The sequence below is a fragment of the Macaca thibetana genome, chromosome 4 (genome assembly GCF_024542745.1).
Source record: "Macaca thibetana thibetana isolate TM-01 chromosome 4, ASM2454274v1, whole genome shotgun sequence".
NCBI lineage: Eukaryota > Metazoa > Chordata > Mammalia > Primates > Cercopithecidae > Macaca > Macaca thibetana.
Genome location: NC_065581.1, coordinates 22,605,552 through 22,749,730, shown reverse-complemented (window position 1 = coordinate 22,749,730; position 144,179 = coordinate 22,605,552). Strand labels below are relative to the sequence as shown.

The 144,179-nt window shown below is 36.8% G+C and overlaps 3 long non-coding RNA genes across 10 annotated transcripts; 1 reads left to right on the top strand and 2 right to left on the bottom strand.

Moving 5' to 3' along the window:
• Positions 1 to 39,322: 39,322 nt before the first annotated feature.
• On the top strand, positions 39,323 to 103,531 carry LOC126953009 (uncharacterized). Its single transcript, XR_007725105.1, has 2 exons — positions 39,323 to 39,526; positions 102,989 to 103,531. It is a non-coding gene; the product is annotated as an uncharacterized LOC126953009 (long non-coding RNA).
• LOC126953003 (uncharacterized) lies at positions 83,912 to 111,269 on the bottom strand. Of its 8 annotated transcripts, XR_007725089.1 has the most exons (6): positions 109,681 to 110,354; positions 101,687 to 103,811; positions 99,601 to 99,775; positions 93,647 to 93,772; positions 86,882 to 86,969; positions 83,912 to 84,386 (listed from the first exon to the last, which is right to left on the bottom strand). It is a non-coding gene; the product is annotated as an uncharacterized LOC126953003 (long non-coding RNA). The 8 variants fall into 8 exon arrangements; XR_007725092.1 differs by lacking the exons at positions 83,912 to 84,386; positions 86,882 to 86,969 and adding an exon at positions 91,042 to 93,270; XR_007725090.1 differs by lacking the exons at positions 83,912 to 84,386; positions 86,882 to 86,969; positions 93,647 to 93,772 and adding an exon at positions 110,751 to 111,269 and having other exon boundaries at positions 95,757 to 99,775; positions 109,681 to 110,070.
• A 13,220-nt stretch (positions 111,270 to 124,489) lies between these two features.
• LOC126952218 (uncharacterized) lies at positions 124,490 to 137,422 on the bottom strand. Its single transcript, XR_007724824.1, has 3 exons — positions 137,382 to 137,422; positions 134,927 to 135,022; positions 124,490 to 125,269 (listed from the first exon to the last, which is right to left on the bottom strand). It is a non-coding gene; the product is annotated as an uncharacterized LOC126952218 (long non-coding RNA).
• Between the last annotated feature and the right edge of the window lie 6,757 nt (positions 137,423 to 144,179).

Sequence of the window (144,179 nt, the reverse complement as noted above, 5' to 3'; positions counted from 1 at the left end):
GGGAGTATAAAACTTACAGGTCAAATAATATAAATAAAAATACTTGATTTATATAGAGCAGGGTTCTGCAAACCTTTTCTGCAAGTGGTAAGGGAGTAAATTATTTTAGCATTTGAAATCTGCCGTGGTAGTGTGACAGCAGCATAGATAGTATGTAAACAAATGGGCCTGGCTGTGTTCCAATAAAACTTTATTCACAGGTAGAGGGCTGGATTTGGTCGACCAGCCACAGTATGCCATACCAGGTATCTGGTATCCTTGGCGCAGAACGGATACCATAAAAAATATTTTCTCTGGGATTTCGCAGGAAGTTCAGATTTATTATCATTAAATTAGATATTTTTCAATTGTCTGAATACCAAGGGCATGTTCAAAGCTTCCTTCGATTGTTACTTTTTTTTCTACTGCAGATTCTTATCATACATGTATTTTTTTTTCATAATTGAAGGCTCTGGCAAGTTTCAAATACAAAGCAATTGCCAATTTACATTGAGCATGTATTAAGAAACATCAGAGTAAGGAGGAATAATTGTTTTCAGTTAAGAAGAGTGTGTGTGTGTGTGTGTGTGTGTGTGTGTGTGTGTGTGTGTGTGTGTGTAAAGTAATAACCTCTTAGAAAATACAAAAGACTCATCTACCAATTCTGGTGGAAAATATCTGTAGGCTAGCTGGTTCATCTAAGATTTAGAGGCCACAAATATTATAAAGTTTTAATGTCTTACAAAAGTGATTTCCAATGAAAAGCAATGTTGCTAACAAAAATCTCCAGAGGTGGTAATCAAAACTGTGATCTCTCTTTAGTGACTTATATTTGAAAGCCAGGAAAGCATTTCTTGCGTACCAGTTAGGAAAACTGTGATTTTGTCCTTACAACAGTGCATTAGGCAACACTTTTTAACAAGCAGCCAAAAATAAGTTACCTAATGGAATCGCATGCTGCAATTCTATTCCCACTAGTTATATCATTAATGGGTTCCTGTCAAAAGATGGAATAAAAATAATGAGTAGATACTTATACTTTTCTCATCCTTACATAGCTTTTTACTTTTTTATAACCAAAACTCTCATCCTTACATAGCTTTTTACTTTTTTATAACCAAAACAAGTGCCACATAAAGAAAGGAATGTAGAACTGTATGGAGAGGTCATTTGAGCCCACCTTTCCAAATGTCGCATGATCTATTGAAAATTATTAGACCGAAGGAAAGTGCCAAATAGACTTATAGTTCTCTTTCTTTCCCTGAGATGCAGTTTGGTTTCAAAGACTTAATTTTGATCTGTTCTTGGTATCTGTCTCCATGGCAATGATATTTGTTCATAAATATTCTTGCTGCAGGTTGACCTGATTTTAGTTTATGCAATTAAAAAGTTCCTCTTGACCATTTATCATTTTTCCTTGGTGTAAAACTTTTTCTTTCATTTTGTTTTCTTTAGCCTTGGGAATGTGGCAATTCCAGGGTCTGGTTGATTTGCTGACTTTTAGGGAGGTCCTTCTCATCGATGATTGTTTTCTTTGTTTTCACTTTCGCAGTGTGTGTTTTGCAGTCCTCCTATTTGTCAATTTTTTGTTAATTTGTGAATCTTTCACATTATATCAGTGTGAAAACAGAAACTTCACCTGGTTATTTGAAAAGAATTCAATATTTTAAAACACAGTTAACTAAATATGAAGTTTTTAACTAGGTAACCGAAAGGGTAAAACGAGAACTCTTAGTTAGAGATCAGGAAATTTTTTCTGCAAAGGGCCAGATAGAAATAGTTTTAGTTTCATGAGCCATCACGCTACTCAATTCTACAGTGGAAGCAAGGAAACAGCAACCTCAGACATAAGAAGTGGGCCTGAGTGTGTTCCAATAGGTCTGTATTTACAAAAACACAGGCGGCAGGGAAGATTCAGCCTACAAGCTGTAGTTTGCTGTATTAGTCAGAATTCCCTAAGAGAAAGAGAACCAATAGGATATATGGAGATCTGGGATTTATTATGGAAATTGAAACATGAGATTATAAAGGCCAAGAAGTCCCATGATATGCTATCTGCAAGCTGGAGACCCAGGAAAGGCAGAGGTGTAATTCAATCTGAGTCCAAAGGCCTGAGGACCAGGGGGAACATTGGTATAAGTCCTGCAGTCTGAAGGCTCAAGAACCAGGAGCTCAGATTTCCAAGGGCAGGAGAAATTGGATGATCCAATTCAAGGAGAGAGAATCTGCCCTTCCTGTATCGTTTTGCTCTATTTGGGGCCTAAATGGTTTGGATGACATTCACATTGGTGAGAACAGATCTTCTTTATTCAGTCCACTGATCCAAATGCTAATCTCTTCTGGAAGCACTTTCCTAGATACACCCAGAACTATTGTTCTATCAGCTATCTGGGCATCCCTTAGCCCAGTCAAGTTAACAAATAAAATTACTCACTTGCCAACCCCTGCTCTAAATTATCATTGAGGTAGCAACTGCAGGAAGCAACTTCCATCCTTAGGGCCAAGGGAACAAAATGAAAAGATTGGATTGATAAAATTTGAAAACTTGAAAGCATTGTTTCATGAGCCTGGGACCTAGACCTTGGAGGAAAGGGCACTAGTTGCTCATAGTGAGATCTTTGTGGGGTACGAACAAGTTGGTTTTATAAATGTTGGAGAAAGTACCCACTGGATTCCACCAAAAGGAGCTACCACTTCCCAGTGAAGATGTGTTGCTAGGCTAATATTCTGGCAGGCAGTCAGCAAGCAGGCTCTAAACTCATGAAAGAATCAATAAGAAGGCACCAGTTGTTTTTTTGTTGTTATTATTCTGTAGCTTTGCAGTCTTCCCTTATCATCCCCTATTGGCTAAGCAAACTGGCAAATCAGAAATGCAGTTTGCAGAGACCAAGCATCAGCATCACAAAGGGTAGACGGGCAGGTATGGAGCTGAAAGACAGTAAATTAATAATTGATGTATACATCAAAATCCAAGATTCTCTTTCAGCTAAAGTTTTAGAATTAAATAATGACTGGAAATCCTTCATGTTACTAAGACTATCTGCCAATGATCATGTAAAAGACTATTCCAGGTTGGAATTATGCTAAGGCCTCCCTCTTTGCCCCAAATCTAGCAAATGTTGATAAAATAAAGAATTTGTAGTTTAAAGTAATAAAATGAAAGGACAATTACATATATGGATGCATGTATGTTTGTAACTCTGTGTGTATGGATATACATATATATCAGGAAGGTCCTAACTCTTTATTCATGAAAAGAATTATACTTTGTTCTAAAAGATATTTTTACTATTTTTGATGTTAAAATATAATATCTCTTTTTAAACACCTGTGATAGCATATGGTACTGATAGTTTCTGTTATTTAAGTTCTTGTTTGGAAAATAAAATGTTAGCAACTGCATGTCAATTCCTTTTTTTCCCCCCTAAATTTCAGTGGTTGATGAAATGAAAAAGCTTTAGAATGGTTGTTTATGAGAATACCTAGTTTTGATTGATTGATTGATTGGATGACTTATTGATTGACAAGTGATGAAGGATGATGGAGTGAATCAGGCCGGGCTATTTTGAGAAACATCCTTTGAAGATATTTTAAAAGTTAGACAGTGTGTCGCTCAAGAAAAAAATCCTCTAGGTTGACACACTGAATTTTAGTGCTCTAGATGGTCAGAATGGCTTTATTTGTAGGTGACCCTAAGTGTGTGTATATAGTAGATAATAAATAATATATGATATATAAACTACTTTGATTTCAGTATGTAAATACCTGCTAGCCTTGCATAAGAGCACATCTTCCTCTTAGCTCTACCACCTGCCTATACTTTATATTTTTGAAATTCTTTTCCTAAATAGTTCATTTTTTCAGTGCCGTGCACACTACTTGGACTTTAGCCCCTTTATGAATAATGTTTTCTTGATGCAGCAAAACTGTACAGCATAATTAGCAGTCTAACTGTCACTACAGCAGGGAAAAAGCCAGAGATGGACTAAAACAAATTTTCAAGCCATCTACAATATTATATGCCTAGTGATGGCTTATAGGTACCTATTTATATCTCCCTCTAAATATTTCATATTTTCTCTATTACTGATAAGAGTTAATCTACAAGTCTCCTGAGGGCTTTTCATAAGTGTACTTAGGATATAATTTCTGGTATTTGGAATCAACACACATTATTTTTATTATATAAGTTAGTTGGATTCTCAAGAAATGTTACCTGTTAGGAAAAACAAATCAAGAAGATTCAGAATGAGTCATTGAGTACAATTCTGCACAAGGTACTTTATCATGGCAGCCACTGTGGGGAATGCTGTGCATGGTCCTAGTACATTGATTCTGAGTTTTTGAAATAGAATACTTCCAATTGCTTGCCCTGAGGAGACTGAAGATATTAATGGCTTAATATTTGCAAATCACTATATATTCTCACAGCAAAGAACAGTGTGTTTCATTTGTAAAAACATAACCCCAAGAAATAGAACTATATGTAAAATAAGCCATGCCAAAATTACATTTTACTTGGTACTATAAGAAACCAATTTGCATTATTAACCAGCATCCAAATTGTTGATTTTCATTAACTCTTTTATTGCTTGGCCACAGAAAGCATTAAGAAGACATTTTGATCACAATATCTTCTGTCAAGAAAAGCCAAGGGCTTCTTCCATGAGTAAGTAGTTTTAAACTCCCACAAAATTGACACATTTTTAGATGTCTGCTCAGCAAACATAAGTGCTCAAAATTAAGATTTTGAGGCCATAATTTTCCCAGCTGGGTGAAGTGGATAGCTCTAGGAGGGCTCATAGATCATACCATGTTGTCATTTATTATAATGTTTTAACATACTACAGAATTTGTGTTGTCAAGAACATTGGGTGGGGTGATTTATTAGCTAGGATTGATTATGTTGCTAATAGCCCAGATGGCTTGAATTTTGGAAGGGGGAAATTTCATGTTGCTGAGCATGAAGAGATAAATGCTAAGTTGCCAAGAGACAAGGGGGCCTTGGCTTAGAAAAGACTCATTTACCTGCCACGTGCAGACATTCAAGAGGCAGTTTTTGTTTTCCTTCAGACACATACTTTAAACTCTACTTTTTTGCCTCAGGGAACAGTGGACATTTTATGTGTGCTGAATGTTTTTCTGCAGTGGAGCAAACTTTTGTCAGCTCTCCCTCTGGGACAATGTGGGCAGTGCTTTCAGAATTTCTCTTTGGTTCCTGCTACAAGTACCAAAAACATGACCTTGCCCACATGGCTTTTGCAACTCAATGTCTAGAGCTTTGACATTTGCATTGAGTTTCAGCAATTTCCGTGGGCTAACACCTGGAGCCATCATCTGCAGATGCCCAGCTGATGCACTCTTGTACCTTGCACAGCAGCACAGGCATTCACTAAGAGGCACTGATCCACCAGGTGACATGAACAAGACAGACACCAGATTGTCTCATGCAAAAATGACACTGCCTGTCCAGATCTGATCATCATGATTATTCAAAAATTCAAATGAGAGTGCAGGAATAAAAGGAGCAAAAAATAATTCATGAATAATAAATCTTAATTTTACTTTTTCTTTCTAGGTGACATATATTTAAGCTGACATTTTTCCTCAGAACCCAACAAGTCACTCTTTCCCTCTTTGGACCTGCATCCTGCCAATCCAAAGGCCGGGTTTTAAAAGCCAGGACCTCGGACTTTACCATGCTCTAAGAGTCAGCATGCCCTGCTGGGTCCTTTACTCTTATTCTCTGCTCTCACATTACAATTACAACATCTAAATACAAAGTGACATGACAATGATAATGCTTGGGGAGAGCAGGATAGGAACCCTACTTTGAAGAAGACTTGATATGTTCTCAAGTTCAAGGTTGGCTTCATGAAATATTTTGTTTATAGCATTGAGTCACCTATAGACTAGAGATTCATCCTTCAAGTTCATTAACAAATATAATGAAGGCCTCATTGTCTAAAAAACTTAAATGCTGATTAATTAAAAATGGATACATCACTTGGAGTGTCTCCTTACCAGAACAAGAGCACTCATCCCTAAGGAGAGATACACAACTGGAGAAATTTCTATAATTGAGAGCACCTGCCTTTAAACAAATGGGATTTTACAGGTCTGTTCTTGTACACAATCAGTCTTCTATACAGTGATATGTAGTCTCTGCAAATTTGCAATGCTCCATTTAAAAGCTTTTTATTCTTCTTCTATGCACAACTGGGTTAATAAACATACACCTCTCTTTGAAGTAGAATGTAGAGTGATTTCATGAAGTCAAGGGGTATTGTGAAGGAATGTAAAGAAAAAGGTGAAAAACTTGACTAACAACCATTTGGGGATGAAAATGTGTTTTAGTAGGGAGTCCATTAACGGATCAAAGAGGACTGTGTGTGCGTACAACACGTTTATGCAGGCTCTTAAACTAGAAGGTTAAATTTGTCTTTCCATGTGCTTTATCAAATGGGGTTGACCAACATCTTATTGACACCAGCACTACAATGTCACATCAAACCAGATTTGCTCAATGCATCTCTGTAATTCATTACCTGACTTTCCTCTCTCATATGGAGCTCCATTTGTTCGCTAGCTGGTGTTTATTCCTTCCTAAGAGCAGCTTTCCATGTGAAGAAGGAACAGACTGGCTCATTCAGATGTGGACAATCATTTCCATTGGTGAAACCAGACAGAAAAGTGTTTCCTCCTCAAGGCAAAAGAAGTTTGTCTGCAGATTCACCAGGCAGCTGAGATCTGGTTCTAGAGATTTTAAGTGTTTTCACTGAGCCTAAAGTCTGGGTCTACCTGACTTGATGCTCTCAGTTATAACAGCAAACAATTAGTATCATTGAGTAACATTGCTGGCATGTTAGTGTGATAATAATTAATGAACATTGGAGCCCCTGCCGTATACCATTTACTGTGTTAGACACTGCAGATGTAGTGACAAACAGAGTAGACATAGTCCCTGCCCTCATGATTCATTCTAGATGGTAGGACAGACATCTATTTGTTCTCAGATCTCCCCATTTAGACATACTGGCAATGACTCAAGGTTTTTCTGACTTCAGCCAGACGTGTGCACTGCCCCACATTCAAGGTGGGGACGGGGGCAGCATGAAAGATGCAGAGGAAAAGATCAATAGGCCTAAAGTGATTTCTGATATTCCCTACTATTTTCATAACCTTTCCTATTTAATGACACCATTCTCCTGTTAATCCTAACTGAACTGAAATCAACAGTGTTACATTCCTTCTACTGCTCACGTGTCAGTGTCAGCAAAGGCCTCTTACATCAAGGCCTCGTAGATACAACCTTGTGTGACCCATCCTCTGATTAAAGGACACCATAGGGAGAGCACAAATGGTGTTTTTCACCACCAAACCCAGAGTGCTGAGATATACTTGTTTATCCTAGCAGTGTTTACCTTTGAACGGTGTTAGGTTGATTTAGGATACAAGTTTCCTTTCTTCCCTCCTTTGATCAGCTGGGGAAAAAATGGATTTTTGTCAAGATAATAAGCTAGGTAAATTCTATGAAACATAGAGTAAAACATGCAGTGTGTAAACATGATTATACACCCAGTATTTTGGATCCAAAAAGAAAAAAAAAAAGAATGGTTTATTTTGTTTCTGTTTCTGTGACTTTACACATGGGGTTTTTTAGGGTCTCCATTTATAAGAGTAATGAATCAAAAATTTCTCAGTGCTTTACTGCAGTGAAGCCTTCATATGGTGGGTGTTACCTAGAGACCCAGATTTTTTTGGTGAGCATTTCAGTACGTGAAATAGAAAGTGATCAGTGAGCAATGAGGACTATTATAATGAAAACATCATTTAAAATGAAGGCTTTAACATCTGTTTCATTTTCTAATTACAAATCCAACACTCCCTCCTGACACCCAATCTCGTCATTACCACTATAAATCACAATCATAAAAGTTAAAAAACCAAGTGATTTACGTGGTTTTATGTGCTTTGTGTTCAGAATCACATGCATGCTTTAATTACGTTCCTATTATGTACCAGATGAAGTCAGGTAGAGTGGAAGAAAAACAAATATAGCTCTTAAACTAACCATGCTTTAATTTCTCCCATAGATTTTCACCAAAGTCTCATGTAAACAGAAGAGGTCTTGGGAGGAGGGAAAAAAAACAACAACAAAAAACAAATAAAACCCAGCAAAGAAGAAATCAACTTCAAAAATGTCTTTCAGACATTTACCAAATAAATATTTACTAAAAACCTATTATGTGGCAAGTCTGGTACTGGCTTCCAGTGACAAAGTATTAAACTAAACAGATACTCATAGAGCTAACAGCCTAATTTTGAAAAAGATATTTTTTAAATGATTGCACACATAAATATATAATTACTGCCATGATATTTCCATGAAGAAAAACTGCAACATTCCGTGATGATGAAATTTTCAACAAAAATTGCAAGAACGTGACAAAACCCTTAGGAGATAGTAAAAAGGCCACTTGAAGCATTCTTTGACTGACTTTTACAAACACAAGCAAGGTCATATTTCCAGGGTTTTTCAATTTCTAAAAAATTGGTAATTAAAAACAGAAAACATCTAGGGTAATTTAAAAAGAATGTTAAAGATGTAATTTGTAGATTTAAATTTCTAAAATTTCCAAGAAATGAGAAAAATCTGTAATTCATATGTCAGCTTTTATACCAAGAAATAATATGTCTAATGTTGACTAGTAGGGAACAGTCTGGTATGCAGAAACAGAGCCATGGATTGTCTCGAACCTGATGATAAAATGAGGATTCAGACAAGAACTGGAGCAAATACATCTCACATCCAGTACAGGGTTACACTAATTTCTTGGAGAGAAGGAAATCATCATCAAAATAACATGATAGGGATATGTTTCTATTTTATGTCATAGTTTGACATTCCATGTACATTTAGAAATACATGTATGCTACAAATATTACATATTGTATTAAACATACTACTTAGCCTAAGTCTATAATATACTGTATTGGTATAAGATAGGCTATGTTACTGTAACAAACAATTCCAGAGTCTAACTCCTTGAAAACACACTTATGCAACGTGTTTATTTTGGTTCAGGGAGCCTTAGTTCCATGTTGTCCTTACTTAAGAACTCGCCATGATGGAGGCTCCACCGGCTGAAATTTTTCTGATGGCCATGGTAGTGGGAAGGCTGATGAAGAATCCCTCACTGTTTCTCCAATATTTCCATTTAGATGTTCACATCATTTCATTTGCTAGAGCAATTTATGTTCACTCAAATTTCATTGGTTAAAACAAGTGATATGACCATTACTGGACTAATCCTTCCCTTTGCCCAAAAATAGAGGCACCAGGTCTTCTTTTTTCTACTTCATAAAACACATATGGAATATTTAATATACATAACATCATATACAGTATGAGCATATTCTATTTTATCATCTATTTCAGTGACATGTTATTAAATATTAATACCTGCACTACATTCTCCTGATATCTATGATTAAGATACTGATGCTTATATCAGTCAAGTACCATAAACAGCCTTTGCCTTCCACCTGTTTCAGAAGTGGTATCTAAACAGGTGAACATTGCTTACTTCTATGTGAAAACATAAGGCCTTATGCCTACTAAGTAGAAATGGAAATATTGAAGACATTTTTGAAAGAGTGGAATGGTTCCCAAAAACTCCATTCATGCCAGTAACTGGGACATGACATATTGTGAGTTTGCAAGATGGAGTTACTGATTGACAGTCTGCCGTTACAGAAATCTAAAAGAGCAGAATTGGATGTGAGGTTAAGCCAAACCAATGAAGTCTAATTAACATTAACTCAATCTGTGTTCATTAAAAACGGTGGTTTCCCTAAAAATAGTATGTTGTGAAGGTATTAATCAATGGTCAGTCAGAAACAAATATTTTCTCAATGTGTTTTACAAAGAATAAAACATTTTAGCTTTCATTTGCAAGGAGTTAAAAATTCATTTCATAGAGGACTTCTTTCATGTATACAAAATATTTTTGCTCAGAAATCTATATTTTAAAGATTCCATATTGTGCCCCGTAGCTCTTGCCCCCTTCTTCTTCAAAACACACATATACAATACCAGCCCTAGGAAATGACAAAAGGCTTCATTTTAATACTAGAGCATAAATATTGAAACAATAGCTAACTAAATGAGTACTTCAAAGAGTGTCTGAAAATTCATATTTTATATAGTAACATATTTTTCTGTCATTGCAAAATATAACCCTTGAGTACATTTTTATTATTCTCTATTCCTTGTCCTCCCTCTGTTTCCAGAGCTATTTGTAAAGCAACTAGTATCTTACAGCACAGAAGAAACCACAGTGTAGGAGCGTTCAGTGTTACCTAATTAGAGTTAGGCATCTTTTCATTATATTTCTTTAACCAGCTAAAAAAGTTACCTGCCTGTTTGATTTTGACTCATCAAATCCCTTTCATAGACATTAAAATTTTGTTGTGGTAAAACACACATAACATAAAATTTACCATCTTAACCATTTTAAAGGATCCATTCAGAGACATCAAAAAATTTACAATGTTGTGAAACCATCATTCCTATTCGTTTCATTTTTTTTTTTTCTGAAAGGAAGCCCCATATCCATGAAGCAGTCACTCCCATGTCTCCTACCCCCAGTCCCTGGCAACCACTAATCTTTCTGTCTCCACCAATTTGCCTATTCTGGATATTTCACATAAATGGAATGATATAATATGTGGCCTCTTGTGTCTGGCTTCTTTCAGTTACCATCATGTTTTCAAGGTTTTTCAATGTAGACATATCAGAAACTCATTCTTTTTATGGCTGAATAATACATCAAATTTTGCTTATCCATTCATTGCTAATGGACTTTTGGGTTCTTTCCACTTTTGGTAATTATTTATGTGCTGCTATGAACATTTATGTAAAACTTGTTTGAACACCTGTATTTAACGATTTGGGGTATAACCAAGGAGCGAAACCGTTTAATCATAAGGTAATTCTGTTTAACTTTTTGAGGAACTGCCAAACTGTTTTTCACAGCAGATGCACAATTTTATATTCCACCAACAATATGTGAGGATTTCAATTTCTCCACATCCTAACCAACACTCGTTATTTTTTTCTTTTTTTTTTTTTTTTTCAGTCTAGTCATAGAGTGAAGTGGCCTCTCCTGTGGTTTTGATTTGCATTTCTCTAAAGACTATGTTGAACATCTTTTCCTGTCCTTGTTAGCCATTGGTATGTCTTCTTTGGAGAAATGTCTATTAAAGTATTTTGCTCATTTTTTCCCTTCAGCTGTTTGTCTTTTTGTTATTGAGTTGTCAGAGTTCTTTCTATAATCTGGATACTAGACATTTTTTGGATATATGATTTGAAAATATTTTCTCTCATTCTGTAGGTAGTCTTTTCACTCCCTTGATACATGAAAGTTTTAATTTGATAAAGTACAATTTATTTTTTATTTGGTTGCTTCTGCTTTTTGTGTTATATCTAAGAAACAATTGCCAAATACGAGGTTATGAATATTTCCCTCTAAGTTTTTTCCTAAGACTTAATTATAGTTTTAGCTTTTATATTTATGTCTCATATCCATTTTGAGGTAAGGGCTCAACTTAATTTTTTTGAGTATGGATTCCCAGTTGTCTCAGCATCATTTGTGGAAGACGCTGTTCTTCTGCCATCGAATGCTTTTGAAACCCTGGTCAAAAGTTAAACATGGATTGGCCAAAGATAAATGGACTGATTTCTAGATTCTCAATTGTATTCCATTGATCTATATGTCTAGCCTATATCACTATCACACTTTTTTTGATTGCTGAAGGTTTTGTTGTAAGGTTTGAAAAGGCAAAGTGGATAGGAACACTTTTACACTCTTGGTGGGATTGTTAAACTAGTTCAATCATTGTGGAAAACAGTATGGTGATTCCTCAAGGATCTAGAACTAGAAATACCATATGACCCAGCCATCCCATTACTGGGGATATACCCAAAGGATTATAAAACATGCTTCTATAAAGACACATGCACACGTATGTTTATTGCGGCACTATTCACAATAGCAAAGACTTGGAAACAACCCAAATGTCCATCAGTGACAGACTGGATTAAGAAAATGTGGCACATATACACCATGGAATACTATGCAGCCATAAAAAGGGATGAGTTTGTGTCCTTTGTAGGGACATAGATGCAGCTGGAAACCATCATTCTCAGCAAACTATCACAAGAACAGAAAACCAAACACCGCATGTTCTCACTCATAGGTGGGAATTGAACAATGAGATCACTCGGACTCAGGAAGGGGAACATCACACACCGGGGCCTATTATGGGGAGGGGGGAGAGGGGAGGGATGGCATTGGGAGTTATACCTGATGTAAATGACGAGTTGATGGGTGCTGACGAGTTGATGGGTGCAGCGCACCAACATGGTGCAGGTATACATATGTAACAAACCTGCACCTTGAGCACATGTACCCTAGAACTTAAAGTATAATAATAATAATGAAAAAAAAAGAAAAGGCAAAGTGGGAGTTCACCAACTCTGTTCAAGGCTATTCAGGTTTTGGGGGGGTTCTTAAAATTCCATAAGAAATTTAAGACCAGCTTTTCTATTTCTGCAGAAAAGGCCATTGAAATTTTGATAGTTATTGCATTAAATCTATAGATTGTTTCAAGTATTGCCCTCTTAAAAAATATTAAGTCTTTCAATCCATCGACATAAGATGTTTTTCCATCACTTTCATTTTTGTTACATCAAAGAAGTTTATTTTCAAAATATTTCAAGAACTGATAGTATTATTTCATACATATGACAATGTTAGATATTTTGGTTTTTTATATTTTATTAGCATATAAGTATATAGTAAATATGTAAAACATAATAAAATTTCTACCGAGACCATATAAATGAATTTAGATGGTTATTCCTTTTAGATAATCAAAATTTTAAAAACAATTTTTGTGTTTTAATAAGAGATATAAATGAAAATGCATCTTAAACTTCTGAAGTCACAAGTTTATGAATATATTTATCACATTTTATTTCTGTCATCAGGGGTGTTGTTTATTCACTTCCAAAGTGCCAACACATTACTATTCCCTTGTCAAACTTAAAAAAAAACACATAGAAAGAAATAAAAAATTGAGTCAATGTATCAGTTTAACTAACACTATAACCTGGAACTGGGGAAATGCCTCCAACAATTATATCTCCTAATAATTTTCCTAAATAAAATGTATTTCCCAGAAGTTCACAGAAGCAATCTAGATTAGACATTGCCCTTTTTACAAGCAGGCAGATGCAAGTAAAAGGGAGGAAGAGAAGAAGGGAGACAGGAAGAGCGGGAAGGAGAGGGAGAAAAAGACAAGGAGAGAGAGCTCTCTGGAAATCATCATGCTCAGTTCTTTTCCATAATTCAGTGATCAAATTACTTCTTCTTCCAGACATGAGGATTTGTTGAGGGACACAAGGAAATTTATATCATATTTTTCTCTCCTGAGAGTTCAGTATACCTTCTCTTTCTTCTGTGGAAATATGAGGAATGGAAAAGAAGTGCTTCCTTATATTCCCTACAGTGTTCACACATCATGTAAACCAGTCATTTTTTGACCTTGCATTGACATTTTGTTTTAATCGATGAATAAGTGTTGCACAGACATGCACTCAATCTGTTTGTAATTGATTTTTCTTATTTTATATAAAATTAGATTTGATGCATTTAAGGCAAAGATCAAGCAATCACAAATTCAAATCTATGTTCTGTATTCCAACTTCTAATTTGGGCCTAGGAATGTTCATAGTCTTATAATTCTTCACTGTTCCTCACCTCATTGTTCCCATATAAGAAACACCTCAAACTTTAGAACATGGTTTATTGGTTTTGAAACATGGGTGCAATGCCCAAATGGTCATATCCAGTAGGTAATCAGATACATCTTTCTGGAGCTCAGAAGAGAGAACAGATATACAGATCAAATTTTAAGAGGCATTGGCTAACATGTTGTTATTGAGGTCAAAGGACTGGAAAAGATGATTAAGTTTACTGCAAGAAGGAAAGGAGAAGAAAGGAAACCAAAGAGAGAACTTCGAGATAACTCCAAAATCCAGAGGAAAGTGGAGGAAAAGGACCTGAAATTAGAGACAAGGAACAGCCAGAAATGTCAGAAACAAATGAGAAAATAGAACCAGGGAAACCATGTTTCTAAAAGAAAGGAGTGTCAAATACCAGAGAGGAATCATGTCAGATTAAGGCTTAAAAGCAGATGTTAGATTGGACATCTACTGATACTCATAAAGAACAGTTTCAGTGATTAATGAGAAAATAATCCAGATTATGTTAAACTGATATCAGGTGAATGAAAGAGAAGATAGTGGGAACAATAAAAAAAGTTGGAAGCTTGGCTAAAAAAGAAAAACAAAGAGTGGAAGAAGGAGGTCTTTAAAATACATATGAGTGATACTTTATCATACTTACATGCCAGGAGAAAAGAAAAATGGAGATTGAGGAGTCGAAGATGTAGGAAAGAATGGGATTATTTGTTGGAACAAATTCTGAGGAAAAAGGCAGTTATAGATTCAATGCCCAGGTGGAAGGATCAGTTTTAGAGAAGACACAGGTCACTCTTTGGAGATTAAAAAAGATAAGACCTTTGCAGATGTAAATTTGGAAGCTCAAAGTTGAAGGGCTTCGGGTAGGCTTGAGAGCCTCTTTTATTTTACTTTTTTGGTCAAATGAGATACAAACAGTTATCTAGTGAGAGAGGGTAACCAGGGCAAGGCTATCGAGTTGTGCAAGCTTTCAGGAGCGACTGAGGACAATTAAAAAGGAAGCCTATCAAGTACAGTAGTACTTGTTCTGAGCAATGTTAAGATGCTAACGATCTTGGAAATAATTTGGGTGGTCAATCTATGTACTTGGAATCTTAGTCAAGAGCAACTTTTGAGGTCCTAGCAGACTGGTTGCCAAGCAAGCAGGATAATCAAACATTATGACACTAGATTCAATTTTTCAGTATATTTTCTTTCAAGTGAAACAGGAGGCAGATCCAGGAGAAATTAGAAAAAGCACGTTCAACCCAATGGAAATGAGATGTGGGAAGATTCCATGCTCTTGGGAACTTGACTAGAGCTTCCTGATGTGGACAGATGGGCCCAGCAAGAATTCAGAAGAATTTATTTGTTCTGAGGTCATTCCTACAGATTCTCAGTTTTATCCAGATATTTTCAGATATCCTCACATAACATTTCTTGGCTCTGTCTGCTTGACCTCACACCCTGGATCCAATTTGACCAGAGGCTTTCCATTATTTACTCTGATTCTTCAACTTGGATTTATGGTAGGATTTGCTCTGATTCCACACAGGACAACCGCAGACTCAGGGAATGAGGTCAGAATGGAAAAGCATCATGACTTAGAGTTTGGAATAAACACCTGCACATTGCACCATGAGGCAAAACCCAGGTTCTTGGGGCGTCTCCTGAAAGGCCTGCTGGATTCTTCCCAGGAGAGAGCTAAGAAAATTATGAGTATTAGTAAATGCCTGTGACTACTGGCTACTTATCAATAGCCATTTTAGTGTGCATGCATTCCAAAACATTATTCATGCTGTCATCCACATTGTGTACACGTATACTTCAAGAGATTAGGACTTACCTAACATAAATTATGGTGAAACAGTGAATTTGTAGACAACATTTCTGATGTTGCATCTCTCCTTTATTTCTCTTTATATTACAGAATTACCTACCATGAATCAAATTCTTAAATAGTCATCTATACAAATCCATCTAAACCTTCAAGCAAAGTTATAGGCAGCTTGAATTTAGCCTCTTAGGTCTTATATAAGAAGGTGACATTGACTTTCTCTCTCTCTCTTTTTTTTTTTTTTTTTTTTTTTTTTGAGACAGGGTCTTTCTTTGTCACCCAGGCTGTCGGGCAGTGGCACGATTATGGATTATTGCAGCCTTGACTCCCTGGGCCCAGTTGAACCTCCCGCCTCAGCCTGCCAAGTAGCTGGAATTCCAGGTGCATGCCACCAGGCCCAGATAATTTTTTAATTTTTTAAATTTTCTGTAGAGACGAGGTCTTGCTCTGTTGCCTAGGCTGGTCTCAAACTCCTGAGCTCAAGCTATCCTCCCACTTTGGCCTCCTAAAATGCTGAGATTACCAGAAATCCTCCTACCTTGGCCTCCCAAAGTGTTGGGATCACAGGCATGAGCCACCACACCTAGCTGAGATTGACTTTCAGGAACTTAATGTACATAATATCTTTCTAAGCCAACTTCTTCCCATTCTTACACACTTTCATAGAGCACCCCAGAGCCCTTTTATTACAGATCCTGTCCATCAGTACCTATGCATTTGATATTATATTCTGCTTTCCACCTTTTGTCTTCAGCAGCAGATTCAGTGTAACAAGTCAAGGCAAGGTGAGGGACAGTAATGAAGATCCCTGAGAACCCAGACTGCAACTCTCAAAACAACATGGAACCACTACGTTAGACTCTTCATTCTTCAGTAAGATCACACCTGTCTCCCTGTGTCAAGAAGGAGCAAAGTCAGTTCTTGGTTTAAATTTCTTTTGGTCTCTATAGTACAGTTAATCTGCATTGTATATTATTGTTGAGGAGCACAGTCAAATAAACACTAACTGACCTATACTGAAATAGTGCAACAAGAGAAATTGTACATTATGATGGTCAATTGTGTGGCTTTTGAAGTCAGGTAGATCTGAGTTTGAAAACTGACTCCACTAAATACTGATGGTAGTTAATATCTATAAACCAAATTTTTCACATATATAAATTGTTGATAAAATTATATTTCTCAGAAAGCACATATGAAAATTAAATGTCATGATGCCTAAATAGTCCCCAGTATGGTATGAGGCTCATAATAATAATTTAATAAGGGTTAATATTATTAGTTACATATTGGTAAAGTGTCTTTTAGGAAACTACCTTTTTGACCTAATTAAATGATAACTGCAATCATGGTACAAAACCATTAGAATAAGAAAATCATTCCTCATATCTAAAATAAATTCTTGCAACTACAGCATAAGAACACTTTCTCTCCTTCAAATTAGCTGGTCACCTTCCTCTGTTGAATAATACTGCACACAAGAGAATTGACGGTTAACCCTACTTACTCTACTCCATGCTGTTAACTCTGCTTACTCTACTTCATGCTTTAAAAAATAAATAAATAAATCCCATCTCATTTAACCTTTACAGACTGGGCTTGTTTTTTAACTCCTTGATCATCTTAAGGGCTCACCTTTGAACATTCCACGTTTTCTGCCTTAACTGTAAGGGTTCAAAACAGATTCAGTGCCTTGCGCCTGCCTGGCATTGTCATATTCTAAGAATGGCCAGAGTGGAAAATGAAGATAGGTAAGAGCTTGGGTTTTCCAGTCAGATATTTTGTTGCCTTGAAAATAGTAATATGTTGCTGATGGCAGCTCCTAGATGCTACCAATTTGACACTAAGATCTCTTTCATCGCCATGTAAATATCTAGTCATTTCTATTCTTACTGGTGACTTTTTTTTCCTCCTGCTTAGGTTTCTTTATCTTGGCAAAGCAACATGTGGAAAATCAAGGAAAAAAATTATTTGCTGTAACGTTGTGAAAATGTAAAACAGGGCTATTATGGCCCAAAGCACATGATTAATTCCATCTATTTTCCATTTCATACTGTCCCTTTGTGTAGCTAATCTTCTGAACATGCACTCATATAATTTGACATCTGGACAAGATACTAACAATAATCAATATCAACGTTTTCATAGTAATGTGGAGAAAATGGTGGTGTGGTTAAAAAGACTGGAAACACTACGTTATGTCCACCTCTTGGGAACCCCTGGTGTACATTGGTTTATGAAAGCCTAAGAAGTCTAGCAGTAAATAAGACTGTTCAATTCAACTAAACACATCTTCCTCAAACCTATATCACGATGGAATTGTTTTGGGGGATGTGTACTTACATGTGATAGAATTTGCATTCCTGTGGAACATATGTTGAAATGTGGCTATTACTCAACTTTATTACTACTGTACATAAGGAAACTGAGAGCCAAACTGAGGCCCTTTATTTTTATTCCTTTCAAATGTTATATTCTTTCTCATGTTTGTGGAGAGGGAAAAACAGCTATCTATAGGGCATTTATGCTACCTTTGCCTCCCTGACATTTCTTATTGCATTTTCACCCAAAATGACTGAGCATGCTTTCATCTGTCTTCAACAAAGAGAAATAGCAAAAATGTAGTCTTCTGTTTAGAGATCATTTATATACTATTCCCTAATTGTCCCCTCCATAGACTTCCTCAAGACATGTTAATGCAAATGTGTCCAGGAGAAATGTGTATTCTTTAGTAATAAACTAGAGACTTAGTCTTTCATCCATCTTTGAATAAGTAGTTGCATAGCCACATTTACTAGTTCCAAGTCCTGCTAATATATGAGGAAATGACAAAGCATTAGGTCACCATGAAGTCATAAAATATCTGAGGAGTTGATCAATATTAATTTATGAATGCACGTATAATGTGAATATCTCATTTTTCAGCTGATGATTTCTATTACCCAGAAAGAGCCTCATGGAAGAGAATTATAAAAGTTCTTTCATGTCAGCCTTGAAATTGAAGGCCATAGAAAGCATTCATTGGAAGAAAGAGGTTACTTTTTATTATTGTGTATGACCCAGAGCAAGTGTCTTCAGTGTCTTCATTTCTTCTCTAAAGAACAACTCATTTGAAAATCACTTTGAGACCCTCACATAACAGATGAGAGCAATGTACTATCAAAAACCTGAATAAGAAAAAGCCTGAGAATTGATTTTCTATGTTGCTGTGACCAATCTGCTTTTCATTAGTTCCACTGACATCAGTACTAAATATATAAAAACAAGAGTTGTGTGTGTATATTGTTTTGTATTATTTTTTGTTTTATCATAAGAGCACCACCCCCCACCCCCATCCCCCACCCTGCCACATACAAGCTGCAGCCTTACAATGAAGGCGGAAGAAAAAAAATAATTCTCATATTCTCCTATTTGCCCCAGACCTGAATTACTCCATTTCCTCAAGTCAGCAAATCCCCTGTACATCTGAAGCACTAAACTCGGTTCCTGAATATATTGCCTGCTTGTGAAATCACCCACACTGGATAGGCCCTTAAAGAGCCAGACATGCCTTGAAATTTACTGCCTCAAGCCCATCCATCTTTCCAAGGCCTGCAATTTTCTCGAGTCTTTTCCCCAGAATAAAAGCTTCAGATGTTTGTCCCTGCAGAGGGCAACCAAGAGCTATGCTGCCAGTCGAACCCATCCTTGCACCCTGAAGAAACAGTGAGCAAGGATTCCTGGCTTTGGCCTTTGTAGGACCTTGACAGCTAATCCAAGTCATGTGAATGGCTTTAAGCTGACCCATCTTTTCTTTTTTAATTTAACAGTATGTGCAACTGCTTAGGAAAGACCAATTAGACTGACCCATCATTCCTTCAAAGGCCTGATTGTTCTGATGTTTGGTCAAGCACACATACTACACGTAGATATGCCATAGAAACCAGATTCAGATACAAATCTACAGGCGTTCTGAGTTTTTCTGCCATCCAGCCAGCCTCCCCTCTTTTTAGGTAGATGTAGTCTCATTTGGCACCTCAAAGCTTGATGCAACACACCAGACTTCCTTCAGACCATTTTACAACTGGTTTGTTTCATTAATTAACCACCTTTTGTGAGGTCCGTCAGCCAGAATAATATTGGCTTCATAGCCAAGAGTTTTATAGCTGTGTCACAGCATATTTTGATTTTCCAGCTAAAATTATCTAGTATGCTCTCCGCATTACCATTTAAAGCACAGAAAATTTTCTTTGAAGCTGACAGTGTCCTGTTCCTCTTCATTAGAGTAAGCCAGAACTGCGCCATTAAACATGCAGGCAGCAGAGAGGCCTGCGGGAGGCCCCTTCTCAGTTGCCCCTTCTTAGGCTTCAATTAAAAGATAATACTGACTACTTTCATAGCCCAGAAAAGTAAATTAACTCATCATCCAAGGAAACACAAGGCTTCAAATATAATTTCTTAGACATTTGTGGAGCTTCCTCAGGTGAAATCTGTTTTCAGCTGCTTCTAGCTCCTATTTGGTAGGCACTTTATGGAGACCTACCCTCCTGGTCATTTCAAATTCCTCTTAGCACCTTTATGTTCCTAATGGCATCTCTGAATTTTAGATCTAGAGGGAATCAGAGAGCAGATGCAAACTGAGAGATTAGACCATTTTTATAATCATTCCTTAGACCAAAGTTCTCAACCACTGATACTGCCATCAGGAGCATTAACATGAAAATGCCCAGGTACCACGGATCCAATGAAGAAGAAATTCTGGGAGTGAGATCCAGCAAGCTGCATTTTAACAAGTCCTCCAGGTAAGTCTGATGCAAGCTAAAACTGAGAACCACTGCTATTTTTGAGAGATTTCCAACTTATTTTGACATACAGTAGTTTCGCTTCTTTACATTATAACTTCATTAAGTAGGCAGAGTAGATATTACCTTTTCCAAATCTCTGTAGAGGAAACTATAGTTTAGAAATGGTGTTTGTTCAAGAGTATCCTGTTGCTAAATGTTAAAGCAAGCCTAGATCATGGGGTTTCCAGTCCAACACTCATTTCCACTGCAGTCTGCAGCCTGCGGAACAGAGTTGCTACTGCATGGACATGGAAGCCAGGAAGTCTCACCTGGCTCTAGTGACAGCATCGACTGGGCCCACCAGGTAGAGCCCCTAATGGCTGATCCCCAGGAAACTAATCAAAAAAGGAAAGAGGAAAAGAGGAAGGGAGGAAGAGAAGATGGAAGGAAAAGGGAGAAAGGAAGGGAGGGAGGAAAAAAGAAAAGTTAGAAAATTGGATAAAGGAACATGGAACAATGGTAAGGAATGAAGAGAATCTACAGCACCAACAAATACAGTATGAGTATGAGAGAAAAGCAAACATTTAATGAAAGGGTAGAAAAAAGGAAAGGAGAGCCTACTTACAAGGTAGAAGAAGAACCACCTTAAATATTTTTCTTAGGATTTCTGATGGGAGAAAACCACTCAAATTTAGCACAACATCTTATAACAAACAAATATGGAAGCCAAGAAAATTGTTTTGGTTCAAAACACATTCAAGGCATGTTTTATTTCCTTATTTCTCTTTACATCTTTATTGCCAAAGTCAGTGTGTCTAAAAGTGACAAGACAGGTGCATTGGCTCACACCTGTAATCCCAGCACTTTAGGAGGCTGAGGTGGGAGGACTGCTTGAGCCCAGAAGTACAATACCAGCCTGGGCAACGTGGTGAAATCCCATCTCTACAAAAAAATACAAAAATTAGCCAAGTGTGGTGGGGCACACCTGTAGTCCCAGGTACCTGGGAGGCTGAAGTGAGAGGATCACCTGAGCTAGGAAGTTCTAGATTGCAGTATGCTATGACCACATTTCTGCACTCCAGCCTGAGTGACAGAGCTACACACTGTCTCAAAAAAAAAAAAAAAAAAAAAAAAAGTGACAACAAACCAATCATATCAGAATGAACACATACTTGTTTAAAACAAAGAATTCTGAGCAACATGTTAAATTTACCAAATCTGGATGTGGCACATGGAATCATTACCTTTATCCTGTATCTCAGGTGAGCTTCCGTACTTGTCACTAGCTAGACCAGTAAGAGTTCACAGTTTGCAACTGTTGTATTTTGTTTTTAACTAAATAGAATTTTGTAACTAAAAAGGCAAATTAAAAACCTGCCTCTTCAACATCCAAGAAAAGGCCAAAAAAAAAAAAAAAATCTCTGTTTTGGACCCAGTGTGGTGGGAAAAGGTGTGACCCAGGACATAACAGAAAAACTCATTTTATGTGGTATGTGGTCCCTATCTGAATTGAGTAGTAAATAAATAGTGTATTTCCCATAATTGATACATGTGGTATGTAATGCCTCTTTAGACACATCACTATATCGTGGTAAAAATGAATACTATTTGTGCTGTAAGTATAAATATTGTACGAATATATTGTGTTATACTAAAAATGTTGCTAAGGGGCATGATTCTATGGGGGAAAAAAGGAAGAAAAATTTATGGACCCAAAGATGTAGTCTCTGGAAAATCATCCTTTCTGCCCAATCTCCTACTTATACTAGCTGGACAGAAACTGCCCACACAGTGAACAAAAGTGAGTAGATTCTTATCTTGTTAAGAGATCTTGACCCTGTTTCAACAACCATTCTCCATCACTTAAAAACTAGGAAGTTAAGAGTTGTGAAAAATGCATATGCAAGAAAAAATAAATGAATTGGCACATGCCTCTCAAGTCAATTCCATCTGCTCCAAATAACACTCCCATTAAGCCATTGGTTCCCAACATATCCCAGGAGAACACAACTTAATTGGCGTGGGATGTGGTCTGGGTTTTGGAATTTTCAAGAGATCCCAGAGGATTTTAATGTGCAGATAAGTTTGGGAAACATTGCCTTAAACTAATCACTTAAAGCAGAATAAAAGCCAGTGTTGATTAGAGTACTGTATTAGTCTGTTCTCAAGCTGCTATGAAGAAATACATGAGACTGGGTAATTTATAAATGAAAGAGGTTTAGTTGACTCACAGTTCCACAGGGCTGGGGAGGCCTCAGGAAACTTACAATCATGGTGAAAGGCACCTCTTCCCATGGTGGCAGGAGAGAGAATGAGTGCCAGCAGGGGAAATGCCAGGTGCTTATAAAACCATTGGATCTCATTAGAACTCACTAACTATCACGAGAACAGCATGAGGGAAACCACCCCCATGATTCAATTACCTCCCACCAGGTCCCTCCCATGACACGTGGGGATTATGGGGATTATAATTCAAGATGAGATTTGGGTGAGGACACAGTCAAATCGTATCAAGTACTTAAATTCAATCAATTCCCCTGGTTGAAGCCCTCAGTGATTCCCCTTTGCCTATACCATCCATTAGGTCCTATATTCTAGTTCTCAAGCCTTTAGCAGGAAAAGGTAGCATCCCATTATCTCACCATTGTCTGTCTTTTCAGTTTAATTCCTATCTTCCTGCCCAACAAATTTACAAATGTGAAACTTTTTATAAGAATTAAAGAAAACAGCTTGTGCTATACCTTTAAAAAAAAAAATCCTAGCCTTCCCACAATGAGTCCCTGTTTCCTGGAATATTCTCCCTCACTCCTTTGTTTTTCATTGGCATGACCCTTACATAGCCATAAAATTTTCACACTGCTCTTCTTGCTACTCTTTGTCTCCTAAGTAAAACTTTCTAGTGTTCTCATAATATCCTATGCACAGATCTAATACTGCATGGATCTATCTCTCCCAGTGGAATATGAACTCTTAAATGCAACAAACTATATCTTACTCGTCTCTGTACTTCCATACTAAGCACAGACATTGGTAGCAAATTCCCAAACAATGTTTATTGAATCAATGGATAAGTAAGGACAAGAAAGTATTTCCAAATGGACTTCTAGAGCCATTCTAGTATTCAAAATCAGAACTTCTTTGTGGGTTTTGGGAGAAGGGAAATATTTATTTATTATTTATTAGGTAGTTGGCTCTCATTTTCAATGATGGATTCTCAAATATTCCAAAGACTTCACACTTTGTTTTCAACCTTAGTTCATGTTGAAGCTAAAAAGATGGGAGACATGATGGTTCTCCTTCCAGTTGTATTTCATTTCGATTAATCTTTTATGGTTTTCCTCCTTTTTGGTTTCTGCAGCCTGCGGTCACATTTGTGGGTATGCTGCCATGCGAGATGCATCTTCAGTGGAAAGTATTATATCTCACTCATTGATATAAGGAATTTCAAAGCTGAACAAGAGATACTGGTTAAAATCACATGTCCTTTCCCTTGGCCTTGTATGCACACCTTCACAGCTGAAGATTTCAAATCTACAGGGATACAAGAACTGTCCTCTAAATGAAGGTCATGCCTTTCTATCATGCCCTTTTCTTGTTTGGTTGCTTTTCCTGGGAAGCCATGTCTTTGTCACACCCAGTCATATCCTGTCCAGCCCTTACATAAATCTCAAAATACACACCCACATATATCTAAAATAACAGTTGAGAAATATCATTCTCCAGGCACTGAGCAGCAGCTCCAACCAAACACCTGATCACTGTCTTGCCCACATTCTCCCTGACCCCTCGTTTTTGGTTTTGTTCTGCTTCCCCCTGCACCCATGCACCCCTGCTGCCCCTGGCTCCTACTCTTAATGAAAATCCAGTTCAGTCTTTTCAAATAAGATTGGACTGTAGGCAACTGAGCTGAATTATTCCAACCTCCACTAGACAAACATTGTTACTCCAGAAAAGTATATGAGTGTTTTGAATTCTACAACAGAAATTTATTGCTGACTCTTTAACTTAATAAAGTTACTTTAAGGTCAAAATAAACAGACTAGGGGGAAAGCATCAGAAATTGCTACCTCCATGGAGAGCTGGCAGCCAGCCCTCTTGCCTATCCAAATATACAATTGCCATTGCCAAATACAAGATAGCACATTTGTATTAAATCCATAGGCTTTTTCTCAACTGACTCAATTGCAATAATCTACTCAAATGTGTGGCAAAGTGTGGGTTTAAAATTGCATGAACACCTCCTCCAACCACTGAACATTATACCACATAGAAAAATGGAGACAAAATATACCAAAACTGAAATATAAAATATGGGCAGGCTGGAGTTATGCCATGTCATTTGACTTTATCCACGGGGGCTCAGAAGTTAATGCATTTGCTCCTGGTGACACTTAGGGATAATGTAATCATCCTTAATGAAAACATTAAAGAATGATCTGGACCTGGTACATTTCAGAAGTTGAAGTGGTTTATTATGATGGTTTAAGAAAGATGTTTTTAGTTTTGCAGTAAAAAGAATCAATATCAAAAATGAACAGGCTTTTGTTTAGATGCAAGGTAAGCAAGCATACTGAGGCAACTCTGATATTTAAAAGTATCTGGATGAGGAAAAATATGACAAATCAAACAAGGATGTTTGGGTATCTGTTATGTACCCAGCTTTGTGTAAAATGTTGAAAGCATAAACTTCCATATGTTGACTTGACCTAGCCAGTTTACCTTCACCTTCATTCCTTGGAACCATACAGGAAAGTCTTTGGTTAATATTCAGTGTGTCTTTTAATACTTTTAAAAGATATATAAATACCTTTTTTTAGTAAAGTTTTTTCTTCTTTTTGGTTTTGGGGTTTTGTTTCATTTTGGATTTTAAGGGCAAGAGAGGAAGAGAAAATAGAGAAGTAGGACATTTCTTACTCAATAATAACATCAGTGACCTCATCAACAAACTTAAACACTCCCTCCTAAGGTACCACATAAACTTCTTTGTGAGATTAGGAAGATGATTGATATTCCTCTCAAGTTATTTTATATCCACTATCTTTTTCTTCAATGGGCTAATTATGTCAATGAGTCTAAGTATAAATATGAGAACATTTTTTGTAAAAGGAAAACCTGAGATAAGGGAGAATTGCTGAAATTAAAAAGAATTAGTGACGATACTTGATTTCTTGAGAGTTAGGACTAGACTATTTATTAATTGAAAGCTGGAAGCGGAGATGCCTTTGAAAATAAGTAAAAAAGCAAACAGGTCATTGATTACCCTCTCATAACACAATTTGAGAAGGCAAGAACCTGGTTTCTCATTTAGCCAGGAGGAAGGAAGAGATTTTTTTCCCTAAAATGGAAATAACTCTACAGTTTTTTTTTTTCAATTACAAAGGAAATAGAGATTTGTTGTGAAAATTTAAAAACCAAAAACCATAGAGAAGACTATCCCACCTGATGAAGTTAGATTGCTAATAGGTTAAGGAAATATCAAGAAGCCATAGCAATAACCATTATTCTCTCCATCAATAAGGAAACACATTAATCTCCAACTTATATGAGGATAATGGAGAATCAAGGCATATCAGGGTATAGAAAGAGGAGAGAGATTAGATAACGGAATGAACTATATTCATAAACTTACGAATTTTAGAGCCATTAAAAATACCACATATGTCAGTTAAAATAATTAATTGAGATGGCATATGTAAAGTTCTCACAACATGATAGGCACTAAATAAACATTAATTTTGTTTTCTCACCTTTGTTTATACTGCCAAGAAACTGATACGATCCCCAGGCCTCTTGGAGTAAAATTTTAAGCTGAACTTCTATGTTAGTTTGTTCTTGCACTGCTATAAAGAAATACCTTAGACTGGGTAACTCATAAAGAACAGAGGTTTAATTGACTCACAGGTGTACAGGTTGTACAGGAAGCATGGTGGCGTCTGCTTTTGGGGAGGCTTCTACTGATGGTGGCTTTTTACCGATGGTGGAAGTCAAAGTGGAGCAAGCAGTTCACACAGCAAAAGCAGGGACGAGAGAGTAAGTGGGGATTGCTATGCACTTTTAAACAACCAGATCTCACTCACTCTCCTGAGAACAGCACCAAGGGGTAGTGCTAAACCATTCATGAGAAATCCACCCCCATGATCCAACCTGGCCCCAGCTCCAACACTGGGGATTAAAATTTGACATGAGATTTGGGCAGGGACACAGATTCAAACCATATAAACTCCCAAATTTTATATTTTAAAAACAATTGGAGCAATAAACATATAAAAAAGATGCTCAACATGATTATTCATCAGAAAAATACAAATTAAGAAATACTAACAAGTAGCAGCATGGCTACAATTAAGAATATACAGCATTGGGGAGAATATGGAGCAACAAAAACTCTTGAATTACCGGTGAGAGTGTTAACTGATATGATGACTTTAGAAAACTCTTTGGCAGCACCTAATAAATCAATATACTATATAACCTGTAATTTCACTGTTGGGTATGTACCTGTCCAAAATGAGTGCTCTGTCCTCCAAAGGATATATACAATAGTGTTCATAGCAGCTTTATTTATCATAGCCCCATACAGGAATATATAAATATAAATATATATATATATAAATTTACATACATATAAAAGAATGAACTACTGGAAAACTATATATATATATATATATTCCAATATGGGGATATGATAAATAAATTAGAGATATGTAATTTAATTTATATATCTATAAAAGAATCAACTATTCATATACATAACAACTGGGATGAATTTGACAGATATATGATGAGTAAAAGACATTAGGTACAAATAAGTAAACTCCATATCTTTTATTCGTGTGAAACTCAAAACCAGGTGATACAGAATAATGGCTCCCTTTGGGGTGCACATTTGCAATGCAAGGTGAGCTGGAAGCCTCCTAAGGGGCAAGAAATGTTCTATATCTTGATCTGTGCATGGTTAAAAACATTTCTACAACATGTAAACATTCAAGATCTTCACTTAAGATCTGTGCACCTTCAAACGTATAACTGAATTAACAAAATAATTTCAGTTTTTAGATTTTTTTCAACATGCATGTACATTTGGATCAGCATTCTTGATGTTTATATCTCATCTGATCATTTTTTAAATTGTTTATGTTCAGCACCTCTACCTTTCTGAAAAGTTTCAATACATAAAGATTATTTTCAAGGGAAATCTAGTACCCCTTTCACGGAGCATACTTATAACAGGTGATTTTTCCCCACAGGTGACACAAATGAGGGTGGGTCTACTCATAGCTCTAGGAGCCAAGGTGGCCCAATTTAATTTAATTTAAGTAGTGGCAGTCAGTGAGTTGCAGGCTTCACGTGGGCCACCAATAACAGAGTCTGACAGCATCACAGCAGCAAGTACTCAATGGAGCCAGAGTTGACACTGAGAGTTTTCTCTTTTCTATTTCAGGAACATGACAGCATTTTTTCCCTCCTCCAGTTTTCACTTCTAAATGATCTTTAATGGCAGGAAATTTTTATGCATTTTACATCTTCTTATGCAACCTAGGCCTCCTTTAAAGAATACATTGCTCTCCTCTTTGCTTCCCTTTTCTAATCATTGAACCATGAACTTTACTAGTATAAACCACAATTCGTGGCCCATGTTTATTTTCACCCTGTTAAGGTGCAAACGTTTCATATAGTTCTCTGAGGGAATCAATTCAATACGAAGATATAAAAGAAGACAATCTCACTTCTGACAAAAACAACATTTAAGAAAAACGCAAAAGTAAATAAAACAGAAATAAGTAAGGAATAAAGCATAATGGAAGACAACCTGTTTTCCTGATTTGTGTGGCTCAGATTCCTTGGACTTGAGCATTAACTCAGTAGGGGCCTTCTCTGCGGGTGGAACATGCTGTTATTCTTCACAACAAATACTCAACATCCAGGAGGAAGCAATGATTGCAACCTAACTTTAAAAATAAAATTTAAAAAAAAGACTCACGCAGCAGAAACAAAGCCAATCAATACTACAAGGAATTAAGAGTTGTTAGTTTCATTTCTGAAGCACAATCCCAGGATCTTGGTAAACTCTGACCACGACCATCAAACATAGCAGCTTGCTAAGGGAATAGCACTTCTGCTCTCCTGGTTCTTTCATTCTCTTCTAGATCTCAGGTTCATGCAAGGTCAGAATGTCAAGACTCCATTTTCTCTAACACCATGAACCATAAACAGTTTAGCCTAGGATGGTTAGAAGACTTCCGAAGCTTTTCAAAAATGAAAGTGAATGGCCATTTAGGTTTCAAAGTAGGCCTGTACCCTTCTTCACTTTATTTTTTATTTTGTTTTGTTTTAATGGGTCTGGGTCTGCCAAATACATTAGTCTACTCAGTCCTTCAGGTTGAACTGTGGCCTGTGACAGCACTTCACTTTAAAACAGACCACTCTCATTTGGGAGACGTCCAGAGCAGAGCAGCCTCTAGCTTGCAGCCTAAACACTTTGACCTCCTTCTCACTCTGTGCCTACTACTGTCCATGTGCAAGTTACACAAGCCAGAGCAATCTCAGCCTCCATCAAGAGCAGAGCTCCAATTTAAGAGTAATGGCTGGAGTAGGTGTTATTTGTACTCTATGTCAAGCAGTGATTGTTCACATCTGGTTGCAAGCTGAACGGAGCTTTAGATTATTCAGAGCAGTTCAAAACGCTGGTGGTAAGAGAGGGGAAAAGGGTCTTGACTTATCCTGTGGTTTTCAGACAAAGGAGTCACCTTATTAATAAAGAAATATAATCAAATATGTTCCTTTCAATGATAAGTGATCATGTGTATCGTGTGTACATATAACCATACGCAGCAAGGCTGCAAATTAAAAAAAAAAAATCACAATTGAAGTATCAAAGTAGAATAGGCATCCTTGCTAATAAGCTTTTTTGAAAATGGTGTTGATTATGAGTCAACAAAGAGGTTGCAACACACAAATGTACACACACATGCACACATGTTAATTTTGGCTACGTTTTTACACCTAATTTCTTCACATCAGGGCAGCAATCATGTTTTAAAATCTTATTTCTACATTCCTTTTCCCTCTTTTCTTCTTCCTTGGCCATTTTGTATAATGTAAACAGAGAGTACACATTTCGGGCTCCAATTCTTATGCCAGAGGATTAAAATGAAGCCACAAATAAAAGCTGCGTGAATACTGATAAAGAAATGCTGAGACATCCTGGCCATTGCTTTTCTTGAAAGAAATCTCCTGGGGTGAAAAGCACACACAACATCAGTCGCTATTCAAATATTTTATCTCATGCACTGCTGCAGAGCTGCATAAAAATGTATTTTGAGTCTATATGGCAGGAAAATAGAAACTGGGACTATAATTAGAGTGAACCTAGAGTAAATTACTACACGTGAGGTTAGACACAAATTTGACATATTAAAATAATTTAAAAAATAGAAAATAGAATTTAAAGTTAAGAAAACAAATTATTCTGTAAGGAACTTGAAGTCGCATTTTAGATTTTCTTTTCCCCTGCAATGTTTTTTGCTACCTATTGCAACTTTCATTTGTAAAAGTGAGTTAATTCTAGAGCAATAGATAGTGAAATATACAAAAAATAAGTATGAATTGCCCTGTCATTCTTTTAATATCTTACAATGAGGTAATGTAAATTAACCAGATAAGGAGATGATTAAACATGTCTTTTTTTAGACTACACAGTTGAGCATCCCAGAAACAGTGCAGAAGATTATTTTTAAGCTATCATCTTGACAGTTGCTCTTTAATTCATTTTTAGGCGGGACCTGGTACAACATGAAAGAAAACAGAACAGAAGATGTAAATGGTGGTGTTCCCATGTGTAAGATATCTTTGGATACTTGTTTGCCCCTGTAAAGCTGCAGCCCACAGCTAAAATACTAAGATTCAGTTAGAGTAGTGTTCCCTTTACTTTCTCTTATTTTATAATTTTTCATGACAAAGCACCAAGAATAAAAATTCTGCAGGAAAACACAGATTCCTTAAATAGAGAATACTTTTATGGAGTCTGATTTTTCTAGAGCATAATTTACAACACTGTGGTAAAATTCATTCTATGCTCTGATATTGAAAAGGATGATTTCAATCAAAACAATTAATGTTCAAGATGACAAATGAAACAGTCTCTGATTCTCCAGGGCATTTTTTCCTATTTATTCCATTCTTGGGAGACTTAGCATCAATCACTATATGATGATCTTCTCTTCTTGCCGTCTGAACATTTTGCAGGAGTCAAACACCTGTTTTGCAACTTTGGTTTTAGATTTGGGGCTCCAGTTAGTCAGTCTAAATGCTGTGTTTTGGTTTTCTGTTATGTTGGAATGCCACAATGGCCCATGCCTTCTGGTATTCACATCTTCCTGCAGTACACTCTTCTTGAATATGAGGTGGGCCTGAAACTTGCTTTAATTATTAGAATGCAGTGGAAACATTGCTGCCCTATTTCAGACCCAAACCTTAAGAAGCCCTGGCAGCTTCTGCTTTTGCATTCCTGGGAGCCCCAGCTTCTGTGTAAGAAGTGTGGCATCCCTGCTAGAGATAGTGCGTTAAGGCCATGTGAAGAGAACCTGTAGAGAAACAGAAACCCTTAGACTACTGGAAAACAGCCAATGAGCTCAACTAAGAGAGAAAATGTAAGTCCCAGACATGTGACCCAGGCTGAGCCATTTTGAGCTACATACATGTCTGAAGCATGTGAGTGAAAAAGCCATTTGGACATTGTAATGTCAGCATACCTCTCGCCTATGACATCATGAGAAATGATGAAAGAGTAGTTCTTTTTAGCCCTTATATTTTAGGGCAATTTGTTACACAGCCACATGCAATCACATATTTCTATTCCCTTTACTGTCTTTGCATGTTAAAGAATGATATAGAATTTATTTTTCACAGCTAATAATACATGGGGCCCTCTCTAATCCTGATACTCTGTTTTTCTCTAGCAGTTATGGCCTCTACTCAGTCTTTCAAATTAATACTCACTAAAAGACAGGTTAGTATAAATTCCAAGAAAAGAACTCTTCCTCTGTTAGTGGCTTCAAGTCTTTTTTTTTATTTAAACCAGGATTTTATATGATTATCTGAAGGCATTGGCTATTCTTTCTCGAAGCAAAGATAGTTTTTCATATTTCTTCTCTTATTTTTGACTTCCTGGTGAAGGAGAACAATATACAGATCCTAAAAGTTCCTAAGTGAGGCTGAGAGAAAGAGAAAAGAACTAGAACTTGGCAAAATGTGCCCCAATCTAGAAAACAAATTTCCTTGGCACCCTTTGATCTTTCTAGGTTTTAGGTAAGCACTCAGATGATACTTCATTTATTCTTCTCATTTATTCATTCACCGAGCTGTCAACAAAAATGCAGAGAACTCTACAATGTGTCAAAATACTATTTAAATATCTGTTTCTTTTTTTAAAAATCCTTTCAGTAACTACTTAAATATAAAGTAATCAAGTTCAAGAACCATCTATTCCTCCAAGATCCCTTAAAGTCAACTGGATTTCTTTTAGTCCATGAAAGTCAGGACATTACTTTTTATTTTGTGTGTTTATTTCAATCCTTAATATAGAGCTATTCAGAAAAAAATGAGCATGAAACCTTGATGGGTGGATAGACCTATGTATAAGGGAATAAATGAATGAAGCAGAACTAAGTAGACCATAGGAATGCTCAATGCTGCAATATATCACATATTGAATATGTATTGATATGTATCACTAGAAGATAAAATAGAGCCATATTTGGAAGGCAAGAAGAATATTAACTTAGCCTTGACATTTTCCAAAGGTAAAGAATTTATCTTACTCCTTTGAATATCTCAAAATTTCTAAAAAAAATCCTGTCTGTATCAAATTTAATCCCCCAAAATAAAATATTAATGATTCAACCACTTGACTTTAAAGGAAAACTGGAAGTTTGGTAGGCTTTAAAATAAAGCAATATGAGCAAAACTATTTCTTGGTTGCTCAGGACTGGAGATGGTTGGACAGATAGAGTCCAGATGTACTTGTACCCTGTAGGCACTGCACAATCACCTGTGAGCACCATTTTTGCATCCTCTGAGTCTAGGAAAGTAACCAGAGGGAACTCAGAGGCTGAGAAGATTTCCTAACCCCATCCCTACCAAACAGATTCCAGCACTACTCAGTAGGGTTTATTTCAATGGTTTCCATGAGGATAAGATTTTACAATTGAACGCTAGATACAGTATATGAAAGCAGAAAAAAAAACTAATTAATGACTGTGAATGTATCCACTGGTTACCATAACAAGTGATGAATACCAAGTAGTAGGGGGGGAAAGAAGATGAATGTGGAAAGAAAATTGGGGCTGTGTTTTCCAGAAAAATTCATAAATGAGCAAAACCTAATATGAATCCCAGAGTCAAGCTGGGGAAAAGGAATGAGATGGTAGTTTTAAGAAAAGACTCTAATCTGTCTTTGTGCCAGAGACAAAACATTTTAAGTATCTCTTACGTAACGAAGTACTCTAAAATTTACTGGGTTAAATGGGTTAAAACAACAATAATTTGTTTGTTCATAATTATGCAATTTGGGTTGAAATGATCTTTGCAATGGTGTCAGTTAAGGTGATTCAACTCAGACTGGAGGGTCTACTTCCACAGTGGCTCATTCTCTTGGCTGACAAGTCCAATGCCGGTTGTCAGCAAGAAGCTCAGGGGCTGCCTCACATGGCCTCTTCCTGCAGTTAAGTTTGTCTGTCCTCTGGCCTTCCATGATTTGAGTCCCTTCCATATGGAAAATATATTTACTGTTTCCTGAGACCAATAAAACCTCATCTTATTAGAGCATTGTCTTAGGCTTGAAGTCCAGATTCCCATCACCTAAGTCATATCCAGGTACAGATGAGATTCTTAAGGCCTGGCTTCTCTTGATCTGAAGATCTGTGAGCCTGTGAGACAAGTTAATCTGTCCCTCATATCCACAACAAACAATTGTAAACCAGGGACAGGAAAATTACAACAAACGCTCCCATTCAAAAACTGGAAATATGCGAGGTACATAGTAATCATTGGTCCAAAAAATCCTGAAATTTATCCAGGTATAAATAAATAGTTCCTCAATTAGGGCTCAACTCTAATGTCTGGAAATGTCTTTTTAGTGGTTTTTGGTTCTATTCTCTGATTTATCCTTCCTTTTCCATAATAACTGACCCATATTTGCAGATGGGTTGCTTTCTTAGTACTTCCTGTCAATAGGAAGTTAACATCCAAAGGCCCCTGTTTGGTGCTGGAGAGGATGTAGAGGAATAGGAACACTTTTACACTGTTGGCAGGACTGTAAACTAGTTCAACCATTGTGGAAGACAGTGTGGCAATTCCTCAAGGATCTAGAACTACAAACACCATTTGACCTAGCCATCCCATTACTGGGTATATACCCAAAGGATTATAAATCATGCTGCTATAAAGACACATGCACACATATGTTTATTGCAGCACTATTCACAATAGCAAAGACTTGGAACCAACCCAAATGTCCATCAATGACAGACTGGATTAAGAAAATGTGGTACATATACAGCATGGAATACTATGCAGCCATAAAAAAGGATGAGTTCATGTCCTTTGTAGGGACATGGATGAAGCTGGAAACCATCATTATTAGCAAACTATCACAAGAACAGAAAACCACACACCACACGTTCTCACTCATAGGTAGGAACTGAACAATGAGAACACTTGGACACAGGAAGGGGAACATCACACACCAGGGCCTGCTGGGGGATTGGGGGAGGGGAAAGGGATAGATATACCTAATGTAAATGATCAGTTAATGGGTGCAGCACACCAACATGGGCACATGTATACATATGTAACAAACCTGCACGTTGTGCACATGTACCCTAAAACTTAAAGTATAATAAAAAAAATTTTTTTAAAAAGGCCCCTGTTTATTTTAACCTGTGTCTGTCCCTCTTAATCCAGCTTGGTAGTGCTTCTGCTAATACAATTACCTTAAAGGTTTTGTAGGTTTCCAATAAATCTTTTTAAAGTTTATCCTATTAAAATAAAATATGCAAAAGTCATAACAATACATCTATTAAAAAACCCTCTTGAATCTCAGCTGTAGAACAATGTCCTACGATTCTTAGAAGTCCTTTTTTTTCTTGCTGAGGAGCTCCATGAGTCATGCCTTTATGATCTTAGGAATCCTGTAGTCTAGTAGAGAAAATCTAGGAAGTATTGCCTGAAGTGTTTCAAAGAAATTAACAAAGGGTTTTGAAACATGACCTTACCCCAAATGCCACAACCAGATTTCATCTTTGTCCTCAGCCCATTTGTTACTGTGAGAATTACTGACAGTTGGAATAGCTGAGTATGGGAAACAGGTCAATTTTCATTTATTTATATTTTTGAGACAGGATCTCACTTTGTCACTTGGACTAAAGTGCAAGGGTATGACCATAGCTCACTGCAGACTCACTCCTTGCTCAAGGGATCCTCCCATCTTGGCCTTTAGAGTAGCTGGGACTACAGGCATTCCATTATACCCCACTAATTTGTTTTTTATTTGCTGTAGAGAGGAGAGTCTTTCTATGTTGCCCAAGCTGGTCTCAAACTCTTGGCCCTAAGTAATCCTCCTAACTTGGCCTCCCAAAGTGCTGGGATTCAATGTGTGAACCACCACCCCTGACCAAGAACCAGATTTATATTTGACTGAAGCAAATCCTGGCTTTTTTACATTGATTCTTAATTTTGTTCAAAAATTAAAATTTCCTTTGTAATTGATTTTGTTCCTCCTGTCTTTGTCATAAATAGGTAAAGTCAAAATAGGTAGCTTCAACATTTTGCCCGGAAATCACAATACCCAAGCCACAAGGTCATTAAGTATCATTTCTATCATCAGCCTTACTGAAGATGGAAGCCTCACTCATTTTTCCACCAGCCCCATTCTCTCTAGCCACCAAGAACAATTTCCCGAATATTGTTCCAGTGTATAGTAAAAGTTCCTTTGAAGCCCTTCAGGCTTCAGGGCCCTTCGGCCCTTCAGGGACTGCCACCTAGTCCCCAAACCCCCTAATTTCACATCATTCATTTACAGCCACATTGTACTTGCAAATACAAATTTTGTTTTTACTTTCTACCATTGCCTTTAAAAATCACCTCAAAAACTGAATGGCTTAAACAAAAACAGTTTATTATTTCTTATGATCATGGGTTGAGCTGGCAGTTTTTCTGCTTTACCTAGTGTTGACTGATGGCTAGCTGGTTTACAGTGGCCTCACCCGTAAGATAAATTTATGCTGTCTGGATGATGGGAGCCATTAGGCAGGAGCTGTCTGCCTGGGACCTATTCTCCCTGCTGCCTGGGTTCCTCAATTCTCTGTTATGTTGCCTCTCCATGTGCTTATCTTGAACTTTCTCAAACATGAGGGTCTCAAGGTAGTTAGAGTTTTTTCATGTGGTGGTTGCTTTCTACTAGCACAAAAGTAAAAACTGCCAGACCATCTCAAAGCTCAGGTCCACAACCAGGACAGAATCATTTCTACTTCATTCTATTGTTTAAAACAAACCACCAGCCCAGCCCATATTCGTGCAAAGGGCATTGGTACCAAGAGGATGTGATTCACAGGAAGGCAAATAAGTTAACAGCCTGGCACAATAAAAATCAATTACCTTACAATGAATTGATTGAAAAGAAACTATTGCACAGCAGTTCTTGAAGTGTGGTTCCCAAACCAGCAGCATCAGCATAACTGTGAAACTCTTTACAAATACGAATTCTCGGTCTGTACCCCAGATCTACTCAAGGAGAAATGCTGGGGACAGACCCACAAATCGATGCTTGTCAAGCTTTCTAGGTGATTCCAATGTAGACAAAAGTTTGAGAATTCAAGGGCAAAGAAATGTGTCAAATTGAATTCGTGTCATATGTGGAAACTGTTAAAGCATAGCCAACCAGTTAATTCTTATTATGAATTAATTAACTCTTACTTTTAACATAGTAGTTATAAAAAGGTTAATTTTGCTAACAATGTTCTATGACTATTGGTATAAACCATTCTTTATCACATAGGTAGTAAATAAATGTATTGGTCAAATTAATCAACAATCCAAAAACCTAAATGAAATGTCTAAGAATCAATTAACAATTGTCTTTCTTATCTATCTACATACACACCCACACACACAGACACACTCACACACACACCTCCTTTTTACTCTTTCTTTTGCTCTTTGGTTGTTCCTATTGTTGTTTTTGTGGTCACTTTGATAGTATTTTATGTTATGTTTGAATGATAATTTTTTTTGTCATGAATTGTTGTTTATTTCCAGGAAACAACAATGCAGGCACGGTAAAGAAGGAAGCTAGCATATATAGTAAATATAGCCAGGGTACAAACAATTTTTCAGAACAATTATTTTTTAAAACAACCTGGCAATGTAAATTTAAGATAAAGATCCTGCTTCAGTGGGGAATTAGCAACTTATCCAAGGACATTTGGTAGAGAAAAGGTTTCACTTATATATTGATCCCTCTCTTTTCAGTCCACTGAGACTAGGCATGTACTCAGTAATTTCAGGCTACCCTATAATCTTCCAAAGTATTCAGGTGTTTGCAAAATTAACCTCTCAAAATATTGCAACTGGAAATGGCCTATTGAACTCCATTAATTGATTAAATTCTACATGCCATTAGAGCAGCACTTGTTTGATTGCCAATAAAAATGAATCATGGGAAGTGGTTTGTTAGGGAAGAGAAGATAAAAATAGAAAGGATTCAAACATTAGCAGCAGCATAAGAAACTTGTAGTGCTGATTCCTGTGTAAAAGTTCTAAAATCAAATGATATTTGTAGCCTTAGACACTTGATTAGAATATCGATGAGAGGAGTTGTGCAAGTAATATCCTGGAGCAGGTCACAGTTTATCTTACTTTATTTCTCTTAATTCAGTAAACGTTATGGGGCACGCCACATGAAGGCAGGCATCATTATGCATTCACAGAATCCTCATATCATTCCTATGTTGCAGGCAGTATTATTTTACACATTTTACCAATGGGGGAAAAAATGTTAAATTAGCCAAGTTGGGATTTAAATTCAGTCTGGTTACAAAGTTCACGCTTCTAGTCACCAGGCGAAACAGATTCTTTATACTGATCTCAGGTTCTCACTTTGAAAATATTTGGGTATATGCCAATATGGTGATTTCTAAAGAAGTTAAAAGAATTTCTTACAGGTTAGCCATACTGATCTCAGGTTCTCACTTTGAAAATATTTGGGTATATGCCAATATGGTGATTTCTAAAGAAGTTAAAAGAATTTCTTACAGGTTAGCCATCGAAATTGTAGTCATGGCTACTACCATAGAATAGATGATAGTCTTCTCTATTCACAATTACTTAATTGCAAAAGGTCTTCAACACATTTCATTTCATTTGACTCACTCAATTATCAAAAGGAATTTATTCAAAAAGAAAAATAGAAATAAAACCTGAGGCTTAGAGAAGCAAAGTAACATAGATAGTTCATGCAATTGGTAGATGCCTCAGCTGAAACAGTAAGGCCAGTATCCTGATGTCAAGTCTTACACTTTTCCTGGAAACCCCCTAAATTCTCAAAGATCAAGTAACAATCCACAAAGAAAGGGAAGCCTGCTCAGCCTCATTTATACATCTGAATAGCAAGATTGCTGAGAAGCAGAACCTTTAAAATGCAGTATGAATTTAGATCTTGCTTTATTTAAAATAAATTTCATTGTTATACTCCCAATACAACTTCTACTCTTGTATTTGATCTCCTTCTTTGACTAAGAGAGACAGGGCTGGAGTGACAGATAGACAGCTGGGAAGTAGCCCCATCCAGTTTTATGGGTATTCACAGACAAGCCTACATTGCTTAGCAAAGTGACCTATCATAAGTACTTCCAGCAGACAATTGGTTGATAGTCATATCTTTAGTGACACAGCATAGCTTTTGTTTCTTTAGAATACATGGACCGGCACCTACAGACGGGGGTCATTTGGTGGCTTTGCTTCTTGAATATGTCTCTATTTTTAATAAATGCTTAAACCCTATGACCCCATTCTTATTCTGCCTCCCTTTAATATGCTCCTGAGAAGGTACTCTGGGTAAGGGGCTTTTGAGCAAAAATAAAATAGAAGGGAAGAAAAGAGTGCATGAAAATAAAGTGTTGAATATTTGGAGAGGGCACATAGCAAAAAAGGAAAGCAAAAATCAGGAAGAAATGTGATAGGGAAGCACAAACTGGTAGACGGTGTAGGAGGAAAGGGCAGGACTTCAGATGATTCATATGAGATGGTGTCAAGTCAAAGAAGTGGACAGACCTAAGTCCCTATTCTCTTTTGACTCAATTCTCTGCTTATTGGTACAACCAACTACAGTTGGCTTAAATCTTTGCTGAAACTAAATGGAGACATAGCACCATTTGTTGTGTGAATCTGCGTCTGTAATTTCTGTGACCTGGGCATTCAGGGCAAAAATTGTTCCCATTTTTTTCCATTTCATGCGTCATTTCAGAGCTGTGTAGTCTCTGTGTAGAAGCTGTGGGTGCCAATTTAAATGAGTAGAAAAACAAGAATTGTAAAGCCTGCATTGCCAGCATCTGCTTCTCTCATTTACAACCAGAGAATGAAAGGTAACAAGAGCAACTAAATTTAACAACAGTGGATCCTGTGTTTGCTTAGTGTCCCGTTTTAACTAAGAAGCAACTGTATGTGATCCCTTCAGAGAATCAGGTTGCTGGTTGGCAGGCCTCCAGGAGCAGAAACACCTGCACAGTGGAGACGCACGATCCTCTGTGAAGGGTGCCAGCCATGGCCATTCCACATCACATGCTTAGCATCTGACTAAGGATGTCAGTTGTTTTCGAGGGCCAGTTGGTTACAGAAAATAACTACAGCTCTGTTGAGACCCTTTCTCTCTCTGCTTTTCTCTCTGATCTGACTAACCTCTTTCATTCTTTGCCCTATGTTATATGGCTTAGACCAAAGTCTGAGACATTTAACCAATTTATAAATATTAAATGCAGAAGGCATACTCTATCAGTTCCCGGAAACATCAAAGAAGCTGGAAGGGGAATGGAAACTGGATGGCACTTTGTGGAGGTCACTTTGCTGACAGTCAAGTATTCAAGGGTAGGGTTTGTCCCATGGTTTTAAACCATTGCCTTATACAATAAGAGTCTTTTCTATCATTCTTCTAGCTCTTAGCACAAGCCTGGAAGAACGAATGAATGACAACTAACAAATGACTGACAAAGAACTTAATGCTAATTTATGTAAATGTGACTAGATCTGGACTTTTATTTTGCTTTTATAATTAACTTATTTGATAACTTTCAAAAAGTAGCTTATTCTTAATTACTCTCTGTCTTTATTTCTTCCTTTTGTCTTCATTCTTTTCTTCCTTCTTTCAGTTTTTCTTTTTGTCTTTCCTAAGAATCTGTCTTCTTATACTACATTAAATAGAAAGAAGGAAAGAAGAAGGAAATTCTTGGCCTGATAAAATTCTTTCCTTTTTCCTTCCTTCTTTTCTTTCTTCTCTTTAATGTAGTATAAGAAGGCAGATTCTTAGGTCATGAACCTGATTCTGCCTTTAAGAAGAGTTCTTACTTTTTGAAGGCATATTGGGCCACTGGATCCTAACAGACATGCATTTTTTTTAAAAAAATTGTGAATTTCCTTGCTAATGGCAATTTACTTTCTCTTCAATTTATTGAACTTCTTCAATTTAAGAAAGAAGATAGCATCATGCTGATTCTTTGCTCTGGATTTAAACTGAAATTATAGCCACCAGAGATCATGAATAAATAATTCTCAAGAAGTTTTAGAGAGTCTTCCAAATATAAACCAGCCTGAGATAAGGATCTAGACAGAACAATACCCAGGAAGATTGCTAAACCCAGCACCCATTGTGAAGCATTAACTGGGTGGCAGTAGAGCTGGCCAATCAGCTATGCATTCTCACATCCTCTATCAAACTGACCTTAAGTATGAGACAGGAACATGGTGCTAGCTATATTGTGTGCCAGACTGACTGAAACGTATTTCTTTCTGGAAAATTCTCAATAGAGAAAGAAAAATTCATCAGATCTGAAAAATAGCTCAATTTACATACCCATTATATTATCTATGTAATTTCAGGTTATTCCTCTAGTTGCAGGTGCTTTCAAAATAAAGGTTAGAGTGCATTCAACCCAAAATGTTATCATTAAACTAATTAAGAATGAAACTTTTAGGCTTAATAAATAAACCTCTCAGCCCATGTAACAGTGAAATTATCCCACATTTTATGAAGAATACAATATTTAAAATTCAAAAGGATCATTTTTATAGTTTTTGGCTTGGAAATTATGACAAATTCATGTGACCCCCAAGTTGCATTATCATCCCTCTTGGACATATCTAATTCCATCATCACTGCCACATGACATCTACATTTTCCTCCACTTCCCATCAAATCACTTATTGACTTTCATTGATCCTATTTATTACAACACCATGTTTAATATCATAACATCATAAAACATATGATGACTCAAAATGAGGGAAAAAAATGCCCAAGCATCCTCTTTTTTTTTTTTTTTTTTTTTTTTTTTTTTTGAAACACTGGGTCTATTTTCCCTGTGAAAAAAAGAGGTTAGGAAGTTGTAGTAGATCTTGTACCGAAACTCAACTCATCATGTTAGTTTCCCAAGAATAATTGGAAAAACTTACCAGCAACATTACCTTCAACTCATCATGTTAGTTTCCTAAGAATAATTGGAAAAACATACACAACATTACCTTCAACTATTTCCCACTTGGAGAGGGTATTAAAAGGTTAGTTGTATATGATAGGATGGCAAAGAAGTTTAGGTCATAAGGACTGAAACAACAGGAGAGTCATTGTTCTAAATCTCCTTGTCATCTCTCGGATCCAAAGTAAGATTTTATTTAAAAGTTTTAAATATAAGATTAGTGCTAGGAGTTATTTTTTGAACTCAGCAGCTTCTACATCACATGAGTATTTTTCAAGACACATTGGTTCAAGGGATACTTCATTAGAAACACCAGTTACCAGAACAATCATGAATATTAGCTATATATTATTATTTTGATGTTTTAACTTTAAACAGTAAGAGGCAAAACCTTTAATTTCTATGGCATTTTCTATTCTGAATAAAATTTGGTAAACTTGGCATCTGGAATACTAATCAGAATATTTGCTATCCATGAAAACAGCAAGTCAGCCATGGAAATGCCTGTCTTATTAACTGTGAAAACTGAAACACAGAAGGAAAATATAATCTGTTTTAAATATATTCTAGCATGCTGAGAAGTGGAATGTATTTGGAAGGTCATAACTGGCATACCTACTTGGTGTTTTCTAGAATACGTTTTAGAATAAACAGAGTGCCAAAACGAGGCACCAAAAGAACCAATGACCTGATACTACTGTTTGGAGGGTCTGGAAGAGAGAGATGTAAACACAGTATTTTATATGTATTTCTAGGTGCTAAAGCAATATTTATTTTCTTAAAGAGATTTTCTCCAAAACACATGCAAAAGGGTTACAAGTAAACCTCCTCACTTATATAAGTGTGTAAAATTTTCCACCCTTGAAGCCACAGCACATGTATTTCTAAAAAAGAAATATATATATATTAGGAAACCACTAACACATGTGCACACACTAGGAAAATTGGATTACTTTACTTGACGGAATGAATAGATGCATTTATTTACTTCTGAACGCTTATTTGAATATAAACTTGTAAGAACTGGTCACTTATATTTAGAATGAACAAACAAAAACCTACCAAAAAGGGAGTGGATAGGACCACCGGCCAGGTCAGGTCCTCGTGCAATTGTCTGCCTTAATTGGGGTAATTTATTTTGATTTGTCATCTTAGAGACCTGAAATTGCATAGTGTATTCCTGCCCACTGATTGGCATAGGTATCTTTCTAGTGTGAGTTGTTCTTCTTTTATTAGGATAGAAACCTTGGCGATAATGAAATTTTAGCACAAGTTTTTATAAATATAAGAATTTGAGAAGGATGATGCAATCTTTTTGGTTTATACATCTGAGTTTTCATTGACATAGAAATCATCTAGCGAAGATGACCTCAGGTTTTAACTTTTATAATACTCTATAATACTCTGCTAACGTTAAGTATGAACTGCTACATACCTGTATGATCATTTAAGAGTTCCATTTTATCCACCATAATCATTGAAATATCTTCAGAGCTTTATAATGACATAAACTTAAATTCCTCTGTGAAGGTCGGGAAACGTGTTGTATCTCTACTCGGATATTTCTTTTTTCTTTTTTTGTGATCATTACTTGTCAGTCTCTTTTTCCCTTTTTGTCCCTTCATCACAGTTATTAATAGACACTCTGCAAATCCATCCCGCCGTGCTCAATCCCTCCTGCCGTGGACAAATATTTGTTCAAGTAATTCATGGAAAAGTAGATGCAAGTGGATGCAAGCATTTCCTTCCCAAAGTTGTGGTGTTTTTTGTTTTTGTTTTTTGTTTTTTGTTTTTTTGAGACGGAGTCTCGCTCTGTCGCCCAGGCTGGAGTGCAGTGGCGCCATCTCGGCTCACCGCAAGCTCCGCCTCCCGGGTTCACGCCATTCTCCTGCCTCAGCCTCCCAACTAGCGGGGACTACAGGCGCCGCCACCACGCCCGGCTAATTTTTTTTATTTTTCGTAGAGACGGGGTTTCACCGTTTTAGCCAGGATGGTCTCGATCTCCTGACATCGTGATCCTCCCACCTCGGCCTCCCAAAGTGCTGAGATTACAGGTGTGAGCCACTGTGCCCGGCCCCAAAGTTGTGTTTTAGAGGAGCTGAGAGCTTCCCAGGTTAGGAGTAAGGCAATAATACTTTAATGATAGACACAACAAGCACAAGTTAGGAGTAAAAAATTTGCTGGAAAGGAGTTTTTAGAAAACTAAAGTCTAAAATCATAGGGTAATTAACTCGAATTAGTATAGTCAGAGTTACATTATCAGAAGTAAGTCTCAGGCTGGGCTTAGTGGCGCACACCTGAAAATCCAGCACTTTGGGAGGCCAAGGTGGGAGGATCACTTGAGCCCAGGATTCAAGGTGACAGTGAGTCCTAATCATGCCACTGCATTCCAGCCTGGGCAAGAAAGCGAGACTCTGGCTCAGGAAAAAAAAAAGAAGGAAGTTTTAGTATATTTGGAGTGCTATAAGAGGGAATGGCTAGGTGGGCACTTAGAAACCAAAGCAACATTTGACAAGATGTATGTTCAGAAAATCAGATAATAAGCTAACTCTAGAAATTTGACTTGTTGAGGTGACAGGGCTAGTGTGGTTAGACCCAACTGAATTCTAGGTTTCTTAATTCCAATCTAGAACTTCCTTTTAAGATTTACTGTTTTATGACCTTAGTTTTCTATCATGTAGTAGATACCAATACATATTTGACTAAATGGATCATTTTCACTATTCATACACTTATTCTCCACATTGTTCCAGATATGAGGATTTCTCTACACGATAAGTATCTTAAATCATGTATTAGAGGAGGCAAGCCTGTCTCAGTGATTACTTAGAGAGAAATATGTATACATTAATAGTTTTTAAACAGAACACTTACCTCACTGCAAACTGAACTGTACACAAGACAGGAAAATATAAAACATACAAAAATAGAGCTTCTATAGTTCAAAAATTAAGTGTGCACAGGACATACACTCCCTTCTATTGGTACTTCCTACAGAACTGTTTTGGCCCTTCTATTTAAGAATAAAGGCCACTGAGGCGTAGGGGCAGCTCACCTAAATCCACATGGGAATTCCAAAGCAGGCATAGGAATTCATGCTCCCTCAGCTTGACCTAGTGTTTTTTCTGGTAATTTATACTGCTTGTATGCAACCCTCTGGATTTAGTGCTCTTGGTTTTTCTTTCTGTCTGCATTCAGTTTTTTAGGTATTTTCAAGCTCTAACACTGATAAGCTACAACAGTGCACTTTCCCACTTAGTATTTTTACCAGTTTTTATTACTATCTCTAAAATCTAGATGATGCTATTACTAACAAACTTTTGGTCAAATATAGAATAAAATAAATACATTTAGCTAACTTTGATCAAAAGTCCAAATGAACATGGCTTAATTAATTACAACAAACGATGGAGCCACAGTCAATTCTGAAAAGAGAAATCGCAGAAAAGCAATTTACTTATAATACTTTATACTTGGTTTCATTGTTTTATAAGATTGAACAGTGACAAAGTTATCTTTTTATAATTAACTAAAAGTTACAATAAGTTGGTGGTTTTCTAATGCAGGATCCACTGGGGGAAAAAAAAAAGTCGGGAGGCTGAGGCAGGAGAATCACTTGAAGCCAGTAGGCGGAGGTTGCAGGGAGCCAAGATTGCGCCACTGCACTCCAACCTGGGCAACAGAGCAAGATTCTGTCAAAAAAATTAAAAAATAAAAAGAAAAAGCACTCAGACATCTAAAGTGAATTTCAAAGAGAGAAAAGAGAGAAAATCATAGAGTTGGAAAACACGGAGGTTTTAAAACTACAGTAGTAACTAAGACAACATAAAGATCTGGTCTTTTGTTGTTGTTGTTGTTTAAAAACACACAGTTTTTAATTTTTAAAACTAGCCTCCAAAACAGTTCATCTTCACATTTCCAAAATAAAGTTTTAACTAACATTCCCTCACCAGATGAATAAAAATGTAATACCCCAAATAATGTTCAAATTACTAGAGAGAGATCTCTATATATAGATCTATATATAGATATATATATATAGATCTATGTATAGATCTATAGATCTCTCTCCATAGAGATATATATAGATATATATCTATATAGAGAGATACATGATAAATATGTAAAAATTATATATGTGTATCTGTATGTTTGTGATAAACTAGATTCTTAGGATAGCAATATAATAATGGTAATATAATTTCCAAAATAACAATACCTATAAAATAAGCTATAAGATATTAAGCACGTTTGCTTAATCATTTAATTTCAAAACAATCCATGAAGGAGTATGATAGAGTATATATACTTTGTATGTATTTTACTTTTTGACTGAAGACTATTGGTGCATATGAAGGTAAATAATATGAATTATTCATTGTGAAGACCTGCCCAAAAGCCTTTTAATGTTGCTGTTGTCACTAGTGTGTGCATGTATGCATGTGTGTGTTTAGGGAAAATTACAGAAAATCCAGAGACATGGAAGACCAGATTCTCCTAAAATCCCACTCCATTAACATCACCACTGCTATGATTTTATTATATTAAATTCCATCTCTTTCTGTATGCATAGAATTATTACAAATAAATAACTGTCCTAATTTGCTTTCATCTAACAGAATCTAGAGACTCAAAGAGAATGAGGACCTTGCTTGAGTGCACACCATTCCTTGGTGGTCTCCCTGGTCCAGTTTCTATTCACATGCCACCCTTCCTCATTCATCCAGGGCCATGTGATTGCAAAGGTACCGGCCCAAGGTTGAGAGTCAGGCATAGAAACACACATGTTAACCTAGACAGCAAGAAAACATTCTGTCAGGATTAGATTTCCTCCCATCCATTAGATATGTCTTTAGTAAATACCAGAAAGAGATGGAACTCAGCTCCCACATGCTTGGAAATGGAGCGTATCTGTCTGCGCTTTTGCCCAACAGTGTGAGTGTAGCCAGGCACAACCCTGGGCCATTACTTCCAAAGACAGCAATACGAAGCCTGCCTGCCCATAACGGAGGCAACATTTTTAAAAAGGCTACTGCTGTGTAAACTGGATATGAGAGCAGGAACATTTTGATTTTTGAAGAAAATAGCTCAGTAAACATTCCATCACATTTCACAGCAAATACGTTCCGCCCACTGACAAAAAACCCCTGGCCTACTCTCCTCTGGGTTACGTTTAGCTTTTCAAACATCAGGTAAAAATAAAAGCAAACATAGCTCTCTTTTTTTCTTCCTTCTTTCTTTGAAATTGCCATATGGCAAAGGTTCCTCTTAATATCTCTTAATAAAACCCAGTAATATTTAACAGAAAAGCAGCTACTCCCACTGCAGGAAAAGGTAAAACTCAATCCACTAAATAATGTGTTCGAACCACGAGGAAAAAAAATGAAGGTTATTACTAGAAAGTCAGGCAAGTCCCTTTGTATTCATTCCAACAGCTGCTTAACCTGAATGGAGGCCAAGTAAGGAAAATTCAGGTAAATATTCCCGTTTAATACAATTACCCAGGGGTCAAAAAGACACTGTGGTTTTTGAGGGTGTGGTGTTACACCTATCCTTAAAAGGCAATTTTTAATATAAAAAGTGAAGCATTTTATTTACAGACCTTAACGTATTTCAGACACACAAAAAGTGTGACAACGTCATGCTTGTGTGACGCTGGAGAATGCGTGGGTAAGTTAAGACCTTCCCCAGGTCCCAAATTTAGTTCCCAGAGAACCCATCAAAATCAGAGGCCTGGCCCCATTTGCTACCACTTTCACCCTTGCCTTTCTAAACCTGTGAGTCCACTTGCAGAACTGAAATTCTAAGTAGCTAAATAATATGTTTCCAAGTGCAGTGACTCAACATCGATTGTACTGATCATCCATAGCTACTATATACCCTTCCCTACTCAAAAATCATCCTACTGGCCTATTTAGGAATTGGATTTTGAAGACACATGAAGTGATGTATAAATGTAACAACAGATCTCCTCCACTGCTGCCTCAATACATACAATTTTAGACAACCAAAGCAATCATTACCCGAAAAGGTCTTGTTTCTGGCAGAAAAAAAATCAATTTAATTATACAAGATGTGTCTTACGTTTTAATTGTTGTTAAGTATAATGCCTCATTGACAGTGTCTCCCTGAATCTTAGTTTATGAGCTTTTACGTTACTCAGATAACTTGCTGAGGAGAAAGAAAAAAGTTCATCATTTTCCTTAAAAGAACTGAAGAGGCATTGTGCCCAAGTCATTAGAACCCTTGACTGTGCTCATAATGATGAATGCATCATTTTTCTTGCATGAAACTTTGGTAACAAATTGCACAGCCAAGTCTTTTCCAGCACTGTTATTCTGTTTTAAAAAACGCTGACATTTTCTTAAACAGACATAATTTACAATTTTAAGGAGCACAACAGTGCCTTGGTGTTTGAGGGCCAGAAAGCAAACAACACTCCTTTCAGTTAGATGTTTTAAAGGGGAGTCTCGTGCTTAGTGAGTTCACTACAGCTTAAGGCCAGAGACACAGAGCAGAGGGAGAACAGGGCACCACTGCAGCATGTGAAGGTCATGACTAACTGGTCACATTACATTAAGAGTCAGAGCAAGATGGAGGAGCTAGAGGAATGAGAGGGGTGAACAGGACAGCCAAGCCATGCTCAGCACAATACACAGTGAGGCACCACAGTGGTGCTAGTCCCTTGCCCAGATAGAAGTGATCGCAGATTTCTTTCTATCAGACCTATGAGGGAAGCAGCAGTCTCGTGGCTGCTTCTGTACTTAGAATTCCCTCCTTTCTAGCAGGCCCTTCTGTAAATTTCACACAAAGGGAGCCCTGCCAGTGTCCGTGTGCCTGGATCAATATCTGCAGCAATGTTCGATTTCCAGTGGGGTCAGCTCAGCCCAAGTAGATAAATAGAAGTCTGTGTAGGATGCTGCAGGTCTGTTGTTTGGATGAAACCGTAGAAGTGAAGGTTATGTGTAAAGAATAAAAACACCAAAGTTTTATTTCTATAACCACCTATGTGTTTCAGTGCCCTTGGTAAAGTTTCTCTTCCTGTATTTCCTAATAAACCTTAATTAAATAGCAGTGTCTCATGGCTGGGGAAAATTATTTTTGTGAGGGACTAAGCATAAGTGTGTGTGTGTGTGTGTGCATTTGTGTGTGTCCTTTTTATACACTGAAACTATATATGTATGTATTACGTATTTATAGACATAGACACAGATATGTGTAGATATATATTTATATGTATATACATGCACATACCTCATACATCTCATTTTCCTATGATAACATTTTTGCCTTTTTCTTGATGTATGTGCGTTATCTAACCTAAGATATCTTCACCAACAGAAGTTCAGAATCCAGGCTGGGTGCGGTGGCTCACGCCTGTAATCCCAGCACTTTGGGAGGCCGAGACGGGCGGATCACGAGGTCAGGAGATCGAGACCATCCTGGCTAACACGGTGAAACCCCGTCTCTACTAAAAATACAAAAAAACTAACCGGGCGTGGTGGCGGGCGCCTGTAGTCCCAGCTACTCGGGAGACTGAGGCAGGAGAATGGCGAAAACCTGGGAGGCGGAGCTTGCAGTGAGCCGAGATCGTGCCACCGCACTCCAGCCTGGGCAACGGAGCAAGACTCCCTTTCAAAAAAAAAAAAAAGAAGTTCAGAATCCGGATGATGTTACTCCCATATGAAATGTGACCATTTGCCTGTTTTACAAACAGGATTTAACCTCCTACCTTGCTCCACGCATAACCCAAGACTCATTACACAGATTTCTTCCATGAAATCGCTCATAAATTTTGAAACCCATTAGACCCACAAACACAATTTCAAACCAGTATGATGAGTACAACCAAAATGCAAATGAGGTGAACAAAGCATAGTGTAGAATGATGAAGGGAGTGATTCCCTTTATTCGACAAGTCAGTGAAGACTCCTCCTTGGGAAGAGGCATCTCTTCTGGGTTTGAAAAGATGGGGGAAAATAGTTTACCAGGCAAGCAACGGGAGGAAAATGACTCGAGGCAAAGGAATGGGCAACTGCAAAGGCACAGAGGACTACAGCACTGTGGTGTGTGCCTTGTTCAGGTAGAAGATAATAGAGAAAGGCATCAAGGGGTGGGAAGCCAGGCTAATAAGGAGACTGAAAATAGCCCGTCGCAATGTGCCCCCTGCTATCAGTTAAGCAGCTTGGCTTTTATTCTAGAAAGCGTTACCCAAAGCGTCTCTGTGGAAACTAGTACTATAGATATTGAATAGGTAAAACTTGAAAAAGAAATTCCGTGATTAAATACATTAAGAGAATTCTGGATTGAACTAGTTTATTCAGGCCATTACTGCTCCAAATGAATGCATTTGAAGCCTCCAGGAGGGGATTTCACTACCCAAAATTTTCTAAATCATATTTTGCCATTTATTAACTTGTTGAAGTTTCTCTCTGGTTCCCTGTCCCTTAGGAAACACTGATGTAAGTGCTGGATAGGCAGTGAAATATTTTAAACAGTGGAGCAAGAGAGGCCTTATCAGTCTCCTATTGTGACATTTTTGACATCATTTTCTAATGACAGTAAAGGGACTAATTAAGAGGTTATTAGTAATTAAGAATAAGGTCCTTATCTAAGGCAGAGGGAATGGAAGCAGAAAGGAAAGAATAATTTCAGAAAATAATAGGTTGTAGAATCATCCTTTCCCAGATCGCTGGATGATATATATTTTCTTAGTTATGAATTTTGGATGAAATGAGCTGCAACTTGGAAAACCATAATGTGTTCCTGATGTATCTCAAAGATCAGTGATAAAATCTACTTATTGTTAGTTTGTGCTTTGTCAACTTTTCTCCTGGAGAAATTGGATTTTTGGCCAAGAAAGTCTATCCCATATTCTTTCTCCAAAAGCAAAGCAGGAAGTAGCTAGAAGGTAGATAAAAGTCAGCCCCAGCCATGGTGGAAAGACCAGTGAGCCTAGACTAGAGGAAATTCTGGAGCTGAGTCCACTGAGTTCACAGAATAAGTCAAGGTCACTCTACTCAAGTGGTTAGCTAAGAAATCTTCTACTGCAGATACAGAGTGATCAAAAATTACCAAATTCAGAATGGCATGTGTTGGGGCTGGGGGTAGTGGTGGAGGGTTCAATGTAAAACCAGAAGTAACCAAGTTGTATACCAAAGAAGAAAAATGGGAGATCAGACCCTCTTCCCTGGGGCAAGAGAGGAAAGGCAGAAAAGGGATTATATATTTCCTGCACAACATCCTTGAGAAAGTGTGAATCTTCTGTCAGTTCATATAAATTCCAAATATCTCCCTACATCTTTTAGGATGGTAAGATTCCTCAAATTAACAAGAACAAGGGACGATCTTTGATTGTAAACTTGGAGGAAGCTGTGGGAATAGAGGTGGAAAAAGTAAAATCTACCAGTATACTTTTAGGAATGCCCATAAAATGAACCCAAGCAAATGATGCTTCTTTCTGTAAATACTGCACACCACATCAAGCCTTTTATTTCTATTTTAACCAAAAATATGGCATAAAACATTCAGAGATCTTAAAGGGAGCTTTCATAAATATATCGCAACTTGATGTGAACCTAGTGTCAGTCAGAAGCCCTGGTCTAGGAGGTACACAGCCCACATCCAGTATTTTGCTATTTTCTTCTGGGATCTCTACACCCTCCCTGCTGCCTAGATGCAACTGTTTGATCTGAGGGCTGTGTGGACACATGAGAGGCATCTAGCTTTCTTTCTCTTCATCTGCCTCTTGCCTGTTAAGATTAGGGGGAATCTGAATTTAAATGAGAATTGTAAAAGTGGCTGAAGCTGGTCCGAGCTGGGGTTTTCCATGGGAATGTCAGTACTGAAGAAGTTGGCCGGATCAAAGCCACAGTCTGTGTTCCACAGGAGCTTTTGAAAACTATTTATAATAAAACAAGTGGAGGAAAAATCCTCCTTGTGCCAGACTGCAGGCTGCTGCTGCTTAAACACACATCAAGGCAAAGCCGTAAAGCTTACAGTTAGCCCAGATACCAGGCCAAGAACTGCAGCCTGTCTTTGAATTTTCTTTATCCATTTCTTCCCAAAGGAATGAGGTTGCCAACCAAAAAGTTGCACCTGATCCTCTCAGCTCTCTTTGAAGATGCTTGCTTGCCCAGTTAACGTTGCTATCGTCTACAGAAGTTGTACCATGGGATGAGGAGAGGTGACTTAGGAACAGGTTTAAACTAGGAGAAAATGCTTCATAACTGAGTTCAGTCTTCCGCTATGAGGAGAGCACCATAAGATGGAGGATGTAAGAGAGATATTTAACCAAAACCTTCTGCTTCTGGCTATTTTGCCCCTTTGCTTTTATTCCTCAAGAGTTTGCAAAGGTTTTCTCCACCATCATAACCTAGATCATCTTCTATTCATCTGGATATCAGAGAATCCAAGAGGGTTAGAGGAAATGTTCCTTCTCAGTGCCTTCCAGATAAGACATAGACTACAAAACCCAGGACATTCTGTTCTGCTGCAGTGCAAGTGTTGGAAACTAAAATTAGTAATTAGTATGGCAATGTCATGGGGAATGATGTTGGTGAAAGGCAGGAGTCAGGTGGGTGTCTATTTGATTTTGATTCCTGGCCTCCTCACTCAGAGGCAAGGAGAGGTGTAAAATAGCAAGAGTAGAATTATCATCTTCAGGAGGAAACACAAAGCTTCCGTTCAGCTGTCTCTTCAATTATGTTGGAAGGAATGTAAGAGCCCAGGCCACCACTGTAGGGCTCGGAACTCCAGGTATCTCACGTTGCTCACTCTTTTGCCCATCTTAAGGGAAGCCTTACTATTGCAGACCTCTCCACATCCACCGATGCTGCTCTAATTAAAGGACTGTCAATATTTTGACTGTATTCACTTTTGCTGATTTTAAATATCCACTGAGGCAGCTTTTAACAATGCTGAGCTGTCTGCCTGGGCCATCTAAATTAACTCTCCAGGTATGCGTCATCATAACATCATAATCATCTTTTTTGTTGTTTGTTTTTTAGTGCTTTCATTACAAGGGTTAATTGGAGTGGTCTCTTTCCCTAAACTCTATTATTTTTTAATGTGCAATTTCTCAGGAAACACATTGCTTTGTGGGAGAAAATGTCTGTATTCTCATTCCATTTAATTTCTCATCACCAGCTTTACATATGTTGCCATTGAAATTATCAATAGCCATAACTTTTGAATGAATGTTGTATGTCAGGTACTACTCTCAGCACAGTATATACATTATTTCATTTAATTCTTGTATATCCATCTCAGGAAGCAACCAGAAATTTTAGGGAATGTTTTCAATATCACAGAGCTTGAGTAAATGGCATAGTCAGGATTTGGAGTAGGCCAGGATGGACTAGGCTATAAATTATCAATGGAAACAGTATCATCTTTAGGTTTGGATAAAAATGAGACACAATAAAACAGACTTTAAACCTGGAAGATACTTGATGGCCACTCAAAATATGATGCAAATCTCCAGCATCAGCCACCTTGGAGCCTGTTCAAATGCAGATTCTCAGGCCCTATGCAGGCCTAGTGAATCATAATTTTATTATCTTGTTCAGTTTTCAATATGGACCCTGGGAACATTTGAGAATACAAAATTATTTCAGAGAGTCGTGAATTCAAAGAAACAGCAGATATTTTCTGAGGAATAAATATGTCTTGAGAATTCTATTTTCGTAAAAGTATAAAGATACATTTGAGTCATTTCAACACATATTTATATGACAATAGTTCTGGACCCAAATAAAGTGGTTTTTTTACTATTGCTCTATATATTTTCTTATGTAATGGATACTAGAAGTAGTCATATACAGAGACTTGGGTGGTGTTTGTTTGTTTGTTTTTAAGACGGAGTCTTGCTTCTGTTGCCCAGGCTGGAGTGCAATAGCACAATTTCGGCTCGCTGCAACCTCCACCTCCTGGGTTCAAGCGATTCTCCTTCCTCAGCCTCCCGAGTAGCTGGGATTACAGATGGTTGCCACCACACCCAGTTAATTTTTGCATTTTTAGTAGAGATGGGGTATCACCATGTTGGCCAGGCTGGTTTCGAACTCCCCAAGTGCTGGGATTACAGGCGTGAGCTACCACGCCTATCTTTTTTTCTTTTTTTTTTTTTTTTAATAAAAAGGGATATTCACAGTTTAAAATTTAGGAAAAACAGATGTATTTCAAACTCCTACCTGACGTTGGCACTTTCTTTTCAATATCCCTAACAAGGTGTCACTTAGTTTGTATTTGAGGATTGCTATTGAGAACCATATTTCTCATCAGGCAGCTGATTAATTTCGCTAGAAGATCTATTTTTTTAAAGTTATTTTAATGTTGTGTTTAACTGTACCATAATGGAGTTCAGGATACACTATGCCAAAATATGGCACCGTGACATACTAAAAAATGGCAGAAGCAGATGGACTCTCTGACTTCCTATCCTTCTTCCCTGATGTGGGTCATAAAACCTAGGAAGGATTTTCTGCTCTTGCCCTGAAGGAGTTCATAAGACCTTTGTGTGAGAGCTGTCTTCCCTATACCCCGAGCAAAGGACCATAGTCTGATATCTCATCTCTGAAGATGAATGGATGACACAGAAGAATCTGAATGCATGGGCCTCTCCAAGCTTCTCCCAATACGTTACTATTAAACCGGGACTTTACCCTATCATATTTCTCCACCACTCTCTACTCTCCATCAAACCTGCTATAAAATATACTCAGGTTTAACTGTTTCTTTGGGTCTTCACTTCCTTATGAAGGTTCCCATGACATGTAAATATTATGGTAAATAAATCTGCTTTTATCTTGTTAATCTCTCTTGATATATATATATATATCATATTACATATATCAATATATATAATATATACAAATTATTATTATAGAGATCTCAGCCATGAACCTAGGATGGGGAGAGCAAACGATATTTTTTCTCTCCTATAACCTCATTGTAGTAGTTTCAGTTTCTAGAGCTAAAGATAATCAGAAACCCAATCCCGTATTATGTCTTCAAATACTCAAAGACATAATATGTCTCTTTTGGCCTAAACATTATAATTAGCTCCTTCAACTTCTAATCATTTGACATGATTTCCAAATACTGAGAGTTTCCTTTCTTTTAGTTTTTGCCCCCTTAAAATACAGTACAAAAAAAGACCACTCAATCCTTAAAATGGGACTTTTGCCAGGAAAGCTACAGATGTTACCTTTCTTGTTTGAGGTGATACATGTCTGTACTAGGTTACAATTTGAGATATCCTCTTGAAACTTACAATTAACTAAATAGCCTAGAACTTTTAACTGTTATAATGCTGGATCCTCAATATCTTCCAACTGGTGTAGTTGATTTGATTCTTTTAAACCTAAGCATAAGATTTTACATTTGGCCCTGTATATTGCAACATGTTGATTTGGGCCTATTATTTCAAAACTGAAATATTTATTTCATTTTGTTCCTATTCCAATTTTTTAGCTTTCCCTAAACTTTTGTTCCCTGAAAAATGAAAATATAAATGAAATGAATTCCTATTAATGTGTTTTTGTTAACTCCTTCTTGTGACTATCTTCTTAACACTAAAAATTGAGTAATCCATTCTAGAATTTGTCAGGAGTCAAGCAGACGATTACCAACCTGTAACCTCCTGATGATTGCATCCTTACCATGTAGACACCAGTCTTCTGGCACTTCACCCATTCATAACTGATATAGTTTGAATATGTGTCCCCACACAAATCTCATGTTGAATTGTAATCCCCAGTATTGGAGGTGGGGCCTGGTGGTAGGTAATTGGATCATAGGGTGGATTTCTCATGAATGCTTAAGCATCATCCCCTTGATGCTGTCTTTGCCATAGTGAGTGACTTCTCATGAGATCTGGCTGTTTAAAACTGTGTGGCACCTTGTTCTCTCTCTCTCTCTCGTTCCTGCTTTTGCCACATGACAGCCTGCTCCCCCTTTGCCTTCTGCCATGATTGGAAGCTTCCTGAAGCCTCCCCAGAAACAGATGTCACTATACTTCCTGCACAGCCTGCAGAACCATGAGCCGATTAAGCCTATTTTCTTCATAAATTATCCAGTCTCAGGTGTTTCTTTGTAGCAATGCAATAATGGCCTAATATAATAACTACTCAGAGATTATGAGTAATGATGCTTGTGATAACATCTGGAAATTTTTTTGGTATCCTGGACTCCCTAATCTCAGTCTAAAGACAGGAACACAGTTAAAACAAACAGATGTTATTTAAGTATCTCTCTCTCTGGATCTCGTTGGATCCAATTTCCTCTTTACCATGTTTGTTATACCCATTTTTAATTTGAGGATCATTCTCTTGAAGAAAGAAGAAAAACCACCACAAATTTCGCTTTCTCAGTTCATTTTAAAATATTATATACAGTCTGCCTTCACCTACCTTCTCTTTGTTCTAAATACACAATACAAAGTGCTTTAATTATCCTTAACATTTTTGTGCATTACTTGGCTTTCTCCCTCATGACATTATTCATGGTGCTCTGTGCCATGTCTCCTTTCCCATTCTTGTTCATGGACTCATTCTGTACATGTCACCCCATTCCCAAAGAACCTCTTCATTCAACTGGACTAAGATTACAATTTGGGGGGTTTCTCTAAGCTTAAAATCAACAAAATAGCCCAGATCTCTTCACTTTCATTGTTGTAAAGATGGATTCTCAACATCCTCCCACAAGCACTTGAAGTCATTATATCCAGGATGAAACAATTTTCTTTTTCTCCATCACTACTTATCCTCTTGTAACTCTTATCCTGGTTAATGCTATTTTGATCTAACTAATTACCCCAGGCAGGAACCAGAAGGGATCCTTGACTCATTTTCCCATTGAGGTTCCATATCCAATCACTCAGCAAATCCTTCAATTGCTCTCAAATCCATCTCTCCCCATCCATCCTCACTGCCACTGACTTAGTTTAGGTCAGTACCATTCTTTTCTTCCTGGAGGATTGCAATCATCTCCTTGGTAAGGTGTCCAATTCCAGATAAGTTTCTCTATAAATTCCCCTCTGCATTGTCAGTGTAATATAAACTTCCTAACACACATACCGCATATGATACCTATGCTGTTCAAAAACCATACATGGTTTCTTATCAAACACAATATAAAAACAATGAACTATCAATCCTTGCTTCTGCTCAACTTTCCAACCTCTGGGCTCCTCATACTACTGTCCTGTACCCTGTAATTTTATCTTTTCCTTGAATCTCCATCCACCAGACATCTTTGCAGAAATTTTATCATTCTTCAAAATTTCAGTAAATTCTCTGGTTTTCTTTTAAATTGTTTACAAGTCAGCAAAGTTAAATTTGGCACTTCTTCCTTTACCAGTGGACCATGTGGATGCTTCTATTATTACTACTTATTAAACTATATGACAGGTATTTGTTTGCATGCCCATTTCCTGAGATAGGCTATGAAATCATTGAAGGTAGGACATGGCTTGATCATATCTGAATCCAATCCTGATACACATATGCCAGGGGGGGCAGGCAGAATAATGCACTTTCTCCTACCTCCAAAAATTTCCATATCCTAATCCCTACAACAAGTGAATATGTTGTACCACATGGCACATGGAAATTGCAGATAGAAATTGCTAATCGCCTGATTTCTAAGAATAGGGAGATTATCTCAAATTATCTAGGGGAGACAATGTAATCACTATGTTCCTTAGAAGTGAAAGAGAGAGGCTGAAGAGAAGGTCAGAGTCCCTGAAAGGAACTCAACCGGCTCTTGCTGTCTTCGAAGACAGAGGAAGGGGCCACAAGCCCAGGAATACAGGTGGATCCTAGAAGCTGGGAAGACAAGAGCATGAATTATCCTCTACAGCCTCTAGAAAGGACTGAAGCCCTGCCGACACCTTGAGTTTTGCCAGTGAGACCTGTGCTGAACTTCTGACCTCCAAAGTGATGTCTGAAACAAGAAATGTGTTGTTATTTGAAGCTACTAAGTTTGTGGTAATGTGTTACAGAAGCCGTGGGAAACTACAACATATATTTCATAAGTTGGTAAATTGGTTTCAGGTGGATTTTCCACCTAATTTGGGTAATTTTCAGGTAACTATCTACTGATAAAATATGTATTTAGTATAATGGGGCAAAAGCATTTTATAGGGGGCTAATGACCTATTAACATATTGAATATACACACATAATTTATTTAGTTAAATAAGGAAAATCAGAATTTTTTAGGCAGGTAGATTTCACGTTTATTTTATGTCCTTTTATGAATGCTGTTGCTTTTGTTTTCATTTCCTTAGGATTTTTTTTTTAGAATTAAAGAGAAAATTATATTCTGTTGAGTTTACTATAAGAAAAAAATCCTCGATACTGAAGTGCATTTCTGGGAGAAACAGCTTTTGAATTTCCCAAGTATAATGAGAATTCTTGTCTCCTGTTACCCAGATTTTCAGTGTGGATGACTTCTGAACCCCATCACTCCAGTCGGGTGCACTTATTTTCAGAGGAGTGTTAGGTGGGTACCACACTTTCAGAGTTTCTAGGGAGAAAAGTATTTGTTTTCCTTGAGGCTAAAGACTTAATTTGTTACTTAGTTTTTCACTAACTTCATGAATCTAAGACCTAGGGCAGAGAACAGAAAAAGTGATTCCATTCAGTGAAATGGGCAAATGCACCAGAATAAGAAATAGTGTTAAAATGTTGGATGTGCTCCCCAAAGCAAGCAATGCTATAATTATCATAATAGTCTACCTCTCTCATATTGCTGTGAAGTATAAAACACAGCAATGTACCTACCTTTAATTAGTAGTATTTAGTATTTTTTAATGACCCCTGAACATGGTACTCAGATTACCATATATTAGCATATAATTTCCATATTCTATACCTTAAGGTATTTGGTTTTATTGCTGTTACCTTTTGTGGCCCTATTTCAGTAATGACTCTACTGGAATACAAAGATATTTCTGACTCAATACACTTTACAATCTTGGGAGTTTCACAATGGAAAGTTCTATTTAAACATAAAATTCTTCCAAAAAATGTGCATTCTGAATATGGTCAATGGGCATAGGTTCTTATCTGGCAAATCTCTAATAGGTGCCCAAGTAAAAGTATTTAATTTCATTCTCAGCTCAATAAAGATATATTTTATAAGTAAAGCTTGAGGTATAAATTGTTTCATGTTTGCTTAAAAGAAAGTTGCACACACAATTTAAGGAATCTTACTGGTCTATCAGCAGCTAAAGGTCCCAAGAAAGAAAAATAACAGCTGCAGCTAGAGAATTTGGAGAAAGGTCAGAGGTCAGTGGCTGCATCTGCATTCACTGGGAGACAGAGAGGAAAAATAAAGGGGCTCTCTTTGTGGCAAGTCAGCACTATTTTAGAAAGTGCAGATACTGACTTAATTATCAATGTTCCCTTTTGCTCTGGGGTGCTGCGGCAGGCTATAAATCAATACCTAAGGTCACATTGTTAAAAGCATGAAAAAACTCACTCTTTCTCGCACTTGGGAGCATTGTTTTCTGCTTCTTTCTCAGCGTTACTAGCGTTCGATATCAGATGGTAACAGAGGGCTGGAGTCATTACAGAGGGAATCAGAACTATGAAAGCTGATGTGTGAAGCAGGGCCCTCTGAGCTCCAGACAACTCTCTAACTGTGTCCAATCTCCCGTCATTACTTGATTGTTTGTTGTTGATTAGTTTATTTGTAATCCTTACACCCAATTCTTAAGCCTAATTCCATAAATAAATGTTACCATGAATTCTGTGCTAATTTGAAACTAAAGCAAACCTTCTCTTTTTTTTGTAATTCAAAAATAATTTCAATGTAATGTGTTTGGGACTGCTTATGTATTTTTATTCATTTCTCTGTCCATATGCTATTAAATTTCCTACAACTGATTTTATAAAGGCAGGAAGTGTTGTAAAAACGGTTGCTACTCCTTTTATTGGCAACTGCCTTTGTAAACCTAGAGAGACTATAATATCTGAATAAGGTAATATACAAAATGAGAAAATAGTCATTGCTAGTTAAGCATTCTTAAAATAGCTTACCTTGATGATCTGAAGAGTCAGCAAGGATTTCTGATTTGTATGCATCAAAGGGAATCTATTTGAGATGCCACTGAGCTTTGGTTCACAGGGTACTTTGACAACATCTGCATGGGATAGCCACATCAGAATGTGAACCATTCCAATAATTGATGCTGGAATCTGATCCATCATGGATCAGACCAACCAGGCATCAGAGTAATTTGGTTGTTGAGACAAATGAAATAACTACATTGATTTTGCCAGTGGAGAAATGGACCACATAATAGATGGAACATCTTTAAGTATTGAAGCTTTAGGGCTTGGTCCACACATTTAGTGTATCTTTAATAGTTTACTTTTCAATGTGTATTATATGCTTTTAAATAGTTTTTGGAACTAAAAAGTGAAAATTATGCATATATAAAAATAATGTCAATAATTCCTGCAGAATATCCCTATTTCTCTATGTTTTTCTTCACTTAAAATAAAAAAATACTGATTTTTTTCGGAGCTCTTTAACTTGGTCCAACATTCTGTGTTTCTTGTACCATCTAGGCTGATACGTATGAAAGGTACTTTCTTCTAAAGATCTCCAATGTAAAGAGTTTTACAATATGTATAAATGTCACTTGATAATTATTTTACTGAATCATATAGTTACAAGCAGTAATATCCCTTAACAGTCTTCTGGTTTTGTGAAAAAAAGACAGAGGACATCATATTTTACTGCAAAGGCTCAGCAGAAGAGAGTACTCCAATTTAGTAACTAATTTGTTTGGAGGGAAAATTTCTAATAATTAAGAGGCACTACTTCCTTAGGGTGGCAAGTGTTTATTTATCTATCACTGCAAAGTGTTCCACCGATAATACAAAATCTGCTACCTTTCCCAGAGTCAACAAAAGGAGATTTAACTTAAAATGAAATAATAACATATAGTAGCAACCAATATTTTCCCAGACTTCTTCGGGAAAATGTGAAGTTGAAAGAAGAAATTCATTTGCTATTCTCTAATGAAAATGGGAAATAGAAAATGCTGTTCGTTCTGTTGCCACAATGAGTTCTCCAGAATGAACACACATATTATTATAACTGCCCCAATTATAAAACACAAGTCATAATTGAAGGTAGTGTCTACCCTAAATACTGAGGGCAATCTGCCCTGGCATCTAGCTCCCCATTCTGCCTTTAGGGAACCATTGAGCATATGCACATTCCATCAGCCAGAGTCTGCCAGCATCTAATGCCTCTCTAGGGCTTCACCATTACCCGATTTGAATGCTGAGAAGATGCTCATAATTGCTTATTATGACATTAGACAAGAGAATTCAAGTCCCATTTGATTGTAATGAGTTTGTGTAGTCTCTGCTTTCTGTGGGTCCAATCACATACAGAAGTGAATGTGAGGCAAGTTTGATGAAACAGAATTATGCTTGAAGAGGTGAGCATGAGGCTCAGACCTTGTTCACTTATTTTTTTTTTTCGTATTACGTTCAGCATTCTATTGATGAAAATAAAAGCAATACCAATTATAAAATCTTTCAGCAGGAAAACTCAAAATTCTTTCCAAACAAATTTATTTTCCCAGGTTACCACTGAAATAATCCAGACTTACTATCTCCACATTGCAGATAAGCAAATTAAGCGGTAAAGAAATAAAATTATTTATTTAAAAAGATATACATGGTGAGTGGCAGAATCAGTTAGTATTGCATGCAGCATAAAACTCAATAAAAAGGAATAAATGTGTACATCTTACACGGATATGTGAATCGAAGCTACCTACATAGGATTAAGTGAAACATCTCTGTGATTATTTGAGTATGAGAAGTGTTTAAGAAATTACCTCTATCCTATTTTTGCAAGATAGAAAGTCAAAGAAAGTCTGTTAAGATAACATGCGGCATGACTATGAGAAAAGGAGCAAAAAGAGGGAATGGATTGCTTGTGATTTCTAAGTAGAAAAGCTAGGAACCATTTGAGGTGCTTGGGATTTCATCACTCTGTGCTTTGATAAAGCATCCCAATTCCCATTTACTCACAGTAGTAACCAGATGGCTGACGGAGGGAAACAAAGATGAATTGGATTCTAATGGAAAGCACACTGAGACCCCAGGGCTTTCCATTCAACGCTAAAGCTGAAACTGGCCAAAATGTGAAAGCACAATGGGTAGGTGTTACAGTGAAACAGCTTTCAAGCACAGGTGCATTTGCTATCTTACAGTATGCAGGCACATATAATATTAATTGCTTGCCCAATCAAGTCTTTTTATCATATAAAATAAAGATTATGCTGCTGTGGCCATTCTAAAGACAGCACTAAATTGCTTTCATCTCAACCTGGCTCTGAGTTATTAAATAAATATCTGATTGCCAGAAAAGAAAAGCAATGAATTGTGATTCTCTTTTTGAAGGAACCCTAACAAGCATTTTAAAAAATAGTACACGCTATCGGTTTCTCTATCCTACAAACTTTACTAGGTGACTTCACTTGTAAATGGAGCATTTCGATGTAAAAGTAAAGTAACTGGACCAGAAATGGAATAAAGTCCTAGTATTTTTGTTTGGTTTTGCTTTTAAATCTGTCACCAGTTAACTGGGTGGCTTTAGGCAAACAGTTCAATCTCTTGATTTGGTTTGATTCAAACATCTATGAAGCACCCTGCTTTCAGGTTCAATGAAATATTTACTGATATGCTATATGCTCCCTATAGCTAAACTACTTTAGGATGCTCGGTTGAATTCGTCGTGGTTACTTATCTAGTATCTCTTTATTTCTCAAAAGAAAGTAATGATGATTAAAACTAACTGACATCAAGTCAATAGTGTATTAAACACCAACTCTTTGCCAGGCACAGAGCTAAAATGCTAGAATTTTAACATCAAAGATGAATGAATGGACCTGCCATATAAGAATTCAAAATATGATAAGGGAACAATTCATACCCTGCAACCCCCAACAAATTACATAGTACCCGCAATACCGATTTCACAGGGCTGCTTTGCAGGCAAAGGGCCTGGACTACAATCTGGTCTCTCCACTAAGTAGTCATGTAACTTTACAAGTCAACAAACAACTCTTAATCTCAGTTTTCTCACCAGTGCAATAGGAATAATAGCAGTAGCTGGCTCTTATGGTCACCACGAGGTTTAAATGTCATAATTAATATAAAATCATTATTGTTACACCAGATGGTAAGCTTTAAATATTAACTGCTAGTTATCGTTACAATCAAATAAGTAAGTGTAAAATGTTAGAATAATGTAAAGAGGAATATATAAAGTGTCCTTTAATAATAATATAAAAGGATATACATATTCTGTTGTAAATAAGATAATAAAAATTGCTACGGGTTATATTGTGTCCCTTTCAAAGTTTTGTGTTCCCTCCAAATTTATATGTTGAAGCCCTAACCCGTAGAACCTCAGAATGTGACTACGTGTGGACAGACAGACATTAAAGAGGTGAGTCAGGCTAAGTGAGGTTGTTACAGTGGGCACTAATCCTATCCGATTGATGTCCTTGCAAGAAGAGGAAATTTGGACACACGAACAGCCACCAGGGATGTGCATGCACAAAGAAAAGACCACGTGAGGACACAGAGAGATGACAGCTATCTGCAAGCCAAAAAGAGAGGCCTCAGGAGAAACCCAACGTGCCAACACGTTGATCTTGGACATTCAACCTCCAGAACTGTGAGAAATTAACTCTCCATTGTTTAAAAGCTCTCCAGTCTGTGACACTTTATGGCAGCCCTAGCAAATCAAAACAAAAATAAAAGTATATTATATAATATAAATAAATGCTCATACAATAATAATTTTAAAAGATATACACAGATCTTAAATATGTTAGCTTCTGAAAATACATACTTTTTAAACTTATTTTTTAATATAAATAAATGTACAGAATAAAGAAATATTCACGTAACTAAGGACTATAAAATAAAATGTAGGTCCCTCTTAAGTTCTATTTGAAATGGATAAATAGTATTATCAATACATTTCTGGGCAAAATATATAAAGCAGGAATATGTTTTGTTTGATACATGGATGGCCAATGGTTCACATACCTTCAAGTGTGCACAACATTTAATCTAGGGCTCTCATTCATTAACACCTAAGTAAAATATCCACATAGTTCCAGGAATCTAAGCCATTAAAAAGAAGTTATCCACTGTTTTTTTCAGATGGAACATGTGATACAGCATCCAACACAGAGCCTCTTGCACAATATGAGCTCAACAAATATCTGTCTGTTAATTTAATATGCTTGATTAATTATGCCTTGGATAATAAGTTTTATAAACCAGATGCATATGGTTTCACTGAATGTAATGAATTTTAATTTTTGGCCAGGTCTATATGTGTGCAGCTAGAAAGTGAAATAATATTTATGTTAGTTCCAAGCCTTTTGCTAAATACTTCTTAATGTCATCTGATTTAGTTCATTTGACACACATTCATTCCTACACTCAGTGCCAAATAAAAATTTGCATTTAATTTTCTACAAAAGTCAGAGAATCTAAAAATAAGGATTGACCTTATCTGACAGATAAACTCTTTGGGCCAAAGAGTTCATCTAAATCCAATTACAGTTTTCCTTAATATTCTGAAGATTCTCTGAAGCTTCCTAAGATACAGCAGAAAAGGCAAAGAATTACAGAGATTTTGTTTAAAATCATAGTGCCTGCCTGTAGTGATTGTATTATGCTGGGCAAGCCGTTTATGCTGAGCACCTTTTCTGCATGTGTACGTGAGAATGATACTGTCTCAGTTTCCAGATAATATATGAGTATTTCTTTCAGTTCTGTCTATTGGCCAATTGATTCTTTTGCTCATCTTGCCTATGCTTTTTCTGGAGGCTACGTTTAGCTGGGGGATCCACTGGGGGCTGGGCACACCTGGGCATACCTGGGCTCACCTGGACCTTATTCTGTGTGCGTGACAGTTGAGTGGGACTTTTGGCCCAGTGACTTGCTTCTCTTCCTTACGACTTCCCAGCTCCAAAACTGTTTTATGAGAGTACAGGCTTTATTTAAAAATATCTTATTTAATTTTGTGATATTCCCTCATTATAATTTATTTATTTGCCTTTTAATTATAATAGATAACCTCAACTTTCTTGGAGAAAAGTCTTCTTTGAAAAGATATGAAAAATCATCATCATTTTTTACATTTACTTTAGCACAAATCTTTAATGAAAATATATCCAAAACTAATTTTGTACATTTTTAGTATTTATAATTTATATCATTGTTGTCACTTGAACAAATTATTAATATGTGAACATTTTGATTAGAATACCTACCACAATTAGTGATTTTGCTAAGATTAATATTACAGAATTAATATCTAACAAGCTATAAATTTTGTATTTTCACTTTCTTAGCCTAAAATCATTGAACTATATCAGAAAACTCAGACATGCATGAAGACAACCCACTTCAGCTGTTTTTATCATCCCCCTGACTTCATATAAAAACCTTAGCTTTACATGTATGTTTAGATTTTGTCAACAGGAAGTCATCTTTCTTACAAAATGACTTATTCTGTTTAGAGTTTGTTAAATTGTTGTGCAACTTTTCTATTTTTATCCATATCTATGTGGATTTACGTTTGTTCTTTTGTCCCAAACCCTTGCAAATATTAGGATTGGATCTGGTTATTGAAATATCTAAAGTAAAGGAATAGCATCTCAGTACTATGTTTGAGAAAGATTACTTCAGTGTATTCAATAAAACCACTTAGAAGGCTGGTCTCCTTCTATGTAAGTGGTGTTTCACCCTGTAGCCTAAACTTCTGAGTCAACACTCATATTTTCCCATATTGTATCCCTGGAGCCCTCCCACTATAGCTTTTCCTAACAGAAAGTTCCCAGCCATAGGCCTGTCCCTTTTCAGAACAGATGTTTTTGACAGGTCAGCCACAGGTATGGATGGAGAAGGGCAGAAGCCACGTGGGGTCTCCAGGCCTAAGCTCTAGAACTCATGCAATTTCACTTTCCATACAGTCTATCAGTGGAAGCCAGCCACAGGTACTTCATATTCAAAGGGTAGATCAATAGACTCCCTCCTGGATGGGTAAGGGAACAAAGTCTAATACATAGGGACACGAGAAGAACAAGAGGCTGTTAGCAAACTATCACAAAGATCTATGTCAGAATATTGTGTCCCTATCATGGTCTAGTCATCAGCATACTACAGACTCAGCCTCCCCTAACTGCATGCCCCAGTATATGTACTCTGAGAGGAATCATCAATTGAAAGGAAAATAGACATGCTAGGGGTAGACTCCAACTCTAAAATAATCACCGAGTACCCATACATTCCTTGGCCATAATTTTAACTTAAAATAGCTGAATTACAAACAGCCAATACTTGAAAATTCACCGACAGTAATGTTTTCTGAATTTTCCCCCAGATGTCACTAAATATGCATGCGATTACCAGGTCTCCATGTTAGCATATTATTTTATAGTATACCACTATCGGAATAATATGCCTGGGACAAGGTGATTCTCCTGTTTGATACAAGTAACAAAAGTTTGGATCTACAGAACTGTTCATAGCAAAAACCTCATAAATGATTATAGCAACTACTAAGTTCAGTTTATTATCTCTGTCCACCAACAAAGGCCTGTGTAGCTCATTTGAAGCACCTGTTACTCAGAGAGTGGACTGCACTGTATCTCATGTTGACACAGTCCTTTTTTAAGGAAGAAGCATATCTTTCTAGAGAGTCGTTATTTCTCCATGAGATGAGATGGATATTTAAAATGTGAATTCACCCTCTTTTAGGATTTAGAAAAAAAATATTGCCTAAGACACACTTACTCATTTTGTTGTTCATTTGAAGTTACATTTAACTGGCTTTTGGATTTTTATTTGGAGCCCTACCCTCTACAAATGTGAAGACAGAAAATTTATTCATCTATTTTTTAATATGTATTTTAGCCTTATGCATAATTGCTGAAACCTGGAAATATCCAAATATCCATCAGCTGGTGAACGGATAAACAAATTGTAGTAAATCCTCATAATGGAAATACTCAGCAATCAAAAGAAATTGACTATTAATACATGTCTATTTATAAATCTTTTCTTTGTTGTTACATAATTGTTGTAGACATTAATGGGGTACATATGATATTTCCTACATGCATACAATGCGATATTTCCTACAGGCATACAATGTATAATGATCAAATCAGGGTAATTGGGATATCCCTCACCTCAAATATTTGTTATATTCACCAAATTGGGAAAATTTCAAATCTTCTCTCCTACCTTCTACTTTGAAGCCAGGGGATTTAAAAACAAACATTATTATTAACCTTTTATTATTAATAGTACCCTTGATATAAATCTCTGAAACTTTATTTCCTTTCTATTTGCAACCAGTATTTCAGTTCATCCCTTATCATTTTTCACATAGGTAAACTGACCACCTACTAACTTCTTTATTTCCCCCCAATCTCTTTCTCCCCTAGTACCCTGTGCAGAAAGCCATAGGAAGGACCTTTCCAAAACTGCTTCTTCCCAGGCTCAGGTTGCTTGAGAATCCAACCCAAAGCTGTAGTAAACCCCACTCAAGGTTAAACATCTACATGAGACCCATAGTGAACAAGCACCTTAAGGGAAGTTTAAAAAAAAAAAAAAAAAAAAAAAAACTTTGAAGAAAGAGTTTTTTTAGTTTTTAAAACTAAACACTTTTGAGGCTATTTTCCCATTTAAAAACTCAAAACTTCTCGTTACCCATAAGAAAAACTTCAAACTTCTTAGTATGTCCTTCTAACTCCTGTACCCAGTCTATCCCTGCCCTTTCTCCACTCTCATTTCTATGAACTACCCTTCTCCAAGTCTATGACTGAGTCCAGCATTTCCCAAAATAGTGTGTCTAGGAGTTATTTAAAAGTCTTGGGTGAAAAAATTCTATGACAATATAGAGGTTTGGAAAATATTGAGTTAAAAATGTAGACTTCTCAACTGGGAAAAATTAAAGTAACTATAAAAATATGAACATCTTCAATGCTGCCATTGCCACTATGGGCACTTTTAATGCCTTTCATTCTTCCACTCTAATGTACAAAGCAAATACTGTACCTATTCATGTTTTAAGACAGGAGCTCCAATGGGTTTGTACAGTCACATTCATAATCTCTCCTCAGCCCTCCAGACAGAGTTCTTCCATTCCTCATTGTTTCCTAGTTAGGGTGAGCAACTTAGCCCAGTGTTCCCAGGACTTTCTTGGTTTTAGCCCTGAAAGTTCCACATCTAAGGTACTCCCCACAAATGCACTCCCAGCCCCAGACAGATTGGGATGGTTGGCTTCCAATCATCTACTTGATGAACTCTGATGCTTCAAAGACAGTGCCTGTATTTCCATTATCATTATTTTTATTTGTTTATATCCCCAATGTTAGTCCAGTGTCAGATAGTTTTTAAAATACATAATAAATGTTTCTTTTGTTGTTGTTGTTGTTCTCTAGGCCTATTATTATTATTATTATTATTTTCACTTTTGGAAATTTTAAAAAAATTATCCTTTAAGTTCTGTGATACATGTGCAGAATGTGCAGGTTTGTTACATAGGCATACACTTGCCATGGTGGTTTGCTGCACCCATCAACCCGTCATCTACATTAAGTATTTCTCCTAATGTAGATTCTCTCCCTCCCCTAGTACCACACCCCCCAACACGCCCCAGTGTATGATGTTCCCTTCTCTGTGTCCATAGGTTCTCATTGTTCAACTCCCACTTATGAGTGAGAACATGCAGTGTTTGGTTTTCTGTTCTTGCGATAGTTTGCTGAGAATGATGGTTTCTAGCTTCATCCAGGTCCCTGCAAAGGATGTGAACTCATCCTTTTTTATGGCTGCATAGTATTCCATGGTGTATATGTGCCACATTTTCTTTATCTAGTCCATCACTGATGGGCTTTTGGGTTGGTTCCAAGTCTTTGCTATTGTGAACAGTGCTGCCATAAACATATGTGTGCATGTAATAAATGTTTCTTGAATGATGATGAAATAGAGCATAAGGGAGGGTTACTGAAAGGAAGAGTGAAGGGAGAGGAGAGAGCATAAGGGGCACCCAAGGAAAAAATACACTGCAGAACATTGAAAGAGCAGTGTAATGTTAGTCATGGCTCAGAGGAGTGACATCAACCCTGCTGCACATCAAAATTCTCTGCAAAGCCTTTTAGATATACTAATGCTTGGGCTCTACCAATCGGACAAAATCTCTAGACATATGGCCCTGCTACAGCATTTTTTTAAAGCTCTCCCAGGTATGTCTAAAGTGCAACCACAGTATAGAACCACTAGCCTGAGGCCTCCCAAAGGCAGGCAAAAAACCCTGCAGTGGAAGGAATCTGAAACAAAAATCAAACAAAACACAAAATTAAAAGATATTCCGAGGAGGTGTGAGTCTAATACACTTCTCTAATAACCTCACTTTGGAGGGTCTCCTATTGCTATGGTTGTTCCTGTTGTTGCTCCTTATGCATAATTATCTTCTCAATTACATGAGTTCCTGGCTAATTTCTACAGTGAAGAAACTGAAAGTCAGAGGAGTACTGTGGTTGAGTGTCCCTACGATCTAGGTAGGTATGATGAATCTGTCTTAAAACTCATTGTTTGGAAAAACAAGTAGCATCCAAATGCCAAGTGAAGAAAATAGCTAATGTTAGCAATTTTGTTAACATATCCAGAAAGTAGACTTACTACTGGCAGGCTAAGTAAATGTGTACTACACATGACCTTCAAATCCATTGATCTTAAAGGTTATAAACAATACCCAACTGACCCATTGGTCTATGTCCTTGGATTAAGAGATCTTTCGATGTCTAGTCCATTTTGTAGTACATTGCTGCCAATAAGGAAGCCTACTTTAAATATATATATATATTGAACCAGGTTATATGTGATCATTAATCACAGACTCTCCCCAGGACAACCATCATAAATACTGCATCTGCATAAAATTCCCTGCTGAAATTGCCTTGCCATCTTTTCTGCCTTCTATGAAAAAGCAGATGCATTTGGAGGAAAAAGGAATCAAAAGGGCAGAGAAAGAAAACAAAGAATATGCTGCCTTTTAATATTTATCTTAAATTACTAAAATAAATTAAATGTTTAAAAATCATTTTTAAAATTATTTTCAGCTATATTTAAAGTTATTTTAAAAGAATTTTAAATGTGCTGGCATTGTCTCATAGCACTGTTTGATGGCAATACTAAGCAAGATACTCTAACTGAATTGTTTATATTTTGGTATTTCTGTGTTACCAACTATGTCTTCATAGGGCAATTACATTTTTTTGTGGGGCCAGAAGCTTATACAAAATGACAAATCCAAAATTATAAGTACAAGTACTTGGAAGGGTCTCTAAGCTTAAGCTTCCTCAGATGTATGAAAATCTGCCCTGGTCCACCAGCATCATATTTGGAGATGTAAATGATATTTCTTTCCCTCTGTTTATTGTTTCTAAAAGGACATCAAGTTATATAGCCTTGTATAGAATGCAGAATTGTGAAAATAAAAATCAAAGATCTTTTTCACGGTCCCTTGTGTTCCCTTCTGGAGGTCCTTGCTTTCAGCAGCCAGTAGGCAAAATGTACTCATTTTTTAAAGGTGCTTTCAAAGAGTTACTTAAAATTTATTTTCTTTCTAGGTTCCCAGGTACATATATTTTCAAGTGCTCAGATACGTATATGTATACTGTCAACTCTTGTTTACCAAAGACTATTGTTTCAACTTGTGGGGACTCCAAGTCCTTCTCATATTGATCTTTTTCTCTAACTGTGCACTTGATCTGGGGGAGCTTAGATGTATTAATACCACTGACCAATGACTAAACGGGCAACTGTGGAGTCAGACCTGGTTTGACTTCCTGTTCAGCCATTAAATGCATGTATGGCGTCGGGTTGACTACTCAACTATTTTGATGTTCTCCATCTTCAAAATCAGGATACTAATTATAAGCAGCTAAGGAGATTGTTGCAAGGATAAAATGAAATGGGGCATGCAAACAACCCAGCAATGTTCTTGGGTAACATATATGCAAAAAACATGAAAAACCATCACACCACCTTCATGGTCATCATAATGATTACTAGCTTCATTTTCAGTGTCACCAAGTGGCTAAAGGAATGGAGGTTACAAAAATTAAATATTTTTTATTACTTATTAGTAGCTTGGTAGTAGTAGAATTTGAAATTATTGACTACAGCAAAATTTAGGGCATGCTGTGGAAAATGAACTTCCAAGTAAGTGCCAAGTATACCAATATTTAAGCTATCCCAGAGGTCACAGAACAGACAGGCTCACAGAGCAAATTATCACACTGGTTATTAAATTAATTTTAAAAATGCAGTAAGAGTAAGGAGAAGAAATAGGGTGTTAATAATCTAGGGGTAACATTCAAGTGAGGTGGGAGAACAACATTACCTGAATCCTGGGGTACACAATATTCATATGTCCCATCTCTGTATCATATCAGAATTCCCTGTGGGTGATGGAGTTGTAAAGGTCAGAGCAGAAATTTGAGCCAGGGGTCTCAGCAGATGGAAGACACCTGGAGTCAACACACAGTTGCACTCTCTGAAACACACAGGGTAAGTCTATCTGGCCAATACCTGTAGCTTGCCAGTTAGTCTAATGAGCAGCTACAGTTTTATCTGTATTTCCAGACAGAGGATATATGGGCCAGAATGGGTGTCACCCTTGAATGGCTCAAGTAAAGCCTAAGGTATATTCATTGCCCGCTTGGCCCTTCTATTCCATCCTATCCATCTTCTGAACACATAGGATCTGCTCACTTTATGCTCAACCTATCTCCCAAGTTACTTTCACCTTTATCTAGTTTTATCTATCCTTCTTACTTTTCTTATTTTCTACAGCAGAATTAAATATTATTAAATCATAGGATTATTTGATTTATGCTTATCGTGATAGAGTGGAGTTGTTATAGCTCTGCTCTCAAACCAGCACACCTAGATTCAAATTCTAGTACCATCACTTCCAAGCTATGTAAACATAGGTATATTATTTAATCTTTCCATGCTTCCGTTTCCTTCTCTGAAAAATGCAGATGATGATGATACTGATATTACCTACCTGGTAAGGTTGTTGTGTTGATTAAATGAGTTATTCAACTGAAGTGTTCAGAACAGTACCTGGCACTTAGTAAGGACTTGATAAGCCACAGCTTTTCTGATTTCTAGCCTTTTCGATAGTGAACTCTTGGCTGGAAGCAGAGGCATCCTGGGAGGAGATGTCAATGTGTTTACAGATAGAAAAATAGGTCTTTGTATTTACAGAGAGCTTACAACTTACAAAGAATTGTAAAGTAAGCAATTATTTTAAAATTTCAACATAACCCTATAAAGTAGGTACATGACAACTATTTTACAGATCATGAACCTGAACCTGAAGCTCAGGGAGTGAAATGACTCACCCAGAGGCATACATTTGTTGTCAATACATGACTTGAATCCAGGCTATTCATCCTTGCTTTGTGCTTCTCCATCTCAATATAGCTGCCATACCCAAGGGGCTGGGAATAACTTCCCTGCCTGAAAAATAAAGGGCTTCTCTTCCAACTACCTCCTTATACTACACACTTAAACTAATGTTATGAAACTCTTTATATAATCAAAGGGAAGACTTAAACATGGCTTCTCCCCAACTCTTAACAGTGATTAATTGACACTATTGCATAAATGCCTTGCAACTGATTATTTCAGATCATTTCCTGGGGTAAAGTGTTCATATAATAGAAACTTTGTTAAGATTGGAAGGGTGGAGCACCTCGAAGGACTGATCCCAGAAAGAGTGGGCAGATTTTATCATTTGGCCTAAGATTGATGCAAAAGGTAATATTTACAAGTACAGATTTACCTTATTTCTAGGTGTAATCTATAGCACTGAATGTTGCTATCTTTAATACTTCATTGTAGTTCAATCTCTTTCATTCAAAATAGAGTTTAACAATGTGAGTAAAATATAGGCACAAAGGAGAAAGGATTCATGTATTTCATTAATCCATTTGCACGAATCTAAGTGTAGGCCTTGGTGAAAGCTCAAGAGTTCACCTTCTCTCCCTACTTGCCCTCTATGGAGGAATTGTATTGAGTCAATTGTCAGCAACTGCTATTAATGGGAAAAATACATTAATATAAAGATGTTCTGAGCAGGTCAAAGAAAACCAAGTGGAAAGAAAGGAAATGATTCTTAACAGAGAACAGAACATGCTTACTACACACACACACACACATACACAGAGTGTTGAGCAAAATTAAACCAGCTGTCAAACCATAGTTCCACACTGTCACATTTGTGACCAAGTTGGAAAATCACCCCACATTAGAAGAATCCTCTTTTCTGTAATGGTAGAATGCACTTTTCAACCATCCTGGTGGATTCAAGAATTATTCACTTTTCAAATTCTAAGTAGTCAAGCATACCCTGGCAGACATAGCCCCCATACCAACCATGTTTTATGACCACGCCCCAATCATTAAAAAAAAAAATCCACTCTGTATGAGAAGATGAGATGGAATTTCTTCTCAAGAATTTCAAATGGCTGGGCATGGGTTCTCATGCCTGTAATCCTAGCACTTCAGGAGGCCGAGGCGGGCAGATCACCTGAGGTCAGGAGGTTGAGACCAGCCTGGCCAACATGAAGAAACTCTGTCTGTACTAAAAATACAAAAATTAGCCAGGCTGGTGGCAGGCACATGTAATCCCAGCTACTTGGGAGGCTGAGGCAGAATTGCTTGAATACAGGAGGTGGAGGTTGTAGTGAGCCAAGATATCACCACTGCACTCCAGCCTGGGCAAGAGAACAAGACTCTGTCAAAAACAAACAAACAAACAAAAAAGGCCTTTACAATTAAATCAGGTATGTTAAATAGAAAAAAAATACACATTTTGTAGTTTGTTGAAAACTATACTACAATTTTTAAAGTCACAAAGATAACTCCTGAGGTCTTGAGAAGAATGATTCATTGTCCCCAGAGTTTCTTCTCGTATGGGAAGGATAGGTCGGGGTGAGAGCAGGACTGACTGAAGGAGGAAGATACCCAACCCTTGGTCTCATGGTGGGATAAGAATTTAGGAACCTGTCCATTGGCTTTCTCAGTAACTAGGAACTAGCTTCCCTTCAAATGTTTTTGTGTGTGCCTTCCTATTCCTGAGCAGACTTTAGGCCTTATCTGCTTTTCTGTTAACCCAGGTAAAGTGCTCACCTAAAATAATCATAATTTTTTTTAGTGTTGTATTTTACAGTGCTATATGGGTATATGCATTCAACCAGAGAAGCAAAGAAGACATATAGAGTGAGAGATTTGTTGCAAAGTACTGGCTTATGTAATGGTGGCAAGTTCGAAAATCTGCAGGGCAGGCCATCAGGGAAGGCAAGCTGGAACTCACCCATGAGCAGAAGTGGCCATCCACTTCTGGTAGAATTTCTTCTGTTTCAGAGACTCTTCAGTTCTGCTTTTAAGGCCTTTCAACTGATCAAATCAAACTCACCAGGTTATCTGGGACTATCTCCCTTACTTAAAAATCAGCTTATTATGGACTTCAATCACATCTACAAAGGCCCTTCACAGCAACATCTAGATTAATGTTTGTTCGAACAACTAGAGACTGCAGCTTAGTCAAGTTGACATATCAAAAAAAAAAAGCAATGCATTGTGTATGTGCCAGGTGCTATTCTAAGGACTCCATGTATTTAAGCCTCTCAACAATGCTATGAGGCAACTGAGGCACAGGATAGTGTAGTAAATTGCTCAAGATTGTGTAACAAATAAATATTGAACGAGCATCCCAGCCCAGTTGGTCTGGTTCCAGAGATTATGTTTCAAACATGATTTTACCGATTTTCTTTGGATTCAAGCCTCTCAAGTGCATTTCAAAATACTTTCTAGAATGTTCATGTTGTTTTTGTCAGTGTAAAATTGCTTTTTTAAATCAAAATTTCTCTTACTCCAGTAGACATTCTGACTCCTTTGTTTGCAATGTTATTTTTATTTAAGGTCATGATGTTTCTGAGAGATAGGATTGTAATTACTCTCATAATTAGTGACAAATAGATAGATAGGTACATAATTTCTATATTTAGTATTAACTTACTTTAACCTTCATCAAAAACAATTGTATTTATAGTCTGTTTTATAGATCTATTTTATAATGAATTCTATAGATGGAACAACTAAGGGTTAATTAATTTGAGGATCTGCCTAAGCTGAGAGACTTGGTGGCAGATTCAGAAATGTTATCTCATGTATTCCCAAAGGAAATGTTCTAGGACCCAGCTAAAGTCTCTGTTTGCTGTTTGGGAATAGAAATGGGCAATGGAAACAAGAACAGTAAGAACAGTTTGGAAGGCAAAAAAGAAAAAAGGAAAAAAAAAAAAAAAAGGCAACCAGGGCCCAAGTTCACAAAATAGTCTGGAAATTATGTGAGAACTTAATAATTTTATACACAATATTTTGATGAGTAATCACCAAGGAGAAGAAAAAGCTATCATTTGTGTCAGGACTTCGTGGTGGTTTAAAGAACATGTTGACGACCACACTTGGCATGTTTCTACAAGCTGTCAAGGTTGGGAGGAGATGAGTACTCGCCCATCCTGCTGACCTTCACAAGCCCATAAGGAAAAGACCTGAACGGGCAGGTGTGAGCACTCTTGAATATGTTTACCAACCAGAGGGAACTGTTCTTACGAGCCTGCCAAGGTGACTTCTGCTAAAAATGCCAGCAATATCCCAGCTGTCCTGACCTAGGGGTGCAGCCACAACCAAGGAGGCTTGTTTGAGAGATGTCATCTCCCCCTACCCCACCCCAACCTGTCACTTTGAAGACTTGTCGCCTTCCCCCTCCTTCATTGAAATCTCACAGAGAAACATTTTATTATCCAGATTACTGCTTTAGGAGATAGAAGGATAAAATAAAACTGCCATGGGGAAGGTACAGGTTTATTACTTATAAAATTTCTACCAGCAAATTGCCTCTTTCTTTCCTGCTTGCCTGCTTTTTATTTATTTCTTTTAAAATTGTTAAATATTTTCAATACATAAAAACAAAGTAAAAGATATCTATATACCTACCACTGAGATTAAGCAGATGTTAGCATGGTTTGAATTATTTGCTTTAGATCTTTCTTAAAAGATATAAAACATTACAGAAGTAGCTACAGCCTTACTCCCTGTTTTTCTAATCTCTTGTTCCCTAGACAAACTACTATTTTGAAGTTGCTGTGTATCATTCCCATCCATTTTTCTGTGCTCAGACTCTATCTTTTATTCAGTCAATCAATCATCTATTTATCTATCCGCATGATTCTGAGTGTTGATCATTATACGCATTTGACATCTTACTGTATATCTCTTTTGGCAATTGACTTTTCTTATTCAATTTTGTGTTCTTGAAATTTTTACATGATAATACTCATAGATCTAGTTCATTCATTTCCTTTTAAAAATGTGTTTTGGTTTTTGTTTGTTTGCTATCACACACAACACTCAATAAGCATTATTGTGTGACTTTCTATGAACATGTGCCAGAGTCTGAACAGAAAGAACACCTACCAGTAAAATAGTAGAGTTATGTGATGTGGGTATTGTGAACTTACATGATGTAGCCAGATTGATTTCCAAAAGAAGGGTGCTGATTTCATCTATCTTTGTCAGTGTAGGCTGGACTGCCACCTATCACATGACTGCGAGGTGATACCCTTTCCATGGTACGGTACCACAGTTTGTTTAGCCATTCACCCATGGCAGGACAATTGCGTTGTTTCCAGTTTGGAGTTATTTTGAATAAAGCCACTTCAACCATTTGCATAAAGGTTTTTTGTGGAACATAAGTTTTCATTTATCTGGGAGAACTGCCCAGGAGTGCAATTGCTTGGTCATATGGTGGTTACATATGTAGTTTTGTAAGAAACTTTCATATTCTTTTTAGAGTGACTATGCTATTTGACATTTCTATTAGCCATGCATTAGAGATTCTCTGCATCCTCACCAGCATTGACTATTTTCACTATGTTTCTTAATTTTATCATGTTGATATCTCCTTGATATATTTCATTGTGGTTTTAGATTGCATTTTTCTAATGGCTAATGATGTTGAATGTCTTCTCATGTGTTTGGTTGCAGATTGTACATCCTCTCAGGCGAAATAATCTATTCATGCCTTTTAAATGTTTTCTAATCACATTTTTTGCTCATTGCTATTTAGATTTGAGAGTTCTTTATATATTCTAGATATTCAGTCATTTGTAGTATATGTGGTTTCCAAGTATTTCCACCCATTCTTTTACTATATCCTCTTCAAAAGGTCTTTCACGATGCAAAAGTTATTTACTTTTTAAAAAAATTTTTAAATGATCTCTAATTTAAAGAAGTTTCCTCTTATGAATCACACTTTTGTTGTCAAGTCTGAAAACTCATTGCTTAGCTCTAAGTCTCAAATGTTCTCTTCTACATTTTTCTCTAAAAGTTTTACACACTTTGGGAGGCCAAGGTGGGAGCATCGCTTGAGCTCAGGATTTCCAGACCAACCTGGGCAACATAGCAAAATTCCACCTCTACAAAAAAAAAAAAATATGAAAAAAAAATAGTTGAGCATGGTGGCAGGCACCTGTAGCCCCAGCTACTCAGGAGGCTGAGCCAGGAGAATTGCTTGAGCCCAGGAGGCGGAGGACACAGTGAGCTGAGATTGTGCCACTGCACTGCAACCCGGGGGACAGAGCCAGACCCTAAAAAAAATTACAGTTTTACATTTTTAATTTAAGCCTATGATCCATTTTGAATTAATTTTTATAAGGTGTGAGTTTAATTTGAAGTCTTTTTTTTCTTTCTTCTGAACTCCACCTGCTTTAGCACTACTGGTTGATAAAGTAGTCTTTCCTCCATTGAATTTCTTATGCATCTGTGTAAAAAATACCAGGTATATTTCTTGTGGGTCTATTTCTGGGTTCTCTTATGTTAGCATCCAATACCAAGAGCTCTCTCTTTCTCTGTCTCTCTCTCCATACTTGTGAATTGAATAAATTACTGTCACAGGCTTTACACTGTCACTTTGCTCACATGTCTATGCTGTTATTAGAGAGACTGGGCTTCCTAATTACCTCAAATACTGTTGGCAGGTCCCTATGCATTATGGAGTACCCAAAGTAAATCTCAGTTCGTAGCATCCTGTATTGCTTGTGTGATATCCATTTTATCAGCTCAGATGATTGAGTTCAAGATAAGAAATGGTGTGTTGCTGGAGATTCATTCACAAACTTTAGTCCTTCCATTTCCACTGACACCAAATGCAACACACTCTCCTGGAATATCATCAGGTTTCCTTTCCCAGTGGTATGTCTCAGCAGCACAGCTATAGTCAGGCTTTGCAAAGCCAACCATTGAATTCAGGTTCTATGCTCCTGCCAGCTAAATGCCTCATTGATTCTCCTTTATTGTTTCCAAATACATTGTGTGGATAAATGAGTGGTGGACAGGATTTAAAAGTTTGTGTAAGGCTTTAATGAGGATAAAAATCCAAATGTTTGGGTATTCATACATTGCTTATCCACTGTCTTTGGAAGCTAATGGGAAAACATCCAAAAGGAGCCTTCTATTCTTTCCAATATTTGCTGCTCTAAGTTGAGTGAAAATAGCACTTGGTCCTGTTTGAATACTTATATGTTTTCAATTTGGGTCATAGCCAGAAACTGCCTCAGTAAGCAATTCTGGGAACACATAGGTACCTCAAACTCGATTTGGATTTCCAAGAAGTTGGTGTGATGGGTTATAACTATGGGTATGCTCCATTTTGTTCAAAAGGGTCTGTTTGACCAAAGTGATGAGAGTGGGAATTAAAGCAGTAGCTCAAAACTTGTGAGGCTTAGTTTTGCAAAGATTTGTTTTGTAAATCTGTGTGGATACTTTGGTTCCCTGGTTTTTTCATTGGCAAAATTTACAAATTCTAGTTAACAGGTTTCTCAGGAAAAAAAAAAGTGTATTTCTTTAGAAATACACAAGAACATCACACACTGGGGCCTGTCAGGGGGTGAGGGGGCTATGGGAGGGATAGCATTAGGAGAAATACCTAATGTAGATGATGGGTTTACGGGTGCAGCAAACCACCATGGCACGTGTATACCTATGCAACAAACCTGCACGTTCTGCACATGTATCCCGGAACTTAAAGTATAATCTAAAAACAGGAAATAAATACACAAGAAAATTATAAAATGGTTGATAGTTCATGACTTTCTCTGAGACCACACATGGTATGCAGAAGCATCCCAAAGGATTCATACCGTTAATACATGACATCTACAAGAGGGCTATTATCTCTATAAGTCAGTATCACTAAGGATCTAAATTGGCCTAGCCTAAAGGAAAATTAGGTCCATAATATCAGAAAATAAGACTCTATTACTTGTGTAAACTTCTCAATTTGAGATTCTTCTTACCCTCCTAGATTCTGCTGACCATCAAACAACCATCAAGAAAATCTTCCTCAAGCCCCATCTTACACCACTCAATTGATCACACACCTGTAAGGAGGTTCCTAGTATTTATGGCATCAAAATTGCACTTCAAGTCCAACACTAGCAGCATTCCTTCTTCCTCAAAGCCTAATGACACGATTTTATATATAATGGTTAATGTGGTGTTTGGTATGCTTCCCTAAATTTCAGCCTCCTATGATTTTCACACCATTTTCCCAAATGTCAACGGGCTATTATTTATTGGCTAATCCCTCCATAATGAATATGTTGCTATCTAATAATCACAGAAAATCATGTCAAGCCAAACTTTGGACACAGATACCTCTGAATAAGTAAACAGATGCTGTACGTAGCCTACAAAGGGAAATAAAATAGCTATAATGTAATAGTTACCATTTATTGGGTCCTTACTCTACAACTGACACTGAACTAAACATTGATAACTTTATGTTATTCTTACAACAACCCTAAAAGGCAACAACTATTATTCCTGTTTTAAAGGTAAGTAAAATAAGATTCAGAGTGGTTAACAGGCTTATCCAAAGTTACAGAACTGTAAGGAATGGAGTGAGATAAAAGATAGGATTGGGGCTCAAGTTGAGGGTCCTGCTTCCAGAAACCTTTTCCACAGGGTTGTGCTATCAGCAATCCCTCTCACTACGTAAAGCCAGGGGTTTGGAGACAGTGGTGTAACTCCTGATTACCCTCATGCCCTGACCACCCTACCTCCTGCTTGTCTTTCTACAAACTCGCTGTGTTCTAAACCCTGACATCCCAGACTGACAACTAGGTCTTTGTGAATCTAGACATACCCACTACAAACACAAGCTACTGACCTGAGGACCTCTGAGTGTCCCCAGCCCTACAGAGGAAACAGGAGAGTGTTGAGATTATTTGAAGATTCCAGAAGGCCATCTTTACTTTTAGGTATCTGTATAAATTTTTTGTTTACTTCTTTCAAGAGCCCAGTTGTATATTCTTTTCATATAATTGCACCAGTAATTCAACGCCTAAGCAGAAAATGGTAATATGAAAAAACATTTGGATAAATTTCTAAGTACGGTAATCAGTAGAATAATTTAAAACAAGTCAGTCGGTGGCTATTTTTTATAAAGTATAAATTTCTGAGAATATGTTACTTTAAATATGTTATTCAAAAAAAATTAAGCGATTTCTACAATAAAAATGTGTGTTGATTCTACAATATAAATTTGTATTAATTCTTTGAACTTAAGAACATAGAATAATTTATAAAGTATGTATGTGTTTTTGCATTTGTTACAGGGATGGCTTATGGTGGAATCTGCTTATAATTTTTGAAATCTTTACTAATTATGGGCTATGCCATGTTGCTGTCTCAAAATTCAAACAATGAATTAATTTTTTTATCTGAAAACAAGTCTGATAGTTGTGCTTAAGACAATAGGTATGAATAAACATATAATATTTATCAAGTAATTACTAATAACTACATGATTAAGATCTGCTAGATTCTGGGTATAGCCAGTTTTTCATTATTAACTTACATAAAGTACACAAATGAAGCAAGAAATTTTATTTTATTTACTCATTTTATTCACAGGCATGACTTGGCTTTTGATAAAACAATCTCTCTCCTCTTTAGACCAAACAACTCTTTCTCCTTCTTTAAACTAAAATTTTGAAGTTAGCCAATGATTGAAACGTCACCCAGCAAAAAATGATTGTTGAATATCACTTGTAATTTTGATAGTACACATATGGGTTTTGTGCTTATATATTCATTGGTTATCAGGACTTTCTCTTTACACTGTTTTGTAGGAACCCACTTAACTAGTTTTCATGTTGTTCCTAATTTTAACTAGGACATGCAGAATCACTTAGTGTGAGCTAAGCTGTGTTTAGTTAAAATGCTAAAAATTATCTAGGCGCAAAACTGAAGATTTTTGTGTAGTGAATATTGGTGATGAATTTCATACACTCTATAGCCTTTTATGGAATTCGTGTTGTAGTCTTTCTTTATGCCTGCTTCACCCAGAAATATATGCATTATAAGTGTTGGCCTGTGCAAAGCAGAAAAATGATGACACAGGAAAATGGCTGCATACAAGGACCTTTCTTCAGTTTTATGTTTTTGTTATTTACACACAGCATGTGTACGAGCTGTTCTCTTCCACAAGTCCAAAGAGCACTCTTAGAGGGTGCAAGGTAGGGAACCTATCTCTTCACTGCCTTTCTTCACCTGTTTTTCCTTCAGTATTCTGTGGCCCATGGTAGTCCTTGGTAGTCTATGTAGGACCGTGGTTGCACTGGTCTTTATCCCTGTATCTAATCAGGAGACTAAATGCCAGCTTTCATAGCAATTCACAGATTGTAGCACATAATAGGCCAAATTAGCCGGCCTTACATTTTTAAAAAGTTCTAATAACATCAGAAAATGATTTAAGGTGGAATTATTGTATCTTTGCTCCTTTCCTTCTCATTTCTGCTCATGTGCACTCTTACTAATTTTGTTTTTGAGGAAAAATGTTTATTTTACATATATATTTATTATTTTAAACTGTTATGTATAACTTGAAAAGAAAAATGATTCTTACATATCACTATGCCAAGGATGCTCCAAAAAGGGCTCTGGTTAAAATGTGTAAGGAAATACTTAAACACACTGAAAAAACATAAGGACATACACATCTTGAAATGGGAATATTGCAGCAATTTACTCATTTCACTCTAGCAAATATGGGAAAAATTCAACTTATTCTCAGGTAATAAAATCTGGTGTACCAAAGTGTTGAAAAAAATGAAATCGATAAAGAAGTCACAAATGTGTAAAGCAAACATGAGAAATAACTGCTCAAACAACTAAATTATATAGAAGAGAACATCAGAAACCAGGGGTTTATTACCTATACCTCACAGCAATTTGAAATGACTAGATTCAAAATACATTTATGTATTATGAATGTTATTATTCAGTTTCTAAAAGATTTTAAGAACACACAAAGGGAATATTGACTTCCTTGTTATGCTCTGTAAAATACAAAATTCAAAACCAAAGGCAGTGAATCAACTTGACAAAATTAAGCAACAATGTGCTTTTCTCAAAAACTTAATTTTTCCTAAAGAATTATTTTAAATTATTTCATTAATGTTTCAAATTCTATCTGATCTGATTCCCCAGAAAATACCTATTTTCAAAAAAAAAAAAAATCCACCAATTTAAAGCTAAGATGAACAAATGATTAGCCTGGTATTTTTTTTTTCTTTTTGGTTATTTTTTTTGAATTTTATTATTTGTTGATAAGTACTAACTGTATATATTTATGAGGTACAATGTGATTTTTGATATATGTTTACAATCAGGCTAATTAACAAATCTATCACCTCACATACTTGTCATTTTTGTGTGCATTGAAACATTTAAAATGTACTCTTTTAACAACTCTATTATTATTTATTATAGTCACAATTCTATGTGATAGATCTCTTAAGTTTATTCCTCCTAACTGAAACTTTGTAACCTCTGATTAACAACTACCTTTCCCCAACCACTCCCCTTCATCAGCTTCTGGTAACATCATTCTACTCTCTACTTCTACAATTTCAATGTTTTTAGATTCCTCATACAAGTGAGATGATGCAGCAGTTGTCTTTCTGTGCCTGGCTCATTTCACTTAGCATAGTGTCCTCCAGGTTTATCCATGTTGTTAAAAATTAGAGGATTTTCCTTTTTTTTTGAGACAGTCTCTCACTCCGTCGCCCAGGCTGGAGTGCAGTGGCGCAATCTTGGCTCACTGCAAGCTCCAGCTCCCAGGTTCACGCCATTCTCCTGCCTCAGCCTCCCGAGTAGCTGGGACTACAGGCGCCCGCCACCACACCTGGCTAATTTTTGGTATTTTTAGTAGAGATGGGGTTTCACCATGTTAGCCAGGGTGGTCTCGATCTGACCTCGTGATCCACCTGCCTCTGCCTCCCAAAGTTCTAGGATTACAGGGATTTTCCCTTTTTTTTTAAGACTGAATAGTATTTCATTGTGCATATATACCACATTTTCCTGATCCATTCGTTCCTTGATGGACACAGAGTGCTTCCATATCTTACCCATTACAAATAATGCTTCAATAACATGAGAGTGCAGGTAACTTTGGAATAGGCATTGCAATTCCTTTGACCATATACCAGTAGTGGGATTGAAGGATCATATGATAGATATATTTTTAGTTTTCTGAGGAGTCTCCATACCATTTTCCGTAATGGCCGTATTAACATTTCCACCAATATTGCATAAGGGTTCCCTTGTCGGCACTCCCTCGCCAACATTTATCTTTTGTCTTTTTTGATGATAGCCATTCTAACAGGTGTGAGGTGATAACTCATTGTGGTGTTAATTTGCATTTTTCTTGATGATTAGTGATGATGAACATTTTTTAATATCTCTGGCAGTCACGTATGTCTTCTTTTGATAAGTGTCTATTGAGGTGCTTTACCTAATTTTTATTGGATTATTTGTTTTCTTGCTATTGCATTGAGTTCCTTATATGTTTTGGGTATTAGCCCCTTATATGGTTTGCAAATATTTTCTCCCAAACCATGAACTATCTCTTAGCTTGATTGTTTCCTTTGCTTTGCTGTTTAGTTGATGCAATCCGATCTGTTTATTTTTCTTTGTTGACTTTGGTTTTGTGATCATATCTAAGAAATCTTTGCTCAGATGAATGTAGTAAGTATATCCTCTTTGTTTTCTTTTAGTAGCTTTACAATTCAGGTCTTACATTTAAGTGTTTAATGTGTTTTGTGTTGATATTTGCATATGGTGTTAGACAAGAATCTGATTTCATTTTTCTGCTTGTGGATATCTAGTTTTCCAAAACCATTTATCAAACAAACTGTTCTTTTTTATTGTATGTTTTTGGCATCTTTGTTGAGAATCAATCGACCATACATGCACAGGTTTGTTTCTAGGTTCTCTATCCTATTCCATTGGTTAATGTGTCTATTTTTAGGTCGATATCAGTATCGTATATTTCATACACTGCAAGATGCACCTCCTATGTTATGTATCTATCAGGATGGAGGAAGAATGTGCTTTGATGTCAGTAATGACCAAGACAGGGTGCCACCAAAAAGACAGTTACCAGTTTGCAGGCTCAACTGCAGTGTGTCCTCGAGAGTATCAAAAGATCCAAAATTTGTGTTACAGACAAAAGTAGAACATATTCTAAAACTTCAGGAAAAGTACCAAAACAAGAAAAAAATGAATTTTCCACGAGATAACTCTATTTTTATATGATTGAATGGGTACAGTATTCTTTTGTGTACATAGAGTAAGCTTCAGTTTCCTCTATTCTGTAAATAAATAGCACACTAATTGCAGATAACCAAAAAACAGAACCAAGTAATTCAAATTGGCACAAACAAGAAAGACAATATCAAACTATGGTAGATTAAACACTCCAGAGTGTTCTTCTTTCTCTGTCAAAATATACATATATATTATCTATAGTATCTGTAGATAATATAGACATAAATAAATATGAGTCCCATGATATTTGACTGTTTCTTTCCTTGTAAAGAATGTCAGATATCTATAATTTATGACACGCCACGATTGTTTCATTGGTTGCATTTTCTTTGAAATTGAAGTGAAACTTCTGAAGAGGAAAACTTGATAAATTCACGGTAAGTTTCTACCTCCGGTTAAGCATTGCAATAATAATTCATGGATAAACAACAGCTGCAAAAAACATTAAGATATTATGAGTATATGAGTGTGGGAGTGTGTGTGTTTTAGTAATTGGGAATTGTTGGTCACATTAAAAGCCCATGTTATTACAAACAGGAATTTCACTACAAGGCACCGTAATGCAAAGGTATGAAGAAAATCTATCCAAGAAAAGAGAATCAGACTTGCCCACTTGTTAAATCAGAAATAAACTCTCTAAGAGAATTCCAAGGAAATTTCCTTGGAAAGATAATTCCCCAGGAAAAGGTTGTATTTCCTGGAAAAACCAAGAGAACTAAAAAAATTATTGTAAATGCAAGTAGAATCTTGTTACTTAGAACATAAGCCTGCCATCAAAACTCTATTTTTGTTTAAGTAACAGTTAAGAGTGCAATCAGCAACGGGGTGCCAGCAGCCAGAGTTGTCTGAGGGGATGGCCATGGGCTTCAGAGCATGGGCCAAGAGAGAACAAAAACACAATGTACAAAGAAAAGGTGTTATCAAGTATCAAGAGGATGGTCCAAACGAAGCATCAGACTAAAAAGGCAGGCACAAAGTCAGACTCCAGTCCCAAGATAGTAGGGTGCAAACTAAAGAAACTGGAGTACAACTCTCAGGTTCAGAACATGCTTGCTGATCTGGTGGCTTTCATAGGCTGCTTTTAACATCAAGCCTGGGTGGGGAGGAAGTTATTAAGGCCACTCTGGTTCATCCAACATGATGAACACATCATCTGATCTTATTTTAGTTTTACATATGTGGAAAAACAGAATAAAATAAATAAAATCTGTGCATGTGTGTGTGTATGTGTAGCATGTGCACAAATACACATATGCATGTTTGCAACCATAGCTAAAATCATAGCCCGAGGGCACCTAAGTGCAAACCCCTTCAGGCCAGAGTCTGCAGTGTGTGTTGTTGTTGTTTTTAATCTTTATATTTCTAGCCTTGAACACATTTTATATATTACAGTATATGTTTAACAAATGAATGAGGAAGAACTTTTGTCTCTTTCATTAAAATGTGTTTTGCAATTCTATTTATCAGGGATAAAGAGTTGTACTTAAACACCTGGATGTCAAAATACTATAATTGATTGCAATATTATCAAAAGTCATCACCATCTTTTTAATCTTAAATCTACTTTTATAAATTAAAAAATTCTATACAAGTTATCCTGTGGAATGTGGGAGTGCTGAAGAGAGATAGAGAGAGCCATCTGGGGAGTCAGAAATACTCTACTTCTTGATCTGACAGGTCGTTACATGGGTATCTACATGAGTACAATTCATCAAGTCAAACACCAGATCTGTGCATTTGACTGCATGTAACTCATACTTCCAACAATAACATTGTGTAAACCAAATAGAACGTATCTTTTGGCCAAACCTGGAAAAAAATCTGCTTTTATCAAAAGAATTCACTGCAGGAATAATTTGGCTTCACTGAAAGAGTATTGCAGAGGTAGATTCCCAAATAAGTATCTGGGGATGGAAAGCAGAAAAAGGCTTTTGGAACTAAAAGCTTAATTGAATTCTGCATAAGCATGAACATAATGAACACATCATATAATAGTCACTTTGCAAAAGAGCTATCAGTATGCTTTCTGGAATCTTCACTGATGTAACATGAACTCACCCCATGCTCACACTCTCACCTTCTTGAGATTTAGCCAGGTCTTCTGTTCACTCCATGGCAGGGAATAATTTTAGAGGTAATTTGGCTGTGGTTGAGCACAAAAGGACTGAGCCTGGCTGTTACAGAGACTGGCCCTCTGCACCTATCTGTTAGCTTCAGTACCTATTCCTTGTTTATTTTTTGTATTTTTCAGAGTGATCTAGAACCAAGGTTTTGAGGACTAGCTCCAAGTTTGTGTGAGAGGATACAGCACAGTCCCTAAGACTGAGCAGTCCTGGGGCCAAAACCCTGTTGAGCATCTTTCACTGCCACCAGGTAGGAATGGGGAATGATTTGTTTAGCATTCAAATGATCACATAATACCAGCAGCACAGAAAGTTATCATTTCTTAGTTCACTTGCATAGCATTAAGAAAAAAATTAAATAAACAAATATGGATTATTTTTACAATGAATGCAATCTTCTTAGACTAATAGCCAGAGAAGAGCTATGATTGTTGTATGTCGAAAAATCCCAAATGGCAAAATGTAATTAAAGTTAGAACTGTTGAACAAATAAACCTGTTAAATACATAATATTACCAGGCAAAATAGCTATGTGTTTATCATTTTGCCACTGTAATTACATTCACTACAACTCTTCATGCATATATTAATATCTCACTGACATTATAGAGGCTAAAATATAAATTGCAGAGCACTGAGCCTAGTTCCATCCAAAAAGTTTGAAATCATGGTAAAAATGCTTGTCACTAAAAAACAAAAACAAAAAGGCTTTGTATTTAATATTACTACTAATTGCTTTACTGAGAAGTAAAAGATTCTTATAACTACATGTGTACTGGTTTCAAATGAAGAATCACGACATACCTCTACGTGGGCATCTGGTTTGAAAAATTATGATATTCTTTATCTTGGGTCTCTTGGAGCATAAGGCGCAGAACTTGTTCAATTTGACCTGAAAAAGGAAATACCCGGAAATGAACCTAAGTTGCTATTCCTACATTAATAGTAGACAAATATTTTTAAGTAATCTCAACTAATTTCCAAGATTATGAATAGACTGTAATTGGATAGATGTCAGTTAGAGTGGGTGTGTTAGTTATTAAGAGTCAGGAGAGGTCAGGAAATTAATTCCCATGGGATGAAACTCTGTATCCAAAAATAAGCAAGAAGAGGCTTTGAAATGATTTCCAAAAGTTTGACAAAATCAGTGCCAAAGATTGTATGGGGGGAAAAAAAGATTACACATAATGAATAGTAAAATAAGAAAGAGGCAGAAAAAGAGGAAGGGAAGGAAAAGGAGAAAGAAAACCAAATAATTTGTGAGTACAGAACATACAATGAATCCTCATTGCTGAGTTAATAAAATACTGTCTTTAGCACCAATAAATTACAGAAACAGGGATTGGAAAGCTTTAATAGAAATCACAAGCCTTTAAAAATAACACTGGCAATAATTAAAAACCTTTCCCTTAAAAGCTTCCTATTGTTAATTGGTTTACTTTCATTTAGATATAAATTAATTTCCACAAATTAATTTTTACCATTAGAATAGCCTAAAAACATGGAAAGCCTAGAAATTGACAGAGCAGGGTCAATATATTGAGCAAAGTAATGTGATGGTGCATAATCTCTATCATGATTAATATCTAATCATAATCATCATCATTTTTGGAGGGCCATTTTTCATCATGATGGCTGCACTTTATTTTGAAATTATTTAAGAGAATTAAATATTTTGTAAAGTGAAAATTAATGTGTCTTTATTCATGACTGAGTGAACCATTACAAATGTTTTTCAAATTCCGTTCTTTTAAAATAAATGCCATGAATGGTCATTTAAGTTAGTCACCATACCTATTTTTCCCATGACATAACGACTACAGCTGCCCTAATGAGTCCAATCAAATGGCTATTGTGCTTGTGGTTTGGGAGTGTGAAGTTCTGTTTCCTCACATTTGGATTTTAATCAAATCACTAATTCAAGCCAGGCCACTGAAACACCTACCAATTTTAAGAAATTCAAATTACTCTCCTTTTGTGATGGATTAAAACTTAAATCATCTTGAAGGATATCACCCAACCAGTTAATTTATATATTTGAGAATAGGGAGTACAAATGGATCATCTCAAAATGAAAAATATTGTATGACAATTGGTCCTTACAACTCAGAGGTATGCACACATGCGAGACACAGATTTCATCTCTCCTTAAACAAGTCATTGTTTGTTTAAGCCTTGGATAAAAACCAAGATTTTTAATATCACTGGTCAAGGCCCTGACCATCATTCTAGCCTCATTCCCGGCCCTGTCTCTCTAATACATTGTGCTGCTGCAATGCCAACTGATTTAGGTTCCCAAATACTCAATGCTACGTTATCCATGAGCATTTGTATGCACCATTCTCTTTTAATGGAGCAATTTCTTACTTCTTCAACTTGTTATCTCCTGCATCTTTTCCTTCAAACCTCATTTGAAATATCAACTCATCCAGGAAGACTTGTCTGATGCTAAAAGCTCATTTAGATGCCCTTGTCAGGGTGTTCATAGGCTAATCACTGGTTTGGTAAGTCTCCATGATGGGATTATATGCTATTGAAGAATAAAGAGCTGTGTTACTAATCTTCAATTCCCAGGACTTGCCATATACCTGATGTATAGCTGGATGTCACTAATTCAAGCAAGTTGAATAAAGGGATAAGCCAGCAGAAGTAAAAAGAAGAGGAGGAAAGACAGACTAAATGAAAAGCAATGTCTGTTCTATAACTGTCATATACCACTCTATGTCAAAAACCACTTTATGCTTGTACTAGTTTGCGCTTTAAAATGTTTTTAAACACTCTTACATATATTGCCCACACAGTACACTGGACATCTTCTTGAGCTTGATATGAGGAACCTGCAGTTTAAAGAGATTTTAAAGATTTGCCTAAAGGCAAACAGGGAGTGAAATACAGGATTGGAACTAGGCCTTATCACACCTCATCACAGCTTCCTTCTGACACGTTGCAGTGTTACAGTGTGCTGTGTGCTTCAGAGCAGGCGTGCACTAGGAAGGGGAAGGGGTAGCAGGAAAGTGTGTCCCCAAAACATGTCTTCGGCCACAATACTTTCATCTAATAAATACAGAGAGAAAATATCTCTTCCTACTTTGAGTACATTTAACCTCAGAGCAAAACTAGATGACCTGGCTAAATGAGTTGGGGGACGGATTTTCGGGAAAACGGGCAGAGATGTACAAGCCTTGGTGGTGGTAACCAGGATTCCACGTAGCACCTTCAAATAGTGCAGTACTGAGTCAGAGCTATCCTGAACTTGGGGAATTCCCTGTGGAATGCACAAGGTGCAAAAACAGGCAATCAGAATAGGTTTAACTTTATCAGCAATGAATGAGTTCAGGCATGGAACAAAAATCCGGGCCAGATCACTTGGCTGCTGTCACAGAGAGACCATGTAAATGCAGGTCATTGCTGAAAAGAAGTGGTCTGAAGTCTTTCCAAGGTGCTGGCAGTTTCTGAAGAGCCGTATCCACAGAGGTACCGATAGAGAGGCCTGTGAGATCACCCGGTGGCAGAGTGCAACTATTTTCAATTATTTTTTGAGGATAAGGCCCAAACTCCCAGCTCCCTTTCCTGGAGTACCTGAGCTCGGCAGCCCAGTGGACATGTGCTTCTCTCTGCAAGGGATACGTGGAAATAGGAATTCTCTTCTCCTTTTGGAACAGTGGATTTCTTCCCTTATTTACTTGGGAAAAAAAAATACCTCTGCTTCCCACCCATTTTGGAGGAAAGACTCCAGTGGGATATGGGGTCACCTAACCCAGAGGAAGCTATTCCAACCTGAACAGCCTTGTGCAATATGCACAAAGTCCTTCAATAGACATTGGATGTCAGCACAAGCCTTACTTGAAACCAAGTCCATGTTCACTCCCTAATGACCACAAGAAGGAAGGAACTGAGAGGGTTCCTTCACTTGCTAACTGCCTATGTGATATTGGCCATCTTGTTTCATTCCCCTATGCCCCGAAAATCTCAGCCTTCAACCCAGAATGATACCCTATAGCAATACAGTGCTGAGACTACAATGCTGTGAATAATTTTGAGGTATTTACTTACAGATCATTCAGAGAAGCAATGGAGGGAACAGGTGAATACAGGCAAATGTGAAAAACAACCAGAAGCTCTCAAGGGGCTAAAGATAAGTCCTGGGAAGTTTCTTCTTATCAGAAAAAAAAGGAAGTAGAATTTTTCTGCTTTTGCTGTGTATGAGTGCATAAACATTTTGTTACCTGACCATAAACCTACCTTGAAATGTGATCAGCGTCAATTCTACCCAAGGATAGTGTCTCAATGGGCTGTTATATCCAATATTAACATGAATTTAGTATCTTTAGGGACACAGATTGCCATTCATCAGAATATTAATTAGAAATGTTTGAACCATGTCATGCTTTACTCTTTTGGTTTTCTGATTGGAATTCATTCTAATAAATTCAAATTGTTTTATCCCTCCACATGGCCACAATACTGGAAAAAGTAAAAACAATCCCCCACTTACTTGCTGGTTACCAAGGGCCTAATGTTAAATATTGCAAGTGCAGACACAATGTTGTTAGCTATTTAAAGGCTATATGCTAGATACATCCTGCAAATAAGTGAATAAATAATATATTAATGCCCTGGGTCCCTTTTTCACCAGAATTATAAGCACAAAAGTGATACGGAGAACTGACAGTAACTTTAATATATGTAAATATCTCAATTGGATAATTCAGGCACAAAAATATATTGTAGCTTGGTGCTTATTAAGTTTATGTTTTATGCATTTCCATTGCAGGAGTTAATATGTTTCTTGGTTTCTATGTTCTCAGATCTCCTACAATACCCGGTCTTTAAAGTGTTATACAAAATATCAGGTATGCACTAATCTATAAAGTTAAAACGTTGCGTTTGTTTATACCAACCACCCCAAAGCAGAGTTCCTTCTCATAATGAGGTGTTTCCTAACAGTGTGATAGAATATTTTAAAATTGTCTTTGACAAGCACATTCTGAGGCTGATTTCTCACAAATGCATGCTGTCTATATCCACACACACTGTGGACCCCACCATGAGCTCTGGGTGGAATGCTCAAAATCTTCTCTCGTTCGATCTCAATGACCTGAGCTGTGGAAAATGTTCCTTAAGCTTGCTGAGGAGAGTTATTTTTGATTTCTTTGGCCGGCATGCTCTATTTTCTCACTTAATGGAAAGGGATGAGAAATGAAACATCTTCGTTTAGCTCTACAATGGACAATTTTCCAGCTACTTTAATACGTTCTGTTTAGAAAGAGAGTCCTGGAAATCATTTCTTCCTGAATTTATAACTTGCTCTGTGTTTTCAGAGTTTTTTATTCAATGTAGCTTTAAAATTAAAATGTGTGAGCTCACTCCTTATTTTCCTAAGACAAATATAACAACTTCCATCTTGGTCATTGAATCCTTTGTGCAGGCAATCAACCAGAGGTCAGGTTTACGATCATGTGGCAAGCATTTGACTAATGAAAAACACGGACCCTTTCTAATCACTGAGGTTTGAAGAGTTTGTGCAATTGTCCCAAGACCTATCAGCTCTAATTTACCTGATTCTGTCTTTCTGCCTTTTCTTCTTTGGTTAAGGGATGATCTATTTTAGTTATTGCATCACATCTGGAAATTATAGAGGTAATAGTATTAGCGTGACTCCTCTCTAAAGGGTTCCAGGTTGAGATTATGTCACTGTATACATTTGGGAGAGAAGGTACTAGGTAGTGGTGTTTTTGAGTAAGAATCTTAGGTTCTAAAGAATGGTTTAGAATTACATTTTGAAAGACATTTCTGTGAATAGTTCATTTATTAATTTTCACCTTACTTCTGGCACTGCCTCTGATGATCATTCAGTTTCCTCTCCTCTTCCTTTATACTCAGCCTCCCCTCCACACAGACCTGTCCCAGAAATCTTTAAGGAACTCAGATATTTAAATAGAGTCAGTGGGTAATATCTAGTAGAAGAGTTCTTTTATCCAGAAATGCTATTTCCATTTATTTTATTGAGGCTACTCCTGCAACTCTCTCTGTAGCAAACAATTACTTAGGCTGTGTGTGAACACGTCCAATAATAGCTGTTGCATGAAATGAAGAGTTGAATAAAGAAGAAGTGCTGAAACAAAGAAGATGGAAAGAATTGAATGGCGAATGTGCCAATAATGAAATGCATAAGCAATTCCACAGGTGAAGAATGGTGAAGCAGAAATGGTGGTTTTGTTTTTGTGACTGTGTTTCTAATTTAATTGAATCAAAGTAACATACGGGATATATTCCTTGCCTGAAGCTCACAATTTCAGTTTGTCAGAGAGATAGGATAGTTACACATAAAAAGATGAAAATAAGGTAGGTAGGGGATAGGAGAGAGGGAGGAGATTAAAAAAGGCTCTAATAAAAAGAATCCAAAGGTGAATGGGTCATTGGTGGCAATTGTTAACAGAAGCTTATCTGGAATATTTCACTTGCACCCTGCACCCATTCAGAGTGAATTGTGCAATTCCTATCGTTGAGGTGGATCAAACTGTTGTTTTTCCCTTTATCCTCATATGTTGCTTTCTGCTTTACTTGTAGCTTATTGAGTGTGTATTCTGTATTGATTCATTATGTTTATGTAGAAGGCTGGGAGGGCCCGTCAGGATTCCATTTAGGTTGCACGTCATGGGCACATCAACACCTGGCAGGTCTGTTCTTCTATCCTCTTGTGTGATCCAGGCAGATCTTTGATGCAGGGAGGCAGGCTCCATGTCAATAACCAGGACCAAAGGTAAACCCAAGGGTGTCATTGTGGTGTGATTTGCAGGTGGCAGGGCAGGGGAAAGGAGAATGCCAATTAAGTACAATACAAGTGTGCTGTGTATACATATTCCTAGTGAGGTTCATAATTCTCAGGGCTTTTAGATTGTGAATAATTGACACCCCTGTAAAGGTGGATCACTATAATTGTCCCCATCACTGAGGAGGAAATTGTCTTGCACTCTGGAAAGGCTCATTTATGCTCTATGTAGCTTTGCTGCATACCCAGTACTTCCCAGGAGTGCTGTGAGGACCAATTACTAATTATCTGGAAGAGCTCTTATGCTCTGATGAGATCCTTTGGAATGCAGGCATCTGTGAAACTGTGATGATACCTTCTCCCTGTTTTCTATCACACTTGGCAAAGGGCTGGGCACTTTTGGTCATCTAATCAACGGTCTCTGAAAAACGAAAGAGAAGGATTCAGGAGAGAGGGCGCTCCACCCAACCATGTTTAGAAAAACAAGACCAAATTAGTTGAGAAGCTAACTTCATGTGACCCTTCCATTTAAATGATTTTTTAAAACCTGAGAATGTTAATGGAAAAAAAAAAAAAGAGAGAGAGAGAAATTTGAGAGAGGCCTTGTGTCCACCAGGTATGCAAACAAGGATAATAAACATTCAGCAGAATATCCACATGAAAAACTGAAAACACTATATAGCAATATCCAACAAAAACAATATATATGATCAAAAGGAAGCACAATGGCATGGTAAACCAGAGCCTTGGTAGTATATGTCCAATGAACATTTGAGACAGATTAAGTGAGAAAATACCTGTCAAAAGGTGAGAAGAGTGTCTGTACATAGTAAATTATCAATAAGTCCATTGTTGCCACAGTTGTTGCTTAGGTCCCAGCATGAAGTAAGTGTTCAGTGAAAAATGAACGATTTCATTCATACCTGGGTGGACAATGATGGACGGAGGGAAGAGTGGTTACTAAGCTCTTCCTCTGATGGTCCCTTGACGACTTAATCCTGTGTATACAAATTCAACATGCATTCTATCACAAGGCCCCAAGTTGTGCAATAAGTTAACAAGGAGAATCCAATAACACCTTCTGATTCTTGTGTCCATTTCTAAAGAGTATCAGATGGGATGGGCATGGGGTGGCTCACGCCTGTAATCCCAGTACTTTGGGAGGCCAAAGCAGGTGGATCACCTGAGATCAGGAGCTCGAGACCAGCCTGGCCAACATGGTGAAACCCTGTCTCTACTAAAAATACAAAAAATCAGCTGGGCGTGCTGGCGCATACCTATAGTACCAGGCTGAGGCATGAGAATCACTTGAACCTGGGAGGTCAAGACTGCAGTGAGCCGAGATCACACCACTGCACTCCAGCCTGGGCGACAGAGTGAGACTCTGTCTCCAAAAAAAAAAAAAAAAAAAAAAAAAGGAGTACCAGATGTATCTGTTTTCTGTAACAGAGTTGGAGAGAGAACTGTGGTAATATGAAGTTTAGAGATGTGCTAGTATCCCATAACTAAAAACAAAAATAAAAGAGCAAACAACTCTCACCAATGCTGCAGTGTACTTCTCTTTTTGTAGGAACATCACCTTCATTCACTTCCCAACAGTCAGCTTTCTTTAAAACACCTTCTGTTCTTCAAGCTCCATTTGTTTTTCCACTGCTACGATTTGGTTTCTACCTCTTTTCTCACAACTGTGCTCACCAAGGCCTCAAGGCTGCCTTCATTAATTGATCCCACAGCCACTTTTTAGCCTTTTCAGCCTTGACTTCCTTGCTGTAGTTGACACATTGTTGGCCCTTTTCAAAAAGTGGAGTTTCCCTCTCACTAGTTGCCTTATATATCATTACTCATTTCTGGTTTTTATTCTGCATTTCCGACTGCTCCTTCCCAGGTTCCTTCCAAGATCTCTTGCTTTCTACTGACATCATTAGTGTCCCTGGCTCTGTGTGTCCCTTGCTCCCTTAATCCACCCTGCAGAGAAGCCCCTAGACCTTCTAACTGCATGTCTTTCCTCCCTCACACATGGTCCAAATCTCTCTTAGCTCCATGACTTTCCCTGAGGGCCTCCCATCTGTACTTTCAAATGTATCATAATTTCTGCCTGGAATACCCACCCACATTCCCATTGGTCTAATTCCTGGTGATCCTTCAGTTTCCAGCTTAGATGTCATTACTTCAAGACATTCCTAATCTTTAAACAACCAAGTCCCTTCACATGAGTTTCCTCCCTTATAACACTGTCATTTGCTTTTAATTACTTGTAAATGTCTGCATTCCCTGACGGGGTAAATTGTGGCATCCTCACTTATGACTTTGTACAATTTGTACCACAAAAAGTTTCAGGGCAGAGAGAGTAAAGAGGCATAGAAATCTCAATCAGGTGCAGTGGTTCATGCCTGTAATCACAGCACATTGGGAGGCCGAGGAGGGTGGATCACAAGGTCAGGAGTTCGAGGCCAGCCTGGCCAACATGGTGAAAACTCACCTCTACTAAAAATACAAAAATTAGGCAGGCGTGGTGGTGGACGCCTGTAATCTCAGCTACTTGGGAGGCTGAGGCAGGAGAACCGATTGAACCGGGAGGCGGAGGTTGCAGTGAGCCGAGATCACGCTACTGCAGACTGGACAACAGAGAGAGACTCCATCTCCAGAAAAACAAACAAACAAACAAAAGAGGCATAGAAATCTCATGTGTGCTCTGTGATCCCTGGTTTGGGACAACTCTGCCCAGTGACTTCACTGTTATTTAATTTGCACAGAAAGAACATCAAGGCCAGCAGAACTGCTATTCCCTAATAACTTGAAAGTTTAGTGAAGGAGAAACTGTGTCTGTGTTATACATCAATGAATTCTCGCTCCTAGCACAGTGCCCGGAATTTTTCAACTGACCATTGCTAAATGTATAAATCCCCCCCATTACCGTGTTCTGGAACTGCACTGTCCCATTTGGTAGTCCCCAAGCCACATATGGCGACCAAGCACCTGACATACGGCTTGAGATGTGCTGAGTATAAAATACACACCAAGTTTAAGACCTGGCAAGAAAACATCTTAGTAATTTCGTATTGATTACAAGATGAAATAACATTTTAGATATATTGTGTTAAATAAAACATGTAATTAAGATTAATATCACCTGTTTACATTTGTGGACTAAATAATTTGCATTTGAGGGTCACAGTAGGTGTCTATTGGATAGCACTATTCTAGACTTTCTTCTGAGACATTGCTCTATATCCAAACATTCACTGAATACCTCCAGGTGATGTCCCACAGACACTAAACGCAATGAAACTGAATTTATAATATTTCTCAATAACTTGCACTTCCTCTTCAGATGTTGCCTCAGATGTTAATGGTTGCAATTCATCTGGTTACCTAAGGCAAAATATTGGACTATTCCTCCACTCTTATTTTGTTATGAAAAGACTCTTCCAATTTTCCCTGCCACAATGCCATTAATATGGCCACTGGACTCGCCAGCATAAATCCCCATCGGCACATCTAGGAGACCTTCTTTGACAAGGCATAAGACAGCCTCTGGCTGTCATCAGATTACAATCTACCTCTTCAGGGTCTCCTCACTCTATTGTCTCACTCACCCCCTCTACTTGATACTCAGAGAAAAAGCTGATATTGACTTCGTATGTTTCAAAAGTATATCTTTACAATACCTTATCATTCTCATATTGCAAATGAAGAAACTAAAGCAGAGAGGTCAAATAATTAGCCCAGCATTTACACCTAAGTGATGGAGCTGGTATTTGAACCTAGACCATCTGACTTTGGTATCTGGGCTCTTAACCAATGCTCTTTATTTCACATCCACAGTAATTTCTATTCTCTGACCATATCAAGATTTCTCACACCTTTGTAGCTTTACAAATGTTGTGTTTTTTTCTTTGCATGAGAACTTCCTCTGTCTCCTCATTACTTTATCCACCAGATCAATTCTTTGAAATCTTTTAAGATGTATCTCCAAAGAAGCCTGTGTGTCAATTTATCAGACCTTACTAGAAATATTTAGCAGTTTTTCTGTGTGCTTGCCTAGTATTTAAAACAATATAAATATTACATGTCTTCCTCATTAGAAAATGTATTTTCCATCTTAAATTTTTACCATCAAGCGCAGTGCTTGACAAATAGCTGGTTCCCAATGAACGTCTAGTGGATTTTTGCCTGCGGGGGTAGAGAGAACAGGGTCATATGAACAGGACAACTTTTGGTCAGGAGGTCTTCAGATTGCTGATTGAGCTGAGATTGTCTGGACTCTTAGATTTCCCATTCTAATTTGAGAAACATTGAACTATACAAGAATGAAGTTCATTCTAGTTATTCTAGGTTATCATTCATGGAGCTATTGTTGACAAAAAAGTCATGAGATTTCAGGGCAGTGTTAGAGCTGAGACCATTTAATAGGTAAAGCCCTAGTTGCACAAAGAAGCAAATTGAGATTAGAAAGATTAATAACTTATCCACAATGACACTGCAAGTTAGTATCAGAGCTTTGCTTAAACCTGCATTTTCTGACTTCTAATCTATCCATAGTTTCTGGCTCTTTCCTATGAACATACAAATGCTAAAATGATTTTATGTGTTTATACACATATACACATATATCTTCACTGCTAATGAACTGTTTCAATAAATGCACGTGTTTGCCTCACGTAAAGCCTGGATGTATTTGTGGGAATTATTAGAACTAATATAAATCCAGTGATTTATACATGAGATCATCTTATTTACTTCTGAACTGTACAAAGAAATTCACAACTTCACTTTTCCCCCAGGAGAGGAAAAAAATCTATCCAGTCAACAGTTTTCCAACAAAAAAGGCAGTGCAAAGGAATCAAGTTTATTGAGTTCTGCTGACTTACTTTTCCCAGTTTTCAATGCTTCCATAACTACCATTATGATAGCATAAAAGCGCTAACATTTTTGTAATAATTGTCCTTTACCACGATTTCTGAAAAATGCTTTACATGCTTTATCACATTCAATCTATAAAACAACCTTATGAGATTGATCACAATTACAATTTCCTATTTTATAGTTGGAGATACTAGAGCCCAATTTAATAAATGCCACAGGGTGATAGAACTTTTAAGTGGCAGAAGCTGCACTTATATTTTAAGTGAATCTGACAACAAAGCTTATGCTTGTAACCACTAATCCAGTCCATGTGTTTTTAACTGTATATTTAATTTTTATCCAAAATGATGGACTCATAGAATTAAAGACCTAGAAATGATATTGGATACTGCCTGATCCCAATAAGTCACTTAATAGAAACACAAAGTGAGGTTCTGGAACATAGGTGAATCAACCTCTCCTCTCCTGGACTTAGTATGCTTACAATTTTTCCATATTTTTCTATATCACACAATAAAGTGCTTTGCATAGTGTACATACTTAATAAATATGGAAGACTGACTCTCATGGATTCTTCCATAACTATATACAGCCACATAAACACATGCATATGCATATATGTGTATCAATGTCTAGCCTATGTGTTTCCAATAATACAGAAAGTTAGAATAATAGTCAGCTTGTCAAAACATAGCAAAAAGGACCACATTTTGGAAAGAATTACAGTATCATTACTGTTGACATGGGTAGAATAGATGAGTGTCCCCTAACTACTGCCTGTCAGGGCCTACTCCTATCTCAGCACTGAGTTTAAATACTACTCAGCCAGCTGCCTGTGGATTTAGCCAACATTGCATGTCAATGCAAAAGTCTGATTGCCCAGATGGTTATTTCTAGGCCCATGACCAAAAATAGTAACTGAGCATGGCTGTAAGGCATATCACCCTACACATAGGCTAGTGGTTTCTTGCTTTCTTCATATATCCCTTTCTGTGCAGAATGGGCATGTAGATGTTAGCTATTTTAATAACTCTCACTAGGAACAAAAAGAGAGAAACAGAAGGATCTGGGCAGCAATCTTCTAAATCTGTGAAAATCTCTGTATTACTTTGCCCCTCATATCTTCAACTGCATTCTTTCTTTCCTCACTGTTATTATTGGATATAGAGTATCCACTCTGTGAACTTCCTTGAGCAAGTTTTTTCCTTCCTTTATGTATCCCTTCTATCATCACCAGCACAGTAACTTTGCACTTGAAAAGCAAAATAAAGAACTGTAACAGACACAAAACAAACAGACCAAACAAACAAACTTCAAATGCTCTGAGGGAAAAAAATGGAAGAAGTTCCAATTTTAAAGTCTGACTAGCCCTTTGCCTGCCCTAAGGTAAGAAAATGCTGGCATAATGCGGAAAATCAGATCTCTGAGGCAGTACTTTTAAACAATTCAACTTGTGACAAGAAATAGAACAACCCTCAAAATTTCATCAGAGCAACTTTGATTAACAATTCTGAATCCCTAAATGGTTAATTAGGAACTCTCTCTGAGGCAAAAACTGGGGAGGCTATAAAGATCTGGAATACCATCTTTGCCCTGACATGCCCTGGGTTTATGGGGAGCCACTCCTGGTTACATATTTGGAAAGAGATCATTTCATTGCCTTGGAGGGGAGCCTTTCTTCTTATAAATTACATTAATTCAGACCTTCGTCGGTCCTTCCTGGTTCTGTTTCAATAAACAAATATAGGAATGAATTGTTCTGAGCTTGCTTTGTTTATTCTAGTTCTTTCCTCCACCAGCTCCCTTTTCTGATTTTTCTAGTACCCTAGGCAGAGGATTTTTACAGGGTAAAATTGTTCCTTTCAATGTTAGCATTTTTTCTTACATTGGAATAACTTGGTTCAGCTACTCTGACCTTGAAGTCCAATCTCCCTTTCCCCCACTGTAAGAAATCATCAGGAGCTGTAAGGTGAACAGCACCAAGTTTCCATTTCTTTGCAATCCATATTGACATGGTGAAGGTTATGCTGGTTCCAAAGGAAAAGGGACAGCCCATCATCCTAAAAGAATGATAGATAAGGATTAGGGTTAATACTGGAAAACATTTAGAAACTGAAAGAAAGACTGCATTCATGACAGAAATAAAAGGGGCCATTCTTTGGCAAAACATAAAACAGCATCTGTTGAAACAACTCAAGTTCTGAGCTGCTTTGCATGGCATCCTTTGTTGCCCAAGGATGGCAGCTTCTCTCAGGCCTTTGAGGACATGAAATGATGACAGATACGGGTCCTGTGCCAGGAAGCAAGAAAAAATCACATTTTGATGTGCAACTACTTGATTCTTAGCCATTTAAAAATACAGAGAGGAGGCTGTCAATTGCATGTAATGAACTGCCTTGGTAACACTAGGTGATTAATTTCCAGCTTTACCCTGCTCTATCATGTACTGTGGAGAGCATATTACCAGAGCTTTTTGGCTACGAGGGAAAGATCAACCCTATGTGTGTAATCTACTCCAGGTGTACCAAAGTGGGCTCTTTGCCTTTTTTCTTTGGCTCAGTACCCTACCCCATTGACATTCTGGTGTGATGCATTGGCTTTTTCTGTGTGCAATGTTTGTAATCACAAAGTCCAGAAAATTCCCATTCGATTCACGTATTTATAGCAATAACTCATTTTTGTCAGTATTTTTAACATTATACTTTTTAGCTATAAAATGGGGAAAACAAAAACACAATTTTGGTCACGCTTTAAACCACAGAACTAAATAGCTGAGGTCACCTACCACTTTAGATTATTAACAAAGCTTTTAATACACACAACTGATTGTAGGTATTATTAGAAACAGAGAGGATGAATGTTTTAAACTACCAAGGTCATTCTCATTAGTATGGTGTAAAAAATAGAAAACATCAAATACATACACTCTTTGCTATTTCATATTTATTCCTAAAACATTTCAGATATATCTGATTAAAGGACTGGTAACTTTTCTTTCTCCACATATGAGGTAGCTAATAGATACCAGCCTTGTTGGGGGAAAAATGGACTTTGTTTTACTGCAAGTAGATTTTATGACTTTTTCTTTTGATGTCTAAACCATGAAACATGCCAGGGCACTTTGTTGTCTGTTTATAGTACCTATGTACACTCTTAATGAGTTGCCAATTTTTACTTCCTTTAAGAGACCCTAATGGTAAAACATTTATCTACATATTGAAAAATTCATTTAAGCATGTTCTGTGTTTCCAATGAGGCACCATCTAATGGTCTTTTTAATTAAATGTTGATTCCAAGGATTTCTCTGTTGTTTAAAGTTATAGTTCAGCTTGTTCATCATGGATTGCAGACTGGGAGACATGAAATTTAATTCAAACCATGATTTTTAAGGGAGGATTTGACTTAAATTATTTTAAAGATAACTTAAAAGGGGTGTACGTACTTAACCCTGAGAACTTAGTGATGACAATCTTAATATTAATTCTGTTTTGGCCTCTCCGTTATAATTCCAGACGTGGAAAGACTTACTAAGTAAGCAAATCTTTGCCAACAAGTTGCTTCATGAAAGAAGGTTATTTTTGTTAATTGACCAGAGGCAGCAATTAGGTAACAAGCTGCAGCAGCTGATGCACACCTATAGGTTGGTAGGTGTCACGGGATCTCAGTTCTATGACACTATGGGGTGGTGTCACCCAATTTGAGGCTCAGCTATTCTTAAGAGGAGTCAAATAATTTCCACTAAAGTGGAAATTACTGGTAGTGGGAGAGGACAATGTTGAGACAATGTTAAGCTGGAGTGAAATTTGTAAAAGAAAGCCACAGAATCGATTCAAACCCAAATCTAGTGTCCGGAGTATGTAGGAAGACGTGGGTATTTGCAGTATAAACTCCATTCTCAAATGGCTTCTTCCCTTAATATACTTGGAAGTCCCTATAGCTGCATCTGGGGTTAAAGAAGCAATATTGCCTACCTGAGTGAAGCATGTCCTTTCTCTTCTTCGGTGAGCTTTCTCCATTTCTGAAGGGAAAAACAAACAAAAAGTATTACCTACTTTCTTTCCCTTACTGCTAAGAAAGAATCTGGTCTTTGATTAGGGAAATCTGTTTCCCTACTCAAGAAGAAACAATAAAAGTCCTTTGTTGCAGTATCCAGTGGACCCTAAGCTGACTTTGTATCAGGGCCCATTTTTACTAATTAATCACCTGCACTGCAGTTCCTTAAAAGTGAGAGTTCTATTGAGTTGGTTAAGGATGTCTTTCCTGTCCCTTCCAGAAGCTTTACATAAATGTCCAACACAATTTTTACTGTTACACTCTCCAAGGATTATAATAGATGGTCACTTTAGGTATGGTTTTCCAGAAACTCCCCTTTCTGCATGAGCTAAAATATTAAATGTACAAAAACGATTATGTTGGAAATGCTGTACTTCAATGCTTAGATGTACTTACATTAAAACTAAAAGATCACTGGGTTGGAAAGTGAAGAAAACCATCTTGGTCCTGGATGAGACTGTGTCAGAACCTGGAACAATCTTCTCAGGGGCTCATCAACAGAATAAAAACATGTAAAACATCTATCTTTTTTGTTTCTTTAGCCTATGAGATGGCTACTGAAAAGTTCCCCCCAATATGTTCCACTTTATATAAGAAATTGCTCTCAATATAAGAAAGATTTACTGAAATATTAATAAAATTTTAGAGAAAAGGAAAAATAAAGAGATAATTATGTAAACAATAGAGCCGGTAAGAGGCAGGAAAGCATCTCTAAAATCCTAGCAAGACCCTTAGGCTAAATTAAATAGTACTAATATTTATTGAGCATTTTGTGCCATGTACTTTACATATTTAATCTCAATTAGCATTCTTAATAATCCTATGAGGTAGATATTATTATTCTCAATTTTAGAGATAAGGGTCTGGGACTCAAAGAGTATAGGAAACTAACCTCAGCAGTTGTTAAATGGTAGAAGGTGACACTGAATCCAAGTCTTCCTAATTCCAGAATCCACATTCTCCTCCCTCCACCACTTGGGCTCCTGGGCAACAGAATTAAGTGAGCAAATGCTCTGTGCAACTATTCCACAAAATTGTTTTTCTCTGACTTGGGATTATTTAAGAGTCAGGTCCCATCCAATATCAATGTTTGGAAAGTCATGGGCAAAGCCAATCTCAGATGCAGTACTTACAAATACTCAAGTTCAGGAGACTGGTGTGTTGCAGGGTTAAAACCGGGATCCTGGTTTACCTTCATCTCCAACTCTCTTCTCCCTCAGGATGAAGGCTCAGATCAGTTTCATCTATATGATATGCCTGCCTGACCTGGAGAACTTGGCGTTAAAGGAAATGTGTTTATCAAATGTGTCATCTTATCCTTGGAAGGCAACTAAGGATCAGAGCACAGCTGCCTTGATTTGTTTCATCGAGTTATTCCGTTGCAGTTACGTGGAACATCAAAAAATGTCAAGAAGCCTAAAACGTGGAAACTTGTTTAATTCTCTCCAGCAATGGCACTAACCAAAGCAAACGAAACTTTGACAGAAGAAAGAAGCAATTGTTTAGCCTTGTCATGTCCTCACAGTTAATAACACAAAGGGTATATTCACAGTGCAAAGATACTTTCCCTTTCTCTCAAAATAGGAGACAACATATTGTAAGATATTTTACAGACGTCCTTCCTCATAGAACTCTGTAAACTCTACTGGCTCAAGAACAAAATCAAAGTTTCAATTCACAGAACCGATTCATCTTGCATTTTAGGTACTCTAATGATATATTTGTACTGTGTGTTGCAACCTATAGAAGAAATGTACTTCTTCATTTTTCCTGTTTGCTGATGACAGATACCAGTGGCTTACCTTTTGGTCTGTGAAACAATGATTTCTTTTCAAATTTGAAGTCTGAATAACTATGCACCACAATAGCTGCCTTTGACCCAGAATTTTTCTCTAATCATTATCTTCCAAAGAATTTTTCTGCAGTTTGTTATCCTCTAAGTTCTGAATCACATCTGAAACCTGTTACAACTTAAACTTCTGGCTCCCACTCTTAAGGACTTGCTGTTTCATCAAATCTTCTCCATTTTTCCATCAGTGAAACCTAAAATAAATTCAAAATCATAAGAATGTAAAAGAAAACCTAATGTTCTGTATCATGGCATAATTTTACTTGGAGAAACCAAAATATCTGAAGGTGAGTTCTTCAAATCTTAGGTGACAACAGTTAACTTACTATAAGCAATAGAAAAATTTAAATATTAGAACAAGTGCTACAAAAGAATGTACATTTTGGGACAGAAACCTCCATATTGGTAAATCTGCCACCCTTCTGAATAATAAATGATTTGATTTTACCTCCTCAAGAATCACTCCACTGTGCTCCTCTTTGGAGACTTCTGGGGCATTGTTACAGTTTTGGTTAGAGTAGAAAGCAATGATATATAAATGTATTCTTTGATTAATAAAAGTATTTTATAATTTTATATGTATGCCCAACTCAGATGTTACATTACAAAACATCATTACTGGCTGAGTGCAGTGGCTCACGCCTGTAATCCCAGCACTTTGGGAGGCCAAGGTGGGTGGATCACCTGAGGTCGAGAGTTTGAGACTAGCCTCACCAACATGGAGAAACCCCATCTCTACTAAAAACACAAAATTAGCCGGGCATGGTGGCACATGCCTGTAATGCCAGCTACTCCAGAGGCTGAGGCAGGAGAATCGTTTGAACCCAGGAGGCGAAGGTTGCAGTGAGCCGAGATCGCACCATTGCACTCCAGCCTGCGCAACAAGAGTGAAACTCTGCCTCAATTAAAAAAAAAAAAAAAAAATCATTAGTTCATAATAAAGTTTCAAAATAAGCAAAAGTATGTATTTGCTTCACTTTGACAGTTCTCATTAGTTTAGGGACTCCTTTTTATATCAGCTTTCAGATATGATTCCTTGTCAGGTTAGAATGTTTGTGTAAAAATCTAAATCCAAAACTCAAGTAGAAACACTATTTTTACAAACTATACTCCGCATCGGGATCTATGTATTGTATCCCAATGCATGGTAGAGTTCCTTATTACTTTTGACTATGTTTATACATATGAAATCAACCGCATCATTGCCTCTTTCTTCATTCTGACCATCCTAACCATTGGTGTGGTCTGCTGTGTGATTGATTTGGTTTCCATAATTGATTGCTATTCATTGGCCAGAATGAATGACTCAAGCTCACATTGTGTTCCAACTCATCAACAGAGAATAGTTAACATCTACTTTGGAGCACAATTTGACTTAATTAATAAATATTGCATTTTAGCAATTGTCTGGTAAGGGATTTATTTCTACAAGCTCAAACCTACTGCTAATTTCAGAGAAAAACTTCAGACTACAGAAGCTTCAGATCCATGTCTAAACACAGGAAATAGGCCAGGCATGGTGCCTCATGCCTATAATTCCAGCATTTTAGGAGGCCGAGGCAGGTGGACCATTTGAGCTTGGGAGTTTGAGACCACCCTGGGCAACATAGTGAAACCTCATCTCTACCAAAAATACAAAAAATTATCCAGGTGTGGTGGCATGTATCTGCAGTCCCAGCTACTCAGGAGCCTGAGTTGGGAGGATCAGTTGAGCCCGGGAGGTCCAGGCTGCAGTGAGCCGAGATCACGACACTGCACTCCAGCCTGGGTGAGAGAATGAGACCGTGTCTCAAAAGCAAAAGCAAAAGTAATAACAAACAAACAAACAAAAACAACAACAACAACAACAAAAAAAAAAAAACAGGAAAAAATGCACCTGATCAAAAAAAAGAAGAAAAAAAGAAAAAATCTAATTAAAATGCATTTATTGACCCTACTTTGTTATAGTTTGCTCTATGTTAATGTATACGTATACACATTTTAAGTCATTCTTCAATATTCACCATCTTTAGGAACATACTTTTGAAAATGGGTAACAAACTCTCTTAAAACTGCTAATGGAAGATGCCAAAGAAGAAGAGGACTCCTCGCCTCCAAATGTGGGAGAAGGCCTTAAAGTCCCCTTCTGTAACTGAGAAGCAGAATACTCCCATTGTGTTAGGTTGCTTGGCAGCTGCAGCTGCCACTCAGACTTCTTATCCACACCAAGCACTTCCAAATACAGGAAAGAAGTTAGACTTTGTTTCTCTACCCTATTTGGGTAATAATTAAATGTTTCAACTAGAAACCTCTTCACTCTGGCATCTGAAGCATTATTTTAGTGTCAGCTTCTCTCGAAAGGGGCACACATGCACACACACACGCACACACATGCATGTACTCATACTTGCTATTTTTTTTGTCAAAATGTTTACTACGTTATGGGAAAAAAACTTTTTCTCTTTTCTTGAAATAAAATTAATTTCTTTTGTTTGTTGTGTTTTCCTTCAAAATGTCAATTTGAACATTTTTCACTACTCTTCTGAAACAATTATTCTCTTTAAATCACAATTTGTACTAAAAAGGCTCTTCGCTTGACAGATGTGGACACTAAAAAGGAAACTAATTACTTCAAAAGCTATGTGTAAATAGAAGGCAATTTGTAAGCATCCCATGTGAAATTAAAAGCCGCCATGCCTATCAGACCTTGGGAAAACTAAAGGACCTTCATATCCCATAATAGAACTTAGAAACAGTAAGTGCCTCTTACTACTTGTGAGCATGCATTTCAGCCACAATAAAGTAAACTAGTCAAATGAGTATTGATAATTAACACATTTAAAAGCATTGCAAAAAATATAAATATCTACTATTTCAATGGCTATTCCAACCTAGGCACTATTTTCAAAACTGTGCAAGAGTAGTGTTGTCATTACTAATTTGATCAATATACCCACCTCTGCAGATTATTTAAAAAACAAAAACAAACCGAGTCCAGGTAGATAGGTTAATAGAAAAGTATTAACCAGTTAATTTCCATTACAAGACAATACATAAGAAACATTGTGTGTTTTTATTAAGCCAAACATAGATGCCTAGATATAGTTACATATACATCTAACACTTTCTATCTGCTGGTCTCAATTTATCTGATGCTCAAATCACCTTGTGTGTACTGCATATACCATATTGTAGCTTCTCAAGTGTTGGAGTACTTGAAACTGTCATGTGCTTTCATTTAAATTTTTAAAAATTCATGGACATAACATACATAAAATATACCACTGCTAGGAAGGAGTCACCTAGTATTTGAAAATCATAATCAACCAGGTGCAGTGGCTCACATCTGTAATCTCAGCACTTTGGGAGGCCAAGGTGGGCAGGTCGCCTGAAGTAAGGAGTTCAATACCAGTTTGGTCAACATGGTGATACTCCGTCTCTACCAAAAATGCAAAAATTAGCCAGGTGTGGTGGTGTGTGCCTATAATCCCAGCTACTGAGGAGGCTGAGGCAGGAGAATCTCTTGAACCCGGGAGGCAGAGGTTGGCAGTGAGCCAAGATCGTGCCGCTGCACTCCAGCCTGGGCAACAAGAGCAAAACTTTGTCTCAAAAAAAAGAGAAAATCATAATCAATAACATTGAATTGCTGAAGCTCAAATTCAGATAGTAGTAGATGAAAACAGGCTAAAACTTATAGCATAACAAAAGATGAATTTGGCAGTGGATTTATCCTGTGGCAGTGGTTCTCAAAGCATGGCCAGAGAACCACAGGGTTTCCTAAGACTCTTTAAAGGTTCGAGAAAATCCAAACTATTTTTATAATAAACCAAGATGCTAATTTCTCTGTTTCACTCTCATTCTCTCACAAGTGTACAACAGAGTTTTTCAGAGGGGTTTTAACGTGTAACATTAAAACAGAATGTTTAGAGAAGCAAATCTAAGAATCTAGCTTTCTATTAAGCCACACAATAAAGAAATTTGTAAAAATTTAAAACAATGTTGTATTAGTACATTTTGTGTTGCTTACAGCAGAATATCTAAAAATTTATTTTAAAGGAAGTTTATTTAGCTCATGGTTCCACAGGCTGAGGAGTTCGAGGGCATGGCCCTGGCTTCTGGACAGGACTTTCATGGCACATCACAACATGGTGGAGAAGGGCAATGGGAAAGTAGACATGTATGAAGTGGAGAAAACCTAAGGGCATCCCGGCTTTATAAAAACCCACTATCACAGGAACTAATTCATTCCCATGAGAACTAATTCAATCTTTCAAGACCGAGAACTCAGCCAGGCGTGGTGGTGTATGCCTGTAATCTGAGCTACTCAAGAGGATGAACCGGAAGGATCCTTTGAGCCCAGGAGTTCAGGGTTGCAGTGAGCTATGATTGTACCCCTATGCTCCAGGTCGGGTGAGAGAGTGAGACCCTGTGTTTAAAAAAAAAAAGACTGAGAACGCACTACCACCAGAAGAGCACAGAGCCATTCATGGGGAATCCACCTCCATAACCCAAATACCTCCCACTAGGCCCCACTTCCCAACACTGGCACATTGAGGATCAACATGAGTTTTGGTGGGGACAAACAAATTATATCCAAACCATAGCAAATGTCACTCATTTTTTTGTTGTTTTGAAAAAGATAGTTATTTCCTATTAAAATATACCATTCGTGTCAAGATGCAATGGGATTATTACTGTCACTTTAAAGTGAATTAGTAATTAAATAGTTTTAAATTTTTCTATTTTAATTTCTAATATAAATATTGAGAGATACGACCCACATTAACAAAAGCTTTCTTTTTTGGGGGGAGGGGGTGATTCTCAAAAATTTCCTAGCATGTAAAGAAATCCTGAGACCAAAACATTTGAGAGTGCTATTTTATAGCATTGGAATCTCAATTCATTTCTAAAGCCTCAGTTACTAATGCTGCCAGAATCAAAATGAGAGTGGCACTTCTTATAAAATTCTCCCAAATTATAATTTGGAAAGATTAGATCCATATTTCTTGTATTGATGGTTAATCAACAAAATACAGCTAACAGAGTAATTTTAAATATAGGATTTAATATGGTTAATTCCGCCTGGTCCATTCCTGGACCACCGCTCTTCCTGAGGACCTAGCTTTGCCATTCAACACCAGTCTGCTAGGAGGCATATTGCTTGGTGTATATTACATGCCCAAAAAGTGTTTGCTGACCATTTGTTTTAAACCTACTTCCTCATTAAAGTCTATTTGACTATTATCAAGTTTATTCCTTGTTTTGACTTCATAATTATCATGATGGTCAGCAAATCAAGGTTAACAGGCATTGGTGTAGTGGTCAACCCAGTCCCCCCCAGAACTATCCTGGTTAAGCTGAAATCCTTACTCTAACACTTGCTCTTGTGTGAATGTGAACAAGTGCTTAAACTTCTCGGCACCTAAATTACCTCATCTGAAAATTATGAATACAAATAATACCTTCTAATGACTTTGTTATGCAGATTAAATAAACTAACACTTGTAAAAAACCAAAAACTGAGCTTAATAAATAATAAATGCTATATAAGGATCACTAAATAAAATATCACCTAACTCAACTGCTGTTCAGAGCAAGTGCATGGATAACTGTGATTTGGTTATCAGAGAAGCTTCCCAGAGTTTTGATATTTAAATAGATGCAGATGCCTGAACTCAAAAATTCCCATGACTAAAAGTTAAGAGTAGCAGGTTAAACATGAGCAGCAACCACAAACACACTGAAATACTGAGAGGAGAAAGGCCATAAAACCTCAAAATGTAGACACAAAATCTTATTAGATGCACCACAGAGAAACCCAAACATATTCAACTAACAAAAATGAAATTAAATAACCAATTTCAGCAAAAAAAAAATAGAAAGTTGGGCCAAGTCTTCTACCTAATTTGAGTTTGTTCTTAATTGATACGAATGCCAGCATAGTTTTTAAATCATCACCTTAATAGTGTCTTTACAATTCTAGCTACTCTTTAGAAAGTGTCCAAAAATAATGAACACATAGAATCATGTAATGCAGTCTAGCTAAAAGCAAAGAAAGAATTAGACAGTTTATAGAACACTCACCCCTCAGCTTCCGCAATTTCATGTGGGTTGATTTTCCAACTTATATTTTCCAACAAGATGAAATCCCTCTTCTACTTGCCAGACTCTAAGTCCCAAAGATGCAGACGTACGCAGAATGGATGGACCGTCCTCACCAACATTGGAGTGTGCTCAATTTCCTGCAGTTTCATTATCATTATGCCAAATATCCCAGCCTCTGAGCTTGTTTATGACAAATGGCAATGAATAACTTCCAATTTTCTTTATAGCTTTGTTTTGTTCTTTTCCTTTAAGTTTATATGAATTCAAATAACTAGATAGGACGAAGCATGTTACCAGAAAAGTTTTGTTCAATGAGCTTTGATACCACATCTCTTCAATTATTCATATTTCACTCACATGGAATAAGATCTGGAAAATATAAATTAAAAGACATAATTGGAAAAAAAACAGACAGGGGAATTTCCCTTGAAATGGATCACAGACTAAAACTTGCTAAAACTTTGTCACAGAAACATATTCTAGTAACGGGATGGAAAATCCTCTGGTCTGTTCCATCTCAAATGGTCACACTAGAAGGAAAGGTGCATGTATTCCACAGAGCTCACTGCTGAGGAAGCTCATTTAACTTTATAACAATATTCATCTGACGTTATCAGTAGGAAGCAACATATTGGTCTTTAGATAAATAAAATACAATAATAAATAAAGAGCTAAACATTGCTCTTCAGATGTAGTTCTTTAAAGCAATGAATTTTAAAAATCTGAAATGGAAATACAAATATTGAAGTACCTACAAACTTAGAAAAAAAAAATCAAGCTTTGAGATTTGCAAACAAAATGCTTGAAATGAATTATGAAATCCCAACATGTAGCTTTTCCCTGTGGATGTTTAGGCAGGAAAATTCCAAGTAAGGAAAGTCCATTTCTGTGATAACCATCAAATGTCTTTTGGTTTATCTTATTTATGACCGGAGGCCTTGCCATTCAACACTGAGTATCATTCTGTTTAGGTTTCCACAGTGGTGAGCTGCCATGTTTGGGGAGATGCAGCCCATAATAGCTTATGGAGCAATAAAGGGGCATCTTACGGAGAAGTTCCTCATCCCTTGGCTGTGGTACTGGTGCCTGCACAGCATCTGCCGCCTCCTTAGTCTTGTTACCACACTGAAATTGCTTTGCTTTGTTTCCATGCCATACTGGAAAAGCTCTCAATCATTTCTCCTGCCATGTCTATAGGAAAACAGAAGCAGGCCAATCATGCCCTTATGACATTGCATGACAGGCAAGGTCCATTTTACAAAGCAGTACTGTAAAGTGAAAAGCTTTGAACCCTCTTCCGCCCCTTACTCTTACTCTTAAAGCCAAACTAAATTAAACCTGCAGCATCTCTGCATTTTACCCACTTTTATCAATATTATGGAAAACAGGCTTGAACACCAAATACGACCAAAGATGAAAGAAAGCTATCATTTATTGAGGGGAAAAGAAAAACTGTTTAAGTTAACAGTGATGGGCAAATTAAAGGAGGATTTATTTAGCTATAGAATAATTAACCAAAATGTCTTATTAAATATCTGAAATAAAAACACCAAGGGCCAGCCAAGTGCAGTGACCTACGCCTGTAATCTCAGCACGGTGGGAGACTGAGGCGGGCCGGATCACCTGAGGTCAGGAGTTTGAGACCATCCTGGCCAACATGGTGAAACCCCGTCTCTACTAAAAATACGAAAATTAGTTGAGCGTGGTGGCGGCACCTGTAATCCCAGCCACTCTACTCGGGAGGCTGAGGCAGGAGAATCGCTTGAACCTGGGAGGCAGAAGTTGCAGTGAGCCGAGGTCGTGCCACTGCACTCCAGCCTGGGCAAAAAGAGTGGGACTCCATCTCAAAAACAAACACACAAAAAAACAGACACTGAGGGCATAGATACAAACTAACCAAGAAAATTATAAAAAGAGTAGAAACGTTCTCGTATTTCAGTTTAGCAGCAGGGTCACATTCCCTTGTTAAAGAAGCATTTGCACTTTCTGGGCTTGTGAATTAAGTGTGGAGAGGCCAGGATCTGCAGCTGAACATTTTTGGATTGGGCAGGCAATGGGAAAAATAAAGATTTCCCTCAAGCTCAACAATTTCTGTCCTCTGAATAGGGCAAATGTGTCTGAACACATTCAAAAGGTCCCTTTGCCTTAAAACGTGAGAAAATCACATTGTAATAGCTAGAGAGAGGAATCTGGAGCATATTCACACATGGAATAACAGCATTTGTTGACGTCAAGGTCGTGTCTAAGAGCCTACTACTTAGAATACTTGGAAGAGAACAGTAGAAAGGTAAAGATTATCCAATGGAAAGGATGTTCCTCAAACTATTTATGTATTCATTTCTCTTCTTGGGGAAGGAAAAATCAATAATTTATTACAAATGCAGCGTTCTCAGAGAGGTTTCCCCAGTTTTCTGAAGAAACAGAAATTTTCCAAAGCTGTAGTTTATTTAAATTCTATTAAATGTCTGATAAAATCATAATATAAATATAAATAATATGCATGTGCAATAATGTCTATATAATGTTTCAATAAAAAAGATTTGTGAGTATTTTCAAAGAAGTCAGGATGGTAACTTAAATTTTGAATATTGTATGTGGGAAGATATAACCAAGTGGACATACACTTTAATTAGCTAATAAAGTCTGTGAAAAAATTACTAGTTGATAAAATGGAGATTTGTTTTTATTGAACTTATAATAGTCAATATATAAACAGTGTAAATTGTGCAATAATACAAACGCCTCTATTTTATATTTTCTTAAATTTTCACAACTGTGCTGACACATGATAAAAAAAAAACAAACTATGCTTTTCATTTTACCAATAAAGAAACTGAATATCCAAGAGAACAAAGTAACTTATTTAGAGTAACAGAGGTCATAAATCACCAAATCAAGAGGAACATTTGGGACTTTAGGTTCTGTTTAGAAGCTCTGCTAAATTATACTTTTGATGTTGCTTCCCTACGTTAAATTTAAAAGATGTTTTGATCAACTTAAGACAATAGTTTGTATGTATATATCTAAGTATTTATATATTCATATATGAAAATTTACATATATTTATATACATATATACATAAAGTTTGTATGTATATAAGTATTTTTATATATAACTGTAGGTTTATAGGTAATGTATTCTTTACATAGAACTATCGATTTACATATAATTTATATTACATATATATAAATCCTAATGGAGTAAGTCACGTGTTGTTTTCTATTGGTCATATGCTAGCACAAGAATAAAACTCTACAAGGGAAAAACAGGAACACAAACTGAACCTTTAAATATAAAGAAACTTCATTACGCAGATTTTTTGGCGTTCCTGAGATGTCTGCAGTGTTAATACCCTCCAGGTCAGGTGTATTTAATGGCCATTTGGATCAAGGGCCCTTGGTCTTGCCTGAGGCCCTCAGTTCTTCACCCAGACGTTAACTGACAGACACTGAGCAGCTCAGAAAACCCTCTTACATGATAGAAGTGCTCAGTCAATAGAAGCTTCTCTACTAATAGGCATACAGCACATTAGTGAGATATCCACCTACAGTTTTAATGACCTGAATCCAACCTTCTCACACTGTAAACCTATTTGAACTCTGAAAATAAACATGGGGTCAGATTTTGTTGCATGTATCAACATCAAACTTTAATTTAGCAAAATCGTATTGAATAACTACTTAGTTCTCTATATAAGGCTATATGAGGACCCACAGAATGAGAATGCTTATATTTTGTTGTTCTGTAGAATGTATATCTTACCTTCTGTTATTTTCTCCAAAAACACTTATATCTTGGATTAAAAAAAGAAGGGACATAAAGTGTAACTAGTATTTCTAAAGTAGCTTTTTTTTTTTTTTTTTGAGACGGAGTCTCGCTCTGTCTCCCGGGCTGGAGTTGCAGTGGCCGGATCTCAGCTCACTGCAAGCTCCGCCTCCCGGGTTCACGCCATTCTCCTGCCTCAGCCTCCCGAGTAGCTGGGACTATAGGCGCCGCCACCTCGCCCGGCTAGTTTTTTGTATTTTTTAGTAGAGACGGGGTTTCACCATGTTCACCAGGTTGGTCTTGATCTCCTGACCTCGTGATCCACCCGTCTCGGCCTCCCAAAGTGCTGGGATTACAGGCTTGAGCCACCGCGCCCGGCCTCTAAAGTAGCTTTTAACTCTATTTGTTTATATCAATTTCATCATCCCACCTTAGTGTATAACCATCTTAATATCATACTGTAAGAGTCTCCCCGGGGCCTGAAAGCTTAAGGAGATGAATAACTCCTCCCTTCTCGGGTCCAGTTCCAGGGCGCAAACTTGCGCCAGCAGCGTGTGCCAGCAAAATAGCAGTAGCAAGAAGAAAGCCAGCAGAAGACACCTACCCTGGCCGGAAGACAGGTACCCTAAAGATCGAAGAAGGGGCCATCCGGGTACAACGTAGCAGTTACGTCAGACTAAGACACTTCCTGTTTATAGGAGACTATAAAACCTTTGCCCTGTTCTCAGTAGGAGCTGACGCCATTTTAGGCCTCAGCCTGCTTGCACCCAGGCATTTGCTAAAACAGCATGTTGCTGCACACTGCCTCATGTTGTCTGTTGGCGCGCTCTCGGGCTTCGAACCAACACAAGAACCTTACACATATCATACTGCACCAAATAAAAATAGTCTAAAATAACAACAGCCAATATAGGCACAAACCTGAAAGTGTCTTCATAGAAATAACACTTTGATGTACTTGATAATCTAAAGTGTAGATATTTTATGTGGAATAAAGTTTGAAGAGAGGTATACCAATTGAATGTCAGTCTGTTCTTTGTGAGAAAACAATTATCTCTTCGAAGAGTCAGGAAGGCTTTACTAACAAAATAATATACCAAGGACTGTGTGAATAGTGAAATTCAGAATACTTGAGACCATGGCCCTGGGAATAAATTGAAATGTGTGCAATTTTGAGCAGATTTGAGAACGGTGTCCGCATTTCTTTTATATCCCTCACATGACCGGATGCACCAGCTGTACCATTTCTGTCACTGGTTTACTCATCTCCCTTTATACTGTCTCTTGCTTCATGCTTTGCAGTGCCTGAGGCTGAAGCTCGTGACTGATCATGCGCCTCTATTCCCTAGGAGTTTTACCAATGAATGTCACCTCTCCTGTTTTAAAGATGAGCAAGTAAAATCAACCAACATAACACCTGAAGATAACAGATTCTCTAAAATGAATATTTTAAAACAAGAGAAGTGACGTGAAGATGGAATGAGGCACGGATGCAGGCACTGTGCTCTGATCCTGTATTTTTATGTATGGAGCAAAGCTACACTGGTTGCTCAACCTAATTTCAAGGTAATGTTGCTTGCAGCATGCTGAATTCAGCAAAACCAAATAAATAGAAACTTTTTCCTGACCCATAGGGAAAGAAATGACACCATTAATATATTCTCAGTGTTAATTATTTTCCACATATATTTACCTTTACTTCCTTGGTATCTACTACCACTTATCCTCCAGGAAACATTGGTGTTAGTAAAATTCACAGAGCTCATATAAAAATAACAATAGTAAACCCTCATAACATTAATTCTAACTTTTTTTGAGAACTTTCTCTTTTCCATGCTGTACATGCATTAGCTCATCTAGAACACTCATCATCATTGAACATATACAGAAAGTATAAATACATTTATCTTTATTATATCAATGAGAAAAACTGAAGTTTAATGACTACAGTAGTTAAGGCAACACTAGCTGCTAGAACAGATAAGCCCTGAAATCTTAGCAGCTAAAATATACATTTATTTCTTTTTCTTACACATAACAGTTTGATGAGAGTGCTGAGTGGATGGTCTGCCATGTAAGGATTGAAGACTCAAGCTCTTTATTGTCGTAGCTCCACTATCTTCAGCACTTGGCTTCCAAGGTCACTGTGGAAGAAGAAGAAAGAGGAAAGCAGGCACACTTACTTCTTAATCATTGAGAACCAAGAAATAACACACTTTATTCCTGCCCACCTTCGGTTAGTGAGAGCTGGTCACATAGCTCCATAGAGATGCAAAGATGATTAGGAAATTGAATCCATGACGGGGAAGCCTGTGCTTAGCAACATCTCCACACAATGGGTGATGCTACAAATTTTGATGAACAGTTGGCCATTTCTGCCAGAGAGAGAATGAGCTACTTTCCTAAGAGCCCCCTTTAGTAAGTAGTAAAATTGGAATTTGAACTCACCTCTGAATCCAGATTTGAGCTCTTACTCACAGTGCCATACTTCTGAAAAGATGGCTCATGGTTCATGGGCTCCTCTACTGCCCTGCACATAAGCCTTTGTGATTGTGACTGTGTATAGTACAGTGAAATTACAAACAATGTATATTTCATGGCATTCTACAAAAAGCCTCATTACTTTCTAAAATTCTGATACCCAGAAGTTCTGGTGAACTTATGAGATGGTGGGTAGTTGTATTAGTCAGGGTTCTCTAGAGGGACAGAACTAATAGAATAGAATACATATATATATATATATATATATATATATATATATATATATATATAGGGAATTTATTAAGTATTAACTCACATGATCACAAGGTCCCACAGTAGGCCATCTGCAGGCTGAGGGACAAGAAGAGCCAGTCCAAGTTCCAAAACTGAAGAATTTGTCCAGTGTTTGAGGGCAGGAAGCATCCAGCATGGGAGAAAGATGTAGGCTGGGAGGCTTGTCCAGTCTCTCTTTTCACATTTTTCTGCCTGCTTATATTCTAGCCATGCTAGCAGCTGATTAGATTTTACCCACCCAAATTAAGTGTGGGTCTGCCTTTCCCAACCCATTGACTCAAATGTTAATCTCCTTTGCGATACCCTCACAGACACACCCAGGATCAATACTTTTTATATTTCAATCCAATCAAGTTGACACTTAGTATTAACCATCAGAGTAGTTATGTGCTAGGATTTGAATGGAGTCACAAAAAGACATAATTTTCGATATTCAAAGGCTACAATTTTCAGTACCTATGGCGTTTTAGTAGAGAAAAGAATCTAAATGTACAACTTGCCAAGTCAAATATTATTTAATTTTACTTTATCTTTTTGTTAGATCAGTCTCATTTGATAGAGTCATGAGTGGCCTGAAACAGAACTGTTTATCTTACTACAAGCTTTTCAAATATAAAATTTCACAGAGGCAAGCTCTTTATAGATTTTAATATCGGAGATAACTGCCCTCTATGAATACATTTCTATTGGTCATGTCTAAGCTCACCAGAGCCAAAAAAAAAATAGATGCACAAAAGAAAAATCACTGGCCTTCTACTGTCCAACAGCAATGGAGAACTGTAGAAGTTCTAAAAAGATAGTAAATGTACAAAAATGAGAAAGATAATAGTAATCCCTTTCCCTTATGTTCTGTATACAAAATACCCTGACAGAATTTTTCTACGTATGTTGCTAAGTAAACTGAACCCCTCTAAAACTGTAAACCAAATAAAATTGTTATTTAGCTCTTAATGCAACAAATTCAATTATATATTTATTCATTCAACAATATATGGGATAGGATGACAGATAGGATGAGCTGACTGACAGCCTCTAAGAGCAGTGTTTTGCTATTTCCAGGCTCTCTTACATGAGAATGTAATTATAAATTTCTAAATCAAATGCATGAATAATCTACACTTATTTTTAATTCATTTGGAAAGGTCAAATGTAAAATCTATAAATAACTCCTCATACTGTTTTCCTAAAATGTGAAAAATGGAGAGAAACACAAAATTATAGGTAGAAAATTAGCCCTTTTGACAACTAACATAGCACAGTTATCTATTATACTCAGCAAATATTTACTGACTACTGCCTAGGTGCTGTACATTGTGTTAGGGTTAAAAATTTTGAATAATATGTCATTTTTCTCTTTAAGGTGCTTATAATGCAGTTGGGGAAAATATATGCGTTGATACTTCAGAAAACAAATTATACAAATAACATCCGCTAATACAACTTTTCTTAGAGTTCACCAGTGGCCAAATTTGGGAAAGAATTGTATATTTCTGTCATCTTTCTAGAGGTCTGAAAGTGAATAATTAAATTTAATCTGCTGAAAAATAGACAATAATCAAAATATTAGGAATTAAGTTGAGGTTCTTTACTGTACTGAGTTACAGCACGTGATTGATTATGGTCCCATCATTCCTACAAGTTCCCATCATTCCTAAGATATGCGATTTCAAAAGGAGCCACACAAACATGAGAGAGTAACAAATCAGAAGTTTAATTACCACGTTATTATAATTATTCAACTGTCCATAACTCCTAATTAAACCCTAAAATAAATCTGGATTGAAGTGATTAATTTAGAGGAAAGGAAATGCCCTTCTTTGGCCTTAAGTTTAAGTTCTCATTTCCCCCCTAACAAGCTGCTGAGCCCAAATTAATGAGAAATCCAATATATGAACGCAGTGGTGTGAAGTCAAGGTAGCTCATCATGCTGCAAAAGTGGCCAACTCTATTTGTTCTTTTTATAATGTAAGTAAGAGATTGAAAGGGACAGAGAGTGGGGCTGTCATGTCAACTTATGACATCGAAGCAAGAAACAAAAACGAGAGAGCTTCATTCACGTATAATACTTTGTGACAATTTAACCACCAACTATAAATTGGGCCTCATTTGTGTCTTTAAATCTGGCCAAAGTAGCAATTCCTAGGTGTGGTGGATAAGCAGAAGCAATGTGACGAGGGTGAAAAATGGTTCCATAGAGAAGAAAGAACTTTCCAAAATTCTGTTATCCTCCTCATTTTAGAAAGTGATGCCAAGTTTCCACAGTCAGTCATTTGCTTGTTTAAAAAAATTTTCACCATGATATGGTGACATTATAAAACTGTCTAAAGAAAAGTCCAGATATATTGAACTCAATTAAAATAGCAACTCCTCTTTGAGAGGGTGAAGGGAATGCAGTGAGGTGAGGAGAGTGAGTGAAGTAGGTGATTTTCAAACCACCACATGTAATAGCATGTGATTCTCATGATATATGTTAAATCTTTGTCTATTATAACAAATTTAGTAAACTACTTATAACTACTACAAGTAGTTAATAGATACTGCTAATTTGGGAGAAATGAGTAAGGATATCCAAAACCTAATACATTGTTCATCAATACATTCTGAAAGAAGTCTGGCAATAATGAAAATATTATTATAATATATGAACCATGCTCAAGTGCTAACTAGCACCATTGCTTTCAAAGACAACCATGAAATTATGACACTTCACATAACTTATAAACAATTTCTTATGGGTTAATTTTGCTTTGTTTCTTTCCAGATATATTTTTTACATTTCCTTCTCTATTATCTTATACAGTACTTCCAATTTTGTACACCTGTTGCTGCCTGTGAGGCACAATATAGGTAGTAATAAAAATAATTTCAAAGAGCAAGAGCACATTTTCATTCAGAAGATCAAACAATTCATCAGTACCCCTCCTTTCTGAATACTTAACATCCCTCTTACCTCAGGAATTTATCCTATGAAGGATATGAGGATAAGGCTATTTAAGTTTTTTTAATGCATTGAGTTGTTTTTCTCCCACTCTAAACCTCCAAGGCCCTGTCATGACTGGACACATCCAGGACACTGGGGTGACTCACAGCCTGTCTCTGAACTGGCCGGAGTGGCAGCACAGGGTGCAGCTTCAACATGGAGCCTCTTTCCATGCCTCAGGTCTTTGCTCACTTGTCAATATCATCAATAGCATATCCCTAAATGTTACTTATTGCTTAACGAAAAAACAGATTGCTCTACCTGGCATCTAATAGTTGTTAATATCCTAATGGCATTAACGTATGCAATATTGAGCTGAATTGTAAAGCTGACAAAAGCCTACGTGTGTGGAAATGTAATTACAGTGTGAGTTTAATGATAAACCACAACAGTTTCTTTTTGCTTTAATAAACTGTCAGGTACTACAAAATAAAGCACATGCAATTAAGAGAAGCAACAGGATCTTGGGCTGAGCGACAGGAGTGATGGAAGAAATAGAACCTCCGTACCCCCGGAACAGCTTATACACACTGCTAGTACTAACGGCTGCTGAACTCTGGTCAGCAGGAACGTCAACCTCCTCATTCATTCATCTAGTGTGTGGCATTTTGATTTCTCAATGGAAGGTGCGCTATTTTCAACTATGATAAAGTACCTTAGACATCCAAATGGCTCATTAAATTCCACCTATTACTTCTGGGTTTCCCTCAGTAACTGTTTAAAGAGGTTATTTATAAAACACTTTTTATTTGTTTTATTCAAAGGCAGGAAATCCCCTTATTTCCTGGGACTTTCAGCTATGATTTTTATAACAGATGGGCAACACAATGAATTTGGAACAGTGCACGCATAGGATAGAACTATGCTGCCCAACGGGGAATGGCAAAGGATTTAGAAAGCAACAGATCCGAGTTCATATCCCAGCTCTGCAATTTAACAGCTGGGTGACTTTGGATAGGTTACTTAACCCTTTTTGATATTCCATTTCCTGATTTATAAAATGAGAATATTATTTAATAATACCTACTTCACAAGGTTGTTATGAGGAACAAATAAAATAGTGTATTAAATATTTGGTTTGGTGCAATTCCTGCCACCTATTCTGTACTCAATACATGTAATTATTATTATAGATAATTATCATAGCATTAGCTGCCATGCATATAGGTATTTGCCCTACTCTGTACTCTTGACACATTTAGTAGAACTTATTCCCTGCAGCCAGACGAAATGATAAAGTCATACAGCACCTGCACAGACAGAGCCACTGTGATTATATAGGATCTAACTCTCTTATTGGACATGGGAGGAAACTAAGTTGATCTAAATTCATATATCTAATTACAATTTAGTTAAACATAAGCTAAACACCAGGCTCTGAAATAGGAACCCAAGATACAAATATGAGTACAACTGAGTCCCTATTCACCTGGAATTCAACATTTTTACAGAGAAGCAGGCAGGTAGAGTCAAATAAGAAATGGACCACCAAAGGCAAGTTCCTACTGCCACTCTAACACCAACGAGGAAGAGTTTATCTTAGCAGTCTGAAAAGCTGCTACAGAGAAGGTGACATTTGCCCTGTTTTCTAAATCCATGTACAGGAGAGAATCTAAGAAGAAAATCAGAGAAGAATATAGATAAATTAACTAATAAAATTATGTATAATTATTTATACAACATTAGAAGCCATTAAAACCCCTACCAGACACCATTACACAAATATTGGATGGCTAAAATAATAAATAAATAAATAAATAAATAAATAACAACTATTCCAAGTACTGGCAAGATTATTGAACAACTAGATTTTTCATACATTGCTGGTGAGAATGCAAAATGGCATAGCTTATTTTGAAAAATAGTTTATCAATTTCTCATGAAGTTAAACATGTACTTAACAAATGACACAATCCCAATCCTAGGAATTTTCCCCAGTGAAATGAAAAAGTATGTTCATAAAAAAAATCTCTCCTGAACTTTTATACTAAGTTTATTCATAACGTCCAAAAACTGAAAACAACCCAAATATCCTCATTACATCAACAGATAAGCTGTGATACATACTCACAATGGAATACTAGTAAGCAATAAAAATGAATGAACTATTGATACACAAAATAATGTGAATGAATCTGAAATAGAGTATGCTAAGTGAAAGAAGCTAGACACAATACATTGGTAATGTGTGATCCTATTTATATAGCATACTGGAAAAGGCAAAAACACAGGGAGAGAAAACAAATCACTGGTTTCCATGGGGTGGGAGGAGGCATTGATTCTAAATGAACACAATGGAAGACTCAGAAGGGAGAGGGTGGGAGGAGAGTGAGGGATGAAAATTACCTATTGGATATAATGTACAGTATTTAGGTGATGGGTGCACTGAAAACCCAGACTTCTTCACTACAAAATTCATCCACATAACCAAAAGCCACTTGCAAACCTAAAGCTATTGAAATGTTGAAACTTTTAAAAATAATCACCTCCAATGTGCAAGAGTAGTGATGCTAGTAAATGGGATATGCCAAAGAGAAGCCATAAAGTGTCCCCTTTAAGTGAAAAGGTGAAAGTTTTTGACTTAGGAAAAAACAGAGTGTATTTAGGGTTTATTCTAGGTTTCAGGCAACCACCCGGGGTCTTGAGATATATCCCCCATGGTTAAGAGAGGACTATTCTATGTAGCATACATGAATAGAAGGAAATCACCGTGTAATGAAACTGGAAATAGGAGCCAACTCCAAAAAAAATCATGAGTAATTGACAAAGTCAGCATTGCTTATACAGTAATCTAATGGATATTACAATCATTTGTATTATTTAATAAGTACTATCTTAAAGAAGGGGAGAAAATATAGAAAGATGGGATGCATTCTGGCAGTCATACAGACCAACTATTGTGAGAATCGTTTCCCTTAAATTTGTGTAATGCGCAACTGCACAACCACTGATAGCAGGGGCATGTGTTGGCAAAACATTTCTTTTGTCATTTTTTTTTTCAAGACAGAGTCTCGCTCTGTTGCCCAGGCTGGAGTTCAGTGGCATGATCTCAGCTTACTGCAACTTATGCCTCCCAGGTTCAAGCCATTCTCCCGCCTCAGCCTCCCTAGCAGCTGGGATTACAGGCGCACCCCCACGCCTGGCTTTTTTTTCTTTTTTTTTTAATTTTTAGTAGAGATGGGGTTTTGCCATGTTGGCCAGGCTGGTCTCGAACTCCTGACCTCAAGTGATCCGCCCACCTCAGCCTCCCAAAGTTCTGAGATTACGGGCATGAGCTGCCACATCCGGCCGGCAAAACATTTCTTAATGTTTGCTTCCCTACATATCTGAGAGACATTCTCTAAGGAGAAATGTAAATCCTGAGAGAAACACAGTATCAAAATGCTGAAAATGGGGACTATATAACTTCACTGGTTTTACAGAATCAGGCCACCATAGTCAAACATTTTTTCAGCAATTATCTCATATAGATATATCCAGCTTATCATGTATATATAATACTCCAGAGTTGTATATTAGAATAAGATAATACAAATTTATTTGCACTGAGTAAAATTTCACACCAAATACAAGTCATAATAAGAAGTCAACAAAATAACTCAGATCTATAGGGAAACAGGTGGCAACAATAGAACTGCATGGAACCTGGTAGTCCCGTGCTGAGGATAAGCTGGAATCAATGGAGTGACTATAGACAAGTGAAAAGAGTTGTTCCTTGCAAGTGTACAGAAAAGTTTTCATCACATTTACCATTCTTGGAGCATTGGATATTTTAAATGATTTTCTAGCTCCTATAATTTATTTGCCCCAGAATTCCTGTAATGTAAGTAAATATTAGTATCTCAGAAAAAGGAACTCAGAAAGTTTCAATCAAGCAGAAAGTCTAATGCTGAATAAGAACTCCAAATCTTCTGACCATTTCAACACAGTGCCACTCTATTTTGAAATGATGGTTGTTTGACAACTTGTACTTATACTTATTTTCAGAAGGAGGACAACTTGGTTTTTTTTTTTCCTAAGAATACTTCCAGGTAAAGGGCCAGATGGGATTAAAATGAGGGAACAGAGCCAGAAACAGGAAATTAGGTGTCAGCAGAACAAAGGACAAGTAGAGAAAAGTTTAGGAAGTTACTCTGTGCTTCCACTGAGAATCTACACATTGGGGCTTTATCACAACTGAGTCTTTTGAGATTCATCTGTCACTAGACAGTACTAAGCACACTGTCTTTAAAGAAAATCTTTGTTCTAATTCCCTCCTGACAGGAAAAAGCTTCTGGGTTCACTCAACCCTAGCTTTATCCTTTACAAAGGAAAACTATAGAGAGAAGGGTTTGACTCCCACGGGCTTCACCAACTCTTCTTATTTAACTAGCTCTGTCTAACCAGACAACTGCTTAAAACTCCCCCCATTCACTTGCTACAGCCCTCACACAACAAAAAAAGCCCGCTTTAGATGCTTTTATTTTCTTTCCTTTGGGGTTCCTCAAAGTCTAGGTGTCCCAGAGAGGAATCCTTTGTAACTAGGTCGCCTAAGTGATTGATAAAGGGGCCGGAACATTCCAAAGATAGAGTGGCTATTACTTGCTTCCCTCAATCCTACAATAGTGGAGAATACCTGACCCAGATTCTAATAATCAGAAGAAGATAAGACTTTCGATCCAATAATAAGACAAAAAAAAAAGCAGTAATTCTCATATTAAGCGTTATTGTTAAGAGCCTCTAACACACGTTATGTATGAAAGATTGCAGACAGGAGCTTTGGCTTCAAAGGAGGATTGCGTCCACCTTACTTTAGAAAAAAAAAATGAGCATTCATTTAATTTTAAGAAGCTCTAGAAAAGTATATTTACTCTTACAACTCAAAAGCCCCATCAACTTTTTACAGTACCCTACAGTTGAGTCTTCTAATATTTATCTCCAATCTCATGTTTATGCTCCAGATGATAATTCCACATACATTGTAAAACTGCAGAAATTTTCCCAAGGAATATTCCCAAGCTTGGAATTAAAATGATCACTTCTCATTCTAATGACCATACTCTTCCCATCTCATATGTATCAGACAGGATCCTTGGTCACAGGTAGCAGAAAGTGATTCCGGCTAATTTAAATAGAAAAATATTTACTGGAAAGATAATGGGGCACACAGAATCTACAGCAGGCTGGACAATCAGACTTAGGAAATAGATGGAAAGAATGAGAACTTGGTAGCAAAAGAAGCAAGAACAACAACTGCTTTTTAGCAGAGATACCCTGCTGAGCTGTCACTTCAGCAGTCATGGAACACTGATGCTGCTGGGTGCTGCACCCTCACTGGACACCTTGAGAGCTATAAACACATTTTAAATCTGTTTCTCTCTCTCTCTCTCTCTCTCTCTCTCTCTCTGTCTCTCCCTCTCTGCATCACTGGCTCCAGATAAAAATTCCCAGGCTGAAACATCTAATTGGCCAAACCTAGGTCATGTCCTAGTGTCCAGTCTGCTGCTGACTCCTCATACAAACCCTTTCCACAAGTCACTGTTATTAAAGTTGGTGCAAAAGTCGTTGTGGTTTTTTTCATTGAAAGGAGAGGCAAAAACCACAATGACTTTTGCACCAACCTAATACTGCTGGAACATCCTCCCTTAAAAGATTTTCTTAACAAAAAGCTGAAACTCCAAAGGGGAAGAAAAATCCTTTTAAAAAACTATAGCTATGTAACAGGAAGTAGTAACTCAAATATCAAAAGAGATGCAGATGGTATTAAAAACAGAAAAATGAAATCTGGCCATTAGCATGCCTCTGCTCTGCCCTTGGCATTCATTTCAGCTGAAGTTTGCTCTGTTTGGTTGCCCTACAAATTCCTAGGGCACTTATCAGAACCAACAAAGAGGTTCTTCTCTCAAATGTGGTCATTATTTCTTGATTACAGAGAAAGTCGGGTGGCCTAGGAACAGGTGGCTTTCTTCAATCAGCTGAGTTCCTGAGAGATGAGAGGAGAGGCTGGGTTTGCAAGATCTGTTGCTGGCTGGCAGTGGCTCAGTCATTCCAAGACTTCTTGTTCCTTTCTGGAAAGAAGGGAAAATTTCAGAAACTACAAAGCTTCTCTTAGCTTTAATTTGGCCCACAGATCACAACAGCTGTGAAAGTTGAATCTTGTAGCAGGGGTAGGGGGGTAGGGGGGTAGGGGGGTGGGGGGTGGGAATAAATAAGGTCAAGATTTACTGACCTTATTTTGGTTTTGCTTATGTGGTTTTACTAAAGTGTATTGTTATCAGAAGAGGGAAAAGGGAAAAACCACTATGTATGAATATGAAGAGAGTGAAAAAAAAAAAAACACATGTTAGTTGTATTTCAAGTTAAAGCAATTAGGCCCACAGTCCCAATTACATATATGCTTCTAGGGGCAGAATGAATGATAGCTACTTGTCTTTGAAATGCTCTAGAATACATTTTAGCTTATAGCTCCAAAAACACCGCTTTTAGTTTTCTTTTTATCTCATGGGCCTGACTAGTAGGAGAAGGGGGCTAAATGTTATATAGGTTAGTGAAACAAACTTACTATTTTTTATTACTATTTTTTAAAGTGACAGATTTTCATTATATGCTACTGATTCTGAAGCAAAATAAAGAGTTTTCCTCCCTGAATTCAACTTATTTCCTTTTATTTATTCCCTGTTGCAAAGATATTTTCTCCCCAATTAATGCAAACATGTCTCTCTTTTCTCTAGAAATTTAAATCAGTCTTTTATTCAAAATAAATGGGCTAGAAGAGAGGAGTTTTGTTCCCAAATGGTTATCAGGTTTTTTATGATTCTGTTATCAATTACCTGGAAGTGTCCACATCACTTTTGATAATCAATAGCAAAAGGAATGTCTATATAAATATTTAGGAGAGCCGTTCTCAGCCCTAGATGTATATGGAAATCACTGGAAAGCTTAAAGTAAATGGGTATCTGGGCCTTATTCCAGGCCTCCCAAATCAGAATCTCTAGACATAGAACCTAAGCATTGCTATTTTGTTTTTCAACTTTCAATTGAATTTCACAGGAAAGTCGGCTGCAAATTTCTTCTCACAGGGAGTTGCCACTTCTTTGTGGTTGAGGATCAACACTTACACAAAAGGATTTCCATCAGGACCCGAACTAAACTTTTACTGACTCTCACCTTTGGAGGAATGGACTCCACCAACATAGTGTGTAAGTACCCGTGGAATATAACAGCAGCAATAACAATAAAAATCACTTTGCCAAACTCCACATCTCTAGCTCTCTTTCTCCCTAATTAGTCTTTTTGACCCACAAATGGCCCCTTAAACTTGTAACTTCAGTATCTTAGACTCTCAGAGATCCTGGCTCTCACTACATTGCTTGCTATAAATTATATTATCCATCAGAGAATACAGGAATCCCAAGGCATATGCCCTTGCCAATTTCTGGAAACATTTTCAAAGTACAGTACTTTTGAGATTCTAAGGGTAAGTTCCCCACTGGTATTCACTTGATGGGCAGAGAAAACTCAGTTAAAAGAAGAACAGAGCGGGTTGACACTGAGCCCAGCTGGGGCCCAACTCCAACAGCAGAGAGCAGTGACTCTCCAGTCTGACAGTCTGATTCAGTACATCTGAGGTGAAACCTACAGGTCGGCATTTTTTAATAGGAACCTCAGAATATTCTGCAACAGATGGCCTGCAGACCACCCAGAGAAACATGGTCATAGACTGTTATACGAAAACCTTTCAGAAAAACCAGGAATGTTTAGGTAGAGAAAGCTAAACTGTGTTCAAATATTTAAAGGGCTTTCCTGTTTGGGGGAAAAAAAAGTAAATAGATTTTTTTAAAACCCTCTTTTTTAAGACCCAAAGAAGAAGAAAAATGGAAACTGGGTTAAAATTGCAGGAAAAAAATAGACTTGGCTTCAAATTTGGAGGATAATTTTCCAGCAGTCAGACTGGACAGCATTATAAAGCAGTAGTTCTAAATTCATCCTAGAATGATTGCCACTTAGCCTAGATAAGATCGATGGGATTCAAGCATGTGGTGAATAGATGGTTCAATTTGTTATGTCCATGGACACACAGAATCGGAACACAGATTCATTCAGAATAATGAACCCCACCATAGGTCTATATCTTTATCTCTACAGCAGGATGAAAAACATGTAATTGAACATTTATGCATCATATTTGACTAACTCAATTTCCTAAACCTCCCCATTAAACCTTTAATACCTTGTATTTACTAATTCTGAAGCTAGCAACTCACAGATTTATACTCTAGCATCTAAGTCAGTTGGATATATGGATGGGTAGATAGATTAGATAGATAGATAGACAGATAGATAGATAATAAATATATATGAAATTAGAGAGAGAGAGAAATGGAAAGATACAGGTAAATATAAATGCAGATATAGATACAAGAAAGAAAGAAAGATTTATTTCTGGCAAAGATGGATAAAGCATACTCCACTTCAATCATCTCTTTCACTGAAGGTAGCTATAAAACAATGTACCTAGAAAGAATGTGGATGAAGCAGATGACTCTGAAAAGAAAACAGGGGCAGGTGAAAGATTTATATGATATGAAGAGAAACTACTAAAGAAAATGCAGTACATATACACCCTGGAATACTATGCAGCCATAACAAAGAATGGGATCATGTCCTTTGCAGGGACATGGATGGAGCTGGAGGTCATTATCCTTAGCAAACTAATTCAGGAACAGAAAACCAAATACTGCATGTTCTCACTTATAAATGGAAGCCAAATGATGAGAATAAATGGACAGATAAAGGGGAACAACACACATTGGGACCTATCAGAGGATGGAGAATGAGAGGAGGGAGAGGATCAGGAAAAATAACTAATGGGTACTAGCCTTAATACCCGGGTGATGAAATAATCTGTACAAAAACCTCCGTCACACAAGTTTACCTCTGTAACAAATCTGCACTTGTACACCTGAACTTAAAAGTTAAGAAAAGAGAAAAGAATAAAGCAAATAGGGGCAGATGGATTGAATCAGAAGACCAGAAGTCAAGAACCATCAAAAACTACAGTGAATTCACCAAGTTTTTTCCTCTCTGGAATTCCATTGCCTGAACTCAAGATAGCCTGAGGACCAGAAGGAATCACTGACACAGACAGAAATTCAGGAAAATCACTCTGGTTCTGGCTCAAGGAAAGCTAAAAGGACCTCCTAATGCTCAGAGAAAGTGTGGAAATCCATGTTTGTTTTGTTTTTTTGCTTTGTTTTGTTTTCTTTGCTCTGTTTTCTGCTGCCTCAGCCATCACAGAATCTTAGAGCAACGGTGTTACTTCCCCTATCCAGTTCCCACTGCCTGCACTTGTTTCTGACGTGGCTACAGTCAAGTACAGCGTGAAGCAGAGCGAAACAGGATGCTTTAGATTTCTGGCCAGATGACTGAAAAAAGGACCCTAAGGAAACCACAAAGTACAAAGATTTCAAAGAGGTAAGAGCTTCAGAAAACAGCTCCTTTTAGTTGTACATGAACTCCTGTACTAACCCGGAGCTGTGTGTGCATGGACGTAAACCTGAATAGAACGCATAGACTTTGAGAACTGAACTAGGGGATAGACCACTGCCCAAGTCCTGGACTGGCTGCATGCAGGACTTGGAGGACAGATTGGAATCACACTGCAAAGACCTTGAAAGCCAAATTGGCCAAAGAAGCCTGGTCATAACTTATGACCTGACCCAATTAGGTTACTTGCTATTAAAGCAAAAATATTCACATTCTTTGTAGAATTTCAACAAAACCCAGAGACTCTATCCTGGCCAACATGGTGAAACCCCACCTCTACTAAACATACAAAAATTAGCTGGGTGTGGTGGCGCATGTCTGTAGTCCCAGTTACTTGGGAGGCTGAAGCAGGAGAATCGCTTGAACCCGGGAGGTGGAGGTTGCAGTGAACCGAGATCACACCACTGCACTCCAGCCTGGGCTACAAAGCAATACTCCATCTAAAAAAAAGAAAAAAAAAAAAAAACCCAGAGACTCGAAACCCAAGTTTCGAGTGGGTCCCCACTTAGATGTCACAGATGTTGGAATTATCTCATAGAAATTTTAAAGTGGTTTTAACACTTCTCCAATAAAAAAGGATGACAGAAACATACTTCCAACAAATGAAAAGACAGAAAAATCTCAGCAAAGAAACAGAAGACAAAGAAGATACAAATGGAAATTTTAGAACTGAAAAGTACACTGTGAGAAATAAAAATTTCATAGGGTGGTATTAATAACAAAGTGGAGATGGCAGAGGAAAGAGTCAGTAAACGTGACAATTGATAAGTAGATACAATTCAATCTGTACAACCGAGAAAAACCGCATAAAGAAAACAACTAATGAACATCACACACTTGTAGAGCAATACCAAAAGGTCGAAGATTTATATTGTTAGAGTGTCAGAGGGGGCGGGGAAAAAAAGAGTGAGGCTGAGAAAATATTTGAAGGAATCATGGCTGAAAACACCCTAATTTGGTGAAAAGTGTCTACAGAAGATTGTGCCTCCAACCTGGGCCAAGCAACAGGAGGAGCAGAGAGAGAAAACAAGTGATGGGAATTAGCCCCACCTTCTTGGAATTGCAGCTGCTGGGAGGGCGCAGAAAGGCTCTCCTTGCTTGGAGTGAGTTTGTCTCTTCTGGGTTTCCGTACTATAATTGCCAGGGCTGCCATGGGATAGCCTGGGCTAGAATGTCCAATCTTTTGGCTTCCCTGGGCCACATTAAAAGTAGAATTATCCTGAGCCACACATAAAATACACTAACACTAATGATAGTCTATGAGCTAGGGGGGAAAAAAGCCCCCCCACCAAAAAAAAATTCCATAATGTTTTAAGAAAGTTTACAAATTTGTGTTGGGTCACATTCAAAGACATCCTTGGCCGTATGCAGTCCATAGGCCACAGGTTGGACAAGGTTGGCCAAGGGCCTGGCACAGGAAAGGGAGGGTGGGGGCTGGACATCTCTCTCAGGGGTGATAGGGTCCCCTTTTATGGCTCCTCCTGGAATTTTCTGTCTCTATAGGAGTACTCACTTCCAAGTTTCTGGTTGTGTTAAATCCAAGACAAGGGATGTCAGAGGGGAAAAAAGAAAAATTTCACTGCTGGTTTGGGTTTGATGAGTTTGGAATTCTGAACTCCAATCCTCTTGCTAGTATTTACAGTTCACAAATAGCTGCTCCATGCATTCTCCCCAGGGTTTCTAGTTGGTTTCAATACGAGAGAGGAGGAATGCTTACTCCCTGTTACCCAGAACCAACCAAGGTTAAGAAAAAATTTTAGAATAATTACTAAATATTACAGAATGTTGCTTGTTGAATCTCTGAATACTATTGTCATAGACGAATGCTAAATAAGTTACATTTGGTTTTCTGTTTATAGGTTATTCAAAGGAATCTTATTTCTTTAGTTATATTCCTAGTCACTGTTTCCCATAATGCTGCCTATGTGTAGAACTAGAAAGATATTTTATGTCCAAAAGAATCATCATTTAGAAAGTTAAAGCATTTTTCTCTAAACATATAAACTTTCCAAATTTCATCATGATATTGGGCTATCAATGCCACTGATTGCCAACAAATAATTAAAAGTTGGCTATATTTTGGGAAAACATACACAGTCTTACTTAACATGTTGTTTTATGTTTTCTTTATTATATTCATTCTGCAAATGAATTATTTGCCAAGTTCTAGCCTTGACAGTCTGGTAGTGAATACATTGGGTAAAGTCCTGTGTTCATCCTATTAAGACATTTGAACAGAATATTCTAGGCATTCTGATAAGCATAACTATTCTATATTATTGCTTTTAATATGGAAATGTTTTTCCTTAAATATTCTCTAAGTTGACTTTGTCTCTGGTGATCTTTACAAAAGGATGGGAACCTAGACAAATATATACTTCACATGGGGAAGTTTGGGCTATTGCAAACTTCATTTTCAACTAAGTGACATTAAACATACCAACGTGGTTTAGGTATGAATATCCCTGCTCATTAAGCATAACACTCACTGTGAAATTCTTGCTTAGAAATACTTTGCAAATTTCCTAAATTTGGGATATGTCAGCTTTAGAAAAGAAATAAAAGCCACGTGTTGAATGTGCTCTCATGGCTGACATTAGTAATTATTATACCTTTTATTTTCTTAAAGCAACTTTTTAATTTTAAGAGATTAAATGGCTTGATTAAAAATTAAATGGCTTGATTAGTTTATTGGATGTCACAACATCTCATGGCTGAAAAAGCTAAATTGTTAAAGAAAAATTAGTTTTGTTCATCCATTTATATATCATTTTTTGGGTCCAGTAGCAAGAGAAGGGCACTTGATACATATTAGTTCAAAAACTTGGGCAGTTTTATTGTTATTTTTTACTTTATTTTGTGATAGAGGTCATCATAATTATAAGTTAGACATTAGGTTTCTTTTCATTATTCCATTTTTTCTTTCTCTTTCATCCTTCATTCCCACCCTCCATTCTTTCCCTCCATCATATACCCTTTCTAATCTTCTACTTTAGCACCCCTGTTCAATAAACAGCTTCTCAAAATGTTCTCACCTGGTACTGAGAATGTGACCGTGTCATCACTTCTCAAATACATCCAGGGGCAGTTTACAGAAAATTTTAACAGAGACTAAGGCAATTCTGTCATTATTCACATGTGGGGTGTGCATATATACATCTATATGGTCCAAGAATGTGAATAACCTTCATTTGGTAGAAACACATTCAACTAATTAAAGCTGGTGGAAACTGTAATAATTTCCCTAAGTTCCATAAATCATATACCCTCCGAGTTTGTTTTGAGGCATTTTTCTCTAGCATTGGTTAAATAGTTATCATTTTTAACATTTGCATTCCTCCCAATCTCCAAGGGAGGATAGTACTATTGTAATTATACTACATTCTTCTGAGGTTCCATAATGAGCTATTATTTTGCTAATGGAATATTCAAGTAGTCTGTAGTAATTTATCAAATAGTCCCAAGTCCCATTTTCTCAGTGTGAGTCTTTTTGTTCACAGGTAAATTGATGTGTGGGGGGTTATCAAGTCTTTTTTGTAATTCAAATTATCCATTCCACCTCCCTTCACACACACAAAAATGCTATCTTAGAAGAGTTTTTAGAAATGTTTAGAATTAAAATTGTACAGACACCGTGCAAGTAGTAATTTCTGCATTTCAAATTTATTTTATGATGTTTTTGCATTTTGATGCCTAATTTTGAAAATGCTCCTAAATTGAAGGTGGGGGGAGGCAAAGATGTAATTCAACTTCTTTCACAGTGTAGTCAATTCTTTTGTCAGTTCAAACTACTAGTAGGAGAGCACTATACTAAATTAGAGATTCAGGAACAGGAAATCATCTCAAGCTCTCCTATTTTCCTTCACTTTAAAAAAATCAGAATTTAAACCGGGTAAAGTTCTTATTGACCACTTTTTGGAACAGAACACTTTTAAAGTTATAATGGGGTGTGCATATACCAGTGAGTTTATTGGAGCCCTTGAGCAGAAAACTATGCAAATTGACTCAGGTTGGGAGAAGGGCTTTTGAACTACAGAAAGAAAATGAAACAAAAGCAAACTACCTGTAAATTTTTTTTTTTTTTTGAGACGGAGTTTCGCTCTGTCACCCAGGCTGTAGTGCAGTGATTCAATCCCTGCTCACTGCAAGCTCCGCCTCACGGGTTCAAGCAGTTCTCATGCCTCAGCCTCCCAAGTAGCTAGGATTACAGGCACCTGCCATCACACCCAGCTAATTTTTGTACTTTTAATAGAGATGGGGTTTCATCATGCTGGTCAGGCTGGTCTGGAACTCCTGACCTCAAGTGATCCACCCGCCTTGGCCTCCCAAAGTGCTGGGATTACAGGTATGAGCCACCACGCCTGGCCTACCTGTAAAATTAACAAAGGACAGACTGGAGAGTTCTAGTCCCTGGTAGAATTGTGAACTGACTTGTGCTAGATTCAGCTTCCTCAACTTAACCTTAAAGTTTACTTTATAATATTGTCATTACAGGAAAACATCTTTGAGAAACTAACCAAAGCAACCAACAGAAGACCTTGAGAAGATCGAAAATTGTAATTGCTGGGTGTGGAAAGTATAGGAATTCGCATTTTCCTATGGAAGTACTCCACAGATGGCCTTGATAAGATAAAGCAGAGAAGAGCCTTTTCAATTTTGCACTTGCCTTTCCCCTACATAGTCTTTGGACAATTACTCCTTCCCATTTACCCAAAAATCTGTTACAGCAGCTTAGATCGCTTGTGTGGTGTCTCTGAAGTAATATTTAGGTAGCAGAAAGGCCCTCTTTGGGTGACAAATTTTTAAAAATAAGAGAAGACTGACCAGCTGCCCTTGGGCATTGACCCTTCCTCCTCCTTTCCCTCCAAATACCCATTCACTGATAAATAATAATCTCAGGAAACTGCCCTCCCCCACCACCACCCCTACTGCTGTATTACCATTAAACATGAGACATGAATTACTGACCAGATGAACCTCTTGGAGGACTGACTGTTACAGCCTGGAATCCACACAGGTTCTGCAGTGCCTGGGACTCTGACTCTCTGCCTAGGGGCTTATCCTTGTCTCTATTTTTAACCTCGCCGAAATTCATATAAATTGCAGCCTGGCTTTTGGCCCTTACCCAAAACACATTTTCAGAAATGCAGACATCTTTTCTATTCAGAGATCCTGCTGAAACAGAGTAGCTGATAGACCAGGGGAGCATGAACTCACTCACCAAAATAACTAGATGCAAAGGCTATAATTACCAAAAGAAAAAGCACCAACTGGACAACTATCTTAAGTGTAAATACTAGAACTGACAGATTAAGAATTATAAGTAGAATAATAAATATAGTTATGAAGATATTAGCAAGTTTAACCATATAAAAGAAAAACAATGAATTATTAAGTTCCACATGGGAATATTATACATAAAAATTTACGTATATTTCACATAATTAAAGATTAAAGATCTTGGATTTAGAAAGATCATCGAATGTCAAATATTATTGATAATAAAAAATTCACACTTAGACAGACTATAAGTAAACTTAAATTATCAAAAACAGAAATATTTGAATACTGCTAAATAGAAAGCAAAGAAAATAACAAATACCCCAGTTGAATATAATTTTAGAAGAAATCAAATTAGAAAAGTACAATGCCAGAAAATGATGGAAGAGATATAAGTGAAATGATCAACTATGTGGCAACATATTTGATCATAGTTTGGCAAAGACTGAGAATGAGGTGGGTGGAGGGAAAGAGAAGGAAAGGGGAAAAAATTTAGAGCAAATGGAGAAGTATATTTACAATAGCCAGAACTAAAATTCAACATGATTCAATTTGATAAGGTAGGGAACATGAGGAATGAGAGTGAATTAAGTTATTTGTCTCATCAAGAAAAATGTCCTCTTGGGAAAATTATATTACTTAAGTTGTTAGCAGGAACATATATAAAATTCTTAAATGCATACACATATATGTGTGTATGTGTATGTTTACATATATAAGTTTAAGAATTGATTACAAGAAAATAATCATGATTATGGGTCTTTGGAGAAAGACACCTGCCATAATGAGAAAAAATGCCATCAATAAATTTTTAGCAGCGAACGAATCACTCTCAAATAGAAAGCACAGGTAGAGAAAAAGGAAAAACAAAATGTGAAATTTACATGAAAAATACTTACCAATATAACCGTTGTTAACTACAAAAGTTGATTAAACATATGAGTTAAAAGGTGGAGACTCTAATGATGCATTTTTTAAATTCAACAGTAAGTTGTCTAAAGAAAAAAACGTAAGATATATTAGGCAAATATAAACCAAAAGAGAAGTGACATAGTAATCTTATGATATGAAAAATATAATTTAATGCCAGGAAGAATCTTATCTGCCAGTAAAAGAAACATTAGGACAAAAAGGTATATTTATCATAATTCATGTCTCACATAGATATTGTCTATGGCTGCTTTCTATGCCACTACACTGGCAGAGTTGAGTACTTACTAAAGTAGTTACTATCTTGCATTTTACAGAAAAAGTTTAGCAACTCCTAACATATACAACTGAGTCTTAGGAGGAAAGAAAGAGGAAATGAAATGAGCAAAACTAATATTTGAAGAGAGTCAGAATAACACAAATGATAATAGGCAGGGATATTAAAACAGTTAGGTTGGTACAAAAGTAATTGTGGTTTTTTTTGCCATTGAAAGTAATGGTGGCTGGGCAGGGTGGCCCATGCTTGTAATCCCAGCATTTTGGTAGGCCGAGGCAGGCGGATCACGAGGTCAGGAGTCAAGACCAGCCTGGCCCACATGGTGAAACTGTCTCTACTAAAAATACAAAAATCAGCTGGGTATGGTGGCAGGTGCCTGTAATCCCCACTACTCAGGAGACTGAGACAGGAGATTTGCTTGAACCTGGGAGGCAGAGGTGATAGTGAGCTGAGATCGTGCCATTGCACTCCAGCCTGGGTGACAGAGCTAGACGCCATCTCAAAAAAAAAAAAAAAAGAAAAGAAAAGAAAAAAAGAAAAGAAAAAGAAAAAAGAGAAAAAGAAAGTCATGCCAAAAACTGAAATTACTTTTGCACCAACCTTAATATCCTATCTGTATTCTATATATTCAAATATCCAGAGGAAAACTAAAACTTGTTAAGTAGAAACACAAGATATAAAAAGACCTACATTGAGCTTGTACCAATAAAACCTATAATATCTGAGATTAAAAAATTCACTGAGTGGGATTCATGGCTGATTAAACATTGTGGAAGAAGATGTATCAATGGAAACCATCTGAAATTTAAAAATATAAAAGATAAAGCCTTTTAAAAATTGAACAGAGCATCAGTGAGCTCTGGAACAAAAAAACATATATTAAATATATATATATATAATTATATATATGTATATGATTGGAGTTCCTGAAACACAAGAAATCAGGATATACACAGAATATTTGAAGAAATAATGGGCACTATTTTTTCAAATTTGCTGAAAATCACAGATCTCCTGATTCAAGAAACTCAACAAACCTCAAGAGCAAGTGCCAGGAAAAAGAAAACACACAAAACTTTAGCAAGTCACATCTCATTCAAATTACTTAAAGTTGACGATAAAGAAAAAAACATTATAACATCAGCCAGGGGCAGTAGGGAGGGGTGTGGAGATACACATATATATTTTTAAAAATTTAAGTATTTTAGCAGAATTCAAATAATGCAAACTACACTAAAAAAAAAAAAGCAAGTAACAAGCTGAAATTATTTACCTATTGAAAATATCTTTAGAAAACAAAGATTAAATGAAGGCTTTTCAAACATAAATATCTGAAACCAATGAAGAACTTTAGGAATGATACCTATGTAGCACATATAAAGCTTTCTTTAAAAATTATTTAAATATTCTTCAAAGATAATCTACTGTAAAAAAATGAGTAACAATGTATATTATGAGTTATAACAGATATCAAAGCAAAATATTTGATTACATTGCATAAAGGCTGGGAGGGAAGAAACGGAAATATAATTTTTAAGTGTCTTATAGTACACATTAATTTATATACCATCACTTGAAGATTGATAAGTTAAAGATGTGCACTTTAAACACTAAAGTAGACACTAAAATAACACAATGATCAGTTATTACTAATTGTCCAACAAAAGAAATAGTATGGAATCATAAAAAATAATCCAAAAGAAGGCAGAAAAGGTAAAAAAGGAACAAAAAAAGAGACTAATGAAAAATAAATGGCAAAATAATAGATTTATACCCAACCATGCCAATAATCACACCAAATATAAATAGACTAAATCCCAATTAAAAGGCAAAGATCATATGATTATATTTTTTTAAAGCAAGATACACTCCCTAGAAGAAACCCATTATATAAATATAGAGAAATAGATAAGTTAGAAGCAAAAGGATGGGAAAGGATGTGCCATGCTAACACTAATCAAAGGGTGGCTCTATTAATATCACATAAATATTTGGTAAATAAATGTTTAGGGTCATTATGTCTTTTTGATGAATTGATCCCTTTATCATTTTAAGATGACCCTTTTTATTCCTGGACTTTGTATATTATTTTTCTACTTTGTGCAATATTATTGAACTTTTGTGTAACATCAATGCATAATACTTACACTAGAATTATTCCCTACAAAGAGAAGAGATGAAGGAGGCTGTAAAAATCAAAGGAAATAAATTTAAAAATTCAAAATTATCATGAAACTAAGCAATGTAAACAAAAAGTTGCAGGCATTACAATGTTTATATAATTTGTAATATTTCACTATGACAAATGAGAGACGTAAAAATTATGACCTTGCTGACATGTTCAACTTTCAGTGCAAATAATTCCTAGTTGTAGAATAATTTAAAAAATCAGTTTAATATAGGTTATATTGGAAACAACTTGATTGTGGCATAATAATTTATTTATTAAAGGACAGTAATGTATTAATTTCAGATTTATTAACTTGGAGGATTTATATCTCTAATGCTATGCCTCTGTACACAAGGAAAGCAATAAGCCACAGAATAATGACATGCATATTGTAAATTGGGGAACAGCAAACTTTCTATGTGAAGGACCAGAAAGTAAATATTTTCAGTACCACGGGCAATATGCTCTCTGTCACGAACACACAACTCTACCATAGATAATACATCATTTATTGATGTATTGTCCAATAAAACTTTATTTACAAAACAGGAAATAGGCAGTATTTGGCTCACAACTCTAGTTTTCAGGCTTTTCTTATGGAGCATTAACTTTACTCCTAAATTAGGCAGAGTAAACAACTGCCACTATATCATTTCTGCTTTTCTAATATAACTTCATCCCAAATTTTACTTTTAAAATGTTTTTTGACTTTTGATATGTGTCCTTCATATGTAATTTGATATTATGGACCTATTTGAGACTCTGCATTTTAACATTGCTTATGTTTTCTGGTTTTCCATTTTCTATGTCTTTTGCATTATCACTGTCTTTCCCATTAAGGATAATGTCTCCTTTTACGAGAAATTTGGAAGCTGATTTGGATATTACACATTCTGAGCTAATTTGACTGTTGGTCAATTTTAAAATCAAAATGCTTTAAATTTCTCCAATTTAAAAATGTTTATAAATTTATTTTCCATATAAATTCATATTTATTTGTTTTCCTTAATGTATACATGTTTAACATATATAATTTACAAGCATTATTTTGATTTCTTTCCATAATTTATAATTTTTGTCATTATTACCCATGTTTTTCACCAGCAGCTTTATCTTATTGCTTTTTCATTTTGAATTATTTATTGTGTTTGATTGATTTGTCAGCTATAGTATACATTGTGGTTTTTATTTTTAACGAAGGATGGATATATAAAATGTATACTCAGTTTAAACATATGGAAATATATTTTTCTTTTACATAGGAACAGAAACTTGACTAGAAACGGAGCTCTTATATTTAGGTTATAACCTTGTTCTTTATAAACTATGGACAAGGTATTGCTTACAGACCATATTGTGTGTTGATCTGTTTTGCTTGGCCTGCAGAGCACTTAACTGAAAATGTGAATTGGTTGATGACTTTAAACAAATCTGAAGATTTCACATAAAAATCCCTACTTGTAGGCTTTGCTCACAAGGTAGAGCAGTTGGCAGCACTGGAGCATTCTCACATAGCAATTCAGAATTAGAATTGAGTCGCAACTTCTGCCCTTAAGTTGGACTTGCAATCTCCAATTTGCCATAGTACTTACCTGCCCTACCTCATTATTTTGCATTGCCTATCTGACTTGTGACGGCAATTGAGATTGTGAGATCTGACATTGTTCAATGAGGTTCTAGAATTTTGTAAATTCAAAAAAATGTGGAACAATTCTGGCTTTTGTTGTTTGGTTTGGTGTTGTGACTTTTAAAAATTATTGTTAATGCTTTGCCTGGATGGAATTAAAGAACTTTCTTTAAAAGTTGAAACTAAAAATACATGAAAAAGTAAACAAAATTTTACAAACCTCTGTCTGTTTTTTTCTATTTATTGGACTGGTTTTTCTTTTCATTTATTTATTTGGTTTTTCTTCTGAAAAACTGAAGTATTTAGTATAGAAACTTTGGCTTCTATTATAATTTGTTTGTGACTTTAAATTCCTTATTAAGCCACCAGTTAAGATATGTTGAAGATTTTTCTCTGCCCTCCATATCTATCATCTTTTCTCAAATTGTTTTCATTTTCTTACTTATTTCTTCTGTGTTCTATGAGAATCACTCAAGTTTTTATTCATTATTAATAGTTCAATCTTTGTAAAGTTGATATAGGTCTTTATTATTTATAATATTGATTTTAATTATGTGATTACATTTTGGGTTTTGAATAACTTAACAATAATTAATATTTATTGAGCACTTAACTATATGCCAAACACCATTCACTTTGAATGCATTATCTCGATGAATATTTACCAGAAATCCTATGAAGAATGTGCTATTATTACGCTTTCTAAAGTGAAGATAATAAGGCTTTCAGAGACTAAGGAACTTTTCCAAAATAAAAGAGTTGGAAAATAGTGGAACTGTAATATGTAATAAGACAATTTTTAATGCAAATCCTGTGCTCATATCCACTAAGTTACACAGAGACCTTTCTTTTCCTCTGACATATTTAGCTTGCCTCTCATTCAAGTTACTTTTGTTTTTTACATTAGTTATTATCTTTCTTTCTAATTTAATAATTGCAAAATGTATATAATATGAAATTTACCATCTTAACTCTTTTAAGTGACAGTTCAGTAGTGTTAAATACAAACTGCTGTGTAACCAATCCCCAAAACTCTTCTCATTTTGCAAACTTGAAACTCTGTACTCATTAAACAATTCTCTCTTCCTTCCTTTTCTCGGCCTCTAGAAATTATCATGCTACTTTCTGTCCTTCCAATTCAAATGTCAGTGTGTAATTTTAATAAATTTACCATTATTGGCTTATTGTGTGGAAGCCTTGTTTCCTTACATTTTTTACAGCAAGAAACAAATACAGTAATTTATAAGCTTTTAAAATTACAAATGATTTCAAAAAATATCCTTCTGCTCCTTCTCTAGTTCTAGTGTCTGTGTTTTGTGTTATACAATCACTTCATACAGTACTTACTTGTTTTGAAAAGAGATTGCCTCATCCTTGAAACAAATGGATTATTCTGTTTTAGTATTACTCAGTTTTATCTGAATCTAGTTAGAATCATCCTTTCAAATCTTAAGATATAGGAGGTATCACTGTTCACACCAGTCAACTTTCTGGTACCATGTTGTCTTTAATTTAGTATCTGTTGGTCTGAGAAACAATCTCATGGTGTTATGACTAGATTACCTTGTCTAGACACAAGGGAAGAATCTTATTCTGTCTAGTCTGAAGTTCTCTGTATTTCTTGCATTGCAGAAAACTCCCAAATAGTGAAGAAAATCTAAAATATTACTCACATTCATTTTGACCTCATTAGCATTTCATTCCTGAGGAATATTGGGGTGGAGAGATGCATTAGAGCTTGAAGCAGGGCCAAGGGGTGGAACAGTGTATTTGGATTAAATAGAGTGGAGCTTTTACAAAGCAGAAAGGTGGGTTTGTGCCTCTATGAGTCTGTTTAGATGGAAATCCCCTACCTCATTAACCCATGTGCCTTTCTCACTCTGCCTCCAGGCTAAGTTTTCCTTAGTTGACTCTCCAACTTTTGCATGACACATTTTTGACCCACATTTCTAGTTTCCACTGTTGAAACTGCATCTCTTTCCCTATTTTCGTGAGCATTATAATGGAAAAATTGCAGAGGCTGAGTCAGACACTGCTGATCACCAACAATGTAGCCAGAATATCCTCTTTCATATTTAAAGAAGAGGATGCTGGTAATAGCTTTCCCCCTCAACCCCACATGCTCCAGTCTGACCTAAAACCCAGTGTAGGCTACCAGTCCTTTTTAAACTGCACACATAGACAAAGTATCTTTTGCCGATAACTGCAGCTGGTCTTCGGAGAGCCAGTTCCTGTTTCCTACTACCATTGTCTTTACCATTGTCTTTTCTTAGAAGTATCTTGGCAGGAGAAAGTATACGTAAATTGTGCAAATTGCCTACATTATATTGAGATGCTATTTGCAAGGATTTCTTTCTCAAATATATTCATTTTTTAACATCTTTAAATCAAATTTAATTCTGATATGGTAACTTTAAATTATGGAATTATTTTTTATGATCAGGGTTGAATGACTTTCAACTTTTCAAATTCTGTTTCATGTCCATAATACATGTTAGTATAATGAATGGCCTTTGTGGAAGTGACAATAGCTAAATTATAAAATCTGTCAAAAATCCATTTTACCATGGTCTAGTTTTTTACTATTTGATACAGGGAGGAAAGAACAAGAAGACATAGGGAAGCATCGAGTGTGAAATTTAGGCAGAAGTCATGGGCTAAAGCTTGAAATTAAAATCTCAACTACAGCTTAACTGAAGAAAACAAAAACAATCTGCACCTAGAATGGGAGTGTGGGGAGTGTGTGTGTGTGTGTGTGTGTGTGTGTTCACTATGGCACATGAACATTCTATGAATTAACTCATTGGCTATGACTGCTGTATTTCTTATGGAAAGAATGGATGACTTGTTAGCATGATCTCATCCATCCTCCGGGAGCTGGAGGTTGTTTATGTGTAGAGGGAATTAACAATAATAATTCTGAAGAGAGGAAGTGTTTTGGAATGTCTAGAGTCAGCTGCCTAGATTCTATTTTTGGACCCATCAATTTTTTGTTAGGAGGCTTTAGATAGGTCATATTTTCTTAGGACCACTGTTTCTGTATCTGTTTGACTGGCATATGAATAGTTTCCATTTTATTACTTCATGGATATTTTGTGAGTTTTAATAACTTTAGGTAACATAACCTGCAAAATGGCTTTGAAGTCTTTGGAGAACCTCCAGAACAAAGGAGGAAGTGTTACTTCTCTGGAGAGAATGTAATATTTTTTCATAGCAAGTGTTGTGTGGTCTTTTTTTTAAATGAAAATTCTCAAGATTGCCAAGTATATTCTATAAACTTTCTCTTCAGAATTGCCACTTTGCAGCTTTTCACCAGGACATTACCTCAGGATTAGATATGTTGTTTGACACATTTTCTTATTATTTTTCAAAAGAGAAAAATCACAGCAAATTTAGGAGTCACTAGGTGACAGAAATTTCAGAACTGTTTTTGGAGCAACAGTTGTTCTTCATATTAAAGATGCATTTGTTGAGAATGATGGTGCACATGTACCCTAGAACATAAAGTATAATAAAAATTTTAAAAAATGCATTTGTAAGGACAAGTCCATTCCTCCTGGAGGGATGCCCTGGGCAGGTAAGTGTGTAGAAGCAGATCATAACATTGTTTATCTGATTGGGACCAGAGAGACAGCACATTAGTGTTTGAGATTCAGCTCTAGAGAAAATGACTAAACAAACGGGTTTGCAAGAATCTCGAGACCAAGTAAGTACATTCATCTCTGCCAATTAATAAGGAAAACTTAAATCTTCAGCACACTTCACAGTCTAAAACAGCACATTCACGTATGTGGTTTCACAAAAACTGTGCAGAACAACGTATTGTTTCAAGATGAGAAAACTGAAAATTGGAGTTATTAATACTAATAGATTTGTCCAAGGTTGCACAGCTAGAGAACTAGTACTCTAAGCCCAATATTTTGATTTTTTACCTGGTGATTGATGCTGTACTCTTGATTGTATACAAAGGAGGGAAAGGGGAACTCTTACACATTTCATCCTTCCTAACTGCTTTCCTGCTAACTTTGATTCTCTACTTATTGCCAGTTGAGAGTCACTGACATAGTGAGCCATCATTACTGAGGAATGGGTTTCCTTGAGATGTGTGAGGGCAGAAAACAGCTTGGCAATCACAGAATATAACTTTTTGGGGGGTGTTTTTCTTTGCTTTTTATGTAAATGATGACACTATATCATGAACATGAAATACATTTCTTCATTTTCTCAAGCAATTACTTTATAGTATACTCAGAAACTTGTGACCTTGTTTATCCTTACTCAGAATAGAAGTTTGGCTGCTGTTTTTATGCCCTGATAATAGCACTAGCCACCTCCACTCCCGCTATCTACAACTAACATTTCCCAGGCCTAATTCCCTTCACCGCTAGTGCTCTAGGTTTTTTTACTAATGTACATTCTAACTGAAAACACATGACACTGGAGAGATTAAAACCCCTTCAATACATAACCCACGAAACATTTCATAACCTGACTTTTCTCTGGACTATATTCCAATGAGATTTTCATGTGGTGCAGATGTTGAGCTTCACATTGGCATCTATGTTTTGGCATAAACTTGGAGAGAGAAATAAAACGAGCTTGTTTTCTTGGGAAAATCTCATATCAGCCCTCGGAGAAAGGAATGGGGAACTGTTTCAAGAAAGACATACCTTAATTTTGTTGCAAATCCTTTTCTGCCTTCCAGCCTTCAATATCAATATGTCACACTAAATTATTTCATTAAGTACTTCATCTCCTTTGTAACCTGCTTGTCTTTGAGGACAAACTTTAGAGCAGCCATGTACACCTCTGCAATATTTTGACACAAAGGACACCTGCTGACTCTTAACTGGAAAGCGATGTGCATTTTTTTCCTCTTCCCTTCATAAATATATATTGCAATTGCCACTGTTATTAAAAAAATTATCCTTTGGTCCTTAGTGATCTACCAAGCTCTACTCTCCCTTCATTCTTAAGCTGACCTTGCTCTCTCAAAAAGACAAGAAGACAACCTTAAGTGACAACGAGACAAATTTCATTTTGTTGGGAACTGCCTTTTCAATTATTTCTCTCTTCTCAATTTCTCCTTGCTGACCTGGTCCAAGCTGTTACTTTGACAGGGGTCCCTAACCTCCAAATTAAAATATG